This window comes from Atractosteus spatula, chromosome 16, assembly GCF_055471065.1.
Source record: "Atractosteus spatula isolate fAtrSpa1 chromosome 16, fAtrSpa1.hap1, whole genome shotgun sequence".
Classification (NCBI taxonomy): domain Eukaryota; kingdom Metazoa; phylum Chordata; class Actinopteri; order Semionotiformes; family Lepisosteidae; genus Atractosteus; species Atractosteus spatula.
Genome location: NC_142721.1, coordinates 16,582,310 through 16,689,784, shown reverse-complemented (window position 1 = coordinate 16,689,784; position 107,475 = coordinate 16,582,310). Strand labels below are relative to the sequence as shown.

Here is a 107,475-nt window from a genome sequence, read left to right as displayed (position 1 = left end):
TACATCAAGAAAGTCCACAACTCATGCATCCCTTCCTCACCCAACCTCCCTCTTCTCCCTCTCCCATTTTGACCTCCCCCCTGTAGCGGCGAGGCTTATTAATAAGACAGAATTAAGTGTTGCTGTGCTTTCCCAAATGAGGCCCCATCTCTCTCTTCATCTCTGTGGTGCAGCCACAGATAAACTATTCATGCAGGCTGATTTAAAGATGTTTTCTTTTGATAAGGACAGCTCCCAAATGGGGATGCACTTAGCTAAGCCTGGCTATCATGATCAATGGTCATCCATTGGCGCCTATCTGTCTAGGGAGTGCCAGATGGACATCTGGACTGCATTCCTAGGTGTCAGGAGTAAGTGACTCATATCTCACCTTGATCAACCAACCCACGTGGGTCTCTGATGCCCACGAAACTTTCAGCCAATGAACGAGCTGCAGTTCCTCCAGTTAAAAACAGGCAACACAGAGCTTCTAAGGAGAATTCCAGGGGTGCGAGACTATTCTAAAGAATTCCAGGGCAGTACGGCCCAGGAGCAGAAAGGCTCCCAAGGGCAGGACATTCTCGCAGCGCACCTCCTGACCATCCTGAGACTTTCCTTTGTTCTAAGAGTCGAGAGCGGAGTAACCAAAGGATCCACCCGAGGTTAGCATCAGCAGCAGGCCTCGTGAACAGGTCAGAACTGTGGACAGCTGAATCAGTATTCAGAACTAGCGCTTCATCAGGAACGAACCGGTCCTCTTCCTGACCTGCTGGGACCCACAGTAACTTTTCTCCTGTGCACAAACTTCGCTAGTTAAAGCCAACACTAACTAGCCGGTCAGTGAGCATCAGCAGCGCACCGTCGCAAGCCGCACAGCACAGCCTGGCACGGAGCCAGAGAGCGCGGATTGGACAGCAACAAGCCTGCAGCTGATTCTTTGTGCCCGCAGGAGATCTGAATCCCCAGAGATTGGATGAGTATTCAACTTCACTGCATTACAGCTCGAGAATTCAATTGTTATCCCAACCAGTTGATATCAATTTAATTCCTAAGAGTTATGTACTTGTTTTGACTATCTAGTGTAGAAGTTGTGACCAAGTTCATTTAAGAAACGGTCTAAATATATGATAGTTCAGGTGGGGAGCTGCGTCAGCATGCGTGAGCTGCAAAGGAACAAGTAATAGGTTTATTTCATGCTGAAAAAAGAAGAAAGAGAACACAACGTTTCGGCCGTGGAGCCTTCTTCAGGGGTGTTTCATGAAAAGAATAGGGGTGTTACCCTGGTGTCCTGGCCAAATTTCCCCCTGGCCTTTACCAGTCATGGCCTCCTAATAATCCCCATCTCTGAAATGGCTTCATCACTCTGCTCTCCTCCCCACTGAGAGCTGGTGTGTGTGAGAGGACTGGAGCATCATCCAGGGGGGGCTGCACACTGGTGGGGGTGGAGGGGATCCCCATGACCTGTAAAGAGCTCTGAGTGGAGTGTCCAGAAAAAAACTATATAAGTGTAAGTAATTATTATTATTATTAATAAAAATAATAAGAATAATAAACTTTATTTTATATAGTACCTTTAAACGTGGCTTCTCAAAGTGCTTTATAGAATGACAACAATAAATAAGAAGAATACACAAGATAAAACAATTACAATATGCAGAGGAGACCGTGGATGGTGGTACTAAGAAGAGCAGAGGGGTGAAGAGTGGAGCCAGTGAAGTAAAGGCTCTTCTGAAGAAGAGGGTTTGAGTCTGGATTTGAAGGAGTTTAGAGAAGGTGACTCTCTGATATCCTTGGGGAGAGAGTTCCAGAGCTTGGGGGCACAACAGGAGAAGGCCCTGTCACCCATACAATGTAGACGGGCTTGGGGGACAGTAAGGAGGGCAGAATTAGAAGAGTGAAGGTTGCGAGGTGGGGAGCAGGGCGATAATAGTTCAGACAGGTACTGAGGTGCCAAGCCATGCAGAGCCTCATAGGTGAGCATGAGGATTTTAAAGTCCACCTGGAATTTGACCGGAAGGGACTCCAGGATAGGAGTAATGTGAACACATGCACTAGACCTGGTCAGGATTCTGGCTGCTGAATTTTGGACATACTGCAGTTTGTTCAAAGTAGATTTAGATACCCTAGTGAGTAGAGCATTACAGTAGTCAATTCGAGAGAACACAAATGTGTTGATCAGCTTTTCAGCCACAGTTAGTGATAGCATAGGGCATAGTCTAGCGATATTTCTGAGGTGAAAAAAAGATCATCTTCTAGAAGATTATAATTATTATCTTCCAGAAGTGAGGTACTCGCCTTTCCCCACAGTATCAGCTGTTGGGGTCGACAGCTCCCATGACAATGACCAGTGATCAGAGAAACAAAACAGGGTTTAGCCCTGCATTCGTGCAAGTGTCATTGCATATTAACACAAAATCTATACTGTGGCTTGTGTTCCACTGGAGTCAGACCATGTGAACCAAACTGTCTCCAACAGGGCTGATGACTTTTCAGCTAGGTTCCCTCTAATTCTGTTGGTTCCTGCTGAGCAGGTGACTTAATAACCCGAGCGGTGTAAAACAGCTGTAGTGCCGGAGGCACAGGGCTTCAACAGGTCCTGTGTGAGAACTGGGATCGACCGAAAAGACCCCAGGCAAGACCCAAGGAGCATCATGACATGTTTCTGGTGCTGATTTTGTGTTTGCAGTAGTCTGCCAGCTGATCTAAGGGAAGTACCAACAATATGTAGATTTAAGAGACGCTTTCAAGTCCTACCTATGGAGTTGACCGATACTTTATTGCAAAACTGTATTTAACGACTCCTCTGAAGGCCTGTTTGTTTTGTCACATTATGTGAATTTTGGATCGACTGTTTGCTGTTCAGTCATGTCTTTGATTATGCGCGAACCGCCTCTCCCGATTGATAAAAAAAACTTTTATGAAGTTCTCGAAGATTCCATTTACATCGTGCAAATGCTTCTTCTCTGTTATTTCGTTTGATGTTTGTTCAACAGTTGATTGATGTAAACTGCAATAAACCACTTACTTACCTACTTAGTATTGCGCGCGAATGCAGACAGTTTGACTGTGCCTGTTTTTATTCTCAGCATTGCAACTATAATGCAAATCGTGCTCTGCACATCTTCGACAGTCACGTTCAACAGTTCACTAATCACTATAAACAGCGCCAACTTTCAGGGGTTGACGTCTATTTCGCCATGATGTTGTGTACATCTTGCACGACAAGCATAGAAGCATTCACATTTATAGCCAAGAGTACGTTATCAATCAAATCTTTACTTGGTCAGCTTTTGCACTCTTGTGCTACAGTACCTCTTGTCTCGATCACCTGCACTTTCTGTAAGCAATCGCAGACTTCCTCACTGTTGGTGCTGGAGCTTCACCACAGGTTCTGCTTGATGTGTTGTTTAAGTTGCTAATCAAGCTTCCAATCTTCCCATCTCTTCCCAGTACAGAAAGTTCCAGTAGCATCAGAGCGCTGTACTGACCAGCTACAGTATGTTGAGCACTTACATCTAATTTAACCTGATCTGAAACATTTTAGAAACACCCCGAGTCTGAAAATTAACAAAAGTGTGTGTTTCGAGTGTTAGGTGACATTACACTAATTTAAACATTTAACTTAAAATGTACCATGTACTGTACGTGTCATGCACGCAAAGGCGGAAAGCAACACTAAAATAACTTGAACTTTTACATACAGTACATTAAAAATGATTTTATTATTTTACTATAATACATAAAGTTGAGTTAAATACTGTACTGAATAGAGTCAAATAAGTCACTTTTTAGCTTATCTAACAACGTAGTCTGTTTCTCGACGTTTCTGTGAACTTTCGAGTACATCCAGTAGCACAGTAAGTCGGAGCATAGAACAATGCAAAAAATACATATTCATCTAAAACACACACAATTATAAAATACAGTAATAACACCTTTATACAATATATACCAATGACTTTACTAGAAATGTGACGTTTTGTCCGGTGCGTTTGCATTAAAGTTGGGGAATTCATGTCCCTGTTTCTTGGTGCAGCAAGTGCGAGAGGTGGGAGTTGTGTTTTACACATGTTTTGAATTAAAACCTACAATTACCAGAAGCTGATCAGCAGAGGTGCGTAGTCAATTTAGGATAATTAGTGTAAGGCAAAGCGCAGGTCCAGGCAATGAGTGAGAGTTCCTCAAATCCTGTGCAGATCAGTTACAGTGACATTTTTAACTTACTGTATATTTTCAGATATCCTCATTTTACATATCATTCCCTTTCTGTGGAAGAAATCTACTATTCCATTTACTGCCAAGTTAAAAACCCCACAAAATCTTAGTATATACAGAAGCTCTCAAAGAACTTTAATTTAAATCATAACTTGATAAAATGGGTCCTAGACTTCTTAACATACTGGGCTCAGCAGATGTGAAATTCCCTACAATTCCCCTGGATCACCACAGGACTGTGTTCTGTCCACATTCTGTACACTAATAAGTGTCAGAGCAAACACACAGATGTCTCAATAAGTCAGCTGAAGACTCAGCCCTGATCAGCGTATTAAAATATCCAGAAAACCATTCTAAATTATTTTAATAAAAGTTCTCGTTGAAGTTAAATGTCTTGAAAAGAAGGGAACATTTTAGGAAAACTGCAACACCCCTACTGAACCTGCTGCATTAAAGCTCAGATTGTAATTGTGAACAATTACTTGGGACTGGATTCACGGACACACACCTCAGACAGCCCTAAGACACCTCTACCAGAACAAACCTTGATCTGTATCTCCGACTCTGCCATCTTCAAGTCATCTATGAGTGGGGGTGAGACCCGTGTCTTTGTGGTGGGGGCTTCACAGAGGTGTCCCTGTCCTCGGAGACAGGGGGCTGCTCCCAATGACTGAGAACCCAACTGCTGACTGGCATTCTGCCAGGATAATTTGCCAGCGATGGGTGACCCATTCTGACCCACAGAGGGAGGGAGCTGTTGCAGGCCAGACACACTGAGAGGCTGCTCGGGGATCTGGAGTCAGAAACAGACTCCGCTCAGTTCTGCTGTGACTATCTGGAATTATTTTGAGATGCTTAGGTTTGTTAATGTGTTAACGTGTTAATGTGGTCTTTGCATCTCTTTGCTCTCACATATTTCATTTCTTTTCCCTTCTTTCCTCACCTGCTAACACATCCATCCGCTACAGGCAGAGAAACTGCTGCTTCAGAAGTGAAAGCAGATTCATCAGACAAGACAGCTGTGCGTCAGGAGTAACCAGGAGGAGCTGCTCCTGCTTCAGCAGACATGATCTCTGCAGTCAAAGAGCCTGCTGGCACTCAGCGGGGTCACATGATCAGGCTTCCTCTGTGACATCACGTGCTGACATCACTTCCTCATCGCTCATGGTGGTCACATCACAGTCCTGTAAGAACCACACATGGGACTGGATCATCAAATACACAACAGCTCTGTTACTACTGATTAAATTAAAGAATGCTAATGGACATCAAAGCAGTCGCCTTTCAGTTTCACAATTTATCTGTAACTGCTCAAAGGTCTAAAAAGAGCAATATGATCAGAAATGTAGGAACAATCACAAGCCCATGTAGAGCAGTTATTTCCATGCAATTCTGACACACTCGTATCCCAGTTATTCTTCATGACACAGACTCTGATCATGAGTGAGGAATGAGTAAACACTGAGGACTGTGAGCCCACATCCTGCAGGTCAGACAGCAGCAGTATCAGACATGGCCGAGAGGAACAGAGAGCTCCTGTAGAGCTGCAGGCTGAGCTCATGGTCACGGGTTCGAGCCTGGCTCATGTCAACAATCAACAGGCTGAGTGCTGTCTGGGGAAGAGCTGTGATATTTCACAGAAAATAACCGCTGATATAAGCTTCTCATGAGTGATCAGCCCCACTGTGTCCTCAGTCAACCCCCCCATGATAGATTAACCCTTCCAGGTAGAGAGGTTCACAGCCTGCAGGATTCTGGGAAGACTTCACCTGGACCTGCTGTGCTGGAGACTCATGGGCTCCAGCTGAAGACAACGGCTCCTGTTCCTCCAGCTCCTGTTCCTCCTGGAATCAAGAAACAAGGCTCATCAGCTCCCTGTGAGACAGCATGAGCCCTGATGCTGGGATCAGTCACAGCAGCTGAGGAAATGGAAACAGACTGACACCCCAACATCACCCCCCCGCCTGGGCCTGAACACCTCCTGACCCCTCCTGCCTGCATCCTCATCCTCACCTGGACTGGACTGTGGTCATGAGGAGAGTGGACTGAGCTCAGGACTGGACTGTGACTGTGGGGAGAGTGGACCGAGCTCAGGACTGGACTGTGGTCATGGGGAGAGTGGACTGAGCTCAGGACTGGACTGTGACTGTGGGGAGAGTGGACTGAGCTCAGGACTGGACTGTGGTCATGGGGAGAGTGGACTGAGCTCAGGACTGGACTGTGACTGTGGGGAGAGTGGACTGAGCTCAGGACTGGACTGTGACTGTGGGGAGTGTGGACTGAGGATGGACTGTGATAACAGGATCAGTCAGAAAACACATCAGCCACTACAGAGAGATGATAATCCTAACTGTTCCCTTAGTAAACCTTAGTTTCCCCTCTAACCAGTCTGTCTGAGGAACATCTGAACTGAAGAAACGGCCCACCTACCTGTTTCTGTGTATTGTGGGTATTTTGTCCTGATGGCTCTTGAGATTTATTTTGTGATCTCAGGGAAAAATGAGACAAGATATAACAAGATTTTTAATATGGTTTTAAAGTATATTAGAACGGATGTATAATTTGATTTGGTCATTAAACCTATGTTTTTGTTGGTAAATCTATATTTGTATGTTATTCTAATATAGAGATGAAGTCTCTGATTGAGCTATGTTACTAATCTGGGTACAATTACACAGACTGGTTTTAAGGTTTCTTACAGAATATTTGCTGAGAAGGAAACTGACTTAAATACTGCACAGTGATAAATAACACTTTCAGAATTAAAAGCACTGCCTTACGAACACTATAAAGTGAAGATAAATGCTTACTATACTACGAGAAACTCTACTCACCTGTTTTACTTCTCCTCATCTGGAGGGGCAAAGCAGGAAATAAAATGTGAGATGTCAGATATCAACAATACAGGACCAGACCACAGCTGTGTGTCCTGAAGCACAACACAGCCCCACTCTCAGCACACACCTGGGCACAGCTGGCACAGCCTGCAGTGAACACTGGGCTCTACTGCCACACAGACATTCCAAGGTCAAATACACTGAGCAGATGATGATGATAATATTTATAAAACTCGATGCATTAACTGTGCTCTTCCCTTTGGAAAAGAGTGGACTTTTCCTGCATAGTTAGACTTGTGTTGCTCACTTTTCTACACAAAGTGACACTTTGTGTGATTTCAGAACAAACTGGTGGTGACAGTGGACTACAGCCCACAGTGATCAGAGGACAGGAGCGGGTGTAGAATGTCTGAGGTACTTACAGTCCACATACATCAGCAAGACAAGCCAGCAGACAACGAGGAGGATCTGACAGGGCAAGACCACCAAGCGCAGGTCTGTCAGAGTGCGGCGGCCTTTTTCTGAAACAGCATTGGAGCTTAAAATGAGCCCCTGTTATATCACACCATCCTCTTACCAGTGAGACTTAGAGATGGACTTCAACATCATTAGAATTCTGTTGAATACATACCAGCTCTAAACAGATCATGGGTAATCTGTGTGTAAAAGCTGATTAGTTCCTTATTACTGTTCATCAGACTCATTAGAATACAGATTTACAAACACATACCCTCGAGTTCAAGGTTAAAGGTTAAAGGTTGCAGCACTTCTCAACCTGGGCTGAAAAGTCTGACTGAGGATTCCTGCTGCCTGTAGACTCAAGGGATTCTTTGGCGTTTGTGTCTGAGATTATTCTACTGCATGTCTGAGTGGCTGCAGATGTGTCAGGAGGTGACAGTATGAGAGAGTAGCAGAGGAAACTCAGCTGTGGCTCAGGGGCCCAGACTGAGGACTGATTGGAGGTGTTTGGGGGTGATTGATCACCAAACTGCTCTACATACATTCAGAGCTACAGGCTGGTAGAATCTGCTACATGTCTGTTCCACACTGATGTCTCCTTCACTGTAGGAGCAGTGTTCAAGCACAGGAGCCCAGAGGAGCCTGTCCTGTGGGTCTTTAGCTGGACAGGTCACTTACCTGCTTTGAGGATGAGCTCTGCAGTGAGAGCAATGGCACTGACCGCAGGCAGGACTGAGGACCCCAGCACGTACACCCCCACCTGAGCTCGGGCTGCAACACAGACAGAAGTACTGACACAACACTACAGAGCTCAGCACACTGTACTGTACCAGTGACCAGAGCACAAAGCTCAACACACTGTACTGTACCAGAGCACAGAGCTCAACACACTGTACTGTACCAGTGACCAGAGCACAGAGCTCAACACACTGTACTGCACCAGTGACCAGAGCACAGAGCTCAACACACTGGACTGTACCAGTGATCAAAACACAGAGCTCAACACACTGTACTGTACCAGTGAACAGAGCACAGAGCTCAATATATTATACTTTACCAGGGATTTTGCTGAGATGCTCAAATGCCTCCAGACCAATCAGAAAGACAAGAAATGCTGATTCACACATCCGTCCGAGTCGTCCTGTAATCAAATTATATCATCACTGAGGCACATAGTGGAGTGAAGTCATTTTATAAATCACTGATTTATCAATATTTTGTGGTTGCTACACTGTAAACTCCACCTGGCCAGATGTACTTCAGCCTTCACAGAGTCCAGGCTAATGGCAGAGGTGACCACAGATGTCCAGTGTGCACCCAGAGCCCAGGGCCCAGTCCACACAGCTGAGCCACCACAGAGCCCCCAGAGCCCAGACACTCTTACCCACCTCTGTCACTCTCTGGAGCCTCGTTCAGCCAAAGCAAGCTGAATGCAATGAAAACTGTCAGCAAAGCCACAAGAACAAGTCTGTGACACAAAGCTGAAAGAGGAAAAATCTATTAGGACTCTTTCATTCATGTTTCACACACCACTTCTACACAACAGAGACAAACAAAGCCCTTCTCATGAATGATCTCAGTCTAGTTCAAACGTTCTACATGTATGTTGGGATTCATGTTTCAGCCAGAGCTCATGATTCACTTACACACAGTTCAATAAAAGAGTGTCACAGTTATAATGATCTTCATCAGCTCATATAAAACTCTACATCAATGAATCTGACCTTTATAAACTTTAAATGTCTATTGTGCTACAGTTACACTTTAATTAAAGTTCTCTAGCTCTGCCAAGAGGGGTTTTAGAAAATAAGAGATTATAGATCTATCGGCCAGTCAGAGCACTTCAGTTAAGACTCTGAATAATGACCCTTAAATAATACAGAAAGAGCTCTGCCCGAAGCTACACTCTAGCAGTCTCTAGCAGTGCCCATGCAGAATGGTGTCATGCCTTCCCCCCTCTCCCTCTCTGAGCAGCCCTGTGCCAGAGGACTGCAGCTCTGCAATGACTTGACTGGGAGGAACTCTATCTCCTCCCCAGCAGGTGAACAACAGACACAACTCCACTTACATGCACGTGCTCCTCGGTGACCACATAACTCCAACTCCTTAAAGGGCACAAGAACAAGCACAAGCAGAGCTGCAAAACTTACAACCAGTCCAGTTATGTATTCTGCACAATGAAAAACAGAGAAAACAAGTTTCAATAAAGTGAATTTAGCGAGTCTGTGAAGTACAGAGGTGTACAGCTGCAGTATTCATCTCATTAACACAGGAGGGAAACTACCCCACCAACTCATTTATAAAGACCCCTGGAGTCACACACTCTGTACTTACAGGTTTGCCAGAATCATGAGTACTGTCCTCCTGGACATGACCACTCACAGACATTTAGTGTCCTCCAGACTTCTTCACACCCCCAGTGAAAACTGTAGTCAAGAGCAACAGCTCACAAGGACTGCAGTCCTCAATAACATGCTGATCAACACACATATCAGCAGCATTCCTGAACACAACAGGTGATCCTCTGAGCCCATCAGCACACAGGCGTCGGGTCACCACAGGATCAGACCCATCACAGCCCGGATATCTAACCCCAACTACAGAGTCTCCATCTCCCAGCTGGACAGGGTCTGGAGTCTCAGCCCCTAATGACCAGGAGGATCACTGACTCCTCACAGGCTTCAGTGTATATCGACCTCCCTTTGTAACCCTTCATAACACAATCACAAAGCTCACCCACTCCTGAGCCCTTTCTAAATTAGAAACATAGAAGCTATCAACAGATGTGAAAGATTTACTGGAGTACTTACTTATTGGATCTGTTTGTGTAGTAATAACAAAATAGAATCCGTCTATGAATCCAATACTGAACATCATACCAAAACAGGAAGCTGTAGGGAAAGAGAAGAGAGGGGTCATGCAGAGTATCTGTGTCTCAGTCAGTCAGCTCTCAGCAGCACGTGGACAGACAGGAGCTGCTCTGTCTCCTCCACAGCCCTGGTGTGCTGAGGTCACTTCACCCCCAGCTCCAGACTCCAGAGAGGCTCAGGCTCAGTGCACTCCCCACGCCCCAGCGAGAGGGAGAGCTCACACCTCCCTGCGTCCCAGCCAGGGCCACAGCTGTGCAGCCCCTCCTCACCGGCCAGGACAGCAGCACACAGATCGCCGGCTCCTGACCAGAGCTCTTCTCACGTCTCGAAGCTGCTGAGCTCTGCCTGCCTGGACTGGGACCTGGCAGTGACTCACTGGAGCAGACTGGCGCCTCTCCTCAGGGCCCAGGGAAGAAACCTCCTTCAGGGCTTCACTGCCTGTGCTGTCCAGAAACTCAGCAGGAGGGAGAAACAGTGAAGGTGAAGACCAGTGCAGAAGGTCTTCAGGGACAGAGGCTGTCTTCTCCTGGGCCACTACCATGAAGACACTACTGCATTTCAGGAGGTCATCTGAACCTCTTGAATTCCAGAACCGAGCGAGGAGCGTCTTGAGTACTGGGACAGACAAACCCCCAGTGATGGATCTGGGCAGCTCTTGGGGTTGAAGGAAGTATGGCAGACTGTGGTGATGATTTACCTCACCTTCACTCCTACAGTGAACCTGGACTCAGACAGACAGCACAGGCCTGCCCACTGGAATGTAAGGCTGTATTTTCCACACTGTGCTGGAACACTGCAGTCCAGTGACTGAGCCAGGAGGGGTAGGAGAGCAGTATAACTTACCTGATCGCAGGAGGTGTTGACAACAGGCACTCCTTTCTATACAACCTGCAATCAGAGCAGAGATTAGGAATCTGCAGAGGCTAAAGCCAATATAGACTCTGGGTTCTAAATGTGTGCTTATACTCTACTAGTGATTTTGTCCTCGTAACTTGTTAGACAGTCACAGTCTCATACAACAACTAGAGTGGGACATCAAAGTCAAAACTGTTACTTTGGTTCTTAATCAGGATATTTTTATTGATGTCCATGAGATTAAGATGAATTATAAGTACAATGTAATACTGTATGTTTTATTCTTGAGTAATTCCCTTTCTACCTTTGAACATATTATGATGTGTTTTATTCTGGTGGAAATTCCAGTACAATTTGGACAAATTGCATCATATTAGAACACAACCTACTCTGTGCTCAACCCAGGGTTTCTTGTGACTATGTGTACTGGGGCACCTTCATGAAGTCAGTGTCAGAGTGTGTCTGCAGATCCCTCTGAGACAAGACCTGCATGAAGTCTGGGACCCATGAGCTCCCCCAGCTCTGTATGTGATCACTGAGCTGCTCTGCAAGCCTCTGCTGCAGCTGCTTGCAGTTCTTGCTGTGTCCTGGGGTGGGAGACTTCAGGATCTACTGGATTTCAGTCTTGTTCAGTCCAAGAGTCTTCTGCTCTGATCTGCCTGTGTGCTCTGGGTCACTGTGATACTGTATGATGAAGTGCTCTCCAATAACTACTGAAATATGTTCTTCTACATAAATCCCAATACGTTTGGCACTGCATGTGTGTGCACTGAGTCATTGTGATATGATGCATGATGAAGCTCAACTCAACAACTACTACCTTCATCTTCCTCCTCACCTTCATCTTTAGTGAGTCTTTATTTTGGTCTCATCTCTCCATTCAACTTTGTTCTAAAGGTCTCCCAGCTAGTCTTTCTCTTTAAAGCAAAGTCTAATTGGGCCTTTATGTTCTTCTTGTCAACGAGAGATTTATTTATCGAAATGCAATCTTAGTCAGTCTTGATCTTAGTAATTCTGATACGTCTTCTATGAAATCTGGATTTTGATGCATCAATCAACAGCATTTTTATGAGATTAATTTCCCATCAAACACCCATCTGACCAACAACAATTCCCTGTCACCCAAGTGTCCGAATACCTTCAGTCGTTCGTGAGACTGAATTGAAAACCTATTAATTTGTTCAATTGACACAAGAAGCAAGAACTAAATTGATGTTATTAAAATTAAAATATTGTTTATTTGTTGGGTAGTACCATGTCAATCATGTTTTTAAATGGAAAATGAGTATTATTAGAGCCTTTTGTGAAAATCCCAGTTTAGATCCGCTTGTCCCCAATGTGTTCATATTGTACCAGTGTCCTGTCCTCTCTGGAACAGTACTGGATACCATCTGAATGGGAGCTATTTCCCCATGAGCCTCTTCATGGGCTCTACTGTCTGCGCACCTGTGACCCCACCTGGACAATACACACTTCTGTCCAGAGGTGGAGAAAAGAACAGTGAACTCACCAGGGCATCTCTGGCAGGGATTCTCAGAAAACGTCCTCCAAGCTGCAAGAACAAAAACCAGGAATGAGATGAGAAGGTTGATAGAACTGTGTTATAGAAAACTGTATTAGCAGACTTTGTTTTTAATGCTTTTTTCCAATTAATTTTGTATGTACCTCCAATGAGGATAATAAGTCCTGAGACCATACAGTTGGCAGAATGAGGAAGTGCAGGCAGGTTAAATCTGAAGGGAGTGTCCCACACTGACAGGCTGGAGGAACTGAGTCTCTTTAGTCTGAATGGAGTGTCCCACACCGACAGGCTGGAGGAACTGAGTCTCTTTAGTCTGAAGGGAGTGTCCCACACTGACAAGCTGGAGGAACTGAGTCTCTTTAGTCTGAAGGGAGTGTCCCTGTTACTGAGTCTCTTTAGTAACAGAGAGTAAAAGGGGACCTGACACATAATCTTCACTGCCAAAGTTAACCCAGTGAACGTCTTCAATAGCAACAGCGATAATTGAACCAAAGTACAAACTACTATAAAACCGAGAACAGTCTGAGGAGGTAGTGTCTTTACACAAAGGTTTGCGAGTGTCTGGAACAAGCTATCCAGCCTTGTTGTTGTTGAAGCTGGGATTTTCAAGAAACAGCTGGATGAGTTGCTGAGATCATTCAGCCACAGAAAAAATAGCCTGATGAGTGAAACTGCCTTCATTTCTTTGTAACACTGAGTGACAGTGAAGCTCCCACAGAGACATGAAGCTGGCCAGCTCTACATCAACTACAGTCTGAAGAGCTTTGAAGAGTCACCTACTGTATAAGAGTGTCTAAAGAGGAAATGAAGTGTTTTTGTTCACCACAGGCCCCTGGAAGTTATTACTTTTGTTGAAACAATGGGTGAAAAAAAATGTTTGATATATTTTATAAAACTGTAATATTTTATTCTATAGTTCTTAGAGAACATCTTTACCTTTTATAGAAATCCCAGTGAGGAATGCCATCAGTGAGCATCCACATAAACTCCAGACAACTGCTTTGTAAATTGGATGTAGTGCCCTAATTTTAAAATATACTATGGGAGCAACTGGACAATAAAACAAAAAGAACAGAAAATAGCAATTATGTGCTGTAATTAGAAAAACAAATCTTAAAATCATTTAGAAACTGGTATTACATCATTCATTAATGACCAGATATTAATCATTACACTAATGTTTGTTCTTTGTACAGACTGTGATATTTTGAAAACAAAGAATTATCTACAGTACCTTTAAATAAACTGATAGATACAAAACAATAACATTTCACACATTCTAAAGATCATTATAGTATCACTGATGTTATGGACAGTAAAATAATACAGAAATGACATAATGCAGAAATACCATTGATTTAGAAATTAGAACACAAACTGTTCATTTAGCACAGCAAATTCCACTGCCTGTGAATATTATTCTTCAGTTCTGAACAACATAATATTCATTCTTTTCTAATTACAATGCATCAACACTATAATTTGTGTTGTCTTTCAAATAAACACAGAAACGTTAATGCTCCTCTGGGTTAATCTGCTTCTGGGAAGACTGGCCCTGGTGTGTGTGTGTGTGCGTGCGTGCGTGCGTGCGTGCGTGCGTGCGTGCGCGCGTGCGTGCGTGTGCATACAGGGATCATCAGGAATGACTGTGATTTAGAACAGCTGGGTGAAACTGGCTTGTTGTTACTCCTTCTGAACTTCAGTCAAGAACTTCATTCCCTTTATTCCCTCTAAACATCCCTCTTACTTACCAGAACAAGTTTCTGCTAAAACAACACCAAACACAAACGGAACACAGAAGTGCTTCAGAAGCTTGCGAAGGGTGTCTGAAAAAGAGCAGCAGTTTTTACTCTCACTGGCCAGCGATTCTCAGCTATACAGAAGCATGACTTTCTGAAGGGGCCTGCACTGCACCTGCTGGACTCCTTCATCCACCCAGACTGGGAACAGACTTTCCCTCCTGGAGCACAGAGCCAAGAGGAACCAGCTGTCGGTGCAGTCAGGGACAGCAGGTTCAGCACTGGTCACTGACTGATCTATCTGACCTCTCTGATGAGTGGAATAGAAGGACCATTATCAATCCAGTATTGCACAGCACTTATATTTCACTGGTGCTGTTAAAGAAGAGGGAATGTGTGTCTTCAATCACACTCTCGGCACCAGGATTCCTGACATGGGATTTCAATGGCTGTGCTGTCAACACTAATTACTTCCACTTTCCAGCAGCAGAAGGGGTTGTTCAGCTGGGCACAGGAGACTGGCGGTTGAAGTACAAGATAGTGTATCCAGAGAGAAGGGGGACTTTCTGGACTGGGGTGTTAGAGACTCAGCTCTGTGTCCTGAGAGTGCCATAACTCAGGAGAACAGCTCTCCTCAAGGTGTTGGGCATCTATATATTTCTTCAGCTCTGAACACTGTGCTCAAGATCTCACACAGCACAGGGTGCCGACACTAACCAGCAAACACAGGGACTAGAGTTAATGACATCTGAAGACTGTGGACTGGAGATCAGGAGCTCTTTCAAGTGGGCTGAAGAGTTTACCTCCCATTGGCTCTCGATCCACCAGTAACACATGTGAGAACTCAGTCTCATGTCCCAGATCACCTGCTCTGCTCTCACCTGGATAGCTGTGTGAATAGGAGGCCATCATTGACACCAGCAGGATCCTCAGCACACTGACAGTGGCGCAGGTGACCGACTCCTGGAGAAAACCTTCAAAACACACACAGCTCTCAGAACAGGGAAGTGTAATATTTGTGTGCGTCAGCAGTGAAACTGCATGTTGATTGGTGGAGGGCTGAGCGGGAATAACGGTTACTCAGGGTCACAGGTCATAGTGAATGTAGGAGCTAACGGGTTCGGAGTTACAGGTGAAATAATAAAGAGTTTGTTCGAGTGTCACATCGTCGTCCTGGGTTGTTAATTTCTACACTATACGTGTACGAGAAACAAGACATGGTGTCAGAATAAATAGGATTCACGTCAGGACAAAAGATTTAAAATGAACGTCGCTGGATTTCCCGCACCACGAATGGATTGGGAGGCGAACAACCTGCCCGAGGCTTGGCGCAAATTCAAGCAGCATGTGGAGCTCATGTTTTCGGGTCCGCTCAAGAAGACAGGACAGGAAGAGCACTGCAGTACTCTTCTCCTGTGGGTCGGAGAAAAGGGCAGAGACGTATACAACACATGGACACTCGACGAGGAGGAGGCAAAGGTACTCAAAACCTATTATGACCGTTTTGAAGTGCACGTTAAGCCTAAAACAAATGTTATATTTGCTCGATATAAATTTCACGAGAGAGTACAGGGAGCTAACGAACCGTTCGAACAATTTGTAACAGAGCTGCGGCTCCTTGTGAAAGACTGTAATTACTCTGATAGCGAGGAGATGGTTAGGGATCGCATCGTTTTCGGAATACATTCACCGAGAGTGAGAGAAAAGCTGTTGAATGTTGGTTCTGAATTGACGCTAGACAGGGCCATAGACATCGTTAGGTCTCACGACTTAGCGCAAACCCAGCTGAGAACGATGGGCAGCAGCGCGAGCAGCCCGCGCGAGAGCGCAGTACTCGCAGTTCAGCGGCAGGCGCCGAAGCAGGCAGCTCGGAGTGCGCCGTGTCAGGGCTGAGAAACCCGCCCGAACTAGAGACGCTAGACCGGAGTGGGGAGCAAAGTGCCAAAGAGAGTGTGGCTACTGCGGAAATAAGGCTCACGGCGATCAGGACGTTTGCCCGGCAAAAGGCAAGCAGTGCCTTAAATGTGGACAATTTAACCACTTTGCAAAGGCGTGCCGCTCCAGACGAGGGAAAGGAGTGCACTCCGTGGCAGAGAATAAAACAAGCGGTGAATCCGAAAACTTTGAGCTGTACGTCGATTCAGTGTCACACGAAAAACAGACCTCTGACATTGAACAGATTTTTGTAGACATTAAAATAAACGCACAAAAGGTTATAAAGTTTAAGTTAGATACAGGTGCTCAAGTTAACGTCATTCCTCTGCATGAATATGACAAGTTTAAAAGTGACGTTGTGCTACAGCCCACATCTCCCAGACTGACAGGGTATGGCGGCGAGCAACTTGCTGTAAAAGGCGCATGCACCCTGAAATGCCCTGAAAAGTACAAGGACAGAGAAATGTGTCTGGACTTTTATATCGTAGACACTCATGGACCTCCAGTACTTGGACTAAAAGCATGTTTAGACATGGATCTTATTAAACTGGTCTTATCTGTGACCACCCCTCCCACTGAGACAAAGCCAATCTTACAAGATTTTGCAGATGTCTTTACAGGAATTGGGCTTTTTGCAGGTGAATGCACTATCCACCTCAAACCAAATGCAGTTCCTGTAGTATACCCACCGCAACGCATACCTCTTGCACTGCGGAGCCGTCTTAAGGAGGAGTTGCACAACATGGAGAAGTCCGGCATCATTGCCAGAGTCACAGAGCCAACGGAATGGGTTAATGCACTTGTGGTGGTGGAGAAACCTCGCACGGGTAAACTCCGAGTATGCCTTGATCCAAGGGATCTGAACAAGGCTATCAAACGTCCACACTACCCCTTGCCAACATCTGAGGACATTACACCAAAGTTGGCTGGAGCACGCTATTTCAGTGTCCTGGATGCTAGGTCAGGTTATTGGGCTGTCAAGCTCACAGAAGAGTCATCAAAACTAACCACGTTCAACACGTTGTTTGGGCGCTACAGATTCCTACGCTTGCCCTTTGGGGTAATTTCAGCTCAAGACGAGTTTCAGCGGAAAATCGATGAGACATACGAAGGCCTCGAAGGTGTTACAGCGATTGTTGATGACATCTTGGTCTATGGGAGAACCAAGGAGGAACACGACAGGAACCTTCACACTATGCTACTACGGTCCCGAGAGCGAGGAGTCCGACTCAACCCAGAGAAAAGCACGATCTGCGCCACTGAAGTCAGCTACTTTGGACATCTCCTCACCATGGAGGGGATCAAGCCAGATCCAGCAAAAATCGCTGCTGTGAAGAACATGGAACCTCCCAAAGACAAAGGAGAGCTTGAAACAATACTAGGCATGGCAAACTACTTAACAAAATTTGCCCCTAGCCTGTCTGACATCAACGCCTCGCTGCGTCACCTCCTAAAAGAGTCCAGTGAGTTCGTTTGGGATGCGCATCAGAAAAAGGCTTTCCAGAAGATGAAGGACCTTATCACAAGGGAACCAGGTCCAATTCTGGCATACTTTGACCCCAGCAAAGAGCTCCGACTTCAAGTGGATACATACATCATGGCTTGGGTGCTGTTCTGCTACAAGAAGGCAAGCCCATTAGTTATGCATCTAAATCTCTCACAGAAAGTGAAACAAATTATGCTCAGATCGAGAAAGAGTTATATGCTATCCTGTTTGGATGCAAGTGTTTCCATCAGTATGTCTACGGTCGTCACGTTGTTGTGGAAAGTGATCACAAACCACTGGAATCCATCATGAGGAAACTATTAGCAGCTGCACCCCCTAGACTACAGAGGATGATACTACAGCTCCAGAGGTATGACCTCACAATCCTCCATCGCCCAGGAAAGAGCATTCCTGTCACAGACACGCTCTCCAGGAAGTCACTATCCTGCCAGGACGACAGCCTCAGTGAAGGAATGGATGTGCAAGTGCACACAGTGTGCAGCAGTCTACCAGTGAGCGACACAAAACTGAATGAAATACGTGCAGAAACTACAAAAGATGCACAGCTCGCAAAGCTCAGAAAAACTATACAGGAAGGATGGCCTGAGGAGAGGAGAAGGTGTCCCCAGAGCATTATGGAATTTTGGAATCACAGAGATGAACTGTCACAGATGAACGGCATCCTTTTCAAAGGTGAAAAAATCATTATTCCTGCCTCACTCAGAGCAGAGATGTTGTCACGCATTCACACAGTGCATATGGGTATGGAGAAGTGTAAACAGAGAGCCCGTGACATCATGTTTTGGCCTGGGATGTGTAAACAAATTGAAGAAATTATTGGAAAATGTTCCATTTGTCTTGAATACTGCCCAGCACAGGTAAAAGAGCCCATGATCAGCCACAGGATACCAGACAGGCCATGGCAAGTTATAGCAACCGACCTCTTCACTTGGGACAATAAAGAGTACATGGTTACTGTGGATTACTATAGCAGGTACTTTGAGCTCGACAGACTTTACAGTACCACGTCCACAGCCGTAATACATAAGCTGAAAGCAGCTTTTGCCAGACATGGCATCCCAGAGTCTGTGATATCCGACAATGGCCCCCAATACACATCTGCCGATTTTGAAACTTTTGCTAGTGCATGGGGATTCACCCACATTACAACAAGCCCACATTATCCTCAAGGTAATGGCCTTGCAGAGAAATATGTGCAAATTGCAAAAGCCCTGATGGAAAAGGCCAGATCTGACAAAAGAGACCCTTACCTCAGTCTCTTAGAGTACCGGAACACCCCAATTGACAACTTCAAATCCCCAGCACAGCTACTGATGAGCCGTCGCCTGCGTTCAATACTCCCAAGCACCAACCAGCAACTTCAGCCCCAGACCATCCGCTACAAGGATGCACTAGCGAGGAGGACACAGAGGCAGCAGCACCAGCAAAGGTATTACAACAGGTCAACCAAACCGCTCCCTCTGCTGCAGGAAGGAGACATTACCCGCATCCAGGAAACTGACCGATGGAAGCCAGCAGTCGTCATTCAGCCAGCCAAAACTGAGAGATCATATTATGTGCGTACTGCAGAAGGTCGGGTGTACAGAAGAAACCGTCGCCATCTGCTCAGCACAAAAGAAATACACAATGCGCACACTGACACAAGCTTTGACTGTGATGAGCAGTGCAACCCCCAGTACACAGACGCTGAACCACTCATCCCAGAAGTGTCAGAGACAGATTCACACTCCGCCTGTTACCGCACTAAATCCGGACGCAAGGTGAAGCCCAGAACCATACTGGACCTATAAATGTAAAGGGTGTAGGCGGATTGCTGCCCTAATCATAATAACAAAAAATTGTAATGCAAACATACTGATATATTATGAAACGTTTGGTGGTTGTTGTTGAAAGGTTTTAAGTCATTACATAGGAGTTGAAATATACTCCTATAGTATATTTCAATACTGAAATATACTCAGCAAGTAGCTAAATGATAGCGATGTTAAATTATTGTAAAGAGTTATTTATTTTTATAGCGTTAAGATCCTGATGTTAAGAGCGCAGTAAGCATTGCTTAACCAAATGTTTGCAAAGTAGCTCATTAGGACTACAAGAGGTAGTTATTCTTGTGTTAGTCATTAACTCAAATTAAAAGAAAGGGAAGTGTAATATTTGTGTGCGTCAGCAGTGAAACTGCATGTTGATTGGTGGAGGGCTGAGCGGGAATAACGGTTACTCAGGGTCACAGGTCATAGTGAATGTAGGAGCTAATGGGTTCGGAGTTACAGGTGAAATAAAGAGTTTGTTCGAGTGTCACATCGTCGTCCTGGGTTGTTAATTTCTACACTATACGTGTACGAGAAACAAGACAGGAAGAGCCCAAGATCACAGCGTGGGTAAGGACCTGACAGACTCCCCCACCTTCAGTCAGGCCCCACAGGATAAAGGCTACAGACAAGAGGAGCCCAGGAGTGACACAGTTCACCAGACAGCAGCGCCACCCCCTCCTGGTCTCACCTGGGACAGGAGACAGGAAGGGTTTTAGAGAGTTAGTGGGAAAAACTTACAAGTATAATGTGAAAATGTATAATGTCCTTTGGAATTAATTAATATAATATATTAAGGGGTTCATGTCATCAGCCCACTGGATAAAGGGACATTCCACAGGATAATCAATTCGGATGCAGAAGATGTGCCTGGAGCTCGGTGTTCACCACACTGGTATGAATAAAGCTGTTTCAATCTGCAAAGTGCATGCTGGGACATGACGTCAGCTGTCTACTGGGAATAAGAGCAGGTTCCCTCTGTCTGTGGGTTTCTCCTGAACCGTCTGTGGTGATATTCTGCTCATAGTCCTTATTACTGCAGATGTGTGCTGGGTATTAGACAATTTTACACTTTAAATGTCATTAAGATTGACGAATAAATACTGACAATTAAATTAAGCATTGTGCTGATTAACAGGTCAACAGAAGCACAAACTGCAGTAGCCTGGCTTCTTCTGATTTCCAGGGAAAACTTCAGTACCACAGACACAAGCACACCTGCCTGACAATCTGAGTTTAAAATTCCTTTATGAGTGGGTCTTGAAACTCTCTGGTTTGATTTTAATAAGTTATACATAATGCAGCTGTAGGTTCTAGGCTCAAGGTTCAAGTAAGGAAGTGGTGCCTGCAGAGGGTTTTTCTTGTTGCTTTTTGTGCTTCTTGGGTGATTTGGTTCCAGCCTCTATCAGACAGGCGCCTCTTTGGGAGCAGAGATCTGTCTCAGTGCCAGAGATGCAGTTACAACAAGAGAACACCTGAGGGCGATACAGCACTGCAACCCAGTACAGAACACTCAACTGTGGCTGAGCAGGAGGCTGATTGAGGGTCTCAGGGCAAAGCAATAACAATCAGAGTCAAACGTTTCTTTCAGTTCTGGTGAGGATTTTAAGCACAGGCAATGTAGGATGTTGCAGACTATTAGATGCAGCATGAAATGAGGTAAAAGTTGAGCTCACGTTTCTTGAGAAAGAACAGGCATGTTGGCACACTGGTCAGGAGCACAGCTCCCAGTGCAGAAAGAGCCAGAAGCAGGATCCAGATATGAGTTGTGGAAAACCCTGGGAAGAGCAGAGGAGAGCAGTCAGCAGGAGTGAGGCCGCGCTGGGCCAGTTCACCCAGTAACCACAGGAGGTAAAAAGACAGGAGAGTCTACAGCACAGGCCTGCAAGGGCAATGCTGTGTCTCCATGGCTGTGGAAGAGCTGTCAGAGTGTGGAGTCAGGAGTGGGGCTGATATGAGTGCTGAGAGAAACATCACGACACTCAGCTTCAGCTCAGTGCCACACACACAGGGCTGAGTCTCCAGCACAACCACTTCAATAATATCACAGTCATGTTATCCTAAAGCTTTTATTAACCCGTGCAAGGGATATTACACAAATGAACTGTTTTTGGAACTTAAACAGTTTGCCTCTCCAGGAATAAGCAGCTTTATGAAGCTGCCTCTCTGTATAATTTAGCTGGTATATCAGCTATTAACTGTAATCAGTTCACCAGTCTGGATCAGCCTTTCATGCTCCTGATAAGCAGGAGGAACAGACACCAGGGGAGTACTGGCAGGGCAGTTCACTCAGGGTGTTGTTCTCACTTTCAAGACTTCTCACTTACTCAGCTGTTCCAGCTCTGCTGTCGTGTTTGCGGAACCCGAGTCTGTGTGGACTCTGCACATGTACTCCCCCTTGTCTTCAGTCCTGACATCCTTCAGCCGGAGAGAGAAGTTTCCTCTGGGAATCTCCTGAGGGAAGAGCTCCGCTCGGTCCCGGTAGCTCTGGTGCTGGGACTCCGGCCGGCTCTCCACCTCGGAAAACAGGAGCACCAGGGTGTCTGGATCTGTCCTCACCCACTCCACAGGGTGACACTCGTGTCCACAGAGCAGCTCAGCACCACCTCCCCGCCAGGGTAGGACACAACAGCACGATCAGCTCCAGTCACAACTAGACGCTCTGAAACACAAAACCAATAAACTTGATCACAAGAGGTTAAGCGAGACACAGCAGTGCAATAATCAGCATTGCTGGGGCCCTAGGTTCAACTCCAGACCTGGAGAAGTGCAGTTTCACTTCTGTATCTCTGTGTTTTCCTGAATAACTCCACTTCCTGTTTCCCAGAGAGGATGATGTCTGTGTTCCCAGCTCACCCTGTTCCTTCAGCTCCACTGTGGTCTCACCGGAGCCCTGCGCCGTGTGGACAGCACACCTGTACACTCCTGTGTCTTCAGCCGTGATGTTGGTCAGCTGCAGAGAGAAGTTTCCTCTGGGAATCTCCTGAGGGAAGAGGTCCGCTCGTCCCCGGTAGCTCTGGTGCTGGGACTCCGGCCTGCTCTCCCCCTCGGAGAACAGGAGCACCAGGGTGTCTGGATCTGTCCTCAGCCACTCCACCTCCAGCTCCTGCAGGGGGACAGTGCTGTAAACAGAACAGGGCAGCAGCACCTCGCCCCCAGGCCTGGCCACTAGAGGCTCCTTGGGGCCCTGCACAGAGAAACCTGGGGCCACAGATTAGACAAAAAGAACAATTCACATCCTTAAACTTCCTGCCCCCCATATACTGAGGGGGACAAACCAACAGTGAGTGTGTCGTTCATCAGTGGATAAAACACTCGACCTGTCCAGTCCCCTGTCCTGTACCCCATCCAAAACTCTGTCAGCCCCCTGTCCTGTCCCCCATCCCAAACCTGTCCAAGCCTCTGTCCAGGCCTCCATCCAAACCTTTCCAAGCCTCTGTCCAGTCCTCCTTCCAAACCAGCAACACTACTCGTAACTGTGCGAAGCGAAGACTCAGCTCTTCACTGCCATCTGCTGTCCTGACTCTGGGCTGTACAGTCTGGACAGTAAACTGACTCCTGACTGCTGGGTCACTAGAGACCCCAGGGCTGTGTGTGAGAGGAGGGGTGCTCACACTGCTGATCCCCCTAATTCAACCACAGAGCCAGTTTCTCTCTGCTCCCCTGGGCTGTGTGCAGGGGGAGGAAGTGTGTATAAAGATGTGTATGAAGAGCTCGGGGATGAAAGGTGTTTTATTGCTGCAAGTATTGTTATGGAAGAAACAGGGTCTGTACCTTCAGTGCCCAGTCCTCTCCACACAGCGGCCAGGAGTCTCAGCACAATCAGTGTCCTCATCTCTCCTGAGGGTCCCGGGTTCGACAGAACTGCCGCAGAGTCAAGAGGTTTCTGCAGAGCTGGATTTACAACATACCAGCTCATGTTAGTATAGGGTGATAATTACTGTGATATTGAATCAGCCTCTGGGTGTCACGCCCCACACTCTCCCTCGCAAACGACGTTACATTCCCAGAAGCTCTGCTTCCCAATCTCATCCCTGATTGAACCCAACACATTCTCACATGCATCAGATTCCTCAAATTCTCACTCCCTAACCAATCATCCAATCACACCCTTTTACTATTCTTACGGATCATAAAAATCTCTCTTACCTACAAACTGCCAAACGTTTGAATCCACGCCAGGCCCGCTGGTCACTTTTCTTTTCTAGGTTCCATTTTTTCATTACTTATACACTGGGATCCAAGAACATAAAGGCTGATGCCCTATCTCGCCTCCATGATCCTCCTGGCTTTTTGGACCCTCCTGAACCTCTTATACCCCCTGAGAGAATCGTGGCTGCTATTAGATGGGACCTGGAGAACCAAATCAAACGTGCACTTCACAACCAAACCGTTCCCCCCCAATGTCCTCCAGACAGACTCTTTGTTCCTGATACCATAAGCTCCACTGTTCTTCGCTGGGGTCATGACTCACTATTTGCAGGTCACCCCGGTGTCAAACGTACCTTGGAATTCATCTCTAGACATTTCTGCTGGCCTTCTATGAGGACTGATGTTACTGGGTACGTGCAGGCCTGTCCCATCTGTGCCATGTCCAAATCCTCCCATCTTAAGAAGCCCGGTTTACTCCAACCACTCCCAACCCCTAGAAGACCTTGGTCCCACATCTCAGTGGGCTTTCTTACGGATCTTCCTGAGAGTCAAGGCAAAACTACCATTATGGTCGTGGTAGATAGATTCTCGAAGTCGGCTCATTTCATTCCTCTTCCTGTCCTTCCATCTGCTCAAGACATGGCTGACCTCTTCATTCTTCATGTCTTCAGACTTCACGGCATTCCTGAGGATATTGTATCAGATTGAGGGCCTCAATTCATTTCAAGATTCTGGAGAACTTTTTGCAAATCTCTTGGGACTTCCACATCTCTCACGTCTGGCTATCATCCTGAATCCAATGGACTGACGGAAAGAACCAACCAGGACCTTCTTACTTACCTTCGATCTTACGTCTCTGCTTCTCAAGATGACTGGGTCTCTCTCCTCCCCTGGGCTGAATATGCCCATAACTCTCTCTCTTCCTCCACTACTGGGATGTCCCCCTTCTATTGCTCTCTAGGATACCAACCCTCTCTTCTCCCAGACTCTATCCCTGATTCGGATATTCCCTGCCTCCAGACGCGCCTCACTTTCCTCAAGAGGATTTGGAGACAAGCCAGATCCACCCTCCTGAAGACCTCCTTGTGGCAGAAGACCACCGCTGACCGTCATCAACGACCTGTGTCCAGACTACGACGAGGACAGTTTGTCTGGCTGTCTACTAGAAACTTACCCCTTAGACAGCCTTCACATAAGTTGGGACCCTGTTATATTGGACCTTTTCGCATCCTCTCCCAGCTCACCCCTGTAACCTATTGTCTTGCTCTTCCGCCAAATCTCAGGGTGCACCCCTCCTTCCATGTCTCTCTCCTGAAACCCTACCACAGATTCCCCCTCTCCCGGCCTCGGCCACCTCCACCCCCACCACGACTCATTGACGGCCTACCTTCCTACACGGTCAATAAGATCTTGGATGCCCGCTGGCTCTGAGGTCGCCGACAATTTCTAGTCGACTGGGAGGGCTATGGTCCTGAGGAACGTTCCTGGGTCTGTGAGAAAGATATTTTGAATCGCAGCCTCATCGATGACTTCGTTCGTACTCGCTCTCTGGGGTTGTCAGGAGCCGACCCTAAAGGGGGGGGTACTGTCACACCCCACACTCTCCCTCGCAAACGACGTTACATTCCCGGAACCTCTGCTTCCCAATCTCATCCCTGATTGAACCCAGCACATTCTGACATGCATCAGATTCCTCCAATTCTCACTCCCTAACCAATCATCCAATCACACCCCTTTCCTTTCAGTATTTAAACCCCCTTCGCACACCTTCCCAGGCTCACTATTGAGAAGCCTTTCTTAGTATTCTCCAGTGCGCGTTCCCAAACCTTTCGACTGATCTCCCGTTACGAATCTTCTGCTTCCGCCTCTTGACCTTGCCTTCTGGATTTTGCCTTTGAATTGTTTTGGATTTCTCTCGTTACCGGACCCTCTGCCTCCCTTATCGACCCAGCCTTTGGATTTTGTCTTTTGGATTGTCCCTTTGCTACTCTGCGTCCTGTGGGATTCCGGTCACGCATAAGGATCCTCCTATTCCACGTATAGGTTCCGTGACACTGGGTAGCTGTGACTGTTTACATGTCCTGATTCCAGTCAGTTTGATTGAACTCTATTATCAACCTAAGTTAAAGCCTTTTCTATGAGAGCTTGTCTGGTATTGCCAAGTTTTCCTTATTGAGTTTACTTTGCCCGTTTTGAGTTGGGCCTGACCAACATGCATGAACACGATGTGTCACTCCACACTATGTGTGCAGATGAGGTGACATTCGATTTCATCAATCTACGAGCGGAGAACAAAAAAATCTTAAAAGCATTCTTGGCAGGAATGCACAGAGCTACTGGAAAAGAAGCATCGCAAAAGCAGCAAGAACAGAAAGCGTTCTGACCCTGATCCGTAGCCAGCGTGTGGCGTCACGAGAGAGTGTCTCATTACCTTTTTATAACAGTGCACCTCTTGTGCTCGTGCACCTCAAGTGCACACCTGCTCTACGTCACAGAACTAGAGCAGGGAAGGGGAAGGGCTTAGGGCTTAGTCAGAGATCTGGGGCACAGCCTGTACCCCCCCCCCCCCGTGACCTGGAGCTTCGCAGGCGCAGAGGAGTTTGAGCTCTTGGCCAGAAAGAGGCTCCTCTGAGGAGATTCAGCAAGATGGCGGCCAGCTGAGACCTGTTTTTGTAGGTCCGAAAAATCTGGGGGTCTTATTTCCCAAAATCTTGATGTAGAAAATTTCTGTTTAGAACCGTATGCCTTGGTATACCAGCTCTTGTTTGTTATTTCTCTGAGTGTTTTACTTCAACTATTTCCCAAAATAAATAAGCCCAACTTGGCAAATTTGCTGATTTAGCATTACTTGAAAAAGCCTCCTGTAGATAACTCACTGCTTCCGCACGGATACCATCACCCATCCAACCTCTGGTATAAACAAGAGAAAAGAGAAGCATCCTTCTAAAACACAGCGGCCATCAGGAGGACAGAAACACTTTGTAGCACTTTGTAGCAGGTACGAACTGTGGAGCTGTGAGTCAGGGGTTATACTCCCTTGACCGTCAACTGAGCTCAAGTCAACCATAGCTGATATCACCTCTGATTCTCATACTCCATAAGTCCCATGAAGTCCCCTGACTTACACCTCTCATACTCCCTTGGCAGCAAACTGAGCTCAAGCCAACCACAGCTGATATCAACTCCGATCCTGAAGCTCCTGGAGTCAGAGTCAGAGTCTGAGCCTGATCCTGAGCTCACACCTCCTCGACTGCAAACTGAGCTCAAGTCAACCACAGCTGGAGCAGCTACCCAATATCAGCTCCGACCCTGATACTCCTGCAAAGCCTCAGATCAAGACCATGAAAGAGGAGCCGTCCCTGCTTGAGCTGCAGAATAACACTGTGGTTCTCCTCTCCAGGAAAATTCTCGGGAGAGCAGATCATCTGGAGGACAGGGTTAGAAAGAACTGCATCGGCATCGACACATTTGAAACATCCACACTTAATGAGGTAAAGGACTTCCAATCTGATGTGAAAGCAATGGATACATTGACCAAGAACAAACACTAAATTAACTGGAGCAGAAGATAAATAAGGTGGAAAGTTACCGTCAGAGCTGGGTCCTGAGGCTGCACAGGAGGATGAGGAGAAGATGAAACACACAGTGACCGATATCTAAGGAGCTGTCGTTCCTGAACACAAGAACAGATTTAAGGCTGATGTGAATCTTGTCCTCAGGTTGGGACCGAGGGAACAGCGATCATTCAGTCACCAGCACATCTACTTGTGATCCGCTTTGGAAAGGAGGCAAGACCTGTGAGTTTCTGGAGCCGGAGCGCCTGCGGTCCAGAGGAGCTGAGCTCAGGGGAGGTGGTGGTGAGGAAACTGCGGAGTCGAGGTTCACCGATGGTGAAGTGAAACTGAAGTGAAACGGGAATAAAGGAGGGACTGTTCTTGTGGTGTTTACAATCCACAACATAAGATTTCTGTAAAAGATATAAGTGCCTGTTAGCTCTTTTACATCTTATTTCTTATTTTTTTATGGTTGTTTTGTTGTGCAAGGGATTTAGTCCAGATTCTTATTTTTTAGAACATTTTCTTTTGACTTGAACTTCTGGAAGATCAATGGGGCAGTGATGTCTGAGAGTAATCCTCCTGCTGGGGCTGCAAGAGGTACTTTGAACGTTTCAGGATATTGAAATCATTCTTGGAGGAGATTTTAATACAGTTTTTGATGCCATGATAGACAGATTCCCTGTCCCTATTAGATCAGCCCTCAGGCTCAGGGCTGTATAGGTTATGTCTAGGAATCATTGACTTACTGCAAGGAGATCTGAACATCCAGGACTAAAGGAGTTCATATGGTGTAATATAGACAGATCTAACAGTCTAGAACTGTTTTTGGTAAAAAGGGAACTGCAACAGTATTTTCAAATTTCAGGGTTAGAAAGAATCAGTACTGATGAGGGCATTTCAAACCACAGTGAAAATAAAATGTACACAGTAACTTGTAAAACCTCCAATTCACATCTCAAAACAGATTAAATATCCTGGTGGGCGCAGCGCCATGTTCAGTGATTCAAAACGAGGCAAGAAAACGTCCTGTGAGGTGAAACCCTGTTACACTGTAAACCAGCAGGCTTGTGAAAACAGCTCTTTAATCCAGCAGAAATAGTGCTCTCGCTCTCAACAACACATAGTATGTACTTGTTCACTCTGCCTGCAGATCATGTTGGAACATCTCTGTGGGGCAACGTCTCCTGCACAACCTGCTCTTATTCACTCGTAACTGTGATTAATAATAATACCTCCTTACACTTGTATAGGGCTTTTCTGGACACTCCACTCACAGCGCTTCACAGGTCATGGGGATCCCCTCCACCCCCACCAGTGTGCAGCCCCCCCTGGATGATGCTCCAGTCCTCTCACACACACCAGCTCTCAGTGGGGAGGAGAGCAGAGTGATGAAGCCAGTTCAAGGATGGAGGTTATTAGGAGGCCATGACTGGTAAAGGCCAGGGGAAATTTGGCCAGGACACCGGGGTTACACCCCTACTCTTCTCGAAAGTCACCCTGGGATTATTAATGACCACAGAGTCAGGACCTCAATTTTACACCTCATCCGAAGGACGGCACCTGTTTACAGTATAGTGTCCCTGTCACTATACTGGGGCATCAGGACCCACACAGACCGCAGGGTGAGCGCCCCCTACTGGCCCACTAACACCTCTTCCAGCAGCAGCCTTAGCTTTCCCAGGAGTCTCCCTTCCAGGTACTGACCAGGCTCACACCTGCTGAGCTGCAGGGAGATATGGCTGCTGGCAAACACATTACATCAGACATTACAGAGACTAGTGAGCAGGAAGGGCTGCTTCACAGCGCAATTCATGGGAACTCTCGCTCTTGAACAAGGTCTCTATTGAACCATCAGTACTGACTGATCATAAAGCCATTTAATAATAATAATGACCCTAGAATCTCTAGTTATAGCTTACTTAGTTATAGGACTGGAATTAAACTCAAAGTTTTATAGTCAGAATTGGGAATTTATGAGGTGGAAGATAAGATCAGCAGCTGTCAGAAGTCAGGAAGCTGCAAACTCCCACAGAGTAAAGGAAGAGGAACTTCATGAAGAGGACGGTTTTCTTTTACTGATTGATTTTTATACAGTAGGGCCTTTGATACAATTGAACATTCCTTTTTCAGACTGTTGACTTCTTTGGTTTGGGTAAATATTTTCAAAGGGTATTTAGAACTGAGTACAACTGAGGCGATACTGTAGCTCTATTACACTGGTTTGGGATTTGGAATTGGAAATTCAGCCCATTTCTGTTCCCACTGGTCACACAGGTTATGGCTGCTCATATTACAAACTGATGGTTCTGGGTCTTCAGATACAGGACAGAGAGATCAAGTGTTCACAACAATCTCTATAGGAAACCACACACACAAGTGGATCAAGCCAATCCGTGCTGAGAACTCCTTTTCTCTCTACCTGGTCTTCCTTTCAATATAAAAAAATGTGAATTGCAGATATTTTGTTGTTACAATAAAAAAAATAATAATAGTCTGCTCCTGTGCGTGTGACCGCGACTCTGTACCGTGAACGCGCAGCCAGGCTCAGAGAGGGCGGGGTTATTACATCAACAAGACAACATTAATTAGATACTGTTTATGAATTATTGTGAACTCTAAAAATGCTCTGGTTTACAAAGTTATGACCCATAATAACAGTATTATTAATGAAAGCAATATTAAAGCATGCTCTGTAACCGCGTTCTCCCATTTAGTTCTGTTTCTATTTTATGTCGCACGATGTAACCGACAGCTGCTTGTACTCATATTGATAATAATTATTAATAATAATCCCGCGTTTTCTCCCTGATCCCTCAGTGATGGTGTGGAAAGCGGTGAACAGTGATATTAATGTTCCTGCGCTTTACAATCAGCTGACGCGCCGCTCAGAGCACTCGAGTGGAAATCCCACATTTTTTAAAATACAATTACTACTCTGACGGTGTTGATTAAATCATCACCGAGGAAAATATAAAGTATAAAACAAGATGCCGGGAGATTCCAAAGTGTTGGGCTGAAACGTGTCACTTTCCCGAGAGTCATGGGGATTTTCCAGCTGCTCTGATACGGGCGCTGGAGGGACTTCAGCAGCTCCGACATTCGCTGACATTGTGCCAAAAGAAGAGCGTTTTCCTCCGAAAGGTCAAACTCCTGCTGTTTCCAGGTCTTTTCTGAAACCCTTTTAGCTGCCTGACGCTGAGGTCCTTCATAACAGCGTCGAGCTCAAGTGTGTGAAACCTCACAGCCCCTGAGTGGAGCCGCAGACCCGATTCCTGTGGTGTATATTCACGATCATTTCGGCCACATGTCTCGGTGAGTCACCGCTCTTCAACTTGTAAATACAGCGCGCACTCGACTCAGTTCATTAAACATTCTGTATAACAGGTATTAAACTAACAGCGGCAGACTACAGTGACATTTATACACAGCATATGAGCAGTATATCTATATAAACTAACTGAAGATCTCCAGGTGCTTCAGTCTGGTCACATGAGTGATCTGTAGATCACTGAGCTGAAGATCTTTACAAGCTGTTTCGTCAAGGAAAGAGCTCCATCAACACAGCTGGGAATGTATTTCAAAAACATCTTTAACAAATAGCAATGATGCTGAAAGGACAAAGACAACAGAGGCATGTCAACAAGGACATGAAGGACAGACCAGACGAAGACAAGGAGAGAGAAGGGGGGAGAAAGAGAGGGGAGATTGAGGATGAAGAGAAGGACCAGTCAAGAAATCAGATTTATGACACTGACTTTTATTAAAAATTCTGCTGAAAGAAATAATACATTAACACATGTAAGAGACATACATGTATGATGAGAAACAAAAAAATATAAATTTAAAATACACAGTCAATTGTCCACATTTAGCAAGTTCAAAAGTGTGGGAATAAAAGATCAATTTGCTCTGAGCAGTTAAAGTCAGAGCCCAGGTGGAAGGAGCTCAAGTTCACTGAGCAGGGGCAGGTCATGACAGACCTTTCTTGACTTCAGTTTTCTTCAAAAGGTTTGAAACACATTGAGCATCAAATTCAACCTTGGTGATGGTCATGCTGGTCAAACAGGGTAAAAACCATGTAGTTCATCAGCCAGCTCTCTGTAAGTGTTAAAACCATCAGTGTTCACTGTGCTTTTGGAGAGATTACCTCTGTCCTGCAGCCTCACCCTAGTTTTCATTCTGCTCCATGGACATTTCTAGAACTTAGTGCGCCTTTGAGTTTTTCCTGGTACTTGAATCTTCTCGAACGTCAGACCTGACTTCCCTCTTCACAGGCTCGCTGCCCTGTGGTGAAGCAGTGTACTTGTGGCAGGTTGGCTCTTCTGTGACTTGTTTACCCAAGGCTCACTACCTGAATAAACTTGAACGGGTTTTGTAAGAATCACTGTTTCCCTGCAGAAAGATGAGTAACTGCAGAGCACAGCTGTGAGTCTGGCTGACTGGGCGCAGGTGTAACAGGCCAGACCAGCCGGTGCAAGAAGAACAGACCCTGACTGGCAGCACTGAGCTTCCTCCCTCTGCAGTGCTGTCCTGCAGGTGGGTGTGAGGAGCAGTGCTGAGCTCAGACGAGCCAGGAGAAGGATCCACAGCAGCCTCATACGCCTCTCTGATTGAACCTGGGTTCTACTGTTACAAGCTGGGCAGTTGGCATACTGGGAGAAATTATTCAAAGACTTTCTCGGGTTGCATTGGTTAAAATCGCCCAGGATCAAATTAGGTGTGGTGGGGGGACAGAGCTTTAACAGAGTCACATTACAAGGGCTGTTTACTGTCTTTGTATCATTTGCTTTGGGGAATGTACACAACGGTTATGGACATCTGGGGGAATTCTCTGGGCAGACGAAAAGGTCTCCCTGATACTGAGAGCAAGTCAATATCAGTCAGACAGAGCCTCTCTCACACTGTGACGATGCTGATACACTCCCAGACAGTTCTGTCTCAGTCCAGCACGAGCAGGGCGCCAAACCCATCAAAGGTCGCACAACCTCACAGTGTGTGTCTGTGGGTGTTGGTGACACTGAGCAAGTGTTGGTGGGAGTTCAGTGGGAGTTCAGTGGGAGTTCAGTGGGAGTTCAGTGGGAGTCAGTGGGTGACAGTGGGTGGGAGTGGGAGTTAGTGGTTGACAGTGGGTGTCTGTGGGTGACAGTGGGAGTGAGTGTTCCTGCTCTCTTCAGGTCTGGAAGCTGCCATCAGTCAGACTCCTTCTTGAGCTGAGCTGCTTCTGGGCTTCTCTCTTCTTCGGGGGGGTTAGAGTCTCTCTGTAACAGAAAGAGACACTTTCACTGGACTGCAGTCTGTCTGTGAGGGACTGTCAATGGATCAGCCTCTACAAACCCACAGGGGATAAGAGAGCCACACACTCCAGCCCTGTGTCAGACACAACAAGACAGGGTCTTGATATGTTGTTATGAGGTTTTATCAGATATTGTTAACAGTGGTTATTTCACTAGAGTAGTATGAACAATTATAACAGGTTTTTACTCAGAGTGGTAATTTTGGAATATAATAAACAGAGTTGATTTATGAAAGCACCCTCAGATCCAGATACAAAGAAAAGGAGACACTAATAACTGCTAATTAAAGATGTGTGTGATTCACAGCCTGGACATCTGGAGCAGCAACAACTCAAGAGCCTTTAGCAAGAGAAGAGTCTGGTGTTAAATACCTCCTGCGTTGCAACATCAGGCCCTTATTGAACGCATGATCTCCAGTTCCTGAGGGGGACCTGTGTCCTGGACAATCAGACAGGAGCATCAGGAACAAAACCAGCAAACAGCTTATTATTAATTTATTTATATGTTATTAGTATTACTATTATTATTATGATTATTATTATACAGCCCTGCCTGTGTCCTGTGACGACAGCTTCATCAACAGGAGAGTGAAACAGTCCTGTAACTCACCTTTCCAATCCTCCTGTCCATAAACTCTCCTACAGTCTGCTGCCCCTCATTCCGAAAGTCTTTTCCTGCTTTTATTGTGTTTTGTTCTCTTCCTTGTCTGTTGAGATTCTTCTTCCAAGCACAACATTGTAGACTCCTCATGCAGCTCTTTCCTCTCTCACATCACGAGACAAAGCTAAACTGAGTTATTCCTTTTGTTCTTTAATGCAGCCACAAGCCTACCATATAGAAATGTCATTCTGTTCAGCCAGGATCAAGCCCCTCATTGAAACTGTCAGCCCAGGTGTCCTCACTGAGATACAGAGGACGACTGAAACAGTCTTTGGAAATTTCCCTGCACACTGACTTTCGATTTCCCTGATGCAGAACTTTCCCAGGCATCAGCCCTGGACAAACAGGATCCAGTTTTATCAAGTGCAAACCTATAACACCCATCAGTATAAATGCCTCTCAGCTTTCTGGACTCGTCTGGTATTGGTCTTTTTGTCAGTCCTAATAAGAGCTGGACAGAAGAAATTGAGAAGTACAGTATACTGTACCTGCTGTTTTCGCAATGATTTCCGTAATGTGGATAATTTTTCCTTTATCCTGTAAAACATAAGCGTTATTTTTAGTTTTTCATACATATATATTACAGGAATTGAATGTTGAAGACTTTTTTATACAGTACTTAAATGTTTTTGCTTCAGAAGGGCATGCTTGCTGAAGTTTAAACACAGTTGAAGAGAGGTGGATTACTTAATTAGAATGACTTTACACATTATTACCCTCTGTGAAAATGCAAATGAATGATACATAACAGACTTTATACTCATTTATATTTATAATACTTCAGGTTTTGAGATGACTGGAAACTCCTTTTTTGGTTACCTTTGTATGTTAATAAAAACACATATGTAAAAAACCACAGTTGAAATGCTTTCCTGACACTTTTCAGAATACATTCTGCTTTGTTTATAACAGCTTGAAATCTAATTTCCTGTACATACATATTCAAAGTGAGTAATATTTGGATTTTTACTTACCCACGTTTGTTTCTTTTATCTGGAGAGGAACAAGAACAAGTTTAGACAAACTACACATTCATATAAGTTTAAAATAATCAAAAAGAGAAATACTGAAGATGCTGTAATCTTAAGGTTACCTAAGAAACATTAATCAAGTCTATAAGGAAGCATATTGGTGTCACAGAGTTAAGCAATGGTCATTATAATGAGATACATATATACATAGATATACATATACCTGTACCTGTACCTCATCCCCACAATTGTGATGAGTCAACAGTCAACAGAGCTGAGCAGTACAGTACCTGTACATATACAGCAGCACATATAGAGTACAACACCACCCAGTCTGGACCAGAGCATTACCCAGCCTGAGGTTGTGTTGAGATTAACAGAGGCTGATAAATCAAGTGTCTCCTTCAGCTGTGACACTTCCTTTGTCACAAGACGAGTATGTCTTTCTGTATGAGACACACCCAATTCTGTTTTCACACAACGTCACACCAGTATTCCCAGGAACAGGTCAGAGCTGTGAATGGTGATGTAAATAAGTTCCCAAGCACTGCTGATGTAATACACAATGCTAAAAACCAGTTTTAGTTTAATTGATGTGATGAGTTTCTGTCAACATTATTATATTTGTGAATTGACTGCAGTTTTACTGAATATACAGCAGGTGCTGCAAGTGAGGCTGCTTTTCACCCAAGCGCACGAGCCTCTGTTTCAAAGTATAATATAACAGCAAATGTCGCACTGGGGTGAAACACAGCAGCACTAATTAATAGCCTCTGTAAATTCAACAGAAACCTAAATAAAAGTGTTGTGCCTGAATGGACACGCTGCTTCATTCCTGAAGTGCAACACTGACAACAGGAAACCGAGACAAACTTCCTGCAGAGGGCATTATCTCTCACCAGACCAGCTGCTGTCTGGTATATCTACTGTACACAGTATATCTTCCAGTTGATCTCATTTCTGGGCCTCAGTACCTCTAAGAAACTACAGCAGGAACCTGCCTGTGTCCCTGGCTGTCAGACTCTGAGATGTTCCAGACTTACTGTGATCAGTTCAATTAAGGAAGGACCTTCTGTGAAGAGGTACCTGTAGGGTGAGGGTGTTTAAAACCCTTTAGTGATCCAGGCACCCAGAGCCAATTTCCACCTGGAATATTCTCCCCTCAACACAGCAAAGGCCTGGTTTATGTCTTACTCTGAAGCTGACCCCTGGGGCATTAAGTGTAAACAACCACATTTCTTTTATCTCTTAAGTTGTCCTCTCAACTGACAAATATATACAGAAAAAAAAACAGCAGGCAAAATTTTGTTTTTCTGTCTTCAAACATCAATTTTTCAGAAGCTGGTGTTCAAATGAAACAATCAAGAATTCTGCAGCAGAATTCATTACTTCTCTTGCCTTCAATTGCTTAGATAACAAACTTTATTTCACTGGGAACAACAGCATCCAAGAACTGAATGCCTTGTAAATGCCTGGAATTCTTGGTGAGACAGGTGGACCTGCTTGGTCAGTGGGCAGCCTCCTGGCCAAAGCAGGAGGTGACTCGAACCCCATTCAGAAGGAGACAAGCTGTAGGGCAGAGCTGGGTGACTGACTTGTTTATCCCTCCTGATCTTCAGTTACTGGAAAAGCTTCCAGTAAGGGTATCAGTTGAGTGAAATTGTAAATACTCAACTTCTTTACAATGCTCACATGTATTTTATCATCTTACATACAGTAACTGTGTCAATAAAATCCTTTCCTAGAATGTTCCAAAAATTGCTTGCATTTTTACCACAGATGTTAAAACACCCTTCAGTTTTCTCCTGCTCTGTCTCTGTCCTCCATTACTGCTGTATAAAGGATAACTGCTAGAACTCAGGACTGAGATACTCACAGTAATTATACATCAGACGAACAGCACAGCAGATCACATAAAGGGATTCACAGGGCACGACCACCAAGCGAAGATCTTTCACAACACGGTAGCTTTTAGCTGGAATTCAAGACATTGAAAAACAAGCAAATGGTAGCAGATCTGAGCAATGTGATATTATAATTTCAATGATTCTTTTTAAAACTGAACACAACTACTGACATTCAGAAACACTTGTATCACATACTGTATGATGACAATACTAGTGTAGTGATAATAGTTGAAAATACCTTACACAAGTCTCCTCAAGGCAGTGGACACTAAACGCTTTCAGAGTTTAATACATTTATTTTGTCTGTATGAATCAAGGTTTGACTTGGCTTATGAACATAAATGTGTTTTTAAATGATGATGCCAAAACTGCTTCAGAACATTAGGCAAGGGCAATACATTTCAAAGACAACAAAGTAACCAGTCATTCATTTCTGTCACTCATCCCTCTCATGTAGATTCTTCAGACAGTTCTTTCCTGTTTTTCCATTTCTCTCATTCCTGTCTTGACAGTAAGACTATAAAGAGCTGGTAGTTATGTGATTGTGTTCTTATTACAAAGATGAGCCAGGAGATTTGAGATCAAAGTTTTATGGAGAGATCAGACCAAGACAAAGTTTTATAAAAGTAACAGAAAGCTGAATGTCTGGTGAAAGTGAAAGATAAAGGTGATGAGGAAGATGAAGGTGTGGTGAAAGTTGAAGGTGTGGAGGAAGATGAAGGTTAGAAAGTTGAAAGTGAGGAGGAAGATGAAGGTGTGGTGTGAGTTGAAGGTGAGGAGGAAGATGAAGATGTGGTGACAGTTGAGGGTGAGGAGGAAGACGAAGGTGTGGTGACAGTTGAAGGTGAGGAAGATGAAGGTGTGGTGACCGTTGAAGGTGAGGAAGAAGATGAAGGTGTGGTGACAGTTGAAGATGAAGGTGTGATGAAGGAAAGGAAGTGCAGGTGCTCTAGAGAGCAGCACCTCATCAGTAAGAGTGGTGGAGGCAGTGTCCTGGCCTGGGCCTGGAACTGGCTCTCCTCTTGACTGATGATGAAGGAATGGATTCTGACAGGGACACAAACATCATGGAGAAGAAAACCCTTCAGTATTTCTAGAGTTGAGCTCCTTCATGCAGGATCACAGTGACCCAGAGCACACAGGCAGATCAGAGCAGAAGACTCTTGGACTGAACAAGACTGAAATCCAGTAGATCCTGAAGTCTCCCACCCCAGGAAACAGCAAGAACTGCAGGCAGCTGAAGCAGAGGCTTGCAGAGCAGCTCAGTGATCACATACAGAGCTGGGGGAGCTCATGGGTCACAGACTTCATACAGGTCTAGTCTCAGAGGGATCTGCAGCCACACACTGACTTCACTCTCTGACACTGACTTCATGAAAGTGTCATGAGTATGTACAGTACACATGGTCACAAGAAACCACTTGGTTGAGTACAGAGTATGAATTTACTCTTCAGTATGTATTTACTAGAATGTGCTTGGTTATGGACTTCCATAACCAAACCCTTAGAACACACTCTTTTTTCATTAACAGAGGATACCCCACCCATGTTATTGACAGGGCCCTCTCCTGTGCCCTTGGACAATCAACCCAATTAGGAACTTCCAGACTCACAACCACATTCCCTTGGTGCTTCCCTATCACTCTAACACCCTTTCTGTCCCCAGGGCTTTTAATGGTAACTTTCCCATCCTACAGGATGATCCCTCCATCGGTACCCTTTTTTTCTGACCACCCCATTGTCTCATTTCGCCAACCACTTTATCTGTAAATTTCTTGTTCTCCCTTGACCGCCCACAGCAATCATCCCCACCAGGCGCTTTCCCCTGTAACAGAACTTGCTGCCTCACATGTAAATATATATCCCATAGCACGCACATTAAAGGCCCCTCTGGACAATTCCGGATTACTTAGATGACATCTTGTACCTCCAGCAACCTTATTTACTGCATCTCTTTCAGAAAATACCCAGCTATGTGCATTGATGAGACAGGAAGGAGACTGGGAGACCATTTCTTGGAACATGTTCAGGCTGTCTCTAGGCTCTCATAGCCCATAGTTTCCCATTTCACCTCTAGTGGTCATGATCATACTGATCCCTCTGATCCCACACATGATTCCTTACTGATCCCTGATGCATTCTAACAGAGAGCCTTTTAGAACTCCTATTGTAGAAAGACAAAATCCTAAAAGAAAATTCTCCTGAAACGAGGATCACACCTTCCCCCGTCTCTCAACGAGATTTGTTTCCTTCTAATCCTCTCTTTTATTTTTCAGGTTTTGACTTCACTCCTCTACACCTCTCTTAACTTTACACCACCGTAGTGTCGATACTGCTTCTCTCCTGCTCCCGACTCCTGTCCTGGCTTTTGATATGTTGTTTTGTTCTCCCCTGCTTTATCAACTGCCAGTTTTCCTCTCTCTCCCACAGCCAAAATATTGTCTCTCTTTTCTTTTCAGCATGGAATAAACCTTTACTTGTTCCTTTGCAGCCTGCGCATGCTGACACAGCAACCTACTTGAGTATGGATTTATTCTGTTATGATCAAATATTAGCAGGAAATTACCAAAGAATTAAACATACAGTACTCAGTGTTTATATACCTGAGCATGATTGGTTCATACCCATAATCATTTATGCAACTTTTTTGAACGTAGAGCAAAAATAACTACTTGACTTTGCTGTCCCAATACATTTGGAAGACCCTGTAAGCCAAAGGTTAGTAGTTTCAAAAGATAGTAAGTAGAATTAGATGTAACTGTTCCAGCTGCGTCACAAGTGGATATTAATAAGGACAGAGAGGAGCCCCTGGCCAAACAGGATCAGCCAGTGTGGGTAAGAAGGGAAAGTGTGGAAGGTGGTGTAAAATTCCAAGACAGTGGTTTGTGAAGAGCAGCACATGGGAAAACAGAGCAAAGAGTAAAGTTGAAAGAGAAGAGCTAACTGAGTTTAAATAACTTATATTAATGAAAAGTGACAAGTGTAATGAAGACTGTGATTGGGTATCACAGGGTGAATCTTATTGAATTCAGTGTCTGGTTACGTTAGTGATTAATGAAGATAAAGAAGAGTTAGTGGAAAGGTCTGATCGATTGAAACATATAGAGAAGTGAAACTTAAGACCATGCAGACTCCCCCGAGAGAAGACTAGTGAATCACCCAGTAGGCTGGAGTGTCTGACTGTGAGATTGAACACAGAGCACTAAAAACACAGAACACTAAGGTGACATGTCGGCAGTCTTTAATGTGCTTGTGTTGCCACAGGAACACTTGAACTGAATAGAAAAATATTAACTAAAATATTTGTTCACCTTAAATACTTTATAATTTTTCCAATGATTAAGAAAAGTAAAAGTCTCACAGGCATAAGTGGACAGATAATAATGTTTACTTACTGGTTTTAAGAATTAAATCCGTTGCGAGTGCAGTTGAATTCACTAAAGGCAATGCAAAGTACCAAAAAATAAAGATCCGTAGTAAAACATCTGAAATGCAGAAAGATGTTGTTATTATTGAAGAGTGTCTGAGCAAATGGGTTTTACAGGATGAGCCCAGATGAGGAGTGTAGAACACAGTGAGAACAGCAGGGAGGGGTGGAGGAGAACAGGACAGATGAGCCAGATGTGTCACAGGGTCAGTCTGAAGGAGGACATGAGGGGCTCTGGGACACTAAGCAGCAGGAAGTCAGAATGTGAACTGAAACTGCAACATTCACACACAACTACTTAGAAGAAGCACTCAGTCATGCACAAAATTAGAACATACACTGTCCTACCATATTTATCTTTCTCTGTAAACACTTAAATAATTTCTACTGTACCATCTTCATCTTCATCTTCATCTTCCTCTGTAAAGACTGTTCCAACAGCCAGAATCCAGAGAAACAGGACTTCACAGATGAGTCCAGGTCCCCCTGTAATCATAATTAATAATCACTGTAATTACCTGAGAGTCACAGCAGGTGAGCATCAGAGTATCTTTCCAAGGAAAACGCAATTTCACACTGACAATTTCAGCTGACGTTACCTGAAAAAATAAAACTGTTTCAACAGTTCAACACCTAATCCACTTGCAAAACATGTAATAAACATGTCCTCGTCATTAAGAGCAAAAAGAAGAAAACAGACTGGGCATGAAACTTTTAGAAAACAGTAGGAATATCAAAAGGACGGAATCATCACAGAAGTGCAGCATGTTACAGGGAAAGGACTTTATATTATGAACAAACAGCTGAAATTGGGCCAGATGTCAAAACTAGAAGGGCATATACAGTATATATATATAAACTCGTAAGAGGATGAAAGTGTCACCGAAGTTCAAATACAATTGAAAACTGGGTTTCCTCAAAGCACCATATAAACTGACAAATCTGATTTTTTTTTATTTGTACAAATTTAATTGATAGAAATGCATGTGCCGTGTGTTAATTATATGAAGTGATTAATATCCAGATGTGATCTTAATTCTATGAACTACATCAATGACTTTAAAACAGAGAACAGCAGAGTCACAGTGTCCACCTGGTGCTCCAGAAGCGTCTGTGTCTCTTCTCTTTTAAACAGACAACAGCAGAGTCACAGTGCCCATCTGGTGCACCAGCAGGATGTGGTGGTTAACATCTATGTAATGAGTTAGTAGGATTTAGTCAGATTTGGTCTGGCCTCTTTCCTGGGCCAACTTGCCAGAACACATGAACTACTGTACACTTACAATCAACAAGCCTTTAGCAGGTTATCAATATTTTTAATTGATATTATATAAATAACATTTAAAGGGAGTAAATTCCAAAATCCCTATGAAACATCACTATTGATATACTGATATACTGTACTGTATGTCATGTCATGGGGGTTTTGTTATTCTGAATCTCCTATCCAATATTTTCAGTTCCGGGAGGGAGAGTCCATGTGAACGCAATGCATGAGGTTTAAAAAGCTAAGCATGAGTGTCAAAATTGGCATCTTTGTTTCAGCTCAAATAAGCTTTGAATAAAATGAGCAGTCCCAATGCCCATGTAGTCCAGCTGCAGGATCTGTGTCTCTTTAGAACACAGGTGTTGCTCAAGCAGTTGAGCAAAAACAGGACACGATTACAGGACTGCCACAAAAAATACCACCAGAGTTTTGCACTTCTGTATCTGTCAAAGCAAAAATCCAATAATTCTTTCTTTCAATGTGTTTTTTACACATTATTGTGCCTTGCGGTGAGATCTGATCATAGTGCTATTCAGCCTGTATCTGGAGAGGTTTTCTTTATTATTGACACTGCAGAGGAACGTAGACTTGTTAGGAAAATCAATATCAGTGAAAGTGCAGGTCCAGATAGTGTGTGTGGTAGGGTCCTACAATCTTGTGCAGATCAGCTTTGTAATATTTTTAGTTTTCTCTTCCAGATGTCCTTAAACTTACAGATCATTCCCTCTCTGTGGCAGAAATCCATCATTATTCCTATTCCTAAAACCGCCCAGCCTAGTGGCCTTAACAGCTACAGGCCGGTTGCCCTCACCTCTCTTGAGCTCTTGAGACAATAATGAAGCACCACATCACAAAGAGCACACAAGCCCTCATCGACCCCCTGCAGTTTGCACACAGGGACAGGAGGGGAGTAGACAATGCAAAACACGCATTGTTAAATCTGGTCTATCAACACCTGGACCAACCAGGGACCTTTGTAAGGATTTTATTTGCTGACTTCTCCTCTGCTCACAATACACCCACTGTTGCTTGCACAGAAACTCTCAAAGTACTGCACTTCAGTCTGAATGAGAACTTGATAAGCTGGGTGCTAGACTTCCTAACTAACAGGTCTCAACAGGTCAGACTGGGGAAGTGCTTATCTGACATTCGCTACACATCAAGTGGATCACCACAGGGCTGTCTTGTCCCTTCTGCTGTACATTTTATACACCAATGATTGCATAAGCAGACACACAGATAGACACCTCATGAAGTTTGCTGATGACACAGCCCAGGTCAGTTTATTAAAGGACACAGAATACCATCATGGGCCCATCCTAAATGATTTTACTAACTGGTGCAACGAGTTCTCCCTAAAGTTAAATGTTTCAAAAACGAAGGAACTGGTTATTGATTTTAGGAAAAAGACCACACCTCCTCAACCCACTATAATAGATGGTCAGCCTGTTGAAATTGTCGATGACTATAAGTACTTGAGACTGGTCATTGACAAAAACCTAAAATGGGACAAATGTTGTGACACAATCTTTAAAAAAGGCCAACAGAGACTCTTCTTTCTTAGGAGACACAGGTACTTTAAGGTAGATAAAACTATTCTTACACTTTTCTACAAATCATTCACTGAAAGTGTCTTCACATGCTGCTGCACTTGCTGGTGTGGCAACATGAGCACCGGTAACTGTAACAGGCTGGTCAATTAGGGAATATCAGGCGCAAAATAACCAGGAATAATCAAATCAACTGAAGTGTCCTTTACAGACAGAGGGTGACTAAGACAGCCAAAAGCATCAGGGAGTGTGTGTCTCACCCCTCCATTGTGAATTCACACTTCTCCCAGCTGGGAGACGCCTCTGTGTCCCCAGGTGTAAAACCAGCAGACTCAGGAAATCTTTCATCCCCACTGTAATCACACTCTTAAACAACGCAAAGTGACTACCTTGTCTCTTCTTTCTTTTCACCTGTAACACTGCTGTATTATCTTCCCTTTGATGATGTGTATTTGTCATTGTGTTGTGTTTGACTGTGCTGGAAAACAAATTTCCCCTAGGGGACAATAAAGCTTGAAAATTGAAATCAAAAATTGAAATTGAAAATTGAAATAACATAGTATACAGTGAAGTGAAAAAGAAAGAACACCCTCTTAAGAGTTGGTGGTTTTATGTATTAAGACATATCTGAAATTCATCTAGTCCTGAGCAGTAGTCCTAACAGTAGATAAATCTAACCCCATGTGACAGATGACACACACAAACTTTACTGTGTCATTATTTATTGAATAAAAAAGTCAGCCAACAACCAGAAGCCTTGTGTGAAAAAGTGCGTCCATATCAGTTAGGAAGGTAATTAGAATCAGGTGAGCTAAACAAGAGCACATGATTAGTTGATCATCATGATCATCCAAACCAAACATGACTGGAGCCAAGAACTTGAACCTTGCTAGAGAGAACGTGCTTTTCTGTGTTTTTTCAATGAACTGGGGTTTCCTGAGTAAAATATACCTCAGTTAGAGATGTCTTTCTGCTTAGTGTGCATTTTTATGGATAGGGATATAGGCTCCCATTTATCGTGTGGCACCCGAGTTTGGAGAGAGAGACTAAACTGCAGGTTGTATTGCATTTATTAAGAAGACAGCTTATCTCTTATTTTGGCCTCTGTAGGTATTGTTTAAGAGTTAAGTACTTAGTAGATCCCTGGGGGGTTTCTGGGTGATGAGGATATTAGGCCTCTGAAATGCCTTGTCTGTAAATACTGTACACAGTATGTCTGTAACTAGTGTGTTGTCTGTTTTGTTGTGTGTAGTACAGTTTGTGTCTTGTCATTCTATTAAATATTTGTTTAACCAAGTGTGCCTGGATTATTACTCCTCTCAGCAAAGCTGTGCCAGAGAACAAAGAGCTCACGTGCCTCTAGTTATACCAGCCGCTCGGTATATTGCTAGAAATCATTAACAAGTTGGGGGTTATGAATATTTATTTTATTAACTAACCCGCTTGGTCGCTCCTGATATTCACCATTTTCGTAACCCTCCATTTGTAACAGTATGTACGCCCTGGGGTAACTTTAACTTCGGGGTCCACGTTCCCCCGATGAGGGGCAGTGTACAGCACCACTCTCGGAGGAGAGCGCATGTAACAGTAGGAGAAAAGAAAAGGGAAGTTTCCTAAACAGGCTTTGAGCGGCGTGTCTGGATCAGTGCACATGGCTGTTTCGTGTCCTAACGTGATGGCCCCCATACCCCATGGCATCACACTGTGCATGAGCATTAATATGAGAGAGTTACATTAATATGTTAGAACTAAACTGTGATGCTGTGTCACACTTGAGACAACTCTGGGCTGGTGCAGCAGACATAATGCAGAGGAATCCGATGTACTAATGAGTGACTTAGTGTTTGCATCCAGCTTGTAAGACCTTGACTTACATCCTCTCTAGGCCTGGAGCATTACTTGAGTCCTTTCCTCACAGCAGCTGAAGAGCCGCACAGGGGCTGTCAGTGGGGCTCAGAGGAGTGGGGGTCCTGTTTGCTCAAGACTGTGGAAACGCTGGGGTGTGAGTGCAGCATGATGACATGTCCACAGGATGTCCTGATTCACATGAACTGACAGGTGGGCATACAGGAGGTCAGCTGTTGTCTAAACCTGCTGACTGTCACACACTCGCCCCTGTACATACCTCTGAGAGTGTCCAGGACACTGGCCAGATACAGCAAGCTCAACACGAGCAGAAGCATGGAGACAATCACAACTGCAGCTTTCTGACAGAACTCTGAAAAAGTAAAACATGCATTTGAATGAGGAAACAAATTGGCATCTTATTATGAACTAGTATTATCTGAATAAGAAAAACATGCAGGAGTCCAGGGTCAGGGCAGAAAGGAACATGCTGTTCACCCTCACACAGCCCTGCTTCATCTTCCACATTACATCTCTTTCTTCCTGAGACACATCACCTGTGGTCTCAGCTTTTTGTCCCTTCTAATTAATGCCCTCTGTAGTAAGCAGTGTTCTCTGGACATGCCCAACTGCCTTCTGGGACTGTGGGCTTTCTGGGGTGTTTTGTTTGGCAAACTGCAAAGGTGGAAGTTCAGGGGAGTGTTTAGTTTTGTGAATGATGCCAGACTGTATTTTTTTTAATCGGTGCTGCTTATGCCTCTACAGGCATCTTTGTCGCTGATAACTGATGAAAAAACCTAACGTTGGTTCAGCACAGTCAGGGTTTTATCAACATCATTTTTGCCTCTTGAAATGTCAAGGGTTTTGGTCACATGATAAAGAGGGATAACATGTTTCCACACCTAAAAGCATTAGTAGATTATCTTTCATATAAAAGCAATGGAACAGAGGTGTCTGAGAGCAAACTGGTTCATCTCCAAAGGCAGAAGTATGGCAATATTTTTTTAGAAAACTATTCAGTTTAAACTTATTCCTATGGTTAGTATTCTGGCGGAGATACATTATGGTTACAGGAGACATCAATTCATTTCCAGTCACCCTACAGCACATTGTAACAGTTATAATGACTATTGAAGTATTTTTAAGAATCCAGATGCAATGGTCAGCACCTGTATATTGTCAATATTTCTTTTTCTTGGGGGCTTCAAAGCAAGATGTTAGGAAAGCAAGGAATCCTAATTCCTTTTTATTGCCTGTATCTCTTTCATAGATATCATCTTCACGTTCTGCATCGTTATACAGTGTATCCAAGTTTATATATTGGTTACCGCCTGCAATACCCTGCAACTTGCCTACATTAAACATCATCTGCCAGGTGTTCGCCCACTTGTACTGAAGTTTGGAGTTTCTGGAGTCCAGATCAGCCAGATGTGACTTTCAGGAATCCTGAGCTTCACTGACCAGTGATGGATCAAGTAAGTCTGGACTCATCCTTCATACTTCACACATTGTCACAGATACTGAATTCACAAGAGAGCCCTCCGTCAGCGCTCTGCCACACAGGGCCTCTGCCTCTCGTGTCTCTGTGCAGTTACACTGGTGCAAGCTTACAGGTTGATGAGGGCTATCTGGGGAGCGGAGAGTTTAAATGTGCTCAGAGAAAGAGGACAGGAGAAATGAGACATCAAGTGAATTATTATGACAGCACTATAAGATCCGTATTAGTTATTCCTGTGACTTTTTGTAGTTAGAGCGTCTCTCCATGACAGAGCACCAGATCTTGTCCCAGTAGATGTTGACTCAGTAGAATCCTGTGAATCTGTATTTACAGCACAGTCAGCACTGTTCCTACTCACCTCCCCACAGTCCCCGGTGTGAACAGATCCTCTGAAGTGTCAGAGACACAACCAGGGCAATTAGAGCTACAATCAGCACAGTCAGATAACCTGGGAACAGAGGAGTGGATCAGGAAGGTATAGAACATGCAGCACAGCACACAAAAGAGTTGGAGAAACATACAGTTTCTTTAAGCCCTGTGGAAAATGGTCTTAGAGCAACAGATGCTGACAGTTAAAAATCACACATACAGTCATTTCAGTTGAAAGTGACTTCAGTTTAAACTGTAAACAACGTGAGGCTGGAAAGTGTAGCTGCTTCTATCACCATGCTGGTCTGTGTGGGTTTGTTCTCAGCACACCAGGTCCTTTACAGGAGAACGGGCAGAGAGTCCAGCCATCGTGGTCTCAAGTCTTGGTTTGTCAAAATATGGGCTGAAGCAGGATTACAGAGAATTCTCCACAATTACAGACATCACTGCCAATTTTGGCAGCTGTACCTGCAAGTGAGCAGCCATTTTGAGGGTTTGATCCATTCACTCCTTGTGGGGAGAGGTTAGAAAAGGTGTTCTAATATAACATCAGGCACATATATCATATTACTGATATATAGTGGATATACTGAACAGAAGTACTTACCCACTGTGAGACTTTGTGTGGAAGCTCTGAAAAGGATGAAGACAACAGTGCTGCCAACTGAACAAGCGAAGGAAGCTGCAGCAGAAAGAGAACAAAGCAGGTTCAGTATCTGTTAGTGCCACACAGTCCCTCTCCCCTGCTATCTTCACCTATAGTGGGGTACCACCCTCCAGCTCTCCCTGGCTCAGTGCCTCTGACAGTACAGGTGTCTGCACACAGCAGAGACCAGAGTCCACACATCGCTGTCCAGGCCTGTGGGAGGGACAGCAGAGTCCCCACCCTGTAGTGTGACCTGGCCTGGTCAGCATCGGGCGGAGACACCTCTATGGATATAAAGCTGTTACTGTAAGTGATGCCTGAGGACCAGTAGGTGGTGCTCTCCTCAGAACAACAATTTCTAATCTTTAAAGTAATTCAATTCAATTCAAGGTGCTTTATTAGCATGACCGATGGGTACAATCAGTGTTGCCAAAGCAAATAAAGTAATGATATTTACATTAAACACAACAAAAAATAAAAGTAAAATAAAATCTACAGACATATTACAGACATTTACAACAAACACATATTATAAAATATTGACATATACTGTAGGCGGATGGAGCATTATTGGGAGACAGACTCACTGTTCCTCAGGCTGTGACAGGAGATCACATACTGGGCTGCCAGTTCAACTGGGAGTTCTCTCCTCCCTCTCCCAGTAGGATTGGGACCCGTTGTGATTCTGGCAGGTGTGGGAACTCTGGGATTAGATTTCTGAATTTCGGGAAGAATGTTTCTCTAATCCCAGAGTATCTGTCACAGTGCAGTAGGAAGTGCACCTCTGTCTCTGTTTCTCCCCGCTGGCAGTGAGAGCACAGCCTGTCCTCTCTGGGCAGCCAGGTCTGCCTGTGTCGCCCAGTTTCTATGGCCAGTCTGTGGTCACTGAGCCTGTACTTGTCAGGGTCTGTTTCTGTTTGTTGTTTCTTATCTTGGTCAAATATTCGGCAAGTGTGTATTGTCTGTTTAGGGTTCTGTAGCATTCCAGTTTATGTTGTGTAACTGTGTGTGTGTCCCAGTGTGTGAGATATTGCTGTTTGACCTGTACTGTGATGTGGTTGAGTCTGAGTTGTGGTGCTCTCGCAGTGCTGTCCTGATGCTGGTCAGTGTCGGTGTTCCTCACTGTAGAGACAGGGGGCAGTATAGGGAATATCCCCTTTGGATAAGATATTAAACCTACTGGAGGGACCCATTAGTCTAAATAAAGCAATAATTATTGTTCTCCCTGGTAGATTTTCAATAATATTCCATTTGAAACACAACATGGTCAGCTCAGAGTCTATCTGCTGGCATCTCTTCCTCATCCCAGTTAATGTGGGATTTCTCTCCCATGTCTGCAGCACAGACCAGTGAGGGATATCAAGTGCAGTACAACCTGCAGCACCATCAATAATAAACCTCCACTGTCTTCTGTGTCGCCTGCAGGACCTCAGCTCTCTACAGTCTGGTGGGAAGCTGACCCAGTGGAAACAGAGAGGTTGGTCACATGGTGTCAGTCTCCAGGACTCGAGAGCTGGTCCTCACTGATCTGAGACAGCAGGGCTGGAGGGTGTCACAGTCAGATACGAACCCTCTGTCTTAGACAGCCTGTTATACTGCAGGCTGTGTTACTGGGAGACGGGCAGCCTCACAGTGTGACAGTACAGCTGTAGCTGGTCTCAGTCTCAGTGGTGGTGTTCAGGATGGGGCTGGATTCTGCTTTGTGCTGTCAGTGATACAAATCAGGCTTCAGCATCATCTTTCAACTCATGAAAGCAGGACCATCTCCCTTTGGAAGGGTTTTACAGATGTATTGATTCAGTATAAAGATGTGTTGTTAACTGTTTCTCAGTACTGTTCCTGTCCACATCACTCTGCAGGAACATTTTGCTGCCCATGATTCAGGATGTTTCTCTCACTGTCTGGTGTTTCTATTTTGTGTGTCTCAGGTTCTGCTTGGCCCTGCAGGGTCTCCTCTGTCACACACTGAGGTAAGAAGACCATACCTGTACTGCTGATGCTTTGAGAAGATTCCCTCTGCTCTGATTTGCTTTCAGAAGATTCGCTCTGCTCTGAATTGCTTTGAGAAGTTTTCCTCCACACGAAATACACTGAAGTGTGGAACCATCTAACTAAATTTAAAACACCTATTTTTAAAATTGTGATATTGTGAAAAAGTACTAAAACTCAGCAGACTGTTCAACAGACTGTGTTCAGGAGGGATTTGTGAATATAAATGATTACATCACTTCCTGAAACACTACACTGTCAACAGCCTCATCTTCCTGCACCCCTCCTCTACCTCAGCTCTGCTCTTTAGCTGCCCCTTGGATTACATCATTTCCTGCAGGAGGGCCCTGAGGTGCAGGTGCCTCTGGGAGCTGCCTGAGCCCCTGCACTGGTCTGAGCCACGTTTGTGCCTCTGGAAGGAGTGTTTGTGCTGCTCTCCTTCCTCAGAAAGTGCGCCCTCGATCTTCAGGGAGTGACGTCACTGAGCCTCTGAAGTTGTGCAAAAACAATCTCCCAAATATGTGATTTAGATTTAAATCTTTTATAGCCAAACGCCTGGCTGTGATACAGAGGTTTTAGGACTGCAGTATATAGTGTCTGAATTTCCTGACTGGTCACTGCTCTCTGGTGTTTGTCCAGACTAGCGACAGGTATATAAATGTAGCAGCTCTTCATTGACCATGATTTTACGTCATTTGAGGCCTCAGTGACGTACAAGCTCTAAGAGATGGTCAGGCATTTCCCAGTGCCAGTACAGATGTTGGACACGTATTGTACATACTGTATCTTCCCATAAACAAGTGGCTCAGAGAAAAGTCATTCTTTCTAAAATTGTTTAATTCTACATTTTGACTCATGAAAGCCTTGTATGTTCACTCAGAACTGTTGAAATATTATTGTCTACGTCTGTGAGGTGGCAGCATTTACCCAGTAAAGTAAACAGTGACTCAGTACACTGTAGGGCACCAGGATAGAAATACTCTTTATTCCACTTTGTACTTTTCTATCTTTAAGCATTAAGACACGCTCAATAAATATTTTTCAGAAAATGAAAGCATTAAACTTCCTTAATCTTTTTTTAAAAAGGATAAGCAGATATCTCTCTCAGTGAGGTTAAAGTTTTTTTAAAATTTCTAATTAATTCTCACATGTTTGAGTGCGCAGATAATACACAGCTCTCACTTCAAATGGAGAAGATCTCTGTCCCTGGACAGAGGAGAAAGCAGAGTGGGTATGAAAACTAGCTGAAGCAACAATTCCCTTTCAACTCCACATGCTGAGTGATGTTGTTCCCTGGAGATAGGGGGCGCTGCTTCCCAGGAAGGAAAGCAGCACAAACACTTTTAGTGGCACAAACTGGCACAAATGTATCTGAAATAAATCTGGTGAGAGTCATTGTTTGTGCTGCTAGTAGGCAGGAGATCTTCCACCTAGAGAGTTCAAACATCTTAGGTCTAACTCCTCAATAATTAAATACTCTTAAATGTTATTCTTTGTGAATCAGTAATTATACAAAGCATGGAAATCTATTCCTGAGCTTAGTTTCCCTTTCATATGTATCAGTTATGTCAGAAAGGACAAACCGTGGAGTGGCAGGAGAGCGATAAAGACCCTATGTGTACTGTAGCGTCGAGACAGGGGTTAGCCCAGGCTCAGCGGTTCAGGAAATGCCATAGAGACCTATGGCCTCAGGCCACAGACAGGAGTGACCTGGTACACGGTGGGCCTAAGGACATCCGAACATCAGTGCTGAACGAGGGGCAGAGCAGAAGCAGGAAGTAAAGAGGCTACACAACAAGACACAGCAGAAAGACAGAATAATCACAGGGAACTAGGAACAGGAGGAAAGCAGAGCACCCTCTAGGTGTACTGGGCGTGACAATATGTTAGTTTACACAACACTACATCAGTAAGAGATCTAGTTGCTCCCTGTGGTTCTCTAGAAAGCTCAGTGTTCTTATCGGGCGTCTTCTTGTGAGAGTCCTAATCCTTCCTAGTGAAGTCTGCTCTCCTCCCTCTATGTCCATCACTTTGTTTGACATGTTCTGGAACTCAGACCTAGCAAGGGGAAAGGTTATAACACACTTCTTCACACTGAATAAGACTCAATCTCTCTCTCCTGGATCTGAGAAAGCAGCTGTTCTTACCTTTAATAAAAACCCCGCAGAGAGAGGAGATCAGTGATGAGGTACAGGCCAGTCCAATACCTGCTGTAACAGCTGTGTCTGGTGTGTGGCTCTTGAAGTACTCCCACAGAGCAACTGGGAACACAGGGAAAACAGAAGAGAAACAAAAACATCTTCCCCTTCATTTCCTCTGACTCATTGACTTCATTTAGTAAATTTAGTGACTCAACCCCTGTCTCTGAGGTTTCTATGACCTGCTAGTGTAACTGTGAAGGCATCACTCCATTACTACACCAGGGTAACAGGGAAGGCTGTGTGTATCTACAGAAGAACACTATGAACAATTCACACACTTCTCCTAATAGATGTAGTGTCACAGGAATAAAAAGGGACACAATCATGACAACAAGCTTACATAGGGTGAGCTATTGTGCTGTATTGCACTGTTTATACACTATGAGTTTGATTTTAATGTTTAAACTACAATATGGCACTGTAGCTGTTTTGTAACAGTTGTAATAAACTGGCTTTAAGTGAACAGGAACACAGGACCAGTCCACTAACAGGGCCGGTCCAGCTGGTTACAGACTGAATACTCCTGGTCTGACTGTATACTGGCCCTGAGAATCACATCACACTCACACACTGGAGCAAAGACAAGCAGCTCAGCAGTCACTATACAGGACCTCAAACATGTGTGTGTTTATTACTGTAAATACAAGAGTTAACAGCTAATACTTCTCTGAAATTGGAAATAGAAACAATCAGTTTTAATTTTACTTACCAGACCACACCTCTGTTATCACAACAAAATGAATTATTGAGAAACTGATGGAAACTGAGTTCTCCACTGGAAAAAACAGACACAAACATGTGAATTGGACACCACTCCCCTACAGTGTCATTGAAGTTTAATTTTAACCAGCTCCTGTTAAAATCCACTACATTTCACTCACTGCTTTCATCACCCTCTGAACTCTGACTCTCCATGCTGAAGGAGAGGAACTTCACCTCAGTCCAGACCCTCATGGTGTGATCGAACACGCTCAGACTGCAGCTGAGCTGATGGCCAGGAGCCACCAGACTCACTGATTCTGTGGTCTAGTTCTACTGCTGAGGGGCTTGGTTCAGTTCAGTCATGTCAAGACAGCAGCAGGGAACAGAGAGGGAAAAGCAGACAGATTCCCCACCCTGAGGTCCTCCAGAGATCACAGCAGCACAACAGAGACTGTCAGTATCATTCACAGATACACTCTCATAACCAGTACTTAGTCAGTCTAAAGGAAAGATCATGATTCAGGATATGATTGAAACTGAAATGATAAACTGCACTGTGTATTTCTGGAGATCCAGCTACAGGTACAAGGAGATGAATAAAGACCCAGAAACATTCCTCTGCAGTGTGTTTACAGTGAGTTAAAAAAGTTAAACACTTTTTAGCCAGAACCACCCAGCAGCAGTTAAGAATGATTTAGAGATGGAGCTCCTTTAATGCTCTGGGGTTTGAACATGAGCTCCCCCTGCTGGCAGATGCTGGTATAGAAGTCTCAGGAACAGAACTGGCAAATGACAGAAGAGCAAGAGTTACAACTGGTCCTCGAGGGCAGCAGGGCTCTCTGGTTAGCAGTGCACCACTGATTTTAATGGGTGCAAAGAAAATATTATACTGAGCTGTGACCAGACTGAGGTTATGATCTTTAGGAAAATACAGAAATATATACTTTGTACTGTATGTTTATTGGTTAGCTTTAAGTTGTGTACATTTTATAGAGTAAAGTTTATAGAGAAGTTGAGCTCACAAAGCTGGTGACTTCAGTGATGATGGTGCTGAAATCAAACCCCTGATCACAGTTAGAATCCCTCATGTTCCCTCTGATCCTGTGTTGTCATTTGACGTTCAGGTTAGTAATGTCACAGCGACATAACTCTTGCAGATGAGTAACACTGCTCAGCTAAGACCCTTACTAACAGTGAAATAGTTAAGTCTGACAGTGAAATATTAATAAGTCTTTATACAGCCATTCATGTACAAACTAAAAGTAAACTGTCTCAGCACATACAGTAATTGATCTCAGTTTGCATGTTGTGTGAACTGTACTGGCTGCCACTGACATCCAGAGTGAGACAGGTTACTGTGCCTTCCTTATTCTGGTCACAAAAATCATCTTTCTAGGAAAGTACCAGAAAAAAAATCTTTGTACTGGACCTTTTCTCTTTAGAACTTACCAGATTTTCTTTTAAATGGTTCAATCCTCATCCGCTTCTGATACAGAAAACTATAGCGATTGATCACTTCCCTCAAAGACCCTGCAAAACAAATCACATCAGGAAACAACAGCAAACAGTAATTATTCCACAGAGTTAGTTCAGCAAATTCCTGCCTCAGATGAAATTCAAGCTTTGTGTCTTCCACCACAATTAAGTTAGTCTGGAAATCCTGCCTGATGTATTTTCATTGTTTGCTCATGACATCAAACATTAACACAGCCCATGGATGAGTTAAAATATGCATCAACTATAACATATTACAGTCTATCTCTTAGGTTCTATCAGTCTCATATAACCAAATCACATTATAGTCTCAGACACAAGTAAATACGCACTTACTATTGTGAACTAAACACAAAACATGCGTTTAAGAATAACGGCAGCTGCTCTGTGCTGGAGGAGAGAGAGGAAGAGGTTTTCCAGACTAGCAGCTCAGACAGCTCTGCCAAGGTAGTGACTTTCTGACTTCGGTCTGTAGAAACAGTCTGTGCTCAGTTTGTTTTCTCAGGGTCCACAGAGTACACAAAAGGGGCACTCAGGTTGTTCCGTACTATAGCTTTTTGTTCAGAATATTCTGGATGTCGACAAAAAGAAAGAGTCAAACTGTCTAATTTTGTTGATCAGGAAAAAATAACTGGGTTTCACAAACACACAATTTCTTTTGTTTCAGAAAACATATCTTGGGCAGAATGCTGTGCTTGACCGACTCATTCTCTTGGCCTGGTGTCTTGGAGAAAAGCTGAAGTCCTGCCTTGGACTCCTTGTAGCCATGTGGTTGTAAGATTGCCAGTTTAGAGACAGATTGAGAGAGCCAGTGGTTAACTGGGGAAAAATGACTTGTGTTCCAGTTTATATGGGGCAGCTCCACCAGCTGGTGATTGGCCGGGATGTTTGAGATGTTTGGTTCTGGTACCCACCCTACAGATGCTCTGGGTGACTGACCATGGTGTCACGGACGTCCAAAGGGACTAACCGTGGGGAGCGGAGAGCGGAAAAAGACCCATCTGCGTAGCGGCAAGACGGGAAAAAGGCCCGGGCTCATAGTGCAAAGAGTTCAGGAATGCCGTATAGAAACCTGTGCCCTCAGGGAGCAGACGTGGGGCGCCCTGGTGCTAGGCGGGTCTCAGGGCATCCGAACGTCAGTGCTGAGCAAGGACAGAGTGCAAGACCCGGAAATATATAGCCCAAGGGAAAGAGAGGGACCGGAAGGACAGCAGACCGGAAACCAGGGACAGGTCAGAGAAAGAGCGCCCTCTGGCTGCAGAGGGCGTGACACATGGCCTGTGACTTTTAAATCAGGTCCAGATGTGCCATTGCTCTCTGCTAGACATCCAGCATGGGAGTTTAGATCATCACTGTCCTGGGAAGGATCGTTATCGAAAGGACAAACTCATACAAAGACTAATAGGGCATCCTGAGACTGAGATTCCTGTGCCATCACACAGACAGGCACCAGGCTGCTTGGTCACACACAAAGATTATTATAAACCTTTGATAACACTTAATTCTAAGTGAAACACTGTATTAGGCCTTGTCCCCACAGATGTGTATTGCTTCTCTCTCCTTGAAGAGTTCTGTTCCATGTTTTCAGCAGCGTGGTGCAAGCTCCTGTTTGCAGGAAGCACAGAGAACGTGGACGTTGGCTCTTGTGGGATGTTAACTGTCCTGGACAGTTGTTCCTGGAATTGTCTTTTCATAGCAGGGTCCTTCGGTTTATTAACAGAGATGCTTTTCCAGTGGAGTTTCTGTTGATTGATGTGTTTTTGTGCTAGTTCTGTTGTGTTCACTGTGCGAATGAGCCTGTGGTCTGTCCAGCAGTTATCAGCATTGATCATGCCATATGTTATGCAGACATCACACCTTCAGACAATAATGTAATTGAGGAGGTGCCATTGACTAGATGGAGGGTAAACCCAAGAGACCTTAAACCTCTTCCTCTGGTGGAGTAAGGTGTTGGTGATGGTGCGGTCATGCTCAGTGCAGAGTGTTAGAAGGGGGTGGCCTTTGAAATTGAATCTTCAATCTCCTTTCTGTCTATCACCCTTCCACAGCTGGTGAACTCTCTGGCATTAAAATCACCAATCAGGATCAGGTTGTCTTTTTTCAGTGTATTTAGAAGTAATCCTTGGAGTAAACTGTAGTAGGTTTCTTTGATATCATCCTCCAAATCCAGCGTGAGCGATAAGGTGCTGACGATGGGATTATGTTGGTATTTGGCAAGTTTTAAATGCAGGGTCGTTAATCCTTCATTTATGCCTACTGGAAGTTCACTTAGGCGATTGACCAAGAAGTTGTTAGGATGGCAAAACCAATGTCATGAGACAGCTTGTCTTTCCAAAAGAAGGCATAACCTCCATCAATTTCTGTAAGTTCTCATTCCTCAGCAAGGCTTGTTTCTGAGTGCAGTAAAGAGGATATGAAACCGACTCAAACTGTACTTAATGAGCTACAATTACTATTCAACGCTCAGGGTGTTGAGAGTTTGGGTTAGCAATCGGGGTCCTGACATTCCAGGAGCCAACATTGATCTTGATCTTTTTTGACCCCTTAAGTTGGTGCTGCCTTGGTTTTGGTGAGCCAGACAGGATGTTGTTAGACAGAGTATGTTTAGAGCACCTTCTCTTGCTCCATTCCCTTTCTGGGGTGAGCAGGGTGGTTCCTTTGGGGCTGCTCAGTCACAGGCACAGCCAGAGACAGGATGCACTCCTGTCTGTTTCAAGCACATGACGACCCTGTAGCTGCTACCTTGGTGCCAGAGGTCAGGGCTAGGGGCTTCCAGCTGCACAGGTCTACCCTGCTCTCCACTAGCCAGCCGCCCAAGGGCTTGTGTGTTGGTAATGATATGTGTAAGTGATTAAAGATGGCACATAATTCCTGGAGGGTTCCTATGCGTGAAGATATTTACTGTATGTGCAGTGTCCGTTGCGCTGGGCTTGGTCAATAGCAGAGCAAACACCCAGACGATTGAGAGACAGGTCCTGAAGGAGTATTCAGTGGCTCCTCCACCAATTGCCATTGACCATCTGTCCCACTGGACTGGGCCGTTGGCCACTTGGTTTCTGCCCAGGAGTTTCTGTTGGGATTTATTCCCTTATCCTCCTTCCTTCCAGGCTTCCCAGGTTAGTGGGCAGCTTCACCATAGCCCCGCTAGCAGGTAATCCCACTGGCCTTTATGGTCTTGGTGGCAGAAGTCACCCTGTCCAGCAATCCTGTACTTTACCTGTTACCACTTCCCATGGTGAGGACTAGGGGCTGGATTTTGGGAGGCATATATTGCCTATTTAATCAGTGCACTGTGTATTTCTGGAGATTCAGGAAAAGGAGATTAATAAAGACCAAGAACCATTCCTCTTCAGTGTGTCTCCAGTGAGTTAAAAAAGTATAATCACTTTTTAACCAGAACCAGAACCAGAACCACCCAGCTGCTCTCAGGTATGATCAGCTTGGAGCTCCTTTAGACTCTGGGGTTTGAGCATGAGCTCCCCCTGCTGGTGGTGCTGATTTTAATGGGTGCAAAACAAAATCTTAAACTGAACTGTGACCAGACTGAGGTTGTGGTTTTTAACGAAAATATCAGAAAAATATACTGTGCTTTGTACTGGATTTATAATTATTGGTTGGTCCTTAAATACCTAGAAGCAACTCGAAAAGAAACCCCAAGATAAAAATGTTTATGTATTTTATACAGTATGTACATCATATAAATTATGTACCAAAAAAACAAATATTGCAGATGCACCCTAGAAACAGTTCCCCACAGTGATTTAATATTTTCAGAACTTACCTACAATAGCTAGAAAAGTTAAATTCCTCAGTAGATTAACAGTCACACACATGATCACTTCTTCCAAAGTCCCTGCAAAACAAGTCACATCAGGAGCCAAAAGCAAAGCAGTAGTGATTGCACACAATTAGCTCAGGATGAAATTAAAACTGTTCATTAGCAATCCTGACTGATATTTTAATTGTTTGCCTTTGACAGTAAACATGAACAGCATGAACACAGCACATGTTACTGTCACTGCCTGCACAGAGAAACAGATTCTCAGATCTCTACAGCTCCTGACTTCAGAGCAGCTAATAGACGGGCCTGCACATGTTGAATGGGAGATTGATGTCTATTTCCTGAGACACTTTTTCTATCAATGTCATTTCTATAAGAAGTAATATATTTTTATCAGCCCTGAATCTGCCTGGAAAGACCAGTAATCAGTACAGCCCACAACACCCAGATAAACAACAGGCAGAAGAAGACACTGCTCTGAGATTAAATGGACAAACTTACCTTCAATTACACCCCAGAGGATAAATGAAATAGACAATGAGACACTAGGGACAATGATGAATGGCCAATATAGCACTTTAGACTCATCATCTAGATCTGAGAAAAGAGAAAACTTTAGTAAACTTTAGGTAAAAGAACATTCATATACAGTATATATATTTACATATTAAGCTTTATTTATAAATTAACCAAAATTCTAATACTGAAGCACCTCAAGCATTTCACATCTCCTCTGCTGGATCCTCACCAGTTTGCCTACAGGGCCAACAGGTCTGTTGAAGTCGCTGTTAACCTGGCTCTCCACTGTATACTCCAGCATTCAGAGAAGCTCGCATCCTTTTTTTGGACTTCAGCTGAGCATTCAGTACCATTAATCCACATAAATTATTCAGTAAACTGATGGACTTGAAAATCAACCCTGCTATGTGTTGTTGGATTCTGGACTTTTAAACACACCGCCAACAGACCAGGGAAATCATCACTGACTTCCGACGCATCCAGAATACAAAACTTCCAATTTTCATTAATGTTCTTCCTGATCTTCCTATAAAGACCACAAACTCCTTTAAATTTCTGGGCACATAGATAAACAGTGATCTAAATGGAGCACCAACACTGACCAAATAGTCAAGAAAGCACAGCAGAGGATGTGTTTTCTTAGGCAACTCAAAAAAACACAGAGTGAACCGGAAACTCCTCTTTCAGTTCTACACAGCCATGATCCAAAGTGTTCGGACAACCTCTATTACAGAGCTGGGAAAACTACTCAAACTGAGAACTGGAAAGGATTGTGTCCAAAGCTGCAAGAATTGCTGGCTACCTTCCTTTTCATCTCTACTCAAGCAGCACCTCCAGCCGTGCCAAGACAATCATCTCAGACCCCTCTCACCCAACTCACAACTCATAATCTCTTTCAGCTTCTCCCTTCTGGAAAACGTTTCAGATCCTTCCTCTCAATCCTTATGAATCCTTCCTCCTACCTCAACCTCAGCTTCTTTCTCACTGCCACACGAACTCTGAATTCACCTTGAACTCTGAATTCCACTGCGGCTACATGGAAAGGTTTTTACATGTGTATGTGACGCTGTTTGTCTGTCTTCTATCCTATTTACATTTGTACTGTATATGCTGTACGTATGTCTCATCTGTGTCCTTTGCTGGACCGAAAGCAATTTCCACCAACTACTGTTGTGTGCCAATAAAGAATAAAGTAGGTAAAGCATTTTCTTCTACATACAAGAACCCCAAGGAAAAACCTCCATAGAGCTTCTGGTTAAAGTCACTGTGGTCTCCACAGAGCTACTGGGTGATGTCACTGTGATCTCCACAGAGCTACTGGGTGATGTCACTGTGGTCTCCACAGAGCTACTGGGTGATGTCGCTGTGGTCTCCACAGAGCTACTGGGTGATGTCGCTGTGGTCTCCACAGAGCTACTGGGTGATGTCACTGTGGTCTCCACAGAGCTACTGGGTGATGTCACTGTGGTCTCCACAGAGCTACTGTGTGATGTCACTATGGTCTCCACAGAGCTACTGGGTGATGTCGCTGTGGTCTCCAGCACATGAATGACAAAGGTGTCAACAGTAGAGAGAACTGGACCGCTGAACTGAGATCTAGTGTAGCTCGACTTAATTGTGGACCAGCAGGGGATTTACATTGTTCACTCTATAAACGTCAGAATAAAACAACTGTTATTGGGTGGAGAGATAACACAAGTGAATACAACTGATAAAATAATTTATAAATATACTTACCTAAACATTTATGTAAAAGAAGAATTATAATCCAAAGTACTGGTGCAGAAAAGGCCAAGACCAGTGTCCCCACATGTACTGATGAAAAACCTGAAGAGAAAAGAGAATTGATCACTGAGGAAGCTATATGTATTATATTACTTATTACTATATGTGGAACTCTAGTCCCAATTTCTCAGACCAGCTATTAAATATGGCAACAAAATACATTAACTGACAGTATCACAAAACCTTAGAAATTCTTAACGAATCACAAAATTGTGAATTTTTTTAAAGTACTGTGTGGTCTCCATTTAGTTGCAAACCACTTGTCACACCACGGGTGAGAGGGTGAGTTCTCGGCCCTTCCTGCTCACTAGTCTCTGTAATGATTGATGTAATGTGATGTATTGTGATGTACGAGCGAATAAGTACAGGTTGTGACGCAGACATTTCACTGCAAGAATGTTCCAACGTGATCTGCATACAGGGTCAACACGCAAAGTAGTATTTGTTGGCAAAACTGTCTCGAAGTCAAGAGAAATAAATAATTATCTTTGGTTCAAAGAGATGTATTCACAAGCCTGCTTGTTTTCAGTGTAATAGGGCTGCAACACATCCCCAGAAGTTTTGTTGCCTCCTTCTGAATCACAGAATATTGCACTATGTCTATTTTTTGTTAGTATTTCTAACTAGCTTTATTTAAACCCAGTTTCTGATAGAACCCCTCCTACAGGATATAGACTTCATCCTGTGTTTCTGAGTGGAAGTGATTTGACTTACCCAGCTCTATCAGCTCTGCTGTAGCTTCTGCAGACCCATGTTCACCAAAGACTCTGCACACGAACTGCCCCTTGTCTTCAGTCCTGATGTCCTTTAGCCGCAGAGAGAAGTTTCCTCTGGGAATCTCCTGAGGGAAGAGCTCCGCTCGGCCCCGGTAGCTCTGGTGCTGAAAGTCTGGCAAACTCTCGCCCTCAGAGAACACATGTACCAGGACATCTGAGTCTGTCCTCCTCCACTGCACCTCCAGCTGCTCTGGGGGAACGTGTGTGTCTACAGAGCAGGGCAGCGCCACCTCCCCTCCAGGGTAGGACAACACAGCACGATCAGCTCCGGTCACAACTAGACGCTCTGTGAATCAACAGGAACAGGAAAATGCACTCAAGTCATTTAATAACAGTGACACTTTATCTTATATAATGGGGTGAAAATAATCCTAAACATTTAGAAATACAATCTAAACCAACAAATTTCAATTATTTATTCTCTCCTTAATTGGAAATAAACTTTCACAGCTGGGTGACTGTAATCTATTGGGCTATAAAGGACAGCATCTGTCACAGTGAGGTAAAGCCAAGCTCCCAACACTAAACTGCTTGTAGAAGAGAGATCACTCCCAGCTCACTCCTGCTGTACTCATGGGGCTGGCTCTTCCACTTCACTGCTGCTTGATCAGAAAGCTATATTTCAAGAGGTGTTAACAGTGAGAGAACAGAGAGTCTCAGGCAGTGTTTTATTATTTCTATAATTGGACAAGCTGGTCGAGGGATAAGGAAATCTAACTCACCCTGTTCCTTCAGCTCCACTGTGGTCTCACCGGAGTCCTGCGCTGTGTAAACAGCACACCTGTACACTCCTGCGTCTTCAGGCATCATCCTTTCCAGCTGCAGAGAGAGGTTTCCTCTGGGAATCTCCTGAGGGAAGAGCTCCACTCGGCCCCGGTAGCGCTGGTCCTGGGACTCCGGCCTGCTCTCCCCCTCGGAGAACAGGAGCACCAGGACATCTGAGTCTGTCCTCCTCCACTCCACCTCCAGCTCCTGCAGGGGGACAGTGCTGTCCACAGAGCAGGGCAGCAGCACCTTGTCCCCAGGCCTGGCCACTAGAGGCTCCCTGGGGCCCTGCACAGAGAAACCTGGGGCCACAGAAGAGTGGATTATCAGGCCCAGAGCCAATGAGCCCTGTGATTACTGCAGGTACCGGTGCTTCAGGGTCACGATCCTCAAAACCTTATACAGGGTGACATCATTCTTATACAGTACATTCACACTTACTACTGTTACTATTATCACAATCCTGCACAAAATGACACTATTATACACTGTACAGCAATTTAATAAGAGCTCTAAATCAAGCAAAGAGCAATCTTTCACATCACTAGAACACTGGTCAGTCATGCTGGAAGGGAATCACTGCAGACACACAGCAGACATTACTCCAGACACACGTACGCACCAGGCAGGCCTGAGGCTGCACAAGTGTGTTTGTAAAGCTAGATTTACACCTATCGGGAGGACCTGTATGACCCGTATGACTGCAGAGTCTGCAGGTCTCTGCCCCCCTGTGCTCTAACTGACCTGGTCTCCTGCTGTAAATTAAAAACCTTCTACACAAGGAGGCTCCAACCCCAGAGTCAGGAGGCTGCTGTGCTGAAATTTAAAACCTAATTTTATTCACGAAGCCTCCAAGGTACAGAGTAAACAGAAATTGAAACTAATTTAACTAGGAACTTCCCCAGTTAGAGTCTGAGGCCTGTTTCAAAGATACACACAGGACAAGAAAGAAACCTTTAAGAACTGTACAACTGTACTTGCAAGACATCCTTCGCTCCGATTTCAAATGTATTGATCATCTGTTTTTCAGGATTATACATTATTGAATGTGTCCTCTATCCCACCCTTCCTGAGCTGAGAAGAGGCAGGAGGAAGAAGAGGGAACTACTGTACCTTCAGTCCTCAAAGCTCCCCACACAGCAGCCAGGAGCCCCAGCACAGTCAGTGTCCTCATCTCTCCTGAGGGCCCTGGGCTCTACAGAGCTGTCAGAGTGAAGAGATCGCTGCAGAGCTGGGCGTACAGCACACAGGAAAGAAGAAGTCAGCACTGAGAAATTTAATCCTATAAAAATTTAATCGATATCAATTTATAAAGCAAACTGTTTTACTTCCCTTTTAGCCAAAAAGCTACACTGTAGCAGTATCTAAAACCTATTCGTTGACAAGTGATAAATAACTTGCTAAAACTTACTCACTTTAACAGAGAAAGGCCTGTCAGTGTTTAAGCTGCCATCCTGAAACTGCAGGGTAGTGCGAGACGTTACACTTTCATTTTCACTCTCTCCTGCCCACGCCCCCAAAAATCCGGCAAGGCCATATGAATCCTTCTACAACACCTTCAGGACTCGGTGTGCCAGAGAGCTTTCACAGTAGGAAAGAGAGGGTACAGACACAGTCTACTGTCCCAGAGTTTCTGATGGGACGTGGGAGTTCCCAATATCAACAGTTCTTGTAGGAAACCTCTCGGGATTTAAACAAGAAAACAAGAAGACTCCTAAACAGATCAAAATACTGGCTGAAAGGGAACGCGATTGTCTAAACCCTTTGTGCGACACCCAGATGACTAAAATGTGCCTAAAGTTCACAGTATCAGAAAATGAGATGTTTTTACTGTACAGTATGTGATGTGGAGTTCCCTGGAACAGTAGTTTTGCTCCAGTTAAACTGGGGCAAGTAACTGAGGCTGGGGCAACAATCTCAGTGAGTGTGGGCACTGATACAGCAGACGAAAGAGACACATTGCAGCTGTAGGGCCGTGCTTGTCAAGAACTAAGCAGGAGAATCGATTCATTTCTGAACACCAAGGCGCCTGTGGTGGCATCAATGGAAGCACCCTGTCTCTTTAAAAAGTCCAAGCATCTTGACCAGAGTCCTGAACAACATACACATTTATGTGTGAACCAAGCACACTGAAACAGTTAAAGGGCAACTGCAGTTCCAATTTCTACAGTAACAAAATAAATTCATTGATGTTATAGAAAAAAAAATCTAATTTCAAATTAAGCACAAAATCATGAACTCTGTGAAAGTGCTGTAAGTTGCCATGCTGTTGCAAAGCTCTGGTCTCACCATGGGTGAGAGGGTGAGTTCCCACGAATTGTGATGTGAATTGGCCCTTCCTGCTCACTAGTCCCTGTCATGACTGATGTACTGTGATGTATGAGTGGATAAGTACAGGTTGTGCAGCAAAAATTTCACTGCAGAAATGTTCCACTGTGATCAGCATGCAGGGTTAACAAGTAGTATTTGTTGGCAAAACTGACCAGAAATTGAGAGCAATATTTCTACTGGGTTAAAGAGCTGGATTCACAAGCCTGTTTGTTTACAGTATTACAGGGCCTCTTCACCTCACTGGAAGGTTTTGTTGCCTCGTTCTGAATCAGAGAACATGGCGCTGTGGATACCTGGAAACTGGATGTAACTTGGAGGTTTTACAAGTTACTGTGTACATTTTACTTTTATTGTGGTTTGAAATGCACACATTAATGCTGATTTTTTCTAAACCCAAAATAGGAAAATAGCGTTGTGGTTCCCCTTTAATGACCCCAAACTGCCACGTTGCTCAGCTGTGAGTGTGTGTGCTATTTGAAAGTGCTTCAACAAAGAGTGATGCTTTAGTGCTGGAGTGTGCTGTAAGTTTTCACTAATTAGTGACAAACTAGTGCCTGCCTTCAGGAAAGCGCTTCCTTCCTGATCCTCAGTGAATCCCCGGACAGAAGGTGTCCATGCTGAGTGCTCCAGGGACAGAGATGATGTTGACTTGTGGGCCGCTGACAGTGAAGCTGAAGACCGGCCCCCCTCTCCAGCTCCTGTACCAGTGGTGTCCTGTCTCTGGGCCTCTGGGAAATGCACGAGACACACGTGATGGTGTTGGGCTGGGAGAACGATGTCTCACCTCTGTAGCTGTCTCTCTCACAGCTGGAGCTCAGGCTGGCTGGGTCCCCTGAGCGATGGCTGTACCTCTGCCAGGACGATGCAGACTCCCTCTTCAGGGCTGTCAGACCTCCTGCACTGACGAGGCCTGTGCTCTGGATGGACCGACACACACCAGTCCCACCACACAGCCTCATCATAGCCAGCAGCCATATCAACCCTGCAGTTCCCAGCTGGCAGCCCCACTGGAGCTCAGCAGGTGTGAGCCTGGTCAGTACCTGGATGGGAGACTCCTGGGAAAGCTAAGGCTGCTGCTGGAAGAGGTGTTAGTGGGGCCAGCAGGGGGCGCTCACCCTGCAGTCTGTGTGGGTCCTAATGCCCCAGTATAGTGATGGGGACACTATACTGTAAACAGGCGCCGTCCTTCACACAAGACGTAAAACTGAGGTCCTGACTCTCTGTGGTCATTAAAACTCCCAGGACATCTCTCGAGAAGAGTAGGGGTGTTACCCCAATGTCCTGGCCAAATTTCCCCTGGCCTTTACCAGTCATGGCCTCCTAATAACCCCCATCTCTGAACTGGCTTCATCACTCTGCTCTCCTTCCCACTGAGAGCTGGTGTGTGTGAGAGGACTGGAGCATCATCCAGGGGGGGCTGCACACTGGTGGGGGTGGAGGGGATTTGAGTGGTAAAGAGCTCTGAGGGGAGTGTCAAGAAAGGTGCTATATAAGTGTGAGGAATTGTCATCCTCATCACAGCTGTGGTGCTGCTGGTATGACCTGGTAGCCTGGCAGCACTGGGGCTGGAAAGGCCAGCTATGGCTGCTGTAGCTGTGTGAAGGAGGTTGGCCTCTGCTGTAGACCCACGAGCAGGGGAATCTGTTTGATGTCGACACCCTCAACAAGGACTGCACTGGCCCTCCCAGGGCCCCTCTGGGGACTGTGGTCTCCTACGTGCAGATGGAGACGGGCCCTCTGGAGAATGAGAACAGGCACGTCCACATGAGTCAGTGGTGTCCAGTTTCAGTGTGAGTCTGTCTAGCCCGGCTGCCAGCTTGATGTCAGACAAGCTATGGGCTGGAGTGGAGAGAGCAGGCGGGGGAGCACACATTGGCACTGGAGCTGGGAAGGAGATGTGGAGTGAGGAACGCGCTCTCTCACACTGGCCGGATATCTTTAGAGCTTCATCCAGCACGGCGACACCAGACTCCAGGACAAGTCCAGCAGTTCTCCTGCAATGGCAGTTTGTCCATGATCCGGGAAAGCTTGCAGTACAGGGAGACACAGCTCTGCTGCGTACACCTCCACAGCTTCATCAGGCTGAGGCAGCTGTGCATTCAGATATGTCTGAACTGCTCTGAGTTCCTGTTTTGGTCCAAAAACTGATTGCATGTGTTTTCAAGTGTCATAATCGTCACATTTCACTGTATCCAGGAGACTTTACCGGTAACAAAACACAGCACCTGCCAATCCGGACGGAAGAATTTCGGCAGCCTGTGCTTTATCCATACCTGAAGTCTCACAGCACCCTTGAAACCGTCTAGCCTACCCTGAAAAACTCAGCACCTCCACCAGAGAAATCCAGCAGCAAAACAGCTTTAAAGTGCCTCACAGGGGACGTGTCATCGTCGGACATGGCCGTAGATGTACTCAAGGTCAGAACAGGTGACTGGGACTCTCACCTCACCAGTTCACTCCAGGAATCTCCAGAACTAGTCGATTTACTGGCTTTTAACCGCAGGCAGAAGAACAACCCGTCTGCAGTCTGTCCGCTGTAACTGCGTCACGAAGGAAACCGCAGTGAAACACTGGGGACGCGGTGCTGAAGTGTCTCAGCGGGAAGCTCTGAAGTCTGTAACGAAGAGGCTTGAGCTCCTCACGGGCTGGGATGGAGGAAAAAGAACTTGTAAAGAAGTAACAAATCGCAGAGCAGCTCGTTTGGATTCACAGTAAAGAGAAGCAAGAAAAAAAAAACGCGAAAGGAAATATTTCTCCCCAAGTGACAGAGTAAGGAGTCTGGTGAAGGTGCTCGTCCTGCTGAGCGGACTGAGGGGGAGATACAGGGGGAGAGGCGGGGCGGGGAACCGGCGCTCAGGAGGATACAGGAGGAGAGGCTCTCAGGAGGATACAGGGGGAGAGGCGGGGCAGGGAACCGGCGCTCAGGAGGATACAGGGGGAGAGGCGGGGCGGGGAACCGGCGCTCAGGAGGATACAGGGGGAGAGGCGGGGCGGGGAACCGGCGCTCAGGCGGATACAGGGGGAGAGGCGGGGCGGGGAACCGGCGCTCAGGCGGATACAGGGGGAGAGGCGGGGCGGGGAACCGGCGCTCAGGCGGATACAGGGGGAGAGGCGGGGCGGGGAACCTGCGCTCAGGAGGATACAGGAGGAGAGGCAGGGCGGGGAACCGGCGATCAGGAGGATACTGTAACGAACAGTTCTTTCCGGACCCTATGCGGACGACACAGTCCGACGGAGTGGGGGAACACTGGGGAAACGTCATGCAGGAAAACGGGGCTGAAGACAGGGGGGCGTGTCCAAGGTGCGCTGGTGCACGGGGGAGGTGTGGCCGAGGCAAACAATCCGAGAGAGTAGTCCTTAGGGAAAATCCAAAACGCAAGGGTAAGTCCAAAACCAGGAGATCCATCAGAAGAGGGATTAAAAACCACGAAGGCCGGGTCGGAACCGGCGGACGGGGAACAGGAACGGGAACCGAGGTTAAAACCTTAACGGGACCAGGCGCTTCCAGGTCCCGGACTCGCACGATATGGAAATCAGATGCAGAGCCCGGATGAGCGTCAGCGCCTGGCTTTTAAGGTGGGCTGGGAATAGGGAACAGGTGCAGAGAATAAAGTCTTGGTGAAAGGGCTGGAGCACCCTTAAGGAGGGGGAACTATAATCGTGACAGATACAGGGGGAGAGGCGGGGCGGGGAACCGGCGCTCAGGAGGATATAGGGGGAGAGGCGGGGCTGGGAACCAGCCCTCAGCCATCGAGAGGAGAAGAAACGTTCAAACCGCAGGACAGGGACCAGACTCACACGGACCGGAGCTCCTGTCCGTCGAAAACACCCGGGTGGGGCTTGAGGGTGCAGGAATTTGTGTGCAGGAAGACGGACTGTCAGAGCCGGACAGTTCTCAGAGTTTATTGCGACAAAAACAGAGAAAAAGACCCGCAGAAAAATAATGGGTGCAGTGCGCGGGCACATGCCCCCTCCCCCAGGGTCAGAGGTCACGTGTGACAGGGAAAGGGCCTGGAGGTCAGTGTGCAGATCCACTGGCACTGGCTAACTGGACAATCACCCCATTAATAATAATAATAATAATAATAATAAAATAATAATAATAAATCCTTCACCAGTGTGCAGTCCCACCTGGATGATGCTCCAGTCCCCTCACACACACCAGCTCTCAGTGGGGAGGAGAGCAGAGTGATGGAGCCAGTTCAGAGATGGGGGTTATTAGGAGGCCATGACTGGTAAAGGCCAGGGGGAAACTTGGCCAGGCTGTGGGCACTTTCATAAAGAGCCCTTTGCCTTCTGTCCTGAGGCAGCCAGGCAGTCCTGCTGGCCCTGGTCCTGTGACCCTCCTGCTGAGGAGCAGACAGAGGAGATGCTGGAGGCCCTGCAGTGTGCAGGACTCATGAGACACAGGAGAGGAGCAGCTGCAGTGAATCAGGGGCTCTTCCAGGAGATGAGAGAGCTGTCAGGCAGTGCAGGTGATGCTGGGGGGTGAGGAAGGGTCTTGTTTCCCAAAGCCCACAGAGACTGAGCCAGTGACAGAAGATCAGATCAGCTGGAAGCCCTGGTCTGTACAAAGATCAGTCAGTGGAGCAGAACTAACAGGACTGTCTGGGTAACTAGACTGGTTGAAATGACAACAGAAGGGATGAGAACAAACACAGAGGAGACAACAAAAACAACAGCAGAGCCAGTGGCAACGAGGGGAAAGAGCAGCAGACAGACATCACAATGGCAGCCATGTTTCAGACACACAGAAACAAGAAAGACAAACCAGACAACAAGGACAAAGATGATCATAGCAGACAAAACTGAAAACATTCGGAGGCCAGGGGCTCAGCTTGTTCACATGAGTGATCTGTAGATCACTGATCTGAAGATCTCCAGGTGCTTCAGTCTGGTCACATGAATGATCTGTAGATCACTGATCTTAAGATCTGCAGGTGCTTCAGTCTGTTCACATGAATGATCTGTAGATCACTGATCTGAAGATCTCCAGGTGCTTCAGTCTGTTCACATGAGTGATCTGTAGATCACTGATCTGAAAATCTCCAGGTGCTTCAGTCTGGTCACATGAATGATCTGTAGATCACTGATCTGAAGATCTCCAGGTGCTTCAGTCTGTTCACATGAGTGATCTGTAGTCACTGATCTGAAGATCTCCAGGTGCTTCAGTCTGGTCACATGAATGATCTGTAGATCACTGAGCTGAAGATCTGCAGGTGCTTCAGTCTGTTCACATGAATGATCTGTAGATCACTGAGCTGAAGATCTTTACAAGCTGTTTTGTCAAGGAAAGAGCTCCATCAACACAGCTGGGAATGTATTTCAAAAACATCTTTAACAAATAGGAATGATGCTGAAAGGACAAAGACACAAAGACAACAGAGGCATGTCAACAAGGACATGAAGGACAGATAGGACGAAGACCAGGAGGGAGAAGGAGAGGGGAGATTGAGGACGAAGAGAAGGACCAGTCAAGAAATCAGATTTATGACACTGACTTTTAATACAAATTCTGCTTGAAAGAAATAATACATTAACACATGTAAGAGACATACATGTATGATGAGAAACAAAAACATATAAATTTAAAATACACAGTCAATTGTCCACATTTAGCAAGTTCATAAGTGTGGGAATAAAAGATCAATTTGCTCTGAGCAGTTACCCTGTAGTGAAGCAGTGTACTTGTGGCAGGTTGGCTCTTCTGTGACTTGTTTACCCAAGGCTCACTACCTGAATAAACTTGAACGGGTTTTGTAAGAATCACTGTTTCCCTGCAGAAAGATGAGTAACTGCAGAGCACAGCTGTGAGTCTGGCTGACTGGTCGCAGGTGTAACAGGCCAGACCAGCCGGTGCAAGAAGAACAGACCCTGACTGGCAGCACTGAGCTTCCTCCCTCTGCAGTGCTGTCCTGCAGGTGGGTGTGAGGAGCAGTGCTGAGCTCAGACGAGCCAGGAGAAGGATCCACAGCAGCCTCATATGCCTCTCTGATTGAACCTGGGTTCTACTGTTACAAGCTGGGCAGTTGGCATACTGGGAGAAATTATTCAAAGACTTTCTCGGGTTGCAGTGGTTAAAATCACCCAGGATCAAATTAGGTGCGTTGGGGGACAGAGATTTTACAGAGAGTCACATTACAAGGGCTGTTTACTGTCTTTGTATCATTTGCTTTGGGGAATGTACACAACGGTTATGGACATCTGGGGGAATTCTCTGGGCAGATGTAAAGGTCTCCCTGATACTGAGAGCAAGTCAATATCAGGCAGACGGAGCCTCTCTCGCACTGTGACGATGCTGATACATTCCCAGACAGTTCTGTCTCAGTCCAGCGTGAGCAGGGCACCAAACCCATCAACGGTCAGGTCCGGGTCCAAATCTGACTCTGTGAGACAAGTCTCTGTAGAGGCCAGCAGGCCAGCAGTCCTGCAGCCATAGAGACAGCTGACACTTGCTTGTAGCTCATCAGCCTTGATCCTAAGTGACTGATCATTACTGAGGGTTATCAATGGCAGAAGGTCGAGATTATTACTCCTCACATGGACTCTGCCCCTTTCCCATGCTTGTGGCCTGGTTTCTTAAATTGTCTTTGTTTTTTCCCTTGTTTTGCTGTTGAGATGTTCTCCTCAATAGCGTTCTGCAGAAATATGTCCACAGAGTCATTCCACAGACCTGCCTGGGTCTGTAGCAGGAAGTCTCTAGAGTCATACATCTCATGCATGTGGAGGACTCTGTGTACAGTTCAGAGAGGCACTAACAGTAGTAAAAAAACAGGTCCAGTTTCAGTCCATTCTCATACACAGATGCACCAAACAGTAAACAATTAACATGAATGGAAACAGACTCACACAGGACTTTACAGATCAAAACAAGTTACACTTCTCACCACCAAACAAGACAGACAACCTCACAGTGAGTGTCTGTGGGTGTTGGTGACACTGAGTGACAGTGGGAGTCAGCGAGTGTTGGTGGGAGTGAGTGACAGCAGGTGACAGTGGGAGTGAGTGGGTGACAGTGGGTGACAGTGGGAGTCAGCAAGATGGTGGGTATGAGTGGGTGTTGGTGTGTGAGTGTTGTTGGAATCAGTGAGTGTGAGTGAGTGACAGTGGGAGTCAGTGGGTGTCAGTGGGTGGGAGTTGGACTGAGTGGGATTGAGAGTGAGTGGGAGTGAGTGTTCCTGCTCTCTTCAGGTCTGGGTCTTGCCTTTAGTCAGACTCCTGATTCAGCTGAGCTGCTTCTCTCTTTTTCAGGGGGGTTGGTGTCTCTCTGTAACAGAAAGAGACACTTTCACTGGACTGCAGTCTGTCTGTGAGGGACTGTCAATGGATCAGCGTCTACAGACCCACAGGGGATAAGAGAGCCACACACTCCAGCCCTGTGTCAAACACAACAAGACAGGTTCTTGATACAGTGTGTTGTTATGAGGTTTTATCAGATATTGTTAACAGTGGTTATTTCATTAGAATAGTATGAACAATTAGAACAGCTTTTTACTCAGAGTGGTAATTCTAAAATTACCACAGTAGACAGGGGAAAGCATCCTGTTTCAGATACAAAGGGAAAGGAGACACTAATAACTGCTAATTAAAGATGTGTGTGATTCACAACCTGGCCATCTGGAGCAGCAACAACTCAAGAGCCTTTAGCAAGAGAAGAGTCTTGAGTTAAGTATGTCCTATGTGGCCCCATCAGAGCCCAGTGAAGGCTTGAGCTCCAGTTCCTCAGGGGGAACTGTGTCCTGGACAATCACACAGGGGCATCAGGAACAACACCAGCAAACAGCTTGTTATTAATTTATTCATCTGTTATTATTATTATTATTTATATACAGCCCTGCCTGTGTGCTGTAACTCAGCTTTCCTGTCCTCCTGTCCATAAACTCTCCTACAGACTGCTGCCCCTCATTCCGAATGTCTTTTCCTGCTTTTATTGTGATTTTGTTCTCTTTTCCTCATGTGTTGAGATTCTTCTTCCAAGCTCAACATTGTAGACTCCTCATGCAGCTCGTTCCTCTCTCACATCATGAGACAAAGCTAAACTGAGATATTCCTTTTGTTCTTTAATGCAGCCACAAGCCTACCATATAGAAATGTCATTCTGTTCAGGCTGGATCAAGTCCCTCATTGAAACTGTCAGCCCAGGTGTCCTCACTGAGATACAGAGGACGACTGAAACAGTATTTGGAAATTTCACTGCACACTGACTTTCGATTTCCCTGATGCAGAACTTTCCCAGGCATCAGCCCTGGACAAACAGGATCCAGTTTTATCAAGTGCAAACTTATAACACTCATCGGAATAAATGCCTCTCAGCTTTCTGGAGTCGGCTGGTATTTGTCTGTTGGTATGTGTCCTATTATGAGCAGGACAGAAAAACTGAGAAACATACCTCCTGTTTTCGCAATAATGTCTGTAATGTTGGTAATTTTTCCTGTATCCTGTAAAACAAGTGTTATTTTAGGTTTTTCATACATATTTATTACGTATACCAAATTTAATGTTTAAGACTTTTTTTTAATTATAGTACCTAAACTAATGTTGTTGCTACAGAATGGCATGTTTGCTAAAGTTTAAACACAGTTGAAATGCTTTCCTGACACTTTTACATTCTGATTTCTGTTTATAACAGCTAGAAAACTAATTCTCTTTCCTGTACATATCTATTCAAAGTGAGATATTTGGCTTTTACTTACTCAGTTTTGTTATCCTTATCTGGAGAGGAACAAAAACAAGTTTAAACAAACTACACATTCCCATCAGTTTAAAATAATCAAAAAGAGAAATACCAAAGATGTTGTAATCTCAAGGTTACCTAAGAAAAATTATTCAAGTCTATAAGGAAAAACATTGGTGTCACAGAGTTAAGCAATGGTCATTATAATGAGATACATATATACATAGATATACATATACCTGTACCTGTACCTCATCCCCACAATTGTGATGAGTCAACAGTCAACAGAGCTGAGCAGTACAGTACCTGTACATACTGTATACAGCAGCACATATAGAGTACAACACCACCCAGTTTGGACAAGAGCATTATCCAGCCTGAGGTTGTGTTGAGATTAACAGAGGCTGATAAATCAAGTGTCTCCTTCAGCTGTGACACTTCCTTTGTCACAAGACGAGTATGTCTTTCTGTATGAGACACACACAATTCTGTTTTCACACAACGTCACACCAGTATTCCCAGGAACAGGTCAGAGCTGTGAATGGTGATGTAAATAATTTCCTAAGCACTGCTGATGTATCACACAATGCTAAAAAACATTTTTCAGTTTAACTGATGTGATGAGTTTCTGTTAACATGATTATTTTTGTGTGAATTGACTGCAGTATTTTCACCCAAGCGCACAAGCCTCTGTTTCAAAGTATAATATAACAGCAAATGTCGCACTGGGGTGAAACACAGCAGCACTAATTAATAGCCTCTGTACATTTGACAGAAACCTAAATAAAAGTGTTGTGCCTGAATGGACACGCTGCTTCATTCCTGACGTGCAGCACTGACAACAGGAAACCGAGACAAACTTCCTGCAGAGGGCATTATCTCTCACCAGATCGGCTGCTGTCTGGTATTTCTATATATCTTCAAGTTTATCTAATTTCTGGTGTTATTTTGCCTCAGTACCTCTAGGAAGCTACAGCAGAAACCTGCCTGTGTCCCTGGCTGTCAGACTCTGAGATGTTCCAGACTTGCTGTGATCAGTTCAATTAAGGAAGGACCTTCTGTGAAGAGGTACCTGTAGGGTGAGGGTGTTTAAAACCCTTTAGTGATCCAGGCACCCAGAGCCAATTTCCACCTGGAATATTCTCCCCTCAACACAACAGAGGCCTGGTTCATGTCTTACACTGAAGCGAACCCCTGGGGCATTAAGTGTAAACAACCACATTTCTTTTATCTCTTACTGTGTCCTCTCAGCAGACAAAAATATATATAGAAAAAGCAAAAAAAAGAGCAGATGATTTTTTTTTGTCTTCAAAAATTTTTCAGAAGCTGGTGTTCAAATGAAACAATCAAGAATTCTGCAGCAGAATTCATTACTTCTCTTACCTTCAATTGCTAAGATAACACACTTTATTTCACTGGGATCAACAGCATCCAAGAACTGAATGCCTTGTAAATGCCTGGAATTCTTGGTGAGACAGGTTGACCTGCTTGGTCAGTGGGCAGCCTCCTGGCCACAGCAGGAGGAGACTCGAACCCCATTCAGAAGGAGACAAGCTGTAGGGCAGAGCTGTGTGATTGACTTGTTTATCCCTCCTGATCTTCAGTTACTGGAAAAGCTTCCAGTAAGGGTATCAGTTGAGTGAAATTGTAAATACTCAACTTCTTTACAATCTCACATGTATTTGATCATCTTGCATAATTGTGTCAATGAAATCCTTTCCTAGAATGTACCAACAGCTGCTTGTATTTTTACCACAGATGTTAAAACACCCTTCAGTTTTCTCCTGCTCCGTCTCTGTCCTCCATTACTACTGTATAAAGGATAACTGCTAGAACTCAGGACTGAGATACTCACAGTATTTATACATCAGATAAACAACACCGCAGATCACAAAGAGGGATTCACAGGGCACGACCACCAAGCGAAGATCTTTCACAGCTCGGTAGCCTTTAGCTGGAATTCAAGACATTGATACTGGTAAACAAGCAAGTGGTGGCAGAACTACTGACATTATAATTTTACTACTGACTGTTTTTAAGACTGGACACAGATACTGACACTGCTATAACACTTGATGATGACAATAGTGTAGTGATAATAGATAAAAAACAGGTCTCCACAGGTCAGTAGACACTAAATGGCGCACTTAGCACATGTGAAAAAACAAATTCATAATAAAATAAATTGTACATGGCCAATAAAGTGATCTTATCTCTCTTATCTTATTTTAACAGCCAGAAGTGTTAAGAAATTGATTTGGTCTGTGTGCTCTAGGTTTACTTTGGCTTATGAAAACAACTGTTTATCAGTAATAATACCAGAACTTTCTTCAGAATATTTCCACACTCTGAGAGTGTCTCTTCACAACAAGCTCATCATGTCAGTTCTAGGCCATAGGAGCTCCACTCCACCGGCTACAAAGAAACTGATCATTCATTTATTTTACTGTCGATCCTAAAAAAGTACAGTAGATTCATCAGCTCAAACATTTTTTTCTTATTTTTTCATTCCTTTTTTCATTTTTTCCATTGTTTTCATTCCTGTCTGGAGAGTAAGATGAAATTAATGGATAAAATAAAAGTTTGGAATAAAAGTTTTATGGAGAAATGAGACCTAGATAAACCTTTACAAAAGTAATAAAGTTGAACTGTGGTGGAAGGTGTGAAAGATGAAGGTGAAGTGAAATATGAAAGGGTGGAGAAATAAGGTGAGCAGGAAGATGAGGAGGAAGATGAAGGTGAGGAGGAAGATGAAGGTGTGGTGAGAGTTGAAGGTGAGGAGGAAGATGAAGGTGTGGTGAGAGTTGAAGGTGAGGAGGAAGATGGAGGTGTGGTGACAGTTGAAGATGAAGGTGTGATGAAGCAAAGGAAGTGCAGGTGCTCTAGAGAGCAGCACCTCATCAGTAAGAGTGGTGGAGGCAGTGTCCTGGCCTGGGCCTGGAACTGGCTCTCCTCTTGACTGATGATGAAGGAATGGATTCTGACAGGGACACAAACATCAGGTCTGCTGATGGAGAAGAAAACCCTTCAGTATTTCTAGAGTTGAGCTCCTTCATGCAGGATCACAGTGACCCAGAGCACACAGGCAGATCAAAGCAGAAGACTCTTGGACTGAACAAGACTGAAATCCAGTAGATCCTGAAGTCTCCCACCCCAGGAAACAGCAAGAACTGCAGGCAGCTGAAGCAGAGGCTTGCAGAGCAGCTCAGTAATCACATACAGAGCTGGGGGAGCTCATGGGTCCCAGACTTCATGCAGGTCTTGTCTCAGAGGGATCTGCAGCCACACACTGACTTCACTCTCTGATACTGACTTCATGAAGAACAGAGAAACCTAAGACCATGCAGACTTCCCTGAGAGATCAGGGAATCTCCTAGGAACCTGAAGCCTCTGTCTGTAAGATTGAACACAGACCACTGAAAACACAGAACACTAACGTGACACGTTGGCAGGGCTGTCAATATGTTGGAATTGGGCATTTCAACTGAATAATGTCTTAACTAAGAATATATATTTTTATACTTAAATATTTATAACCTTTCCTAAAGATTTAGAAAAGTAAACACAATGTTACACAAACATAAGTGGTCGGATAATTGTTTTTACTTACTGGCTTTAAGAATTAGGTCTGTTGTGAGTGCAGTGGAACTCAGTAAAGGCAATGCAAAGATAAAGTTCCATAGTAAACCATCTGAAAAGCAGAAAGATGTTGTTATTGAAGAGTGTCTGAGCAAATGGGTTTTACAGGATGAGCTCACAGCTGTCCAGGGCTGAGTTTCTCCTGTGATTGTGAGGAGTGTAGAACACAGTGAGAACAGCAGGGAGGGGTGGAGGAGAACAGGACAGATGAGCCAGATGTGTCACAGGGTCAGTCTGAAGGAGGACATGAGGGGCTCTGGGACACTAAGCAGCAGGAAGTCAGAATGTGAACTGAAACTGCAACATTTGTGTGAGAAATCACGCATAACTCCTTTACAAAAAACATTCAGTCACACTTAAATTAAAACATACATCATCCTACCATATTCATCTTCCTCTGTAAAGACCGTTCCAACAGCCAGAATCCAGAGAAACAGGACTTCACACATGAGTCCAGGTCCCCCTGTAATCATCATTAATAATCACTGTAATTACCTGAGAGTCACACATGGTGAGCACCAGAGCGTCTTTCAGAGAAAAAGTTCAGCTGACATAACCTGTGAAAGTACAATGTCATGCATTTTTCTAATTCCCTTGTGTTAAAGGTTCAGCGATTCAATTCTTAATCCACATCAAGAAATTGAATAATGAAGAATTTAACCTGTTCTTCTCATCAACAGCAACAGAAAGAAAATAAAGGTGTGTGATCATTGTCTAAAAAGGATTGGATCATTTCAGAGATGCAGAATGTTATAGACAAAGGACATCAAGGAAATTATCACCAAAGTGATTAAATATGGCAGCCTTCAAGTAACATGATCAAACTACAAAACCAGAGGGACAGATATTTCTACAGACAGGACAAAAGGTGTCATCAAAATTCAATACAATACAAAGTATACATGTATACACCCGAAGAAGGCTCCACAGCTGAAACATTGTGTTTCCTTTCTTCTCTTTTCAGCAGGAATAAACCTATTACTTGTTCCTTTGCAACCTACGCACGCTGACACAGCTACCCACCTGAACTATATGTACATATTTCATTAAGGCAAGGATATACGCTGTACTCTTGAAATGCAGTGCTCAATGCCCTCATGCTATCCTGTGCCATGAAGCTACAGGGCAGAGGAGCAATAATGACTTTCAAACTCAAAATAGCAGAGACTCAATGTCCACCTGGTGCTCCTACTGGATCTGTGAGTCATTAAAACAGAGAACAGAAGAGTCACCTGTAGGTGTGTATTTCGATTACATCTCAGTTAAACTCCTATGCCTAATAAAGAGGAGGTGAGAAGATTTAGTCTTGGGCTATTCCTTCCAGTGCCAAGCTGCCTGAGCAGAGACCCGAGAGACCTGATCTTATCATCAACAAGCCTTTGGCATGTTATTAGTATTTTTAAATGATACTGACCATAACACTTTTAAAGGGAGTAAATTCTAAATTCCCCATGAAATATCACTCTAGTTATCACCTCTGGCCAGGGGTCACTGCAGCTTTTACATATTCTGAATGTCCAATACTTTGGATTTCAGGAGGTAGTGTCTGTTTTTTATAACCTAGAATTCTTGCTTTCAAAGTGTTTTTTTTATATTACTTTGCATTGCAATGAGATCGGATCTACAGTATGTGGCCTTACAAAATCTATTAGTTTTCTAATTTCACTGTCAGGAAAATTTCTTCCTCTTATTTTCACTTGGTTTCACTATTGTCTGTGTATATATTATAGTTTTAAATGTTTGCTGGTGTAGGAATATCTTTATGAGAGCTTTCTGGATTAGAGTTCGCATCCAGGTTGTAAGACCCTGACATGAGGAATTGGTTCTCACACTGATTGCTTTCTCATTCAATAACCTTTTTACCAGCAGGTTAGTGGAGTTGCCATGGGCACCAGAATGGGACCCAGCTATGCCAATATTTTTGTTGGCTGGGTAGAAGAATGTTTCTTTACTTCCTACACTGGCTTTGTCCCTGACCTCTACATCAATGACTGTGTCCGTGCTGCTACAGTACATGCTCTAATGACCAGCTAGAGCACTTCCTCATCTCTCAAGTATACAGTTAACTGAGGTTCTCTTCCACCACTCTTCCATTTCTAGACATAAACCTATCCATTAACCTTCCAAGATTCTCTACCTCAGTCTATTAAAAACCCAGAGATTCACACAGCTGTACATCTCCTGTACAGCTTATTTCACTCCAAACACACTAAAAACTCTCTTCCTTTTTTACAGTTCCTCAGGTTCCAATGACTTTCCAGTGATGACATGGAATTCCAAAATGAAGCCCTCATAATGCATTCTTTTTTCACCAACAGAGGATACCCCAGCAGTGTGATTGACAGGGCCCTTGCCCAAGCCAAAAACACCCCTCGGACCATCAACTCCATCTGACCGCCCCATCATCTCATATTGCCGACCACCTAATCTGTGCAACCTTCTTGTTCACAGCTCCCTTGACCGCCCTCAGCAACCATCCACACCAGGTATGTTCCCCTGCAACAGAGCTCGCTGTATCACCTGCAAGTACACATCTAACACCACATTCATTCACGGCCCCTCAGGACAATTCCAGATCACTCAGATGTACCTCCAGCAACCTTATTTACTGCATCTCTTGAGGAAAATGTACAGGTATGTACATTGGGGAAACGGGAATGAGACTAGGAGACTGCTTCAGGGAACATGTCGGGGCTGTGAGGATTAAAGATCTCTTCAAGCCCTTAGTTTCCCATTTCACCTCTAGTGGCTATGATCACACTGATCTCTCTGTCTGGGTCCTCACAGAGGGGTTTCAGAACTCCTTTTGCAGAAAGACATCCGAAACCAAAATTATCCTGAAACTAGGATCACACCTTCCCCCTTCTCTCAATGACAGACTCGTTTCCTTCTAATCCTCTATTCTTTTGCAGGTTTTGATTTCACACCTCTCTTCATCTCACAGCTTCACACCACCTGAGTGTCCACTCTGCATCTCTCCTCTTCATTCCTGGGTTTTGTCCTCCCCTGCTTTATCAGCTGCTGATTTCCCTCTCTCTCACACCTGAAGAAGGCTCCAAGGACGAAACGTTGTTTCTTTTCTTCTGTTTCCTGTTCCTTTAAGACCCTGACTTACGCCCTGCTAGTTCTCTCCAGGACTGGAGCACTACTGTCCACTCAGAAGATACAAACCCTGGGGAGTCCTTTCCTCACAGCAGCTGAAGAGCCGCACAGGGGCTGTCAGTGGGGCTCAGAGGAGTGGGGGGCCTGTTTGCTCAGGACTGTGGAAACACTGGGGTGTGAGTGCAGCAAGATGACATGCCCCCAGGATGTCCTGATTCACATGAACTGACAGGTGGGCACACAGGAGGTCAGCTGTTGTCAAAACCTACTGACTGTCACACACTCGCCCCTGTACATACCTCTGAGAGTGTCCAGGACACTGGCCAGATACAGCAAGCTCAACACGAACAGAAGCATGGAGAAAATCACAACTGCAGCTTTCCGAGAGAACTCTGAAAGAGTAAAACATGGATTTGAATGATGTAACAAACTGGCATCTTCTTATAAACCAGAAATATCTGAATAAGGAGTGCAGGAACAGGGCAGAAAGGAACATGCTGTTCACCTACTGAAGGGAGTGTCCCACACTGACAGGCTGGAGGAACTGAGTCTCTTTAGTCTGAAGGGAGTGTCCCACACTGACAGGCTGGAGGAACTGAGTATCTTTAGTCTGAAGGGAGTGTCCCACACCGACAGGCTGGAGGAACTGAGTCTCTTTAGTCTGAAGGGAGTGTCCACACCAACAGGATGGATGAACTGAGTCTCTTTAGTCTACACTAGAGCAGCCAGCTCTGCAGCTTGAGCTAATTTTGTGATCCATCTAATCAAAGTTTCAGGCTGCTTGTCCTCTCCTGCAGTCAACCTCTGTGCCCACACAGCTCCCTCAGACACCTCAGCTGCCCATCTATCCATGACTAGCAACTGGAGTGGTTCATCTGTTCCCATGGGACTCCAGAGGTTTCCTCTTGATTACCACTTAAGGGTTTTTTTCCCTCCACTGTCAGACGTACATGCTGTATAGCCTCCATGTCTCATTTTCATCCATCCTTCAGACAGCGTTTGGCTCTTTAGTTGTTATATGTTTGAACACTTTTGTTTGTCCTCATGGGTTTTGGGGAGAGAGTGGTGGGCCATGTGTCCATCTTTGAGGGACATCAGAAGCTCATTCCCACCTTGAGCTCTTCTGGGGTGGCACTCTCAGTGTGAGACAGAAGGGACCCCTGACCAGATTGTCCTCTGCAGATCCAGCTTACTGATTCTGCTCCTCTCTGTCCCCAGAGCTCTCAGCTCCTAGGCGTGAGGCAGCCTCTGGGTCTGAAGAGATAAACACCCCCGACTCTCTGAGAGCCACCTGAGGTCCCAGTGCAGTCTGGACGCCCCTTTCCTGTTCTTTACTGTTCCTGCTGCTCCCAGTGAATTATTCTTGTGATGTTTCGTAGTGGCAGAGGGCCAGTTCTTGTCCCAGTAGATGTTGACTCATCAGAATCCTGTGAATCTGTATTTACAGCACAGTCATCACTGTTCCTACTCACCATCACATCGTCCCCGGGCTAAACAGATCCTCTGAAGTGTCAGACACACCAGCAGGGCACTAAGAACTACAATCAGCGCAGTCAGATAACCTGGGAACAGAAGAGTGGATCAGGAAGGATATATCTTTTATAGAACATGTAGGACTGTGCACAAAAGAGTTAGTAACGCACAGGTTCTGTCAGCCCTGTGGAAAGTGGTCTCACAGGTACTGATGCCGTCAGTATAAAATCATCCCAGTTTAAACACCACTCTGTACACTGTAAACAGTGGGTGAGGTTGGAAGAGTGCTCAGTGTGGACTGCATCTCTAACTGATAGGGAACCTGGGCTGTGGGCAATGTAAGGTCACCATCAGCAGAGTGAGATACAGAAGGACCCCCTTCGCTATTGGAGCTGCTTCTCTTACCATGATATTGCAGCTGAGAAGTCTTATTGAGGATCTACAGTAGCTCCTTGTGGGAAGTGGTTAGAAAAGGTGCCCTAAAACAGGGCATATATACAGTACATAAGCCCTATACCTGTCCCATCACTCCTGACTGGACAGAAGAGGGATCAGCTGTCTGTGATCAAAAATACCAAAGAGCATTAAAATTAGGGACCTGGAACATCAGGACCCTCATGGACTTTCCACTTAATGAACAGTTACTTAGTTCTGGAACAAAAAATAAAAAGAACAACATCATAGAGCTGGTTTTGTCATCAAAGATGGTATCATCATTTGTCATCACACCTTAACAAGTTCACTTTGCAAGGTAGGACATGGAAATGTCATTCCTTTCTTTTCCAAACACTCAGAGCATGTTCTCATCATCACTAACACCTTACAGTATGTCACCATGTCCCAGAAACATCTATGGTCCAAACACTGGAACCCGACTGACTTTGTCATTGTCCATGTCTGGAATGACAAAGATGTCTGCTGTGACAGCTGTTCATGATCACTGTCTTATCCATTTAATTTCCTCTTTCTAACTGGCTCCCACACCTTGCTTGTAAAAGATGAAATGTGCATGGAAAATCAGTTTTGGAGCACTGAAGGATCCAACCAAAACAGAGTGTTTTCAAATATACATTAGGAGAAAGCTTTCAAGCCTCACCAGAAGAGAAGTGTTGAGCTTCACTATTACCTGCAAACTTGGAATTTATACCACAAAACACAAGAATTGGTTTTCTGAAAATGGCATAGTGACCTACTGTATGAACCTATTGATCATAAGTGTGAAGCTACAACATCAACAAGGAAGGCAGAGGTCAAAATAAGAACTTGTGACATGAATATCATGTAGTTTACAGCCAATGCCATGGAAATTTCACATATTACAGACATAAACTTTATTTTTGATCACTTTACTGCCACAGGGACTATTTCATGCCCCAAACACACAAGTCTCATGAGACGTAAGGAAGAGGTCACCTAGACAAAGAAAGAGGGGCTTCTTATCGATTTTAAGAAAAAGACCACACCCCTCAGCCCACTACAACTGATGGTCAGCCTGTTGAAATTGTCGATGACTATAAGTACCTGCGACTGGTCACTGACAAAAACCTAAAATGGGACAAATGTTGGGACACGATCTATAAAAAAGGCCAACAGAGACTCTTCTTTCTTAGGAGACACAGGTACTTTAAGGTAGATAAAACTATTCTTACACTTTTCTACAAATCATTCACTGAAAGTGTCTTCACATGCTGCTGCACTTGCTGGTGTGGCAACATGAGCACCGGTAACTGTAACAGGCTGGTCAATTAGGGAATATCAGGCGCAAAATAATCAGGAATAATGAAATCAACTTAATGACATAGCGAGCTATGAACCAGTTGATCATAAGTTTGAAGCCACAACAACAACAAGCAGAAATTAAAATAAGAACTTGTGACATGAATATCATGTAGTTTAGAGTCAAGGCCATGGAAATTTAACATATTAAATACATAAATTAATTTTTGATCGCTTTGCTGACACAAGGGCTATTTTATGGCCCAAACACACAAGTCTCATGAGACCTAAGGAAGAGGTCACCTAGACAAAGAAAGAGGGGATCCTGATGAGAGTTTTGATCATCTATTCAATCTGGACTCCACTATCAACACTAATGTATTAAATTCCAAGCTGCAACACCAGTGAAAGAGAAGCCTGGAACTCTTACAGCACATGAGGAGGAGGTGAAAGTCTTCACACAAATATAGAATGACAGAGCAGCAGGAGGAGACAGAATTCCTACTGAAATGCTTAAGCACTGTGGACAGGAATTAACACAACCCCTCCACACACATACACAACTGAACTGTAGAGGTCATCCCGAATCAATTCAATGGTTTTATCAATCACCTTTCAGTGGGATCTCTGTACATCCTTCACAGGCAAGATCACTGCAGGGATCCTCCTGAACCACCTCATTCTTCTTGTGAAACAGGTTCCACTGGAATCCCATTATAGATTCAGTACCTCATCAATCATGTCCAACAACAAGAATTCCGTCTAGGACTTGGTGATCTTGGATCACCAAAATAATAACATTTGTCCACACTGAATGTCAACGAATATTCAGCTGAATAAAAGGACTGGAGCTGTATCAGCTCTACTGTATGTATCAAGTCAAGGGACTGATACAGCATCACTGTTCTCTCTTAACCAGGAACCACAAGCACAGCAGCTGTGATCTTCTGCCTTCAGCTCTGCTAGGCTGCTCATGTCCTCCTGATGGCAGACTTACAAAGAGGGTTCTTTTCTAGCAGCTTAGCCAAGGCAATCCCAAGGACCAAGGACTGAGGAACCATTTCAAAGATATAGTAAAAGATAGAAGAATATCTGGGCAGAAGCTCAGAAACTTGAGATCCAAAGGAGTCCAGTGAGGCAGCAAGGTGAGGGTGTTGAAGAGAGCTCACCATGACTGCACTGAGCACCACAACCAAGACAAGCTGCTATCTCCTGGGACAGCGCCTGCTCACCCTGCCAGAGAGAGTGGGGATCCCACACTGGCCTTATCACTCCCCTGGGGTCATGAAAGACACTCACCCTCGACCCCAAGACACAGCCAGTGACTCTACTGCTTCGACAGACACACCTGAGTTAACAGCTGCAGCTACTGACACAGCCCAGTGCTCCTGACCTCAGTGTAGCTCAGGAGATACAGGCATGAGCAACAGGCTGCAGATAAGCTCTAGTGGGCCAGGATATCAGCTGGAGAACAGACACAGCTCCCTGGCTCGGGTCAGGACCACAGACTCCAGGCCAGAGAACTCTCCTGCACACAGTCCTGCCTTTAAAGATTTACATCACTGTGACTGTGTCTGGATGTGCCAGCTGTAACAGATTCACATTCAGTGTGGTCATGTGTTGAAGGTCTGCTGTGGGTCTGGTGTGTTACTGGAGTACAGTACTTACCCACTATGAGCCTTTCTATGGAAGCTCTGAAAAGGACGAGGACAACAATGCTGCAAACTGAACAAGCGAAGGAAGCTGCAGCAGAAAGAGAACAAAGCAGGTACAGTATCTGTTAGTGCCACACAGTCCCTCTCCCCTGCTATCTTCACCTATAGTGGGCTACCACCCTCCAGCTCTCCCTGGCTCAGTGCCTCTGACAGTACAGGTGTCTGCACACAGCAGAGACCAGAGTCCACACATCGCTGTCCAGGCCTGTGGGAGGGACAGCAGAGTCCCCACCCTGTAGTGTGACCTGGCCTGGTCAGCACTGGGCTGAGAGACCTCTACAGTCTCAAGCTGCTACTGTAAGTGGTGCTTGTAGATGTATTGATTCAGTATAAAGAAGTGTTGTTAACTGTTTCTCAGTACTGTTCCTGTCCACATCACATGGTCTGCCCACGATTCTGGATGTAAGAGACCTTCTCTCGCTGTCTGTTTCTGTTTTGTGTGTCTCAGGTTCTGCTTGGCCCTGCAGTGTCTCCTCTGTCACACTCTGAGGTAAGAAGAACATACCTGGTCTCCTGATGCTTTGAGAGGATTTTGTCCACACGGAATACACTGAAAACAGAACAAAAGGATATTTAGACAGTGAAGCCATCTAAATGACCACATTTAAAACACTTATTTTTAAAATTATGATATTGTAAAGAAATACTAAAACTGTGTTCAACAGATTGTGTTCAGGAGGAATTTGTGAATATAAATTATGACACCACTTCCTGCAACACTGCACTGTAAACACCCTCATCTTCCTGCACCCCTCCTCTCCCTCACCTCTGCTCTGCAGCTGCCCCTCAGTTGAGTCACTTCCTGCAGGAGGGTCCTGAGGTCCTCGTCCTACAGCCAGGGAAGCTGCCTCCCTACAAGCAGCTCACTGGTATTTTCTGACTATCTCTCTCTCTCTGCACAGTACCAGCTTCAAAACCCTCATTTGCATTAGCATGGCTCCTGTGTCTCATTCTCTCCCCTAAACCCTAAACCAGAGTGAGCTCCTGTCTACCTTTCTTACCGACTCTATGTTTTCATCTCTTCTCCAACCAGAGTGAATGCAAAACCATTAAAATTGGCAGAAACAACAATTCCTTTTCGACTTCACAGGCTGAGTGACGTTGTTCCCTGGAGACAGAGGGCGCTATTTCCCAGGAAGGAAAGCAGTACAAACACTACTTTTACTGGTACAAACTGGCACAAATGTATCTGAAATAAATCTGGTGAGAGTCATTGTTTGTGCTGCTAGTAGGCAGGGGATCTTCAGCCAAGAGGGTTAAAATATCTTAGGTCTAACTCCTCAATAATTAAATATTCTTAAATTGTGAAACAGTATTTATACAAAGCACATAAATAACTTCCTGAGCTTAGTTTATGTTGAATTAAAGCAGGACTGTATCAGTAAGAGATCCAGCTGCTTTCTGTGGTTCTCTAGAAAACTCCTTGTTCTTATCGAGTGTCTGTCGGAGAGAGATTGTGAGAGTCTGTTCTCATCCCTCCCAGTGCAGTCTGGGATTCTTTCTCTACTGTATCTCCATCACATCGCTCCATGTGTTCCAGAACTGAACCCTAGCAAGGAGAGAGGCTAGATCTGATCTCTTCACACCGAATCTCTCTCTCCTGGATCTGAGAAAGCAGCTGTTCTTACCTTTAATAAAGACCCCACAGAGAGAGGAGAGCAGTGATGAGGCACAGGCCAGTCCAATACCTGCTGTAACAGCTGTGTCTGGTGTGTGGCTCTTGAAGTACTCCCACAGAGCAACTGGGAACACAGGGAAAACAGAACAGAAACAAAAACATCTTCCCCTTCATTTCCTTTATTTAATCAAACTCGGCTCCTGTGTCTGAGGTTTCTATGACCTGCTAGTGTCACTTTGAAGACATCACTCCATTACTGTCCAAGAGTAACAGGGAAGGCTGTGTGTATCTACAGAAGAACACAATGAACAATTCACACACTTCTCCTAATAGATTCAGTGTCACAAGAATAAATAGGGACACAATCATGACAACAAGCTTACAGGGTGTGAGCTATTGTGCTGTATTGCACTGTTTACATACTATGAGTTTGATTTTAACGTGAATACTACAATATGGCACTGTAACTGTTTTGTAACAGCAGTAATACACTGGCTTTATAAGTGACCAGGAGCACAGGACCAGTCCACTAACAGGGCCTGTCCAGCTGGTTACAGACTGAATACTCCTGACTGTATACTGGCCCTGAGAATCACATCACACTCACACACTGGAGCAAAGACAAGCAGCTCAGCAGCCACTATACAGGACCTCAAACATGTGTGTGTTTATTACTGTAAATACACGAGCTAACAGCTAATACTTCTCTGAAATTGGAAATAGAAACAATCTGTTTTAATTTTACTTACCAGACCACATCTCTGTTATCACAACAAAATGAATTATTGAGAAACTGATGGAAACTGATTTCTCCTCTGGAAAAAACAGACACAAACATACAAACTTGTGAATTAGACACCACTCCTCTACAGTGTCACTGAATTTTAATTTTAACCAGCCTCTGTTAAAAACCACTACAATTCACACACTGGTTTCATCACCCTGTGAACTCTGACTCTCCATGCTGAAGGAGAGGAACTTCACCTCAGTCCAGACCCTCATGGTGTGATCGAACACGCTCAGACTGCAGCTGAGCTGATGGCCAGGAGTCACCAGACTCACTGATTCTGTGGTCTAGTTCTACTGCTGAGGGGCTTGGGTCAGTTCAGTCATGTCAAGACAGCAGCAGGGATCAGAGAGAGAAAAGCAGACAGATTCCCCACCCTGAGGTCCTCCAAAGATCACAGCAGCACAACAGATACTGTCAGTATCATTCACAGATACACTCTCATAACCAGTACTTAGTCAGTCTGTAGGAAAGATCATGATTCAGGATCTGAGTGAAGCTGAAATAATAAACTGCATTGTGTATTTCTGGAGATCCAGTTACAGGGACAAGGAGATGAATAAAGACCCAGAAACATTCCTGTGCAGAGTGTCTACAGTGAGTTGAAAAAGTGTAATCACTTTTTAACCAGAACCATCCAGAGGGACTTAAGTATGATCTAGAGATGGAGCTCCTTTAAGGATCTGATCTTTGAGTCTGAGCTCCCCCTGCTGGTAGATACGGGTACAGAACAATCTCAGGACCAGAACAAGACGGGAGACATTAACTGGTAAATCACAGAAGAGCAACAGTTACAGCAAACACAGTCCTCAAGGGCTGCAGGGCTCTCTGGTTAGCATTCCACCTCTGAATTAATGGGAGCAAAAAAAGTCTTAAAGTGAACTGTGAGCAGACTTCATGTACTCTTGACCCTGTGTTCTCATTTAGTGTTCAGGTTAGTAATGTCACAGCGACATCTTTTTTCCAGATGAGTAAGTAACACTGCCTCTTTGACACTGAAATATTAACGAGTCTTTATTAATCACTATTAGACATGTTCACTTACCAAGGTATCTACTAAGTAACTAAGCTTCAGTTTGTCCTGAATTCTTCCTCTCATGTACAAACAGATCCGATCAGAGTGGATCAGTGTACTATGCCTTCCTTTTTCTGGTCACAAAAATGACCTTTTTAGGAAAGTATCAGAACAGCATAATATGTGCTGGATTTATATTTATCAATTGGTCTTTAAATGTGTACAAGCAATTAAAAAATTGCTATTTCATATAGCACCTTTAAAAGCTTCTCAAAGTGCTTTACAGAGCAACAAAAAAAACAGAGATGGTTAATGGGGTATGGAATACAGTAGGAAAACCAAGGCTCCACACAGAAGGTATGAAAGAGATCCCCAGGGACAGAATTCCAGAGCTTTGGGGTGCAGCAGAAGAAGGCCCTGTCACCCATAGTATGTATACAGGCTTTTAGGACAGGCAGAAGATCAGAATTAGAAGACAATGGTTGCTAGATAGGGAGTAGAAAAATCGTGAGGTGCCATGCAGAGCCTTGTACAGTAAGTGAGCATCAGTATTTTGAACTAGACATGAAACCTGACAGGAAGCCAGTGCGAGGAGTCCAGGATAGGAGTATTGTGATTACTTACACTAGACCTGGTCAGGATTCTGGCTGCCGAATTTTGGACATACTGGAGTTTGTTCAATGTGGATTTAGAAAGTAGGGCGTTAGGGTAGTTTAATATGAGAAAAACAAAAGTGCTGACCAGCTTTTCAGCAACATTTAATGACAACATAGGACCTAGTTTGGCAATAAAAGATAAAGATTATAACAATTATTTTTATTGTTTAATTAGAGTATGTGCACAGTATGAAGTAAATATAACTGTAATTGTACCAGATGTGTAGATTTTCAAGATGATCTTTAAAAAGAAACAGTTCTCTAAAGTGAGCTCATCTCTCCAGAACTTACCAGTAATAGCCAAAACAGCCACAAACACTACAATCCTCAGTAGATTTACAGTCACACACATGATCCCTTCTTCCAAAGACCCTGCAAAACAAGTCACATCAGGAGCCAAAAGCAAATGATTGCACACAATTAGCTCATTAACATTCATTGCTAGATTAAATTAAGACTTTTAATCGTTACTCTTGCAGTCCTGCCTGATGTATTTAAATTCTTTGCCTGCGACAATAAACATGAACACAGTACCAGGTATAAATAATCACTGCCTGCACAGAGCAACAGATTCTCAGATCTCTGCAGCCCCTGACTTCAGAGCAGCTCACAGACAGGCCTGCAGATGCTGAATGAGAGGTTGATGTCTGTTTCCTGAAATACTCTTCTTTTCTCTCTCTTTAAAGCTCTTCTATGAATGTCATTTCTAAAGAAGTTAAACCTCTGTATAACAGCAATAATGATATTTCTTTCAATCCCAAATCTGCCTGGAGAGATTAGTAATCAGTACAGCCCACAACATCCACAGAAAAGCACACACAAAATGCTCTGAGATTAAATGGATAGACTTACCTTCAATTACACCCCAGAGGATAAATGAAATAGACAGTGAGACACTGGGGGCAGAGACAAATGTCCAATGAAGCACATAAAAGTATTTATCTTCATCACCTAGAGTTCAGAAAAGAGAAAAAAACATTAATATATCAAGCTTCAAATAACCAAAAATAAGGTGATTTTCTGCATTATTGCTTTGTTTCCATAGCTACACTCTTGCCTTGGACTCTTCTCTTTTTCTCTGATCTCCACAGAGCTACTGGGTGATGTCACTGTGGTCTCCACAGAGCTATTGGTGATGTCACTGTGGTCTCCACAGAGCTACTGTGTGATGTCACTGAGGTCTCCACAGAGCTACTGGGTGATGTCACTGTGGTCTCCACAGAGCTATTGGTGATGTCACTGTGGTCTCCACAGAGCTACTGTGTGATGTCACTGAGGTCTCCACAGAGCTACTGGGTGATGTCACTGTGGTCTCCACAGAGCTGTTGGTGATGTCACTGTGGTCTCCACAGAGTTCCTGTGTGATGTCACTGTGGTCTCCACAGAGTTCCTATGTGATGTCACTGTGGTCACAACAGAGCTACTGGGTGATGTCACTGTGGTCTCCACAGAGGTACTAGGTGATGTCACTGTGGTCTCCACAGAGCTACTGGGTGATGTCACTGTGGTCTCCACAGAGTTACTGGGTGATGTTACTGTGGTCTCCACAGAGCTACTGGGTGATGTCACTGTGGTCTCCACAGAGCTATTGATGATGTCACTGTGGTCTCCACAGAGCTATCAGGTGATGATGTCACTGTTGTATACACAGGAATGATAAGAGGTCAAGAGCAGAGAGAACTGGACAGCTGAACTGTATACAGGTCAGAATAAAACAACCGTAACAACTTTCTCTGTTCACAGTTATTTAGTGGACAGACAATACAAGATACTATAACTAATAAAACAATTTAAAATTACTTACGCACATTCTTTGGTAAAACAAAAATTAGAATCCAAAGTACTGGTGCAGAAAAGGCCAAGACCAGTGCCCAAACATGTACTGATGAAAAACCTGAAGAGAGAAGAGAAAAGATCATCAAAAAACACAGTTTACTATTTTCATCAGTATGTGTTGTGATGCCGCAGGAGGCACCAACATCAGAAGGACACTGATATACACAGGATTTGGCCCACAGACACACCTGGAGTCAGTCAATTTAAACATTATTCATTACCATATTGAAAATAACCGGAAAAAAATAAAATAAGCTAAAAGAACAGCTCGTAGTTTGAGCTCCTGACTGACTTAGTGTTCCCTGTCTAAATACTGGGGGCAGCTACCCAGCCACTGATATATTTCCCTATGAAAGATACAATTTATCAAAAATGAAGAATTGTTCTCTCAAGATTCACATCCTTTCCAAGTTGTGTCTACTTACACCTGAGGACTTTTAGTTTCTGTTTCTCTCTATCAGATTCCAAATAGATGAATGACTAAAGTAATCACAGCACTTCTCTCGTTCTGTAATACTTCCCCAACTTCATGTGCTCCTCCTAGTGAATCGGTAGTCAACTTTTTTTCTTTTTAAAGAGGTTTATTTTAAAGTTTTAAGAGTGAATTTCAGTGGTTCATACTGAAGAGCTTATTTTGATTAGGGAAGTGTTTTGATAATGAGCAATGGATACCCTGTTTGTCGCTATTGAGTGGAAAGAGCTCTGGTCTATAGCAAACAGTTTTGGTCACTGAACAGGGTTTGCGAGGCACCAGAAATCTGTGAGCGACACTTGTGGGATTAATCAGCTCTCAGAAGCAGAGGCTGAAATCCATGCGTATCACGTCAATAAGTCATGGTCAGTACGGTGTTGTAGTGTGCTCTTACGAGGCACCAGTTCTGTAGGAGTTTGGGCATTTACTGGGACAATTATTCATTGTAGCAGTAAATCACGAAATTGATTCTTTTAATGGCCTTAGAATCCAACCATGCGACATAACTCAAACAACGCACACACACAGGTACTAATACACAAGAATACATTTATTAATACATAGAATATGCATGTAAACCTAACAGATCTTATCGAGAGGGTTATCAGAATACAAAAGGTATATATTCATTCAGTTACGAAGAGTTACACATACCAAGAGGACATACGTTCAGTATATCATTCATTTAGACCGTTTCGTAACTGAACTTGGTTACAACTTCTACGCTAGATAGTCAAAACAAGTACATAACTCTTAGGAATTAAATTGATATCAACTGGTTGGGATAACAATTGAATTCTCGAGCTGTAATGCAGTGAAGTTGAATACTCATCCAATCTCTGGGGATTCAGAGAGGCACAAAGAAACAGTTGCAGTGTTCTCTTCTTTTAGAGTTGAGCTCTGTTTAAGCAGGTGTGAGTGAGGTACCTTGGAGAGCCCAGACTGTGACAGAGACAGAGGGTGAAAGACTGAACCTCTGATGAATGACTCCGAAAAAAGAATGAAAGAATGGTCCCAGGGAATAAATGAAGACTAAAAAAACTCCTGTTTTGTTTTGACGAGTTTTTGTTTTTTCTTTAACTCAATGAAGGGTTAAGCTACACCATGACTATGCTAACAAAATGCACACTGTCTCAAGCTGTCATTTTTCCAGCCTGTAACAAGCAGTTACAAAGGAGAGGAAACTGGTCAGCCCATCTAGTCTGTTGGGTATTTAATTATCCTTTATAGAAGTCAGGGTATCAGCTTCAACAACACGGCTGGGTAGTTTGCCCATATTTGTAAAGATGGGACAGTTTTAAAAGTTGTCAGTTGTAGTTTTCACTTGTGCTCTCTGGTTCGTGTTTTACTGTGATTTTGAAAAAGCCCATGGGGCTGACACAGAGAATTTTAATACATGTATAAGTTCTGCTCAAGACTAAACAGACTCAGTTACTCCAGCCTGTCGGTGTGGGACACTCCCTTCAGACTAAAGGGACTCAGTTCCTCCAGCCTGTCGGTGTGGGACACTCCCTTCAGACTAAAGAGACTCAGTTCCTCCAGCCTGTCAGTGTGGGACACTCCCTTCAGACTAAAGAGACTCAGTTCCTCCAGCCTGTCGGTGCGGGACACTCCCTTCAGACTAAAGAGACTCAGTTCCTCCAGCCTGTCAGTGCGGGACACTCCCTTCAGACTAAAGAGACTCAGTTCCTCCAGCCTGTCGGTGTAGTTCAGTTCTTTAAGTCCTGGAATGTATCTGGTTGCTCTTCTCCATATTGATTCCAGAGCAACAATATCTTTTTTATTACATTATGACCAAAACACTACACAATATGTAAATGAACAACTTACTAGTGCTTTATACAATTTAACACAACATTCCATTTTGTTTCTATAGTTTGTTTTCACTACCTAACAGCAACACCCTGTATTTCTCTAAATTAAACATCATCTGACAGGTGTTTGTCTCATATCTTGTCTAAGTATTTTTAAAGTTTAATTTGCCATTTCTACAATATTAGCTAATCCTTGGATTTTGATATCACCTGAAAAACGGATTAGTTTACTAAGAATATATTATTATTATACCATACAAAAATGGTATACAGTACAGTACATGTACAGTATACAGTACATGTTCTTATGAAAAGCTAGAGCTTTATTTAAACCCAGTTTCTGATAGAACCCCTCTTACAGGATACAGGACTTCATCCTGTGTTTCTGAGCGGAAGTGGTTCGACTTACCCAGCTCTATCAGCTCTGCTGTAGCTTCTGTAGACTCATGTTCACCAAAGACTCTGCACACGAACTGCCCCTTGTCTTCAGTCCTGACGTCCTTCAGCCACAGAGAGAAGTTTCCTCTGGGAATCTCCTGAGGGAAGAGCTCCGCTCGGCCCCGGTAGCTCTGGTGCTGGGACTCTGGCTTGCTCTCCCCCTCGGAGAACAGGAGCACCAGGACTTCAGAGTCTGTCCTCATCCACTGCACCTCCAGCTTCACCAGGGGGACATTCGTGTCCACAGAGCAGTTCAGCACCACCTCCCCTCCAGGGTAGGACACAACAGCACGATCAGCTCCGGTCACAACTAGATGCTCTGTGAATCGACAGGAACAGGAAAATGCACTCAAGTCATTTAATAACAGTGACACTTGATCTTATAAAATGGGGGTGAAAATAAACCTAAACATTTAGATATACAATCTAAACAAAACCTTTTTTTTCTCACTGAGACTCTTTCACAGCTGGCTGACTGTAATCTATTGGACTATAAAGGACAGCATCTGTCACAGTGAGGTAAAGCCAAGCTCCCAACACTAAACTGCTTGTAGAAGAGAGATCACTCCCAGCTCACTCCTGCTGCACTCATGGGGCTCTTCCACTTCACTGCTGTTTGATCAGAAAGCTATATTTTAAGAGGTGTTTAGAAACAGTGAGAGAACAGAGAGTCTCAGGCAGTGTTTTATTATTTCAATAACTGGACAAGCTGGTCGAGGGATAAGGAAATCTAACTCACCCTGTTCCTTCAGCTCCACTGTGGTCTCACCGGAGTCCTGTGCTGTGTAAACAGCACACCTGTACACTCCTGCGTCTGCAGGCATCATCCTTTCCAGCCGCAGAGAGAAGTTTCCTCTGGGAATCTCCTGAGGGAAGAGCTCCGCTCGGCCCCGGTAGTTCTGGTCCTGGGACTCCAGCCTGCTCTCCCCCTCAGAGAACAGGTGCACCAGGGTGTCTGGATCTGTCCTCAGCCACTGCACCTCCAGCTCCTGCAGGGGGACAGTGCTGTCCACAGAGCAGGGCAGCAGCACCTCGTCCCCAGGCCTGGCCACTAGAGGCTCCTTGGGGCCCTGCACAGACAGACCTGGGGCACCACAAATACTGATGAGTAAGTAAGAACCATTTAAGAGCTTATTATACAGATTATACTGCCTCATCTGACTGTTTCTTTTAACTTTTATGCAGTTTTCTTTCACCAAACAGCACTATAGATGCTACATTACTTAAAATAGGCCTTGCTATCCTAAACTTAACCTAAAGATTTACTAATGCATCTGTGTGGCTGTGGATGTTCATCATTTGTGTGTCACTCTGCTTCTTCTCTCGAATAGATTACCGTAACACCCTACTTGTTGGTCTAGTTGGTCTGTAGGTCTTGTGTAAGAGATCACATCACTCCTGTCCTGGACTCCTTGCTCTGGCTTCCTATCAGGTTTTGTGTCAATTTCAATCCCTCCTGCTCACCTATAGGGCTCTGTATGGCACCTCAGTACCTGTCTGAGTTACTGCCGTCCTGCTCCCACCTCAAAACCTTCGCTCAGCTGACCCTGGTCCCCTGTCTGCCCCCCCAGCTTGTGGACACTCTGGGGTTGACAGGGGCTTCTCCCGCTGCGCCCCAGAGCTCAGAGGTTCCTACCCTGAGCCCTGTCATGTCCGGACTCAGAAGAGCTGTTACTGAGCTGCCTCTGCTCTCCCACGGCCCTGTCATTCTGCCTTCTCCTCTCATTGTGTGCTTCTTTTTTCGGACTGCAAAGCGCTTTGATAAGCCACTTTTAAATGTGAGATATAAAATAAAGTTTATTATCGTTGTTCCAAGTGCTGATGTGAATCCTTAATCAGTCACAGTTTTGCACTTGAGCTCCACCTAGTGGCTGCATCCCTGAATTAAAGGATCACTGTGCTCTGTCACTCCTGCTGCAGCTACATTCCTGTACAATTCTCAGGGGTTTCAGTGTGATCGCAGTACACGGTGTAACACAGTTTATACATTCCAGTACAAACGTTGCCGCAAGACTTTTAGTACTAATTCTTTATTTTGTTGCTGGATCTTTTCCACTGACTGCACCAGCCCTCAATAGGAATGTACAGTTCTCAGTTTGCTGTACTGGAGTTTAAAAGCAATAACCGTTTCAGTTGATGGTCAGGACAGGTGAACTGGGGAACTGAGGGTCTGGCAGTGAAATACGCCACCACACCACAGGTCCTCTGTCTTAGAGAAAGCGTCACTGTACAGTACCTGCAGCGCCCCACACACACCACAGAGCCAGCAGTCCGGCGAGGGGATTGAACTGCATGTCCTGCGGAGGAAACACGGAGTTAGAGCTCCTGAGATACAAGTGTGCAACCACGTGCAACTGAAGTGGTCAGCTGTGCTTGACTTTCAATGCAAACTGAAGAATTTAGGGCTGATCTTCTCTTGATCTCAGCATATTGCAGCATATTGTAAAAATGTTATTCTTTCATCTCAGAAAATAACGCCAGACTGTGTCCTGTGTTGTCTGTGACTGTCGCTGGACTAGCTGGTCAACACTTTTGTCTTCTCTCGAATTGATTACTATAGCGCCATGATTACTTGACTATGTGATTGATGACTCACTGGGGTTTCTAAATCCACACAAACAAACTCCAGTGTGTCCAGAATTGAGCAGTCAGTATCCTGACCAGGTCTGGTGCAAGTGATCACATCACTCCTATCCTGGAGTCCTTGCACTGGCTTCCTGTCAGGTTTTTTAAAGACTTGTATTTAATTTGTGTCTGTTTCATTTTCTAATGACCATGTATCTCCTGCCGTACTTCTTACTGCTCGTCCCTCCTAAATGTTCTTAACCTTACAACTTTCTTGTGTTTCAACTGTATTTTACAATTGTTATTATTGGCCCGGGAAGGCGAACAGTAGTTAACAGATAACGGAAGTGTAACATTAGCATAATTATAACTTTACCCTAATAAACTTAATACATAATCACGACGTAAATTAGGGTTAAAAAAACATCATAAGCTCTCATAGGTGTTAAAAAGAACAGCAGATTAATCAGCCTTCGACGAGAGTCACATACTGCTAAAAAAGAAAACGCGTACTTATCTGATGGAGATTCGGAGTCCTAAATTTACTATCATTTTCACTTCAATGCATCTCCTCGCCAATCTCTCATCGGCCCCGACCCCACGTGTCTCCCCCCCCGCCCCGCCGTGGTGACGTCTCCCTGCGATCCTGGGGAGCGGACCAATCAAGTTTAAGCTCAAGTCATTATCCTCGCACACATGTATATGGTATAGCGGAATGCTGTAAGTAGTGCAAACAACAATACACAATTGTGACATTGTGACAATCACAGCGCGACACTCTCCGACGTCACAACAGCTGATGCGTTACTATAGAGACGCTTTTATAATTAATAAAAACATTAACAAGAGACACTAATAAACAGACGATTCTACAAGAGCGTTAATTTATTGTGATCTGCCCCAAGAAATTTTTCAGTATTTCACTGATCATCAAAAATAGTAAGTATATTTGTTATTTATATAATTATATGTATTCTAATTATAACACTTAGCGTGCCTTCAGAAAGTATTCGGACCCCTCCACTTTTTCCACACGTTGTGTTGTAGACTTACTGTATTTCAAAATGGATCGAACTGATTCTTTTCTGCCATCAATCGACACCCAATACCCCATAATGACAAAGTAAAAACACGTTTTTAGAATTTTTTGCAAATGTATTCAAAATAAAAAACCTGAAATCTTCAATTTACAGTAGTATTCAGACCCTTTATCATGGGACTCCAAATTGAGCTCAGATGCATCCTATTTCTTTTGATCATCTTTGAGATGTCTCTAGAACTTTATTTTAATCCACCTGTGGCAAATTCACTTGATTGGACATGATTTAGAAAGACACACACCTGTTCACAGTGCATGGCAGAGTACAAACCAAGCCACAAAGGCCAAGGAACTCTCTGTAGACCTCCAAGATAGGATTGTGTCAATCTGGAAAAGGGTATAAAAAATTGGCAACAGATTGAAGGTTCCCAGGAGCACAGTGGCCTCCAAAAATGGGCGGTGTGGTGGCTCTGTGGCTCAGGATCTGCGCCTGCGCCTGTAAGGTTGCCGGTTCAAATAATGCACAAAAGCACAAAAGCACAAAAGTCAAATAAATCCGTCTCGCGCTTTGAATAAACCGAGGGCAGTATTGCCATGCAGTCAGCCGCTGGGAAAGAAGCATCAAGAGCAGACAGCGTTCAGACCCTGGGCCGTGTGTCCAGCGAGGGACGTCACGCTTCACCCAGTGTGTGAGGGAGCGTCTCGCCTGCTCGCGCCCTTGAAGTGCGACCCTGTGGGAAAAGGACACAGAACACGAGGGCACACAGGGGGACAGGGACACAGACAGCATGAGCGACACAAGGACACAGGTACCCAGGAGGGGACACGGGGCACACAGAGACACAGACAGCATGAGCGACACAGGGACAGGGGGACACAGGTACACACAGGACATGGGAGCTCAGGGCCTTCCCTAGTGAGTGAAGGTGGGGCAACAGGTTGTTTCCAAAGGAGGAAAATTAAGCATCTCACTAGTGAAGTGGAGCAGGCCGGGGTGTCCAACTGAATATTAGATCAGAAAGGGGTTATGAGGCAGAGCAAAGACACCTAGAAGAGGAGAGGGCTTGAGGGGCACAGCTAAAATATTTTGAAAGATTTGCAAGTATAGATTTCCAAAACGATCTCTATGGGAACAGGATTTAGGATTTGAACTCTGAAGAAATGGGGGAAACTATACTATACTGTCTCGAATACATTCCTCATCTAGGTGTGCAAGGCTTGGTTTAACACGGTTAAAAAAAGCTCATCGCCTCCACTTTTCCCAGGTTAAACGGGATAAAAGTTTCCCAGACATCGATCCTGGGTGTGATGGGTGCAAAATCTTCCTTCTGCCAGGGTTCGAACCTGGATCTTCAACCCAGAGGGCTGACATGTTTGCCAGTTACACCACAGAAGGTTGTTTTAATTTTCACAGGAGTAGAAGTTCAGCAGGGAGCTGCGAAGGCTGAAAAGTTAGAGAGGGAGATTTATTCCACTGCTCAAAGGAAAAGAAAAGAGACAAAGTTTCGGCTGTGGAGGCTTCTCCAGGCGTTCCTTTTAATGGGAATGATTTTAATGAATGCACACTCGTCTAAAACAAAACCCAAATAAGCAACAATCTGATCCACTGTGTGGAACACTGTTAGCTCACTGGGTGGCAGATTTCTTCCTCTTTGACTTTTTGGAGACAGATCCTCCCGACAGCATCTCCACCTTCCACCTGTGAAAAGAAACTTGCAGTTTCCTGGCGTTAAATTCCCAAAATACTGCTGAATTCATGGTGAATTGTACAGAAATTAACTCGCTTATAAGAGACAGTATCTCATTTATACATCATTTCTACTTCAGAGAATGCTTACTGACAGTGTTGTACTTCATGTTTACAAAAGAGAGAACATGCGCTCCTTTAGATTTTTTTCCAAGAATGAGGAGTGTGACAATACTCTACTGCTGCTAAAGTCCATGCTACTTTGCACAGGACTATATTATTGCACATACAGTTTTAATATAGTAGGCAACATTGTTCACAAATTAACTATTGTGTTTAAACGGAATAATTTTCTCGTATAAATGAGTATTTTGTTTTCTCTGTGGCTCTAATAAGGTTTGATTTTCTTTTTTCCACTTATTGCAAAGAACATCAGCCTTTTCTATACCCCCTGCAAACAGCTCCAGCCAGCCCCTGCTGTATCTCTTCCTTGTGCAGAACATGACGCAGACGAGCCCTGAGCTGGGGTGAGAACCTGTGATTGTGGAGCACCAGCGATCAAAGTCACTGTCTGTGTCCCCCTGTGCACAGCAGGAATTTACCGGCGAGTCACAGAAGGAAGACGAGGCTCAATTAAAGTGCATTTTCCCCAGAGAAGTTTGTGTTGATGTGATTTACAGGAATTTGGAAAAATAATTTGCTCCAAATTTTGTTGATACACTTACTAGCTCAGAAATAATGTATGATTGCAGTACATTAGAAGTATTTAAGCCATCACTTTTCCAAACCTAGTTTTACTTAAGCCAGGGTTCAAACCTGGATCTTCAACCCAAAGGCCTGATAGGTTTGCCAGTTACACCACAGAAGTTAGATGTCGTATTTTAGAGCACAGGCTTCAATGTATAATATAAATACACAACTGTTACACAGTCAGGGAATCACTCCAATATCAGGTTGTGTTTCTGCAACACTTCACGTACAGCACCACAACAATCAACAACAGCCTCACACACCGCTGCTGGCGTCTTTCCCCTTTGTCACGAGCCGTAGCTGCAATTTGACAATAAGTTTCAAAAATACGTTTACAAAACAATGAAATCAAAGAAAACACAAGCCTAATCATATAACGTCTCAAAATCAAAACCATGAAGTCACTGAAGTACCGAACTTGTAAAAACACAGAACTAACAGCTTTACTTACGATTTTATCTATTTTTTTATGTAAAAAGCAGACGGAGCAGTCCCCGACTTCTCTCAAACACCACGTACCCACTTAGATTCATCTCGAACAACACCGGAGAAGCTGAGCCAACAACGCTATTAAACGTTAAACATCACTTATGTTGTTTTTTTTTTTACAAAAAAAGAAAAGCATTTAAAAAAAGACAAGGAACAGAGATCAACCGCAATTCCTGACGCTTCCAGGCTGGAAAACCACGTGATTGGCTAAACCCCCTCCCCGGCCTGACTCGTGGTAGCAGAGAGGGTTGTGATTGGGCGAAAACTATCAGGAATGAGAGCGGGCACGGTGATTGGACAATCCTTGGTAATAGCTTGGTCCTGATACGGGCCGTGATTGGCTAAGGCTGCCGATAATAAACAGAGACTGACTGCTGCACAAGATGGCGGCCTTCGGAGGTAGTGAGTGGATTCGTTACTATAGAGACGGCTTATTGCCTTAACGCCAGCAATAAGCAAAATCATTAAAAAAAAAACACACAAGCCGTCATCTAAATACAAAATGTGATGTACATATGACTGTCGGTGATAGCAGAAAACAATTTTCTGTTGAAGACTGTGTGCAGATATTTTATTATAAAACACGAACTGACATCTGCTTATCGATTCTTTTTAGCTTTGAGAAAAGTTGGTTGTGATTCATAAAGTTCTTTTCCATTTTACTCTATGGGTGAAAGCTATTCAAGTTTTTTCGTTTTTAAAACACGTCAACAGAAACAACAGAAATAGTGGTTTGAGTAATATATAATAATCAGAATGAGGTAAATCGCGCCGTGCTTTTAAAACATACTCCTGTAGCGATAAGAAAGGCTCTTTCAGCAGGTGAGATCAATCGCTGCTCTTTTACAGGGAGAGCGGCCGCTGTTGTATCATTTTCCTCTGTTTCCGTTACTGTACAACGGAAGCGCTTTGCTGCCACCAAGGAAAAAAAACCTGAGTTGTCTCGTAATTACGAGATGGCACATTCTTACTCACTGTATATGATCATCAAGCGTTAGCACAGTCGTCATACAATACCTACATCGTTATCTAACTTTCAGTTTTAAGCAGCCAAATCGTCCTGCAGCTCAGCAGTGTGAGCCTGGCCAGTACCTGGAGGGGAGACTCCTGGGAAAGCTGAGGCTGCTCCTGGAAGAGGTGTTAGTAAGGCCAGTAGGGGGCGCTCACCCTCCGGTCTGTGTGGGTCCTAGTGCCCCAGTACAGTGACGGGGACACTAAACTATAAAAAGGCACTGTCCTTCGGATGAGACATAAAACCGAGGTCCTGACTCTCTGTGGTCATTAAAAATCCCAGGGTGTCCCTCGAGAACAGTAGGGGTGTTACCTTGGCATCCTGGCCAAATTTCCCCCTGGTCTTTACCAGTCATGGCCTCCTAATAACCCCCCTCTCTGAACTGGCTTCATCACTCTGCTCTCCTCCCCACTGAGAGCTGGTGTGTGTGAGACCATCATCCAGGTGGGGGTACATACTGGTGGTGGAGGGGATCCCCATTACTTGTAAACTGCTTAGAGTGAAGTGTCTAGAAAAGTGTTATTATTATTTTTATTTAATGGATTCCAGGGCACACTTGTTCTAGTCTGAGGATACATATGAGTGTTAAAATGGTGCTGACATGAGCTCCAAACTGTAACGTGTCATTATGAATAAACCCCAGGGGAAAGGAAATCCATTCGATAGCTTGCAGGTGCTGTCATTGCACAGTGTAACAGGTTGTTCATACAGTGAAATGATCTTTGCTATCTCGTAATTATGAGATAACCCAGGAATTATTTTTTTTCCTTGATGGCAGCAATATGCTTCCGGACTGTACCTGGAGAGTCTGATACCAGGGGTTGGGAGCAGGGAGTCTCCTGTCAGGACCAGAGTCCAGCAGGGGGCGCTGTCTGCCCTGGCCCCTGGGAGAAGCAGGACTTTACCTGTCGGGGAGATTCTGGCTGAGAGGCGCTCGGTCACAAGCCCACAGTGAGTGGGGCGGCAGTGAGGCCCCACTTTCACAGTGTGTATTCACCAGTGGATGTTCTGAAGCACTATTTACCTGTTTCAACTGAGATACAAGAGCGTTGTGCTGTGATGGAGTCTGTGTCCTGTCTTGAGCTGTGGTCAGTTTCCTTAGTGCTGGCCAGCTGTCCTCAGTGCCCCTGCAGGTGCTGTTCTACCTGACTGGCCTCTACTTCGCCTTCTACAGCCTCTGCACACTGCTCATGGTCATCTACAAGAGTGAGTGTCTGTCTGACCACCACACTGCTCATGGTCACCCACAAGAGTGAGTGTCTGTCTGACCACCACACTGCTCATGGTCACCTACAAGAGTGAGTGTCTGTCTGACCACCACACTGCTCATGGTCACCCACAAGAGTGAGTGTCTGTCTGACCACCACACTGCTCATGGTCACCCACAAGAGTGAGTGTCTGTCTGACCACCACACTGCTCATGGTCACCCACAAGAGTGAGTGTCTGTCTGACCACCACAGTGCTCATGGTCATCTACATGAGTGAGTATATGTCTGACCACCACAGTGTTCATGGTCATCTACAAGAGTGAGTGTCTGACCACCACAGTGCTCATGGTCATCTACAAGAGTGAGTATCTGTCTGACCACCACACTACTCATGGTGATCTACAAGAGTGAGTGTCTGTCTGACCACCACACTGCTCATGGTCATCTACAAGAGTGAGTGTCTGACCACCACACTGCTCATGGTCATCTACAAGAGTGAGTGTCTGTCTGACCACCACACTGCTCATGGTCATCTACAAGAGTGAGTATCTGTCTGACCACCACACTGCTCATGGTCATCTACAAGAGTGAGTGTCTGTCTGACCACCACACTGCTCATGGTCACCCACAAGAGTGAGTGTCTGACCACCACACTGCTCATGGTCATCTACATGAGTGAGTATATGTCTGACCACCACAGTGCTCATGGTCATCTACAAGAGTGAGTATATTTCTGACCACCACAGTGTTCATGGTCATCTACAAGAGTGAGTGTCTGACCACCACAGTGCTCATGGTCATCTACAAGAGTGAGTGTCTGACCACCACACTGCTCATGGTCACCCAGAAGAGTGAGTGTCTGACCACCACACTGCTCATGGTCATCTACAAGAGTGAGTGTCTGTCTGACCACCACACTGCTCATGGTCATCTACAAGAGTGAGTGTCTGTCTGACCACCACACTGCTCATGGTCACCCACAAGAGTGAGTGTCTGACCACCACACTGCTCATGGTCATCTACAACAGTGAATGTCTGTCTGACCACCACACAACAGTGAGTATGCAGGTGTGCAGAGTGACCTGTGGTCTGTGTGTCCAAGTGTGTTGAGTGTCCTGTGCTCTGTGTGTCCAGGTGTGCTGAGTGACCTGAGTGACCTGTGGTCTGTGTGTCCAAGTGTGTTGAGTGTCCTGTGCTCTGTGTGTCCAGGTGTGCTGAGTGACCTGAGTGACCTGTGGTCTGTGTGTCCAGGTTTGCTGAGTTACCTGTGCTCTGTGTGTCCAGGTGTGCTGAGTAACCGGAGTGACCTGTGCTCTGTGTGTCTAGGTGTGCTGAGTGACCTGAGTGACCTGTGCCCTGTGTGTCCAGGTGTGCTGAGTGACCTGAGTGACCTGTGCTCTGTGTGTCCAGGTGTGTTGAGTGACCTGGGCTCTGTGTGTCCAGGTGTGCTGAGTGACCTGTGCTCTGTGTCTCCAGGTGTGTTGAGTGACCTGTGCTCTGTGTGTCCAGGTGTGCCGAGTGACCTGTGCTCTGTGTGTCCAGGTGTGCTGAGTGACCTGAGTAACCCTGGTCTGTGTCTCCAGGTGTGTTGAGTGATCTGTGCTCTGTGTGTCCAGGTGTGCTGAGTGACCCGAGTGACCTGAGTGACCTGTGCTCTGTGTCCTGTGTCCAGGCCAGGTGCTCAGCTATCCTGACAGGGACCTGGCGCTTGACCTGGCTCTGCTGTTCCTCATGGCAGTGCTGGAGGCTGTCAGGCTGTACTGGGGTGAGAACCTGATACTGGACAAGACCTCCCCCCTTCTCTAACCCTCACCCAACACTCCTTCTTCTCTAACTAACCCCAACCCGCCAGTCCCCCCTTCTCTAACCCTCACCCAACACCACCCTCCTCTCTCACTTAGCCCAACCTAACACTCCCCCCTCTCTAACCCTCACCCAACACTCCTTCTTCTCTAACTAACCCCAACCCACCACTCCCCCCTTCTCTAACCCTCACCCAACACACTAACCCTCACCCAACACCACCCTCTTCTCTAACTAACCCCAACCCAACACCTCCCCCCTCTCTAACCCTCACCCAACACACTAACCCTCACCCAACACTCCCTCTTCTCTAACTAACCCCAACCAACACCTCCCCCCTCTCTAACCCTCACCCAACACACTAACCCTCACCCAACACTCTCTCTTCTCTAACTAACCCCAACCCAACACACTAACCCTCACCCAACACTCCCTCTTCTCTAACTAACCCCAACCCAACACTCCCCCCTCTCTAACCCTCACCCAACACACTAACCCTCACCCAACACTCCCCCACCTCTTACCAACCCCAACCCAACACCTCCTTCCTTCTCTAACTAACCCTCACCCAACGCACTAATCCTCACCCAACACCACCCTCCTCTCTTACCATCAATCACTCAAGGTTTATTAATCAATGCACGAACAGTACAGCAGACAGCGGTGTTGTTGGCAATGAAATGCTTTGTCCGCGAGCTCGTTGAGAGGGATAGAGGAGTAGAAGGACAGGAGTTTATAGGGATTAGGTTAGGATTCCGATACAATAAATTACACAATAGCAATTTACAGTACAATTACAGACTGTGCAAAGGTAACACAAGGAGATATGGTAGGATAGGAGGTATTTAGCTCTGTTCATTTGTGTCCTGAGAGTGCAAAGTGACAGGAGGGCGCCGGAGCACCCTGCCAGTTCAAGCAGGTCGCCTGTTCGCCAGCGGCTGTTTGGGTAACTGCAGGCGTCTGCTGTGGTTGACTGTTGAGCATCTTACTGCCTGGAGGAAGAAGCTGTTTCAAAGCCTGGTGGTCTTGGTCTCGGTATTGTTTTCCGGATGGTAGTAGAGAGAGCAAGCTGTGGTTAGGGTGACTGGGGTCCCTGAGGACAGACCTGGCCTTCTTGAGGCATCTAACAGAGTAGATATCCTCCATGTTCGGTAGCGCGCAGCCAGTGGTGTTCTGAGACAGTTTCACCCCCCTCTGGAGCACCTTGCGCCCTCGGGCGCAGCAGTTACCACACCAGGCAGTGCTGCAGCCGGTTAGGATGCTCTCAGTGGTGCACCTGTAGAAGTCGGTCAGGATGTGAGACGGCATGCCCAACTTCTTTACTCTGTGGAGGAAGAACAGGCGCTGCTGTGTGGTCTTGGCTACGAGGTTGGTGTGGTGGGTCCAGGTTAGATCGTCTGTGATGTTGACACCTAGGAATTTGAAACCGTTGACTCTGTCCTCTGTGGACCCGCTGATGTGAATGGGTGCGTGGTCTGTTCTTCAATGCTTCCTGTAGTCCACAGTCAACTCCTCAGTCATGCTGGTGTTCAGAGAGAGGTAACTAACCCCAACCCAGCACTCCTCCCTCTCTTACTGGGGCTGCTTGTCCTGTCTGTGGAAGACTCACTCTCCTAATGCCTCCTGTCTCTTCCTTCAGGTGTCAGAGGGAACCTGAAGGAGAGTCAGCGGTCAGTGGGGATCTGCCTGGCCATCACGCTGGCTTCTGTCCTCCTGTCCATCTACTTCCTGCTGTGGCAGACGTACGTCCTGCGCGTGGACGTGATCCTGAACCATCCTACTGAGCCGTCATGCTGAGCCTCTACGGTCTTCAGGGCATCGTGGGCCTCATCACCATTGCCAGCTTCGCCAGGTCAGTGCCCAGACACAGCACTGGCACTGAGACTACCAGTCCAGCGCACCTGTCAGAGTAACACTCCCTCATCAGAGCTGTAGATACAGTAGACACTCAGTCCAGCTCATCTGTAACTTCACACTAACACTCCCTCATCAGAGCTGTAGATACTGTAGACACTCAGTCCAGCTCCTCTGTAACTTCACACTAACTCCCTCATCAGAGCTGTAGATACTGTAGACACTCAGTCCAGCTCCTCTGTAACTTCACACTAACACTTCCTTATCAGAGCTGAAGATACTGTAGACACTCAGTCCAGCTCATCTGTAACTTCACACTAACACTCCCTCATCAGAGCTGGAGATACTGTAGAAACACTCAACCCAGCTCATCTGTAACTTCACACTAACACTCCCTCATCAGAGCTGTAGATACTGTAGACACTCAGTCTAGCTCCTCTGTAACTTCACACTAACACTCCCTCATCAGAGCTGTAGATACTGTAGACACTCAGTCCAGCTCCTCTGTAACTTCACACTAACACTCCCTCATCAGAGCTGTAGATACTGTAGACACTCAGTCCAGCTCCTCTGTAACTTCACACTAACACTCCCTCATCAGTGCTGTAGATACTGTAGAGACACTCAGTCTGGCTTATCAGTAAGTCTGAAGTGTTGCTCCTATTTCCAGGCCCTGCTGAGCTCTGAAGGAGTTGTGTGTCTGTCTTTGTGTTGCAGGGCCTATGCCTGAAGAGCTGGTGACTCTTTGCTGTGTCCAGCCCTCAGCCCTTCAGCTCAGTCCTGTCAGCTGAGCCCCGAGACACAGACAGGGACCCCGCCTACGTGCTGCAGGTTCAGTGAGGCAGTTAGTTCGTCTCTGACTTGTAACAGGACAGAGGGCACTGGAGACTGGATCAGTGTGAAACCTGTGTACTGGGGCACATGGCCCAGGGTTCAGGCAGTGTGCTTTAATCCTTATTGCATCACAAGGTCATTCCCTGTTTTTACTTACAGAATATGCTGTTTATTTATATAGATTATATACAAGTTTCAATTCCTATTTTTTTATCAGTGCAGATGACGATGAGAGCGCTGCGTGGGGCGGTGTTGTTTCCAGTTCCTGCCACTAGAGGGCAGCCGTCGCTCAGAAATGTTGTGTTCCAAGCGTCGAAATCTCTGTGCTGGAAGTTTCACGATTAGAGTGTTTTGACAGAAATCAATCTTGTCCACATCATTTAACTCCGGTTTTCCCCTGCGGACGTTTATTTCAAATCTCCCCGGAGTTTCTGATTCGGGCTGTGTTTACAGTAAGCTGCACAAAGCGAGAGAAGCAGAGCAGTACAGCCTCTCCCGCTGCAGCAGTGAGGGTTTCAAGCTCTGGGGAAAAGGGCTGAAATACAGTATCACATTCACCTACCATTACTGCAAGAATAGTTTTACTCCCCTCAGAGATTCAGAAAAGCGAACAGCACATGTTACACAGCAAGCATTGGACGGATAATTATCTTCGCTCACTGTACTCGCTTTCAGAATTCAATATGTTGTGGGTGCAGTGGAATTCACTAAAAGTAATCCAAAGTACCACAAAATAAAGATCCATTCTTGACCAGCCGTTTTCCAGAAAATGGCTGCTCACCTGACACCTCGCGCAGGATGTTCAGGAATCGGGGATCAATCAATAGCTCGTCTTCAAAGTGGGATTTTTGCACTCTGTGGACCAAGAGCTGTTGTTCTATAATGTTTTTTTTCCAAATTTTGAATTATAATGTTTCCATGGAGCTTTGAAGGGGATGAATTCAGCCTCTTTAGCCAGGCCAGAGCTCCAGCAGCCTGGGTAGGATTCTAGCTGTCTCCCAGTGCAGGCACCAGCCCTGATTTGTTTTCAAACTTGTATTTTTTTTTCACATTTATATGCTGATTTTTGATTTTCTACAGTAAGAAATTGGTGAACATATAGATCAGACCCCTCCATTAAAATCCTGGGCGACCTGGAGACCCACCGTGTGTCAGAGTGGTGACCAGGCAGGTTATTGTGTGGTGCGTAAAACAGTCTCCGAGACATGTAAGCAGTATTACACTCGGGGCATGGAACTAAGGAAGATTATCATGGGAATGTCCGTATTTATTTCCTCATAAAAATGCATTCAGTTTGTTTTATTTTTTAAAACAATGTTACATTACAATAATAGTTTCATTGAAACTGGAAAAAAAAATCTTGCACTGTTGAATGCAGAAATAAAATCTATAACCCTAGAATCAACTAATAGAGAATTGAAATACAAACCTAACCTCAAAATAAAACATTACCAACAATGACCACAAGATGGAGATATTGTCCTAAGAGGCAAGAATGGCAAAACTGCAATAAGGTAACAGGGATAGAAATGTATCATCATACTGATTATTGCCCTGGGCATCTACCAATAAATCACAAGAGCATATATACAGTAACTGTGTTGAAGCTAGAGACACAGAATCACTGCAAACATCCTGCACCTTTGACCTCATCCAGAATGTATCATGTTTTAAAAGACATGGGTGTCAGAATGCAGATCTGAAGCCCAAACAGAATCTCTAGTAAAATATGATCATTTGTGAAACAGGCAAAGGAGTGATTCAAGGGCCCATTGCACTATGACAGACACTTGTAAGCAATTCTTTCGCCATCGTTGAGCAATAGGGATTAAAGATACCAGAGGTAAGGTTTAAAAGTGATTCTGAGGTGCAACATGTGAGCGATACAGCTAGGCATCTGAAATGCAGGGTTCGAGAGCCCTTCAGGGAACACCATACCCTATAGGTACCACAAGTCCAGTAGTACAAGCACTAAGTCAATGTCACCCCTGCTACAATGTGATTGTTACATATCTTCATTTGTTGGTTTTTAAGGAGTGTAAGAGGACCCGGGGAAGGGTCATCTC

General features: G+C 44.9%; 2 protein-coding genes and 2 pseudogenes across 2 annotated transcripts; 1 reads left to right on the top strand and 3 right to left on the bottom strand.

Moving 5' to 3' along the window:
• Positions 1-22,045: 22,045 nt before the first annotated feature.
• On the bottom strand, positions 22,046-23,144 carry LOC148819690 (butyrophilin subfamily 3 member A1-like; annotated as a pseudogene).
• An 8,032-nt stretch (positions 23,145-31,176) lies between these two features.
• LOC148819689 (uncharacterized) lies at positions 31,177-62,365 on the bottom strand. Its single transcript, XM_088934543.1, has 20 exons — positions 62,297-62,365; positions 61,995-62,112; positions 60,839-61,183; positions 60,055-60,402; positions 59,293-59,382; positions 57,538-57,633; positions 57,037-57,108; positions 53,211-53,291; positions 51,769-51,834; positions 51,006-51,119; positions 46,831-46,905; positions 46,213-46,302; positions 44,637-44,729; positions 40,088-40,180; positions 39,663-39,752; positions 36,237-36,335; positions 34,364-34,382; positions 33,878-33,926; positions 33,101-33,167; positions 31,177-32,693 (listed from the first exon to the last, which is right to left on the bottom strand). Exons 2-19 carry the CDS (start codon positions 62,053-62,055, stop codon positions 33,117-33,119), a joined length of 1,932 nt encoding a protein of 643 aa, XP_088790669.1. The 5' UTR covers positions 62,056-62,112; positions 62,297-62,365; the 3' UTR covers positions 31,177-32,693; positions 33,101-33,116.
• Positions 62,366-68,697: 6,332 nt separating this feature from the next.
• On the bottom strand, positions 68,698-95,307 carry LOC148819688 (uncharacterized). The gene is made up of 19 exons (XM_088934549.1): positions 95,246-95,307; positions 94,404-94,464; positions 92,907-93,251; positions 92,139-92,486; positions 89,412-89,501; positions 88,460-88,558; positions 87,899-87,979; positions 85,899-85,964; positions 85,160-85,273; positions 84,037-84,081; positions 83,485-83,559; positions 80,100-80,189; positions 78,927-79,019; positions 75,908-75,988; positions 75,497-75,577; positions 73,742-73,840; positions 71,906-71,924; positions 71,602-71,650; positions 68,698-70,479 (listed from the first exon to the last, which is right to left on the bottom strand). The coding sequence occupies exons 2-19, from the start codon at positions 94,459-94,461 to the stop codon at positions 70,423-70,425; spliced, it is 1,890 nt and encodes a 629-aa protein (XP_088790675.1). The 5' UTR covers positions 94,462-94,464; positions 95,246-95,307; the 3' UTR covers positions 68,698-70,422.
• A 3,664-nt stretch (positions 95,308-98,971) lies between these two features.
• On the top strand, positions 98,972-105,305 carry LOC148819687 (transmembrane protein 80-like; annotated as a pseudogene).
• The last annotated feature ends 2,170 nt before the right edge of the window (positions 105,306-107,475 follow it).

Coding starts and splice junctions, on each gene's coding strand:
- LOC148819689 (XM_088934543.1), bottom strand. CDS start 62,055: ATGAGGACACTGACTGTGCTGGGGCTCCTGGCTGCTGTGTGGGGAGCT. Junction 46,906..51,005: donor CTGCGGGGTTTTTATTAAAG/GTAAGAACAGCT, acceptor TTTCTGCTGCAG/CTTCCTTCGCTTGTTCAGTT. Junction 46,303..46,830: donor CACACAAAGTCTCACAGTGG/GTAAGTACTTCT, acceptor CTCTGTTCCCAG/GTTATCTGACTGTGCTGATT.
- LOC148819688 (XM_088934549.1), bottom strand. CDS start 94,461: ATGCAGTTCAATCCCCTCGCCGGACTGCTGGCTCTGTGGTGTGTGTGG. Junction 89,502..92,138: donor AGCAGAGCTGATAGAGCTGG/GTAAGTCGAACC, acceptor TTCTCTCTTCAG/GTTTTTCATCAGTACATGTT. Junction 87,980..88,459: donor CCTCTGGGGTGTAATTGAAG/GTAAGTCTATCC, acceptor CTTGTTTTGCAG/GGTCTTTGGAAGAAGGGATC.